General features: G+C 49.2%; 7 protein-coding genes across 12 annotated transcripts; 2 read left to right on the top strand and 5 right to left on the bottom strand.

Moving 5' to 3' along the window:
* The first annotated feature begins 10,138 nt into the window (after positions 1–10,138).
* Positions 10,139–21,364, top strand: PICK1 (protein interacting with PRKCA 1). Of its 2 annotated transcripts, none has more exons than XM_065742928.1 (13): positions 10,139–10,267; positions 10,736–10,824; positions 12,434–12,545; positions 13,008–13,136; positions 13,259–13,325; positions 14,615–14,704; positions 15,107–15,160; positions 15,261–15,323; positions 15,662–15,795; positions 16,549–16,641; positions 17,616–17,666; positions 19,092–19,236; positions 19,712–21,364. In XM_065742928.1, the coding sequence occupies exons 2-13, from the start codon at positions 10,784–10,786 to the stop codon at positions 19,957–19,959; spliced, it is 1,227 nt and encodes a 408-aa protein (XP_065599000.1). In that variant the 5' UTR covers positions 10,139–10,267; positions 10,736–10,783; the 3' UTR covers positions 19,960–21,364. The 2 variants fall into 2 exon arrangements, with proteins under 2 accessions (XP_065599000.1, XP_065598999.1); XM_065742927.1 differs by having other exon boundaries at positions 10,139–10,347.
* Positions 21,365–23,661: 2,297 nt separating this feature from the next.
* SLC16A8 (solute carrier family 16 member 8) lies at positions 23,662–28,624 on the bottom strand. Its single transcript, XM_065742967.1, has 4 exons — positions 28,396–28,624; positions 27,794–27,937; positions 26,430–27,293; positions 23,662–24,389 (listed from the first exon to the last, which is right to left on the bottom strand). Exons 1-4 carry the CDS (start codon positions 28,622–28,624, stop codon positions 23,998–24,000), a joined length of 1,629 nt encoding a protein of 542 aa, XP_065599039.1. The 3' UTR covers positions 23,662–23,997.
* A 3,630-nt stretch (positions 28,625–32,254) lies between these two features.
* BAIAP2L2 (BAR/IMD domain containing adaptor protein 2 like 2) lies at positions 32,255–40,312 on the bottom strand. The gene is made up of 14 exons (XM_065741293.1): positions 40,132–40,312; positions 39,444–39,519; positions 39,137–39,223; positions 38,823–38,884; positions 38,090–38,161; positions 37,829–37,945; positions 37,339–37,485; positions 36,982–37,134; positions 36,605–36,737; positions 35,966–36,191; positions 35,213–35,284; positions 34,849–35,020; positions 33,050–33,090; positions 32,255–32,890 (listed from the first exon to the last, which is right to left on the bottom strand). The coding sequence occupies exons 1-14, from the start codon at positions 40,168–40,170 to the stop codon at positions 32,815–32,817; spliced, it is 1,473 nt and encodes a 490-aa protein (XP_065597365.1). The 5' UTR covers positions 40,171–40,312; the 3' UTR covers positions 32,255–32,814.
* Positions 40,313–42,051: 1,739 nt separating this feature from the next.
* Positions 42,052–58,723, bottom strand: PLA2G6 (phospholipase A2 group VI). Of its 2 annotated transcripts, none has more exons than XM_065742953.1 (16): positions 58,472–58,723; positions 58,017–58,232; positions 56,788–56,968; positions 54,939–55,126; positions 50,767–50,863; positions 49,706–49,888; positions 49,395–49,503; positions 48,696–48,845; positions 46,995–47,085; positions 46,218–46,381; positions 45,564–45,714; positions 45,241–45,377; positions 44,561–44,715; positions 43,670–43,837; positions 42,640–42,713; positions 42,052–42,335 (listed from the first exon to the last, which is right to left on the bottom strand). In XM_065742953.1, exons 1-16 carry the CDS (start codon positions 58,654–58,656, stop codon positions 42,194–42,196), a joined length of 2,391 nt encoding a protein of 796 aa, XP_065599025.1. In that variant the 5' UTR covers positions 58,657–58,723; the 3' UTR covers positions 42,052–42,193. The 2 variants fall into 2 exon arrangements, with proteins under 2 accessions (XP_065599025.1, XP_065599026.1); XM_065742954.1 differs by having other exon boundaries at positions 58,597–58,609.
* A 964-nt stretch (positions 58,724–59,687) lies between these two features.
* MAFF (MAF bZIP transcription factor F) lies at positions 59,688–61,102 on the top strand. Its single transcript, XM_065742926.1, has 2 exons — positions 59,688–59,818; positions 60,155–61,102. Exons 1-2 carry the CDS (start codon positions 59,783–59,785, stop codon positions 60,566–60,568), a joined length of 450 nt encoding a protein of 149 aa, XP_065598998.1. The 5' UTR covers positions 59,688–59,782; the 3' UTR covers positions 60,569–61,102.
* A 3,366-nt stretch (positions 61,103–64,468) lies between these two features.
* Positions 64,469–86,756, bottom strand: TMEM184B (transmembrane protein 184B). Of its 3 annotated transcripts, none has more exons than XM_065742971.1 (10): positions 86,626–86,756; positions 77,341–77,601; positions 74,632–74,797; positions 71,586–71,676; positions 70,966–71,041; positions 68,224–68,315; positions 67,789–67,958; positions 66,524–66,718; positions 65,630–65,653; positions 64,469–64,729 (listed from the first exon to the last, which is right to left on the bottom strand). In XM_065742971.1, the coding sequence occupies exons 2-10, from the start codon at positions 77,539–77,541 to the stop codon at positions 64,488–64,490; spliced, it is 1,257 nt and encodes a 418-aa protein (XP_065599043.1). In that variant the 5' UTR covers positions 77,542–77,601; positions 86,626–86,756; the 3' UTR covers positions 64,469–64,487. The 3 variants fall into 3 exon arrangements, with proteins under 3 accessions (XP_065599043.1, XP_065599045.1, XP_065599044.1); XM_065742973.1 differs by lacking the exon at positions 86,626–86,756 and adding an exon at positions 80,663–80,725; XM_065742972.1 differs by lacking the exons at positions 65,630–65,653; positions 86,626–86,756 and having other exon boundaries at positions 77,341–80,729.
* A 1,661-nt stretch (positions 86,757–88,417) lies between these two features.
* On the bottom strand, positions 88,418–109,140 carry CSNK1E (casein kinase 1 epsilon). Of its 2 annotated transcripts, none has more exons than XM_065742974.1 (11): positions 108,888–109,140; positions 105,283–105,370; positions 99,449–99,559; positions 99,140–99,288; positions 98,242–98,470; positions 92,517–92,687; positions 90,874–91,022; positions 89,713–89,905; positions 89,472–89,611; positions 89,034–89,099; positions 88,418–88,515 (listed from the first exon to the last, which is right to left on the bottom strand). In XM_065742974.1, the coding sequence occupies exons 2-10, from the start codon at positions 105,356–105,358 to the stop codon at positions 89,067–89,069; spliced, it is 1,251 nt and encodes a 416-aa protein (XP_065599046.1). In that variant the 5' UTR covers positions 105,359–105,370; positions 108,888–109,140; the 3' UTR covers positions 88,418–88,515; positions 89,034–89,066. The 2 variants fall into 2 exon arrangements, with proteins under 2 accessions (XP_065599046.1, XP_065599047.1); XM_065742975.1 differs by lacking the exon at positions 108,888–109,140 and adding an exon at positions 105,469–105,866.
* Between the last annotated feature and the right edge of the window lie 2,835 nt (positions 109,141–111,975).

The raw sequence follows: 111,975 nt of genomic DNA, 5'->3' as shown, positions 1-111,975 counted from the left end.
TTGTTCCATAATTCTCCCATCTATTTTAAGAACAAATGGAAAAAAAGAGAAGAGGGAAGGGGAAGGGGAAGAAGGAAGGTCTGCAGTCAGCAGAATTGCACCTGAGGAAGCATATGAAGTAGGAAAAGGTGAAGGATTTACGGGCTAGAGACCAAGATCCTCAGTTTATAAGCTAGCACAGGCCTGCTTGGAATAAATGACAGCTGGACTAATATACAGTAGAAGACAGTGTAACTGACAACACTGCCCATGGACAGCAGGGCAGGTTGAGCCTCATCTAACATGGTCCTCTACATCCTTCATTTCCTTCCTGACTCTTTAAACTCTTTGCACTTAGTGAGGTCATTAGACGTATTCCATAAGAAATTAGCTATAACAGGAGATCATTATAGTAGACAAGGCTCAAAGGTATGCATTTAGTGCTAGTGCGGTGGCCCCTGTTCTACACAGATCAAGACCTGCCAGGGTCTTGTGTTGTTACAGTGAATGAGTTGTATGAGGGAGCAGTGGAGACTGGACAGATTTGAACTTCAATTTTCTTATTTTTTCATTTGCATTTCAAACCTGGTTTTACAGAATTCACACTTAGATCGTAGAATCGTAGAATCATAGAATTGTGGAATCATAGAATGGCTTGGGTTGGAAGAGACCTGAAGGATCATTCAGTTCCAACTCGATGCCATGGGCAGGATTTCCACCCACTAAATCGGGCACTATATCAGGTTAACCTTCTGACCTTAGAAGAGACTCCAGTAAGTGCCAGTTAGGTATTGAAATGGTAGTAAGTGCCAAGAGAGTAATTTCCTGCAATAGTGAAAATCCTGTTGAGCAATGGGTTTAATCATATTTAGTATCCCCTCTGGGTAAATTTTCTTCAGTCAATCTTGAGACTGAACTCAAGGATTTCTCTAGTAGGGCTGCAGGGGACGTTGCACAGCACAGGTGGCCTGAGCAGTGCAGCTAGGTTGGATGCCAAGACCAGGTGCCAACCCAAACACCTTAAGGCCCAGGATGAGGTTAGTGGGAGCTAAACTCAACTCCAGCCTTTGTGGTTACCATCTCAGTAAGACAGAGCGAGACACAGAAAGGAGGCAAAAGGGAGGGAGAAGGTCAGGGAGTGGGGGAGTGCCGGGAGACTGCAGAGTCCTGTGGCTGTATGAATTTCCCAGTTGTTTTCAAAGCACTGCCCAAACACAGGAGCACGAGTCCCATGTGATTGGTAATTTACGAAAGCACAGGCGTAATGTTGTGTGCATCTCACATCCGCTCTGCCGACCACCTGACTGAGGGCTCAGGGGGCACCCACGGCATCTACCCCATCAGTGCCCAGGGGGATGGCTGACCCATGGCTGGACACTGCTCCCGTTCTGTATTCATTTCCAATCTGTCCTTTGCTTCCCTTTGCTTGGCTCTGTGGGATGACGATCCAGAAGCAGGGTGCTGTTCCTTCTGTATTTTCATTGAGATAAAAAAGCCTTTATTTCTGACCTGGCTGTCTCACTTCTTTTAATTGGCAGAGCACTTGGTGCAAGCTCAGATAGAAAATGCTCTCACATATACTGATATCCCATGTTTGATCTCCAAACAGGCTCAGAGTGTCTTTCCATGGCTATCTTTTTTTCTCATATTATTACTGAAGTCTCATTTCACCCAAAGGTTTCTGCACAGTAAAAGAGGAAGCTTTCTTAGAAAGGGTGGGAAAGGGACTAAGGGAGAGTGACCGTGATGAAAAAAAAACTGACTGCTTCTTCAAGGATGGAAGATTTTGTTTACCTTCAAATAATTTGGATAGGGTACATCTAACTCCAGTAAAATTGTTTTGCTCGTCCACGGGAAGGTCTAAGACATGAACAAGAAAGATGCAGTGTGTAAGAACGGAATTTTTGAAAGGCAGTGACGGGAGATAAATTCACAGAGATTTCTTGGACAAGATTGTGTTGCAGTAAAAGGTGTATTTTGAGGGGGAATGTTTTTCTTTCTCTCTGCACTGTCCTATGTGCCCCCTAGGAAAAAAAAAAAAAAAAAAGTCCATTGAAAAGATTTGTTGCCTCATATACTGCAAAAACCCCTCTAAAGATCTTTGCCAAAACCAAAGCTTTCTGTGAAGAAAGGACATCTGACATTTTATTTCTTTGGTATGGTCAAACCACCCAACGTCATCCCCACCTCCTCTTCACAGACAACCAATCCTTGCTTTAAATTGCTCAAGGGCCAGTGCCACTACCTCACCACACAGATCACGCCTCTCACGGCCATGCCTCTTCCCTTCATGCTCAGTGAGTTGCCTCTGTGAAGGGTTAATTCAACCAGGGCCTTTTACTCCAACTTGTTTTCCAAGAAACAGAGAGAATAGGTCTCTTGTTACAAAGATGGCTTCTGGGCATTTGGTGATGCTTTCCCTTTTCTCTGCACCACAAAGAAATCTTTTGTTCTTGTCCCTCTGTCTCATTAACTCACCCCCACCCTGCTCTCGCCTCTTCCCTCCATTGGCTGCCAAGTGACTAAGGAATGGCAAAAAATGACCATAGCATGGTCATGGCAAATATTTCTTCTGTTATTATCTGATGTAGAGACCTTGAGCATCTATGTGATGGGCCCTCTGCTTTCCTTCAAGCTCCTCTTGGAGATGGGGAAAAATGAGTCAGACACAACCAAGCAGGATCTAAGTTGAATCAGCCCAACACGATAATGGAAATGTCTTATGAATGGAGTCATGGTGCCTGCTTCAGAAAAAGCAAATGATGGGTACTCAGAACTGGCAAGAGTCCAGTGGTTGCTACAGTGGGTCTAGATTTTATAGGTACTATGCATTTAATTTAAAAAGATAGAAAAAGTCGCTGTCTCGCCTCCACATCTATTGATTTTGTGTCCTGTAAGTTGGATCCAACACTTGTTGTTGGAGAGGTTGTAACATCTGAGCCTTTGCTGTAAATCCCGTCATGCCTGAGGATGCACTGCATGAAATTTTTTCTCTTCTCACCAGTGTAACCCTTCAGTACTGCCTACTGACACATGACACCTTCCAAGACAATAATACCTCAGTTTAACATAGCCTTCATTTTCTAAGCCAAACCCCTCCGCTTCCCACAGCAATAATTCCCAGTATGTGCCAACAGTATCTTTCTACCCTCTACCACAGTAAAGCTCTGGCAAAACCCCATGGACATCATGTCTTCCCACACCCTATTAAATTATGCCTCAAGTATTCCCACAGACATCCTTCTAGCTATAGCCTCCTCTTTGCACATACTGCTTCACTGAGTAATTTTACATGTGCACATATAGATGTGTAAAAGTTCACGTGATGCTGAAGGCACTACAACTTCCATAGTGGCCATTCTCTCCCAACAGAAACAATTTCCCAGCCAAGCTGCCCGACTTTCAGATTGGGAGCACTTTGATATATCCTTCATTTACACTGCCTTCTGCAAACAAACAAACACATAATCAAATTATTCAGTCTTACCTGGAGCACATCTTTCTCCTCTGCCTTTCTTCTTTTATTCTCTCTGCAGACCCTCTTTGCTCCTCCGGCTGCCCTTTGTCCCAACTCTATCTCAGTCAACACTGTACTCTAGGTGAACAGGACATACACTCCCTGACTCCACCTGCCATGCTTTCTGCACCATTATCCCATTCAGCTCCTTAATTATTTTAGTAGGCCCTTGAAACAATATCTATATGTCAACCTTAGTGACACAGAAAGAGGCTTCCAATGCACATGCATACAATGCTGTGGATATAAGACTTTATACGGAAAATTGTTATTCCTGTAGAAAATGGGTACAGAGTACACAGATAAAAGAGCTATTCTATTACCACATTAGAAGGACTTCTTGCCTGGAGGATTTTTAAACCAAGCTAATTTAAACATCATGAAAATGGCACACTAACCCAACTCTTGTATTAATGTGATTGAGTCCATAATAAAGATTTGCACCGAGTCAACCATATCTGCTTTGAAACTGCATGCAGAGCAGCTTTCATTGCAAAGCACTGAGCCCATCTAATATGTAACAGTTAACAAATGTATAATAACCCTCTTCCTGTCTCTTGTCCCGATAACATCTAAATGAATCCTAATGCAGACAGATCTTTACTTCAATCCCAGCCATGTTCTACTTCACCCACAGCAGCTCTATTGCACAGGGTATTCACAGTGGCTGTTTAGTCATGTTCAGCAGGAAATCACTGATGATTCTCATCACAAAGGGCAAACAAAGCATTCTGAGATGGAGAATTTTGCCCTGGTTAATATGGAAGTCTCTAGCCGATCCAGAAACTCAAGAATTCAAAGGTTGTGTGCCTAATGCTACAGCCATTGACCTCACTAAGCAATGCCCCCAACTGAAGCAAGGCATTTTTATGGGCCCTCTATGATATACCTCACTTAGCAATGGTGAAACAAGGGAAAGGATTTGCTTCTCTCTGATCTACCAGATTGCATCTCACAGTTCTGCAGTCAAGACTGACGCGTTCAAAGGCATCACACTGCTCACAGCAAGCCCTGCAGGGTTCATCTTTGCACCTTGTGGAGATCAGGAGGTTAGGTGCTGAAATCTTTGGAAAAAAAAAACAACTTACTGCCATCTCTTTCACAAATTAGAAACCTGAAGATGGATTATGGTTTCTTACTTAGATAATTTTGGATGAATCTAGAAAGGAGAGGCGGGTTAGCTGGATGTCTAAATAAAGCCAATGAGATCACATGTTTCGCCTTTTTATCTGCTTTTCTTTTTCTGCTTTGGACAACAAAGCTTCCTTTGATACAGAAGAAGAGGGGGGTAGGAAGAGTGAGGAGAGGGGGTGCCAGCGTCACCCCAATGGCCCCCGGTCACTTCTCCACGCTCCTTAATGTGATGTTCCCACTGACAGAGAGACAGGAAAAAAAAATAGTGATCTCATGATTTCAGAGACGATTCATGCAAACAGCCCTGGGAGATGAGGGGTGAAGGGGACAGAAAAAAAGAGGTAAAAGATGACTGAGGAGAGAAAGGCAAGAAAGGGAGAAGCAGAAAGGGAGAGGGGACATGGAAAGCTGGACCTTAGAGATCAAATATGGATGCCAGAATCCCTAACAGGATATGCAGAAGGTTTGCAGGAAAAAGAGGGAGAAAGAGGAGCCTTGAGACAAAGATAATAGGACTGGTGGAAGAAAGTTAGGCGTGATATTGTGTGGCAGGACTGAGGGCAGGATTGGGGATGAATGGATCAAGTTGTTGAGGGCGTAGGAGAGGAGAACTGGGCAGTGTGTAGAACAAGGGGTTGGGAGCAGAAGGAGTAAGAGAAAATTTGTTACTTTTGCCACCTTAGACAAAACAGGTCACCAGCTCTGCCAGGAGAATCACCCTGGTCTCTCATCTCCAGAGCCAACAGATGCCAGAATTGCAATGGGGAGAGTGATTTATTACCTGAGACGTTCAGCCATGTCCAAGGGAAGTCATGATGAGGCTGTGGGGATTCAGACAGGATTCCTGGGCAGATCTCTCTGCAGGAGGCATTCACATCTGGACAGAACAGCCCTGCTTGTACCACACCTCACCAACCAGCAGCCACATCCTTCAGCCTTCTTCCTTACCTTCCTTCCTGTCTCCCTTCCCTTATTCCTTGCCTCCACTCCATCAGGACTTGAGAGCTCAGTGCAGTTGGTAGCAGTGACTCACCATATCCCCCCAGAGGACTGCTACACATGCAGCTCTCTCACCCTGGCCAGTAAAGCACCCATTGCCCAGCAGAGTTTGGAGCCCATGGGGATCGTTATGGAGGCAGGAACAAAGCAGAAGGATTGGGGGGAGCAACTCAATGAAAAAGAGTCTCCCATTTTGAGCTGCCATCTCCATGTCTCACTATCACTTGGCTGTTCCAAACACTGCACTGTCCCAGGGGCTCATCACAATTTCCCCCTCTTCTGTCTGTCCCATGGCAGCTAATGGGTGACCCACTGACAGTCTCTGTCCATCAGTCATCTCTGCACACAATAGGGTAATTAAACCCTGACCCTCCACTCCTTTTATCCATTTCCTTTGTGCAGTCACTCATCGAAACGGCAGAGAGGAGGGCCTGCTATGCAGTATTCTGCCCCAGCCTCCAGCTGCGATGAAGATGTGGGGCACAGGAAGGGCTCACTGCAAAAAGAAAGATGCAGAGGGAGCATCAAAGAGGTATTGAGTGGTACAGAGCTTCCCACATGCTCATCTACCCCCATCAAGAATGTCTGCAAGCTTTCAGCTCTTTATCATCAGCCCCCAAAGGCTGTTTGTCATCCTTCCCCTGCATACCTACAGCAAACCCACTGCAGGACACCAGGGCACTGCCAGGTGCGGGTGCTCATCCTGAGCCTAGCAAAGTTTTCCAGGAGCATCAACAACTCCATTCTTGGGCTCACTTTCTCACAACACCACATTGTCTTGCCAACGTGCCCCAACCCAAGGATTCTGCACTCCCTGTCACAAGCCCACCACCTCCTCTCAGGCTAAGCCTAGCCTTGATTCCCTCAGGCCTTGTGCTGGAGTGCATCCATGAAGTATGATGGACGGATCAAGTAACAGGACAAGGGAGGATGCACCCAGTGACAAACAGGATTTGTGAACGATGCCAGGAATTCCTCTTTTTTCTTATTTTTATTTTTGGCACTCTGAAATTTATTACTTGGATTAATAAACAGCCAGAAATGATGCCGAGCAATCCAGACTGTGCTTCCTCCTCCCTACCCAAAGTGGAGAAGCTGCCTCCCTCCCACGCATGAGCAAGAAGGGCTGGGGCCACCCGGGGAAGGGCATGACGGGTAAAGCAGTGCCCCTGAACAATTAAGCACTGTCCCAGGCATTGCACACCCCTGTCCAGGGAACAAAAGAGTCACACACAAGAGACCTGACTGTGCAGCCTCCATCCGCTTTCATCACTGACCCCCAGGGCAGCCAGGGCACAAGGTCAGCCCACTTAAACTCCAAACTCAGCCAGAAATAGAGCTGGGAAGTGGGCAAGGGTGGCCAAGTGCAGGGGTCCCCAACCATTTGAGGGGTCTTTTGACTGAGCCATTTAATTTCATCAAAGACACATTTTTTTCTGGATGGAAAATGGAGAGCAGCGGGTGTGAAGGGAGTAAGGGGGAGGCAGGGTGTTCCCCGTGAGTTATGGCCACTCTCAACAAGAGTCTTTTACATCAAGGAGGTGAGGAGAGGATGGGGTAATTGGGCATGTTAGACCCAGGCATAATGAGGGCAAATCTCTGCCTGTTTCCCACCCTTCACTCTGCCACTGCTCATGAAATGTGCCCCCCCCACATGATCCATCACTCTTTTGCTGCAGGGCTCCACATCCTAAGGGCTCAACCCAAGCACCTTGCAAGATGGACAGTCCCTCTAGATTGTGCAGTAATGTGTGATCGTGTCCCCAGTGTGCAAAGGCCAAGATCCCACACTTTCCACCTTCAGGGTCTCAGAAACCCTGTTAGGCTTTACATGGGTGTTTTTTCAAGATGCAAATATTGCATTTCCATGTCTAATGCCTTGATCTAACTAAAAGCTGGACCTCCTAGGGGATAAGGCTGCCCAGGGAGGCTGCAGAGTCTTCTTCTCTGGAGATATTCAAGACCCGTGTTGATGCTTTTTTGTGTAACATAATATAGGGAACCTACTTTAGCAAAGGATTGGACATGATCTCCAGAGGTCCCTTTTAACCCCTGTGATTCTGTGATAAAGGATTGAGTAGCATGTTTGTGGTGGGTAAGAACAGATGATGGACCTGAGACTTATATCCTTAAGTAGAAGAAATTTGAGAAGCAATGCCAAGGGGAAATGAAATGTGTTTGGAGCAAGTGGAAATACATTGTGTCTACCAGACATGAGACGTCCAGTGTGGCAATGATAAGGTTTCCAGGTTGGTAAACAAACAGCTATGTTTTCAACATTTCTCACCCCTTCCTCTCTGAGCTTGTAGCTCCAGGATGCATGTGCTAACAGCAGACACCCTGGCATGTGACAAGTCTGCATATGGCTATCCCTCCATTCCACCTTAGTGGGGCCAACATCGTCTCTCCCTCATACCTGTACCATGTAGAGATATCTGCAGCCAGCAGAAACAAGGCAAGCTGTGAAGTACCAGGCAGGGGTTGGCCTGGGGAGAACATAATCCCCATACTTATCCCCCAGAGCAGAAAACATGCTTGAAAGACAGCGACTGGGGAGGATGTTAGCTCAGTGTTAGTCATGTTGACTCTAAGCTGACAACACTAACAGAAAAGCAGCCAGAAACACGAGATTCAGCAGAGACCCAGCGCAGAGAAATACATCTGAGTGCCAAGAAGCCAACTAGTCATGCAGTGTGTGATCTGCTTGCAGACTCCTTATTACACGTGATGAAAGACAAGCAGAAGACAGTTTGACTCTCTGTGCCTGGGCTGACTTTGCTGTATTGCGTATCTAAAGGTAACAAAAAAGGTTTGTATTTGCTGAGCTCTCTCGATCCAAACCATACTGGTAGACAGTAAGCACAATGTTTTTATGAGATTTTATTTCAGATGACCATTTTCACTACTTTTCCTCCTTGGGATGAGATGATATGCCAGATTTCTAGTACTGAGACATCATAGCCCTAGGGCACACGCAGATCATACCCCGTCTCATGCAGAGTGCATCCAATCGACCCCGAACACATTGGATTGACTGCACACAAAAGGCAGGGTCACCCAGAACGCGTGTACAAAGACTTCAAGGATGCTTCAGGGACAGAGTGAGGGTCATATACAATATACACACACCAGTGGAGAAGCACAAAAGCAGAGCCCGTCAGGCACGCTCCCTTCCCGCAGCATTCTTAGTAGTGCCCACACGGAGGAGCTCCTGCCCTAGGAATGAATCCCAGCTGGGCGGCTGATGTAACCTCCTAGGGCTGCCAAGCCCCTCTTGATGGACCTGGAGCCAAAAAGGAAACGGTAGGATTTCTGCACCTGAGAAGGGGTAACCCTAGCTGCACACACAGAGACTGGGGAAAGCTGCCTTGCTGAAAGGGATCTGGGGGTCTCGATCGAGGGCCACCTGTATCCTGGGGTGCAACAAGCAGTTGTGGTAGAGGGAAGAGAAGGGACTGTTCCACTCTACACCATACAGGTAAGGTCTCACCTCAACCACCCAGTCACAAGATAAGAAGTGTTCATGGCCCCACACTGCCACAGTTCAAGGAGCATCCAGTCAGTGCTCTCAGATATGGGATCTGATTTTTGGCTGGTCCTTGTGTGGAGCCAGAAGTTGGACCCAATGGTTCTTATGGGTCCTTTGCAACTCAGTATATTCAATGATTCTATGATTCTCTAATCTCTCAGATTCAGGACTTCAAACTGATAAATAAAACCCACTCTTGCTCTAGTACTCCAACACTGTGGTGCTTTGGTTCCTAACTCCATGGGTGCAAACACTACCCACCCTCTCAGACCGCAAGAGGTTGTCATCATTATTCCCAGTCACTATGAAAATCCACCCAAACACCCAACTGCTGCCCCCACAGATGGGTCCGAGAAGAAAAACACTGGCTGTGCTTGCAGCTGTGCTGCCTGCCTTTCAGAGCACAGCTCCCACAGCTCCTGCTGGCCTGTCAGCGGCAGCAGCGATCGTGCCAACCCATCTCAAAGCCCTTTGTGTCCCCGCTTTCATTGCCAGCGTGTGTGCCCCTTCACAGCCGCCTTTCTGCCTCCCGTGGCAGGTCAGTGCTGCGTGCGTTGGTATGGGGTACATCACATTTAATGGATATGTGTCTGGTTGGGTTGTTGTTGTTTTTGTTTGTTTGTTTTTCAAGTGGAAAGTGCAAGAAATAGTTTTATTATCCGTGTGGGCGCACTTTATGGTTTTGCTGCTGACCAAACAGCTGAGGTAGCTCGCCACGATAATTAATACAGGCGGTGGGACAGGTCACGGTGTTGTGATGGCCGAAGGGGACGTGAAGTCGCTTGATGGGACGGCTCAGAGCCCCGAAGAGCCCAGAGAAGGGAGCTGCCCTCACCACGCCACTCTCAAAATGGCGACGGAGCCACTCTCAAGATGGTGGCGGGATCGTCCCCATGGCAACGCGGAGCGAGTGAAGGGAGCGGGGCTTGGGTGGACACTTCCGGTCGGCTCCGGCGCTGACGCGTCAGCGGGCTGACAGCGGTAGGGCGGCGCGCCGGACGGTCGCTTCCGGTGAGCCACGGGACCACCAGGCCGCCCACTCGCGCCGCCGTCGCCCTGGCAACGCCGGCGGGCCCGAGCCCGGCTGAGACGACGGGGCTGTACCCGAGGTGTGAGGTCATCGACGCAGTGACGAGAGCAGCGGCGCCACGCGTGGGGCGCCGGGGGGTCGACCCGGCCGCCGCTAAAGGTCTCGGCTTTGATGTGGGGCGGGTGGCGGCAGCGTGACCTAGCCGCGGGGCAGCGAGCGGGGCCTGGGCCGGGTAGCACGAGAGCGGCGGGCGGGGAGAGAAGGGTCTTTTGCGGGAGGTAGGAACCGGGGGGGGATGAGGGGAGCACGTCAGTTGCTCGGAAACCGAGAACAAAACTGGAGTGTCCGCGGGGAGCGGGCCGTGGGCTGCAGCTGGGGAGCGGTGGAACAGAGCGTGCAGGCACCTGGCCCCTCTTCCATCCCCAGTGTCAGAGCAGGGCACGATTTGTCGTTTCACAAATAGAGGGGGTGGGGGTTGAGGTTGGTGCCCGTGGTCACCTGCAGAGACCGTGGGCTTACAGGGTTTTGCTCTGTGCTTTCTTTCCAGGGAGTTTGCCAGTGCTTTCAAGCAGTCAGGTCCCAGTTAGCGAGAACGATGTTTGCAGATTCGGATTATGATATTGAGGAAGATAAGCTGTGAGTATGGCACTGGCACATCGTTTCCGGTTTTGTTTTGTTTTTTGTTTGTTTTGCTAACAATAGAAATAGTCTTCACAACCAAAACCAAATGGTAGCAGATGGATTTCCCTGTTGCTGAAGAGACTTGGACAGGCTCAATCAGTGGTCACGCAAGCACCTCATGAGGTTCAGAGAAGCCAGATGCAAGGTCACGCACCTTGGTCATGGCAACTTCTGCTACCAGTACAAGCCGGAGGGTGTAAGGATGGAGCACAGCTCTGCTGAATAGGACTTGAAGTACTGGTGGATGGCAGCTGGACATGAACCAGCAGTGTGCCCTCAACCCAGAAAGCCAACCTTACCCTGGGCTGCATGCGAAGGAGCGCAGCCAGCAGGGAGCAGGAGGTGATCCTGCCCCTCCGTTCTGGGCTGTGAGACCTCTCCTGGAGTGCAGTGTCCAGATGTGGAGCCCTCAGTACATTTCGTGAACCAGTTAAACATGAGGATCCATGCACATCCAGAGGAGGGCCACAAAAATGATCCAAGGGATGGAACACCTCCCCTTTGAGAGAGGATATTGAGAGAGCTGGGACTGTTCAGCCTGGAGAAGAGAATGCTCTGGGTAGACCTGAGAGTGGCCTTTCAGTGCCTAAAAGAGGGGCTGTAAGAAAGAAGGGGACAGGCTTTTTAGCAGGGTCTCTTGTGAGAGGACAAATGGAAATAGTTTCAGACTAGAAGAGAGATTTAGACTATACGTAAAGACTTTTTTTTTTCCTTTTTTTTTTTTTCAATAAGGATAGTGAAGTTCCAGTAAGGAACAGGTTGCCCAGAGATGTGGATGCCTCATCCCTGGAGGTATTCAAGGTCAGGCTGGAGGTGCTCTGGGTGCCCTGAGTGAGCTGTAGGTGTCCCTGTTCATTACAGGGGAGTTTGTCTAGACAGGCTTTAAGACCCCCTTCCAACAAAGGAGTCTGATTCTAAAACATGCTAAAGGATCAGGCTCACTGTTCAGTCCTAAATTCCTGCTGCCTGGGGGAATGGGGATGAGAAGTTTCTGTGCTTGTGGGCTGATTAGAGTGCTTTGTGTCTCTCCCCAAGGACTGCTCTGAGCTTCTCATTGCAAGATAGTCCCAGCAGATCCTTAGTGAATTAGTGACCTTAGCTGGAGAAAAAAAAAAAGATTTATAGTGGAAGACTAAGAGGCAGCAAGAAGTGGAGAAAAATCTGTGGAGCCCATGGCTTTGTAAGGAGAACACTTGAATTTTTTGAACAAGAAAAAAGTTTCATGAAATCAGCAGTGACTTTGGCATGGGATCTCATTTATGTTGTATGTATTTATCTCTTGCTCTAGCACAAAGAGCGTTCAAACACTGTCTAAAACAAAACAGTGTTTCCTCCATGTCTCTCCCACCTTTGCTCCATGCATGCAGTCTCAAAAACAATAGCTCTGAGAGTCTTTCTGTTGTCCTGTGCTGATAGACTCTGTAGCAGAGATAATGTGCTTAATTAAAATGTACAGTGTCTATTTTATGTTCAGTTTTTATTGACACAAATACCACAGTAGTTTCATACAGATACAGCTCTGTCTGCCATGTTCAGTTTTCCATTCCCCCCTTTCTCATTCTAGAGGGATCCCCACTGTACCTGGGACAGTGACCCTGAAGAAGGACTCCCAGAACCTGATTGGGATCAGCATTGGGGGAGGAGCACAGTACTGCCCCTGTCTCTATATTGTCCAGGTGGGCACCCGGGGAGGAAAAATAAATGAAAGAGCATTGGGCTGAGAGGTGAAGAACCATGGAGAACCCTATGCTATTTGTTTCTCTCCAAGTATGAGAAATCTCACTTTGCAGTAGATAAGATTTCCTCACCCTAGCATCTAGTATGCACGGAAGAATTAAATTAAGGTTTCTGAGATTATCCGCCTTGGAGAGCGTGTTAGAATTCAGAGGGAAACAGTGCTGACACTTTTAAGTCCTATGCATGAGGAGGCACGTCTTGAAGACATGTTCCTGAGAGAACAAGGTGATCACCCCACCTTGAAGTTAGGAGAAAAACTGATGCCTCACCATAGACTGTACTAAATACAGCCAAGTTGAATAGGAGGAATGTAGCTGTCAGGTTTTTGTTCTTCAGTCCTGCACTGTTCTTTTTCATCGTCCTGATTCCAGGCTGCCCGTGCTTTTTCTTCCCTTCTCTAGGTATTTGATAACACTCCAGCAGCCTTAGATGGGACTGTAGCAGCGGGCGATGAAATCACAGGGGTCAATGGAAAGTCTGTCAAAGGGAAGACCAAGGTGGAGGTGGCCAAGATGATACAGATGGTAAAGGTGAGAGGTAGGAGGGGAGCACTGGAGCTTCTGTGTCAGTTTATGTTGTATTGTCCATCACTGGAGGAAAGTTGCTGTTGCTTGGTTCCAGCACAGCATCTTTGAATTTGCTTTTCATACAGGGAGAAGTGACAATTCACTACAACAAACTTCAGGCTGACCCAAAGCAGGGCAAGTCTTTGGATATTGGTAAGATGTTGTGGTTTCTGTCTCCCTACATGTTAAAGCAACATGGAGGGGGGGAGGGGGGGGTGAAAGATTGGTCATAGGTGAAACTGAAGTACTGTTCTGTTTCCATACTTCCTCCTAGCTCAATCCTTTTCAAATTGAAGCTGTCAAAGAGAATTAGAGGTTTAAAAAAATCCTTCCTTGCCTTTTTGAAATGGACTTGAAAATTAAATCAGGGCTTGGCTGTTGTTGCAGCATGCTTGTTTTTCTGTATTGCATTAAGCCTGGGTAGCAAAAATCAATTAGGTAGTCATTTGATCTGTTTATTTTTAATACGATCTATTGAGTTTTCTCAACTGTACACTGAAATGTCTGTTGAAAGACACTGAGTTCTGTCCGTCAGCTTTTAGAGGTATGATGAAATACCTATCTACACTGAGTTCGTGCAGTCCTATGTTTTATAGGAGAGAGGGGAAGCTTTATTTCTAGAATAAAGTATCTGTTTTGAACTAAGCCTTTATAGTTGTCTCTTTTGTATGGTCTGCGTTTCTCACTTTCCTAAAAGATCTCTGTACTGTTGCTGCTTTCATTTATTTTAATAGTGATTAATTTAACATCCCAATGAATTGACAAGGATTCTGGGAAATGCTGAAAACTGGCATGGATCTCTGGTGAAACAGAAGTGCAGTGAGAATATGGAGTATTTTGCAGAGATGTTGAACACTGTGGCTGCAGCTGATGTTCTTAGGACCTGTGGGTGCTTGACATTCCTGCAGGTTTGCCCCTAAATAAGTGTAGCTGAGTCATCTGGTTCTAAAAAGGGCATAATTTGCAGAATTTGGCCACCAGAGAGAGAAATGAATCTCATCAACAAGTCACAGAAGGGCTTAAATAAGATGTTAAGTAGGCAAAAATAATTCTGAGCGTTAAATCCTACTTGCCTTGCTTTCAGCCTATTATCCTGGATTCAGTTGAAGTAATACAACAAATTCAATTACAAATACAGTGATAGGTAGCTTATAATGAGGTGATTTATTGGCATAGTCTTCCAAAGGAAGTGCTGGAGCTCTATTGATTCAGATATATAGGATGTGAGAGAGAACAAATGGGCAAGATAAATGATGTGCTATGCACAGCAGCTGGACTGAAGTTTCTGTGGCATTCTGCTGCTCACTGTCTCAACAGTGAGTTAGACTGAGGCTAGCCAGTTTATTCGATGTCTGAGAAATGGATGAAGTGTGCTAATATGCTTTTCAATGCCTGTAGAAAATGACCCTAATCCTGGTTTGCCATTCTCTTTTGGCCTTTAGTACTGAAGAAGGTAAAGCATCGACTGGTTGAGAACATGAGCTCAGGGACAGCAGATGCCCTGGGGTTAAGCCGAGCCATACTTTGCAATGGTGAGTATTACCCACAAGGACGTTTGCTTAAGGGAACTCCTGTTCTCCTGTGCTTACCAGCTTTTTATAATTACTTATGTGTTCCACGTCACTACTTCACAGTTCTTTCCTTCTTCTACACCTCACTGCTGCGATTACCTCTTCCTGGGTCATGTATATTATATCCTTTGGGTCATTTAAATGATAACTAAGATCAAATTAATTTAAAGTGGGAACCCACATAATGAATGCTGATAGACAGTGATGTCATTTTAAACCTTCCCATGGTAGACTAGACGACAGGTTTTGGATTTGAGGGAAGTTTAAACCAAAGATAGGAATGTTTTTCCAGTCAGTCAGGTCTTCACCAGGTCCTAGATTTGACTTCTGTATTTCAGTATTCTGATTCTTGCTTACATTTAGATGGATTGGTGAAGAGATTGGAGGAGCTGGAGAGGACTGCAGAACTGTACAAAGGTAAGCTATGTCTTTCATCAGATGCAGTATGGGGAGAAAAGATGCCTATGTTACGTTTCAGTGAAGTGACTTAAATGTCTTTCTCTGTTTTCCACTACAGGCTTGACAGAGCACACCAAGAGTCTTCTCAGAGCTTTCTTTGAGCTTTCCCAGGCGCACAGAGGTAACAAGTGAGCAAAGGGAGCAGAAATCTTTAACTTCCAGTTTCAGGAGTTTTAGTTGATAGTTAAAGGAGCGATTCCTTCACCCAAAGAAAGCCAAGTGCTGGAGAAATGAAGCTGGGAAGGGCTGTCCTCCTGGTATTAGCAGTCATGGTACTAACACAGGTCCAGGAGACACAAGACATTGGAGAAATGCCCTGCCAAGCTGTAGTCTGTTATACATAGCATCATTCCTTAGCTAAGTGCAGGGTTTTGGGAAGGAGTTGCCACTTTGGAAGTATGATTCATCTCTAGGGCCAACCCCTTCTTCCATTTGTTTGCATTTATTACCCTCATCCAGCATTTGGAGATGTTTTCTCTGTCATTGGTGTACGGGAGCCTCAACCAGCTGCCAGTGAAGCTTTTGTGAAATTTGCTGATGCCCATCGCAACATTGAGAAGTTTGGGATTCACCTTCTGAAAACAATAAAGCCGGTAAAGAATTTAACCATACCAGTTAACATACCAGGTCTGGAGAAGGAGGGTATCTAGAAAGACAGTAGGCTGTATTTGAAGGTATTGAAGATCATTTGCTGTGGGAAGAACTGTCATTGCTTTCCTTCAGGGAACTCTTCATAAAGAACCTAAAGGTAAAATAGTGAATATATCAGTCTTGTCCCTTTGACTTCTGCACATGAATATATGCCCCTCGTTTTCTATTGGAGATGAGAGGATAGTTTAATCTGTGTAGTCCCTAGAGTCCTTCCCCTGATATTGGTGCCCGTAACTAAAAGATGTCACTACATTTAAGAGAGTTTAGATAAGCTCAGCATGTTTGAGTTAACCATCAGGAGATCCATTCATTTTGTTTAGCAAACAGGATATTAAATATTGATTTCAGCACTACTTTAAGTGCTGCGTTGCATGGGCAATCTTAGTGTTTCTTTGAATCTGGGAGTGCAATTTCCAGTGCTAATTGCAAATGAAACAAGTTAAAAGCAGACAAATACTGACTAGAGGCGAGGTGTGCATTTCTAGCATTGGAGCCACTTGCTAGCGACTGTAGTGGATCTTCTAATGATGGCAATTCTGAATCAAGATCAAACATTCTTTTTTCACTGTGTTTTAGTTCAAAGAAGAGTTAACTCGAGACAGTCTCATGACCTGTGCTCGTTAGAAGGTTGGACTTCGTGAATTATAGTCATGCTTTTTGAACTTAGGTTCAGCAGCAGGATGTTTCCCTTGCAGATGCTGACTGACTTGAACACGTATCTGAATAAAGCCATTCCTGACACAAGGCTGACTATCAAAAAGTACCTGGATGTCAAGTTTGAATATTTGGTGAGCTGATCTTATTTTTTTATTGCTGGTGGAAGTTACATTTTCTAGAATCATAGTCTGAGAATCACATGCAGTCTGCACCATCACATGTGCATCTTTCCATGGTTAATGTGAGAATGCTTTCTTTTGTCTTCCCCCAGTTCTTTGTCTATTGACAGAAAACTCTGATTCAAACATCTTTTGATCTCACAGTTCTCACCAATAAAATGAGTATCCCAGAATCCAGATGACTTACTTTCCACCTGACCAAATTAATTTCCATATTTATCTGTAAAGGATTCCAGTTGAATTTGTGCTCCTGAACGTCCCTAAATAGCTCTCTAGTCTCAGAGTCCCTATTTCTGAGGCAGTTTGGGGTTGTCTTTCTTTTAGTCAGATTGGACAGCTGTCAAATTATGTTTGTTTTCATTTACACCGTGCTTTTTTTTGTTCCTCTTCCATTCTACTCACACTTTGTTTTCTATACCAAAAAATACAAATAGTGTAGGGTTGTTTAGTGCATCTTTTCTGTAATTGTCGTAATCTGTTTGCTTCTATCAGCTGAGGGAAATGTTTGAAACTGCACCCTAAGGCAAGGAAAATGGCAGCTTCTCTTCCCACATCAATCCTTCCCACAGCTCATCGTTTTTTTTTCTCTTCCTTATTTACACTTTGCACATGTTTTTCTGGCAGTGTGTTTTCCCAAACAGTAGTTGAATGCAGGGCTTTTCTCCTAGGTTATACTCGTATTAGATGAGCAAATACTTAATGTAATTAAGACCCTTCTCCCTCCCCCACCATTTTCTTAAACCTGTTTTTCTTTCCACCTGAAATATCAAATCTGCTCTGATCCCACTGTCCCTAGCTGGAGCAATTGAAGGAAGGCTTAAAATGGTACAGCTCTGTGGTGTGAGTGGTAGTCCAAAATTGCTTCTAATCCATAATATTTCCTCTTGTTCTGCTTTTTTTTTTTTTTTTTGTTAAATCCCATACAGTCTTACTGCCTGAAAGTAAAAGAGATGGATGATGAAGAATACAGCTGCATTGTGAGTATCAGTACTGTGGCATAGCAAACTGCATCCTTTATTACGGTAGTTTCTGTATTTACACTGCTTTGTAATTGGATATGCACAGGCACACTAGCAAATACATCCAAACAGCTGCAAGCATTTATTCTTATCATATTAGAACCTGGAAATCCTTAAGCACTACCTAGGAAACTGACAGTAGCTCTCATGAATGCTGTGGGATGCTTGGGGGAGCAGTCAGCTCATCTGCTGCTTCTGTGTGAGGTGGTTGCCTCTCATTGTTTAAATAATATTAGCTTGTGTAAGGAGGTTTAGTGTGTTATCTTCACAGATTCCATTTGTGTCTAGTACACAGCTTACTGTTAATTCTGGACTTGCTTCTGAGAAATGGAGGTTTAGCTTCTCAGCAACAAAATGCAGATGAAAGCTGCATTTATCATTGAAGAAATGGATTAAAAGATGTCTTTTTAGAATGGGTTTTTTTTTCCTAAAAATAAGTAAAGTCAGAAGGCTTCCAAAGAAACCAACCATTGACATTCTGCAGTAACAGTTTGCTGCCTGTTCTGAAGTTTCACATCCATCATCCTTAACAGCTCTGTTTAAGATAGTGCCTCCCTGTATAAAAGCAAGATCTGTTTTATCCTAGCATTGCTCTCAGAGGAGGGATTTTATTTTAATTTTTTGTTTTGTTTTTTGTAGTTTCTAGATCACCATGCCATGAATGAATCAAACTTTCCTAACACAGCTTTTAGTTACATCTTTGGTGCTAACTGGGAAGGGCAGAGTCCCAGTCTTGGCCTGCAGAGTAAATCTCTGGGTTTAGACATGTGCACTGTGAAGCCATAATCAGTAACGTGGATTTTTATGTTAGATTTGCAGGTGCAAGAGAAGAATGTTGTTTAGCTGACAGACCTAACACCTTTCCCTATAAACTGTTTTGTGGGACAGTTTATGGGCCCATCTGTAATAGATTCAGTGTTGTGATGGGATGGTTGTAGAAAGCACAGAATTCCCTGTATGGACATACACTGCATTATGCAATCCATTGAGAGAAAAACTTGCACTGAAGCTCAGTATGCTGTGTGATTGATGTTAATTAATACATCCCTCAGGCCTTCGGCTTGCTTTTTTAGAGTATGTTTCCTAATAGTTCAGCTAAGAAGCCCTTCCACTTCTCTGTGCTGACTTGGAAGAAGGTGCCTGTTCTGTTTTCTTTGTTTTGTAAGAGGCACTTTTCTTTATTGTGGCTGGTGCAAAGACCAGATGGTCTTCAGAATGGCCATGATGACTGCCAGTTTGCTGTTGTGGCTGCGTTCACAGTCTTTCATGCTTCTTGACTGCAGGGCCGTAATACCCAAGGTCACTGCAAGTCTGCATCTGTGTGCCACCTGTGTGTTCAGGCAGTGCAGTGGGAGACTCTGAGATAGTGCTGTGTTTTGGCAGGCTCTGGGTGAGCCCCTCTACCGAGTCAGCACTGGGAACTACGAGTACCGCCTTATCCTGCGTTGCCGCCAGGAGGCTCGTACGCGCTTCGCCAAGATGCGGAAAGACGTGCTGGAGAAAATAGAGCTCCTAGACCAGAAACACGGTGAGTACCACTGCTGTGTCCAGCACCTGAGAGGCTCTGGTATACATGGTTTTAGGCTTTGTGCTCCTCATTCATCCTTGCAGTCTGTGCTTAGAGAACTCTTGTCCTCGAGTTGCGTCAGGGGAAGGGGATTCAGGTTGGACATTAGGAAAAAATTCTTCTCCAAAGGGGTGTTCAGGTGCGAGAAGGGGCTGCTCAGGAAGGTGGTGGACTCACTGTCCCTGAAGGTGTTCAGTAAACATTTAGGTGTTGTACTGAGGGACGTGGTTTAGCAGGGAAATATTGGTAGTAGGAGGCCTGTTGGACTGGATGATCTTGGAGGTCTTTACGAAGCTTGGTGGTTCTACGATTGACTGTGCCTGAGACATCTGTGCACAACCTGCAACTTCTGCTGGTGAGGGACTCTTGATCACAGCCTTCACACTGTTTGGGAAGGGATTTCACCTGATTTGTTCCGCTTGTGTTTCCATTACAGTGCAGAACATTGTGTTCCAGCTCCAACGTTTTGTCTCCACAATGTCCAAGTACTATGATGACTGCTATGCTGTGCTCCGAGACGCAGATGTCTTTCCCATTGAGGTGGACCTTGCCCGCACTACTCTGAACTATGGGCAGAAGGATATATACACAGACGGGGCAGAAGAAGAAGAAGGAGAAGGAAGTGAAAGAGAGGGTAGTGGGAAGGAGGATGCAAATGGTGAAAAGCTCATTGGTGATGCCTGAATGTGCCAGCATGGCACAGAGCAAATGACTTTGCAGACTGCTATAGAAACATATATTTTACATGGTGATTCATCCTTCGTGATTGTCTGTGTTGTCCAGCCTGGAATTCCTCCTCTGCTCTGGGTGGCAGTAGATGGTTGGATTGGGGCCAACCTCTGCATTCCTCTTTTCGCTTGCTTACTTGCCTGGATATTCCTTTTTCCCCTGCAGAGTTCTGTTGCCCAACTTGGATACTGAGTTGTGGGGAAGGGCATCTCCTCCCACATTGCCATGTGACTCCGTGTGCATCACTGAGCACGCAGAATGTACCTCTCCCCTCTGGCAAGTGGAAGGCTGCTGAATATCTGGAGATAACTACCAATGGAAGAACAGTTCCCTCCTGTTCTTTCTTGTGCTGTGGGAAAGCAATGCACCAACATAGTTTTCTTCACCTCATTGCTCGCTGTCTTCATGCTTCAAGCTTTGGCTAGTTTCATTCTTCCTCTCTTTCTTCCTGGAGCACATTCCATGAGCTCTGGGACATATCCTCTTCATATTCCTTGAGGTCCTGCACAGCTGGCACCGTCTGTACACTCCATAGCTACACCCTAGGGCTGGGGTCCTCCAGTAAGTAGCTCTGCTACACTGTGGAGAAGAGGAACGTAGATCAGGAAGTTCTCCCAGGCAGCAGAGGTGCTGAGGTTAACACATTTGTCTGAGGCAGGTTCCTGAAAGTAAGAGCAAAGCTGCATTTCTGTTCTCTTGTTCTCTCATACTGCTCTTTGCAATGGATAGATGCCAGATGGGCTTCTTGAGGATGTGCAGTAAATCCTGCAAACTCCTTTTCTTGTGCAGATGCCGTGAGGAACCACCTTAGGACTGAGAAGGTGATGTTCTAGCCTAGTGAGGAGAGGTAGGAAGCCCTGCGGAGGGAGGAAATTACAGCCTGTGGCAGAGACATGATGGTTCTGAGTGTGAAGTGTGAATAGCATACAAAATACTGCTCTCTTCTCTCCACATCCATTCTGTTCTGCCAGAAGCTAATGCCCCATTCCCCAGCAGGAGGGAAGGAGGGAAAGGTAAAGCTTACTTTTCTCCTCCCACTACCTTTGTGAGCAGATTCCAGATCCAGATGGCACTTCTTGCTAGCAGTGGTCCACTGCTCGGAGGCCAGGGCTTTGACTTCTCTGTCATTACATTCTAATGGTAATGAGATAAGTTATTTAAAGGCATTATTTAAGATTGAGATGTTTAGTCTGGTCTGTTTTTTTCTCTTTTTTTTTATTTTTTTGTTTTCTAAATTATTTGGAGCCTTGTCATCTCCATGGGTGCATGGAAGAAAATCATCCATGGGCAAGCTGCTCTGGAAGATTTAGATGGACTCTAAATGTACTGTTGTCTGTAATAAAGAAAAATGTGACAGTTTAGTTTCTTTGTGTTCCTGGCTTTGCTTTAGTTGTGTGTTTGCTTATGCTGTCCGGTTTTGCCTTGCTCATGCTCGTGGATGTCTCTATGATTAGATGCAATGGTGACTATGGCTCAGGTTTCCTGAAAAAAAAAAAAAACAAAGTGGGAGGCAACGTTGCCCAGCAGACTTTTTTTTTTTTTTTTTTTTTTTTTGCAACCTGCTGACAAACAAGCAGCCTTAGCCCTCCTGGGGGTGGTACAGAAGAAGGATGGCACCCGTTTCTGCCTCAGCAGCGTCCCTTAAACTTACTGTTTAACTGTCTTTGTGTCTTCTTGCCTGAATAAGACCCCCAAACAGAAGCAAGTGCGGCAGAAAAGAATCTTGTGTGGCATAGTAGTGACAGCACAAACCAGTGTGCATTGAGCATTGGATGTATTAGTGCGTGAGCCAGAACCAGGGGCTGCAGGATACTGATTCTGGCACGAAACCATCCACTGAGGAGCTCTGGCAAGTACCCAACAGTGATGGTTGCCATCACAGAGAAGAGAGTGGGCAGGAAGAGGGCTATTTCACATCACAGTCTATAGCGAGACCTCATACCCTAAGGGCTGTTATTTCTCTCTGTGAAAAGATTTAAAAGGAGGAGGCTTAGTGGGAAATGTGAAGTAGTGACAGGGAAACAGAAGGGATGTTGTTCAAGGGACCTGGTGCTGATAGGGGTGGTTGTTTTCAGGCCGTGGATCTTGGACCTCTGGGAAGCTGTGGGCTCCTTCTAGGAGGAGACTTTGGTGGGTAAGGAAGACCATGGTGTGGAGGACAAGTTGCTGTGGAGCAACTTGTTTGCGCAGAGCAGAAATAGTGCTCTTACCTTTTGTGGGAAGAACAAGCTTGCAGAGTGGTGGCTGAATGCCCACAGGGCCCCACTCACCCTTTGCTGCTGCGTGCTCTCCCAGGGCTATGCATGCAGCATTCCCTGTGGTGCTTGGCCTGATCTGTGGGGTTTCTAAGTGGACTGGAGGACAGCGGGGGGGAAAGAACCTGAAGTCCTTGATGTGTCTGGCTCACAGTCAGAACTAATGAGAGCACTATTAGCCATGGTAGAACCAAGCACTACCCCCTGCGGTTTTGTGTTTTGCCCTCCAATTTTTGTTGTAACTCTTCTTGTCAGTCAAGTTCTTAAACTGGCACTCTTCCAGTGACTGTAAGTTTGCTCATCATTGACAGTTTCTTCGTGCTAGATATACTCAAGAAACTTTCCATCATGCTCCCGTGCCCCAGCCAGGTTTAAATGGCTCTGTGAGTTCTGATGGCTTCACCCATCGCTCATCAATGCAGAGTCAGTCCTGTCTCAAACGACCACCTTGCCCGGTGGCCTCGTGGGCTGCTTTCCTTGCAGACTAGTTCTGCTCAGGCCTCGATCCCTCCGTGCAGTAAGAGGTTCCTCCAGGGCTAACAGGAAGAAAGAGCTTTGGCCAGGGGTGTTTATAAAAGATCCGGTCCCAAAGCAGATTAAGAGCGGTTTAAGCATGCCAGGGAAGGTTGTCCTCTCTGAATGCAGAAATCCACCACTGCAGGCAGGGGAAGGGGGTCACGCCTGGCTTGCCACGTGCCCCACCACCCTCATTGGTGGCACCCAGGGGGCAGCAGCCTGTCTTTCTACCTTACCTTTGATTCTTTTACATAAGAGGCCTTTCTCTACTTAAAAAGAAAACACACACGCGCGCATCTTGTGCCATTCCTGCTGAGTGGATAATCGCTTGGGACAGCGATGTTTACCTGCACTGAAACCCCACCCCCAGCTGCCACTGCTATTCCTGGCAGCAAAGCTCTGTGCTGCTGCCACCCTCTTAGTGGCATTAGCACTTCTGAGGTGCCTTCCTCTTGCACTTTGGCAGCAGCTTGGAGGAGCCATCGTGTACCAGTGCACCAGCCCTACCGCCCCCCACTGACTGTGCTCTGGAAGGAGGTGGTCACAGCCAATGCTCCCATGGGCTCAGCAATGCCCTGAGGAGGTGTTGTGGGAGATGCAGCATTTAGATCCATGCCGGCTGCACCCAGTGACAGCTATGAGCTACAGCATCTCCTAAACCTATTCCCAGCTTCCCTGACCTGCCTGCTCCGATGATAGAGCCCCTGGTTTGCGTGTCCCAGGGGCAAAGCAAGCCCAGACGAGCTACGGCAGCTGCCCTTTGTCCTTCCAAGAGCTGTACTATTCAGGGCTCCTCCAACCCTAGGAGTGGGGTAGAGGAATTTCTGACACCAGACCAGAGCATACCAGAGATGATGAATTACAAAGAGTCTCTAATTGTGTTCTGTATTGTGACAATGCAGAAGGAAAAGGAGAGTCCTTCACAGCCTCTTCAAAATACATTTTCCAGGTCCGGTTTGGAGGTAGGGGGAAACAGATTCTGGTGGCTGGGCTGCCCTGAGCCTGCATTGTACCAGCATGGGTGCAGGACACAAGTAGACATATCACTGTGTACATATGTGAACATATGGACATGAGGACAAACGATTCTTAGACTTTCACCCTTTTATCTCTTACACCTGCTTTTGTCTTACTTTTTTCCACCCCACATCCTACCTATGCTCCCACACCAAGTTACACACAAACCAGGCCACTTATTTACAACCCCATTCCTCTGCCCTGGCTAAAAACTGTCCCTCTCAACTGTCTGATCAGCATTGCAGCCAGCTCGTGCCAACACCTCCCCATCCCCCTCGGGACACCTGCCTCCCTCCCCACTCTGCTCATCCTCCACATGGTTGGCCTCCTCGTTGGCCATCACCATGGCCTTGTCAGGGCCATGGGCTGGCTGGTGGTTATCACTGCTGTGCTCCTCGGCTTCCTGCACGTCAGACTCAGCTTCTTCAGTATCGCTCCCACCACCCACTGAAGGGTTTTTCTCTGGGGGAGGTGTCTTCTTCCCTCGGTTCAGGCAGCAGTAGGTGGCCATGGCCAGGAAGAGAGCGGAGAGCACCACCTCCGAGCCCGCCAGGTAGAAAATCACCTCATAGTTCTTGAGAGCATCAACTAAGCGGCCTGGTGGTTGGAGAAGAAACAAGATGGTTAGCCTCAGTCCCGTATGGACAGACCAGCACAGGTGGGCAGCACTTGGGGATCTATTTCTGAAAGGAAGACCAGGAACCCTGGATAACTAAACCCTACCATCTGTGTAAGAGGATGGGCAACTGCAAGTCATGTTGGGTCAGTACTGTCAGAGCGCAGCTTTGGTGCTTTCCCATGTTCTGGAAAGGCTAAACAATGGGGACACGCTGATGTCAATGGTATCAGGCTGTGATGGGCCATCTTCTTGCCAAGATGAGATCAGCCTCTGAAGACTTGGCTTCCTTTGGAGGGCCCACACCTGATGATTTCTCTGTCAAAGATGTATTTCTTTTTTCACAGAGAAGGTGTTGAGGCACTGGCACAGCTCTGAGTCCCGGAGAAGCTGTGGGTGACTCATCCCTGGAGACATTCAAGGCCAGGTTGGATGGGACCCTGGGCAACTTGATGTAGTGCCTGATCTAGTAGTTGGCAGCCCTGCAAATGGCAGGGAGGTTGGAATTAGGTGATCATTGAGGTCCCTTCCAACCTGAGCCTTTCTATGATTCTATGATTTCCTCAATGTCTGAAGGCTGACAACGGAAAGAGGGATCCCACTGTGACTGAGATGCCATTTGCCAAGCTGAGATGGAGCTGTGATGGCCAAAAGCTTCATCCCAGTCCTACATTCTGCTGACTGCAGATGTGACCCCTGGCCCAGGCTGTAATGAAACTGGCCCTGCATTTGCAAACAGTGAATTCCTCAGCAGGTGAATGTGCCCTTTTCACCCTGGCTGGACAGCAAGCGAGGATTGTATGTGTGCGTGTGTGTGCAGCTTATCCTACAGCGAGCCCCTCAGCCCCACAGAGGGGGAAACAGCTCAGGAGGATTACACCAAACAAAGACACTTTGTTCAGACCCTTTTGTCCAGTCAACTGGCTGTGCTAAGGCTGAGCTGCGGGGTTTGCAAGCACCCTCAAGCTTCCTATGCAAGCAGATCCTGCAGCAGAAAGTCACCCCAAGGTGGGGAAATGGGAACCCCTTAGTCCATTCTTCAGTGTCCCTGCTCCATTGGTGTCCCAATTTGTACTTTTACATAGTGCCAAAGCACAGCTGAACTGAGGAGGGAGCCCCCTCTATGATGGCCCACAGTGGTTTGGCCACTGAATGTTTAATGCGTGGGGTGGTAGAGGGAGCCCCCTCTATGATGGCCCACAGTGGTTTGGCCACTGAATGTTTAATGCGTGGGGTGGTAGAGGGAGCCCCCTCTATGATGGCCCACAGTGGTTTGGCCACTGAATGTTTAATGCGTGGGCCTTGAAGATACAGCCTCTAGTGTGTGTCCTGGATTTGCTGCCTCAGTGTCTTGTCTCCCCTCATCATCTACAGTAGTCTCCTACACCTTGTCAAAGAAACCATTTGACCATAAACTGTCAAAAATAACATGTAAGAGGGAAGGCCAGCATGGAAAACTGTAACAGCAAATGCTTCAGGTGGCTCTACACACCATTCTGACAGCCTTGATTGACACCAACATGCTGGCACCTTGAGTTGGGGCTGACACAAACTGAAATCACCATTCACAGAATCAATCAAAATGCCATGGAGATCAAGGAGAACTTGAAATATCATCCCCTTGTCCCACTGAAGAAGCTCACAGGATTTTTTGCAGCATGTGCCTGACCCTAACCCCAGCATGACTTGATGCCGTGTTCACAGTGAAGGCAGAGATATGGATCCCAGTGTGAAAGAGGGAGAAGTGCCACTGATGAGGACCGAGGGACACTGGAAGTTGGCCATTCCGTATGCTGAGGTCTCTCAGGAAAGCAGAAGGAAATATCATTTAGCATTTTCTGCCCCAGTTCAGCTGTGGTGCGTGAGGGGAGACCAGGAGCTCTCACTTCACAGAGCTTCCGGGAGAACTTTGAAATTGAGAAGTGCGGCCTTTATTCGAGGATTGTGACCGTGAGCAACACCTGCAATACTGCAGAATGGAAGTAAAACTAATCACCTGCATTTTGCAGCCCCACACCTACCTGCAGAGGGTGGACCGATGAGCACAGCAAAAGCCTCGATAAGTAGGACCAGCCCGATGGCACTGGAGAACTTCTGGGAGCCAACAATGGCCATCAGCACCTCGAACTGCAAAGCTCCCACCATGCCGTAAGAAATGCCGAAAAAGACACAGAAGATGACCAGCCCCGTGTAATTGCTAGCCCTGGCACTGCAGATGTCTGTCAAGCCGTTGAAGAGCATAGCGAAGCTGAACAGGTATGCCACGTGAGGGCGGACCCACTTCAAGCCAGCCACCATGCCACATGCTGGCCGGGCAAAGATGTCTATGAAACCAATGATGGAGAGTAAGAATGCAGCCTCTGTGTCTGGTACTCCTGTGTCCTTGGCGTAGTTGACTAGCAGGATGGGGGGCACGAAGAGACCCAAGACCAGGATGAACTTTGAGATAGTGTAAATGATGAAGCCTCGGTTGGAAAAGATACTAAAATCCAAGAGCTTCTTTCCTTTCTTGGGCTTCTTTTTGGCTTTCTTGACTTTCTTGCTTCCATCGGTGGTGCTGATCACCTCCTCTGACTTGCCTCCCATGGGCAGCATCTCCTTGGCTTCATATTTGTCCTGAGCCTTCTCCATTTTCCGCTTCATGCCCATATCCAGGGGCCTCATGACTGCCCCACAAGTGCAGCAGTTGAGCAGAAGGCCCCCCATGATGAGGAACCCTCCTCGCCAACCAAACTTCTCCAGCAGCACTTGCCCCAGTGGAGAGAGGGAGGAAAGGAAGACAGGGCTCCCAGCAGCAGCCAGTCCATTGGCAAGAGGTCGACGTTTGTCAAAGTAGGTGCCCAGCATGATCAGTGAGGGCTGGAAGTTCAACGCCATACCCAGACCTACGCAAGCATGAGAACCAGGAGGGAGAGAGAGAGTGCGAGAATGTGAGATGTGTTCTGCAACAAGCTGAAACCTACCCAAAACTGCCCTAATCCTGAAGCCCTTCTTGTGCTCCACACAAGCCCCTTCTCCACTGTCTGGTCCCTGGAAAAGGTGGGCTAACAGCCTGTCTATCGGAACTGTATTTGAGTCTGATAGCTGCAGCCATATTTAGACAGGATCTCTGCCTTAAACAGGAACTTTGCCCCAGTACCACTGTATACTGCTGCCAGTCCAGTTGTCATCCATCACTGGGCATTGCCTTTCTTTTGTCCCTCTCTCCTGACTGTTTACATTCAGCATATACACCTCCCACAGTGCAACATTCAAGACTAGATGCCTCCTGTGAGCAGGCTCGGATGGGTTGAGGAATGACCTGATGCCAAATATGGCAATGCTAGGGGGGATAACACTCTTAGCTCTTCAATCAGTGTGCTACCCCTACTCCTGGGGTTCTCACCTGTCAGCACGCCAGCTGTCAGATAAAGCTCAATGATGTTGGTGGTAAAAGATGCCAGAATCATCCCAGAAGAAGCTAGCAGCCCACCAATGAGCATCACAGGCCGGCAGCCAAACTGGTTCACCATGATGCTGCATACTGGTCCTGGGAAGAAGCAGAGAAGACAGAGTAGGATTCCAGGAGATAGATAGGATGTGTGGGAAGGGGCAGTGTGCCCAAACAGGGCACACAGGGAAGATGAAACACTAATGGCAGAGGTCACTGCTTGGCTGTTTAGCTACACAGCCCTTGGGCCTGGCCCAAGGACTGAAGCCCTGGTGTGGAGACCTTTGCCCTGCCCTGCCTTCCGCCCCTGTTCTCCGGGAACAATAAAGGATTTGGTGCTTCAGCAAACATCATGGCCACTGGGGTGACCCCACAGATCTCCTGGGGCAGAGGTGACAGAGACATGAAATGTACCACATATGTAGAAGAGTGTAGTGGGAGAACTGTCTTCAGCACATCGGTTCATGATTGAGCGTGCCCACGGGGACATGGTTTGGAACTCTAGTAGGGCAGGGGGAGGCACAGGTTGGGTAAGGGGAAGTATATCCAAGCATCACCTGTTCCATAGAGCATGGCCAGCATGATTGAGGAGATCCAGGCCGTGTCACTGTAGCCCACATGGAAATCTTTCATGAGCTCCTTGAAGTAGACACTGACAGCTTTTGGGAAGGCATAGGAGAAGCCAGTGATCACAAAGCAGCCAAAGAGCACGATCCAGCCCCAGCCACCATCAGGGGGCTTCACAGGTGCTGGGAGCTGCCCTTCCTCTGGGTCAGCTCTCCCCATCGTCTAGCCTGGGTGGGGAAAGGCAGGCTGGGATGAGGTAGGGTGACACAGAGAGGCAGCAAGAGATCTGCAGATTCTGCAAGAGAGGAGCACAGCAGGCAAACATTTACTGCAAGGTTTCCCTCTGTATCCCACATATATAGCCCTCACTTTCTCTTCCCTGCTACAAGGGACAAGACTTGGGAAACGGGTGAAGGCTTGAGAGCACAGCAAACCTGTGGCAGTGGTTATTTGCATGCCAGAGAGATTAGAGCTCCATACCTATCCAGAGGGGCCACAACAAAGCCAAAGGGGGAGAAGGAGGGAATTAGAGGATATGTCTTGTGAGTTACTCTCAGGACTCCTAAGCTGCACAAGAATTTTGCTCCAGTTGGCTGCTGTGAGAATGTATTTCTCATTTCTCCCCTACGTACCAGGTTTCTGCCATACCTCTTCCAACACCAAGCACTACTTCAGTTTCTTCCACCCTGAGGTTTATTTTCACACCTGCATGCAAAGTTATTGCCAATCTTCTATTTGCTAGCATCAGACAGGTGTTAGAAAGCACACAAAATGGTTTTAATCAGGCACCTGACCAAAGCTGACCTACGGAGGTTACGGTAGGTTGAGAGTCACCAGCTACCCCAGTGGTCTCCCTCCTTCCTCCTCACTCCTGAAAGTGCTGGAGGGTTTGTTTATGGCAGCACATAGGGGTCTGCCACAGCCACAGTGCCCTGCAGTAGAGCTTCCCAACCTTCAGGACCCCATCAGCCATGAAAAAGGGGAGCAGTGAGGATTGAGGCAACTTTTCCTGGGGGGAAGTACCCTAACAGCACTCAGGGACTGTGGCAAGGGGTAAAGGCATGAATTGAGACCAGGCTGCTAGAAAAAGAAAAGAATCATTGCTAAAAAGAAAAGGTTAATTATACACTCTTCAGACACACATACCTTCCGCTCATCCCTTTCTGGCCGTGTTCCAACAACTGGCATCTGCATTATCAGACTGAGTACAGCCCCATAGAAACATTAAGGTTGGAAAAGACCTCCAAGACCTCAAAGTCCAACTATCCACCCACTAATATTGCCCACTAAACTCAGCTTCAGCCCCTGCCTGCCTTTGCTCCTCTCCCAGCCCCACCTGGTTACAGCCAAGCAAAAGTTGACCCATAGCAAAAGTATGCTGATGGCTCAACCAGCACTGTCCTCAACCACCATTCCATTCACTGCACCTCAAATAAGAGCAGCTGTCACCAAGCATACCTCAACCCTTTTTGCCTAAGCCCCTCTTCCACCATTGCTCTTCTTGTTCTTGTCCTCTGCCACAAACCAAATCTACCAATTAGACCCTTTGCATTTCATCTTCCTAGCAAGAAAATGTTTGTCCACCTGTGGGATCACTTCAGAGATTTCCACAGCATCACCGTCCAGTGATGAATAAACAGCATCTGAGCACATTAAACAAGTATCTATAGGTACTACTTGAGTCTAGGGCTGGATGGGTTCCTGCAGGAGCCCCTTCCATGGCACAACACACCTATACAGCAAGGTATGAAAGAGCATTTACCTGGCTGCAGCTCGATGCTGGCTGACAATGACGAGGTGCAGCTGAGCAGCTCACACGTGGAGCTCCCTCCAAGCCAACGTGCTGCAGCACAGCTCTGCTGGAGCTTTATCCCAGCTCTGAGCAGGCGGTTCAGAGCCGCCTCAATCATAACGCCCCGGTGCGCACGCGGGCTCCTCTGCTCACCGCTGCACACGGTGGTCACACCATGTACCCTGTACCTGCCTCTGCATACGCTACAGCTTGCTATTATTTTCTCCACAGTTAAGGAGCTTTATTCATGGGTAAAAATACCCCACATTAAAGCTCATCAGCACAGGCAGCAGCATTTGCCTTGGGCACTGCATGTAGGTGGGTTCGTAGTGAGCATTGCCACAGGTCTAGCTGCAGCTGGAGTGATCTAGCTCCTGGCCAGGAGACTAACACCAGCACCAGAAGTCACCAACCCTGGTCAGGTGAAGACCACTGCAGAAAAACCCCACTGTACCAGGCAAACTGCACCACTAGCAGCATCTAGGAGTGTCCATACAAATATGAGAATCTCTCTTGGTGCCTCAATTGAGCGTGTTAAGTCAGGAAGGATTTAGTAAATTCAAAGGCCACAATTTGTGCCTCTAGCCTACAAAAACCACCCTGGGAAAGCTTTCACTAAAGAATGAAATGAGTACAAGCCTGCAGAAGCTGTCACGCTGGCTCAGATGCGAGCATCCTTCTGTACCACTGACCTGTGCAATGAAGCGACGAGCACCAAGGACCCCAAAGACCGAGTGGGTCGGTCCAGCTGGTATTCCCCGGCTCTGGATGACTGTGCCCAGTCAGATGGCCCCGCGGGTTCTTTGCTCCATGGCGGGCATGCTGTCAGCAGGGCAGAGGGTGACAGCTGCAAAAACCCAGTGCCCTTTGAGCAGTGCCTTGTGCCCCACTGCTTCCTTCAGGGCAGCCACGTCCTCACTGTAGAGCTAATCCCCTCTCTCAGCCTGCTTTCCTCCAGCTCCAATGCCACCCTCTGCAAAACCACCGACAGAGGGGATGCCCCAAGCAGCGGACCCCCTTGCCTCCTCTGGGTGGATACAGGCGGCGTGAATGTGGGTCAGTAGCTGATTATGGCTTCAGGTTGACGAAGACCAGCAGGTGCTGAGCGTGCAGAACGTACTTCTCCACTTTTAAGAGGCTTTTCCAGCCAATAGGGAGGAGGAGGAGGCTGCCTGCTGCAGCCTGAATCCCCCAGTAATCCTGTGGCCTGCCATGGGGCTCCTCATCGCTCTTGCAGCAGAGCTGTGCAGGTTAGGAGCAGGCATAGGAGAAAGAAGAGTGCTGTGATGGGCTGAGCAGATTTGGTGCAGGGGGAGAACATAGCAGAAATCCATGTTTCAGTGAGGGGCTGAACAGGGGATGGGGCAGCTTTGTACAGTGCCCACTGCCTCCCCCATGCTCTTGGGGCGGGGCAAAGCCAAGGGGCAAGTGCCCTTGCAGTGTGAAGACGGTGGAGCAGCCAAGGGACTGCCGCCCTCCATGGCTGGAATAGCTGCTGGGACCAGATCCATCCCACCCCCAGCAGCCAAACAAAAACAAAACCCCTGCATGGCTGCCATTCCACTGCTACCATGGTTCCCGGCCACACGTGGGGAAGCCCATTCCCCTGCAGGCTCTGTGGCCAGAGTTTTGGGGCCCACACGTTAATCCTCCCAAGCTTCTTAGTCCCTGTGCCCCATCAGTGGGGAAGGAGGCACACGCGGGGCCCGCAGGTCTTGGCAGCGCTCACAGCCAGGGTTTAATTTCTATTAATAAGGCTAATCGGCTCAGGCCAGGGCTGCTGCTTGCGCTCCCTCCCAGGAGGGAGGGCAACCCGGTGGCAGGGCCAGGATGGCGGGGCCTGGCGGTGCGAGAGAAGATGGCTGCCAGGCCTTGTCCTCCTGCCTGAGGCCTACCCGCGCATGGCAAGCTGGTGGGGGCCGGGAAGCAAGGATGTGCTGCCCTCCAGTGACAGCAGAGCTGGCAGAGAGTCAAGCAGCCCCCCACGCCCTGACTGTTAGGGGATTCGCGTCCCCCTCTCCGTGCCCCCTGACCACAGCGAAGGCCTGGCTGTTGGAACAGCTATGGAAGCAGCATCCTCTGTTTTATTTCAAAATGCATTTTCCACGGGATGTTTGGTGGAAGGACAGGACAGCGACACTGGGCTCCATTGCCTCTTTCACTATACCCAGGAGCTCATTGGCCAAGGAAAGGGTCAGCTGGTGGTGAGGAGGGGCTGAAAAAATGGCTGCCAAAGGGGCCAAGAGCCCTTCAGCCAAGCCACAGCAGTGGAAGCTTTCTGGCAGACATCTCCCTCTGGGGTTCATTTTTCCAGCAGCAAAATCTGGTGAGCATCCTTCTCCAGACCATTAGCATTCACTCCCCACCCCAGGCCACCATCATCAGGCTTCTCCCAGACAAGCACAATAACATCACACGGGTGGAAGGCAATCCAAAGCGAGCAGCAGGGGCCTGCTGCTGGCTACAGCACGCCAGACAGCCATAAGACAGAGCCTCATGTCCCAGAGGGAAGGGAGGGATAGAGAGAGGTCACTCTGTGAGTGGTAGCATGAGGTCACTGCCCAATATGGTTTGCAGCCCGTCACTGCTATGCCTTCCTCTTCCCTGCAGCACCACTTCATCGGATAATGGGTGCGGAGCGATCGTTGGTGACCGTGGGACGCAGCTTGACTGTGGCAAAGGGGTTGGTACCTCTGAAAGGGAAAAGGAGAGAGACCACATCAAGAAAATTGGAAAGTCCATGCAGGAGAGCTGATGACCAAGCAAGCGCTGTTAAGTCTACTACAAATAATATTGTAATAATGCCACTCTCTCTGGTGACTCCAGAGCGCAGCCCCATGTCTCCCTCTTACCTTGGGAAGAGTTCAGGTGGTTGGTCAAATACTCCTGGTTTCTGCAGTAAAAAGAGAGGCAATTGTGAGTGATCTGGAATGGGGAAGGGAATGGAGAGATGAAAGTGGAGCAGGGGACACTGCACACTTGAAGATTCTGCAAAATGCTTGAGTGAGTTAGGAGCCCAAGTCCTATTAACAGGACTCTGACTCCTTATTCGTTCAAACGTTGCATATTACCTGTGGTGGGTGGTTGTCCCTACACCACAGGTTCCTTGTTTCCCTAGGACACCTCCCTTTGTTTTGGAGAAGGCGGCAGATGCCTCAGATCCCCTAAGTGTCACATCTGAAGAACACAGCAAACAGGGCCAGTCTGGTCTACGTTCTACCCAGCCAGCACAGCCAGAGATGCCCCCTCATGTTGCCCACCCACTCTAGCAATGAGCTCATTGTCAGTGCCCTCACATGCTCCCTGCACCTGCAGGGAACTCAAGAGAGCTGGTACCCTGCCCTACACTATGTATTGCTCAAACATGAACCAACCTGATGGAGAAAGATAACCAGGTCCTGTGGCCCCTACCCTTGGCCAGCAGATGATGAAGGATCAGTGACAATTGTGATGGCCTGCTAATGCACACCAGTTTCTGTAACTGGTGGCAGAGAAGAAAGCTCTTCCCAACTGGAAAGTCAAACAAGTATTTATTTGCTGCTGGCTCAACTGGAGGAAATTTTGAGCAGAACTTTAGAGCAAGGCTGAGTCTTTCCAAACTTCTAATGAGGTTCAATTGCTTTGCTACCAAAATTTAAATGCTCCACACACATCATTGTTCAACCGCAGGTCTATCCTTATACTCCAGCCTTGGGGGTGGATGGAAAAAAGTAACCCAGAGGCTGTAGACTTCAGAGCCCATTCCCCTCCATGCTTGTGCAGCCTGAGGCTTTCTGAAACCATGGAACAGGTCATGAGAGCAGTTTCCTACAACTTCACACTGGCCTAAAACCAGTGACTAGAACTGAGGTTTCCCAGCCTTGTGCAACTGAGCAAGAAGCACTTTATAGGCAGCACCATTCTTCCCTCTCCTACCAGAGGTCCTCATTTACAACCATCCTCCCCTTTAGCTTTGACCGTTCTCGCCAGTCAGTTCCTCACAACTGGAAGCAGTGTTACATGGAGGGTTTAATTCCCAGTGTGCCATCTGTGAGCCGTGGGTTGGAGATTCCTTGCTCTAAGACTCTCCAAAACGGCTGTGCTTTCAGCTTTCACCCTTAATGCTCTGCCTATTCCAGCTGTGACTTTAATCCAAGCCTTGCTCAAATTTGGAAGAGGACTAATGAAGCTGCTCTGCATTCACAGAAGGGAGAAGAAGGATGGCATCTCTGTCAGCTGGTCAGCCACCCCCAGCCCAGCCTGATCACTCCATGGTCCTACTATTAGCAGAAAGAGGTGCTGCCCCGGAGCCACCAGAAATCAGGCTGGGAAGTCATGGAGAAAAGGACTGAACTGAAGGGACCCTGGTGAGCAAAAAGAGAGAAAAATGAGAAGGGCAGGGGCACAAAGACAGTCCCTGGAGGAGGAAATCCAGGCACTGAGGATCTGCACAGACAAAACTGAGTGTAGGGACACCAGGACATGGTTGCACAGGAACAGACTGGAAGAGAAAGGCCAGTGCTAATAAGACACCTAATTTTTGTAAGGGATGAGGGCACATGTCAACATCTCATGAGAGTTTTTCTTGCTCACTGCAGAACAGGATGGAAGCCAGCATCATTGGAAGGATGTGCCCCCCTCCATACACACCAGTCAACCCTCCTGCACTCACCTTGGAACCACCTGAGGTCACTGACCCACTCTGGTGACTGCTGACACCCACAGGCGGGGGAGGTGGGTTTGGCACAGCAGCTTGGGCAGCAGCAGCAGACCAGCTAGAGGAAGAAACGCTGGGATGGTCCAGGATGTCATCCATACTGTGACTACTCCGGAGTGGGAAAGACCTGAGCAAGAAGAGAAGACAGTGAGAGGAGAGCCAAAGAGCAAGGAATGGGGAGCAGAACAGGTGCTAGCCACAGGGACATCTTTGAAGGAAATACGCAGCCTGCACCTGAAACAGGCACCCCGCTAGTGTGAAAGAAACTATGAGGTGGCAGGCACTTCATTTTCTGCCTGGCCAATTGCCCTCCTCTTACCTGACAGGTGGCTCCTCCACATCCCTTGCATCCTCCAGAGGCTTGACATAAGCTTCGGGGAACCAGCCGCATCTAAGTCACAGGAAGAGAGAGGAATGAGCTCCAGGCAAAGCACAGTTTGTGGTTCTTCAGATCTAGCTGCCCAGCACGCCTATCTACACCCATTCCACGCAACAGCTGAGCCTCTGCTGCAGCAGCTATCATGTGTAATAGTGTTCAGCACAACTTTCACCCCTAGGTGGGGCAAGACAGTCCTTGGGAAGCCACGGAGCAACGATATTAACACCTTCTGTTTGTTTCAGGACTCTTATCTCAGAAGCTAAGCTCTTCTCCCCAGGGCAAAGCAGCTGCATCCCAGAACTCAAAAGAAAGGCACCGATCTTGCTCATCTTGCATCTGAGTGACCCAGAGCAAGGGACACAGACCCCATGTGCTTGAGGGCAGGCTTCACCAACAGGCGTCGGCCGGTAACGCCGCGGAAAGTAATTCAGTAAGTGCTGGGTGCAGCAGTTTCCATGCCCTGTCTATGCTGGAGCTGAGAAACGCCAGGCCTCTCAGGTAACTCCACAGCTGGCTCCCCTGGCAGGAGCCACTCAGCCATGCAAGTCAGGAGGTATCACCAGGGCCCTGGCTTTCGTCACCCACCCTCGCCCTGCCTCATTGCTTCTCCTGCTCAAGCAGGCTGGCAACGTGGCACAGGAGAGATAGCATGCTCGACACAAAGCCAGTTTACTGCACCGAGGTCTCACGTACGTGGACGAGCCCTCCAGCTTGCCGTACAGCCAGCCATTCTGCGCCTCCGGCATCAGCACCGTGATGACATCCCCAGCATCGAAGCGCAACAGGGTCCGGTTGGCCCCCGTGGTGTGGGGTGCAATAGCCTGCACTCTAACTGTGCTGCTCCTCTGCCTGCCTTCACTGCTGCTGCTGGCCTCGCCAAAGGAACCGGAGCGGGAGATGCGGCCTGCAGGGAGCAAACCTGCAGAGAGGCATCAGAGGGGTCTGGGTAGAACTCAGCATCCTCCTGCACGACCCACGCTGCCTCAATGGGCTGTTGACCCTCTTCCTGACCCTGCTGTAGAACATGGGTCATTTTTGTTTCTCCCCCCACCCTTTTTTTTTTTTTGTTAATTATTACTTTTAAAGAGTTTAAGCTGAGATCTGAGATGAATGAGAAGCAGTTGAACCCTGGATGGACTCCACTCTGAAGGCTGAGCTCATCCCCATTTCATTCAGCGCTGTCCTCCCCAGCAGCCCACGCACTGACCACTCACTATGCCCAGCAACGTAGCTGAGGATCCACTGTCCAATAGTCATGGTTCCTCCCTGAACCCAACCCCGTTCCCAGAGAAACCCAAGCACTATTTCCCAGCTCCCAGCCACGAGTCATACTGGCTGATGGTGTCCTCTGCAGTGGCCGCCTGGGGACCTCTGGTTGAGGAGACTGTCTCATTTCTGGCGGCTCCTGAGAGAAGACGCTGGACCTACTCCCGGCCATGGAAGAAGCAAAGTCCCCAAGGGGTCTCTGTTGGAAGGAAAGGAGTCTGAGCCCATGACCACTGAGGCTGTGTCAAACAAGAGACACCCCATCCCTCTCAGAAAACAAAAATCAGCATATTCCTCCATCACAGCCCACGCATGTGCTTCCCTTCATCTTGGGCAGAGGACGGAGAGATGGGGGGGCTGCCAAGGCCTGGCCTTGCTCTGCAGCTCAGAAGGGCAGAGCAGCCTTGCCACCACCACGGTGAAGCTATCCACGTGCTCCTCACCATCTCCAGGTGGGTAGGCGTGAGCCGGCCTGATGGATAGCCCTGGCCATGAGAGGTGGTGAGCAGGCCCTGTGTGTGGCTGTTGGAGGGGTTGCGGCTGGCCTCCAGCTGCTCCTTCCACTGTGGTGCCTTGGTCTGGATCATGCCCCTGGCCTGGGGAAAGAGAAAACAGACAATGATGGACTCACTCACACGTTTAACTCCTCACCAGCCATACTCCTCCAGCAGAGGGGAATCAGCCTGGACCCCAACTCCGTGCACAAAACACTGCCTTCACCCAAGGGGTCACCGAGCCCCAGGTCTCTCCTTCCTATATGTTCCCCTGCAGCCACTCAGCTCTGCCCCCCAGGGCCGTACCCTGCTGTAGAACTGGAGGAGAGTGTTGTAGAGCATCTGGTGCTTTTCAGCCAGGAAGCGGTAGCGGCGTTTCTCCTCCAACTCAGCCTCCCGCTGGCTGTTGGAGAGGAACGCCTGCATCTCTGAGCGCAGCCGCATCACGTTCTCCTGGGTCAACGGGGAAAGGAGGAAGAGGTCAGTGAAAATACAGCATTCAGAAGAAACACTGAAATGGGTGGTTATGGCTACCAGCTTCCCAGCACAGAGGAGCTAGAGCCCGGGGACCAGATCCCTGCACACTGGGGCTTGCGAAATGAGGCAAAAGCTTGGCGGGTTCTGCAGGATTGAGCTCCACAGGTCAGCAGCACCCTGTAGAAGAGGAGTTTCCTCTTTTCCAGATAAGCCTGCTGCCTTTTGACTCTCAGGGACAATCCTTTGGTTTTTCAGGAAGGGCAGAGCTGTTCAGACATCAGCCATGGTTTCAGAGAAAGCAAGTTCTTCCCCTGCTCACCTTCATCTCCCGGACATTTTTATCACGGGCCCTCTCCATCCTCCAGAGCTCTGCCATGCACTTCTCCAGGTTGTTAGCTCTGCGCCGGTACTCCATCTCGTACTGCTTCTGGCTCTCCTGTCAAGCAGAAAGCAGGTTCAGTGAGGAAGCAGGGACACCACAGTCCGTGAGAGAAGGTAAGCCTCCCCAACCTCTTGCACAGTGTCTTAGGTGGCAGGGAAACAAGCAGGGCCAAGGAGCGGAAGGGAACTCAGCACTCACACTGATGAATTGCACATCCATTTTGGAGTTCTTCTCCATGTGCTGCAGTAGGTCCACGTGGAATGTCTGAGCCTAGAAGAGGGAAAGGTTGGATACTGGGAAAAATTTCATCTCAGAAAGAGCAGTGCTGCAGTGGCACAGGCTGCACAGAGAGGTGGTGGGGTCACCGTTCCTGGAGGTGTCCCAGAACCATGTGGATGTGGCACTGAGGACACGGTCAGTGCTGGGGATGGGCTGATGGTTGGACTAGATGATCTTAGATGTCTTTTCCAACCTTAAAGATTCTATGATTCTGTGAAGGAGCCAGAATCCCCGAACTCATCACGATGCTGTGTGAACCATGGGAAGCTTGGCTCGCAGAACCCACAGAACCAGTGGCCCCTTGCCAGCTGGCCCCCAAAGGAAAGCCAAAAATGGGCACACTGGGGCTGCTGTGGAACAGCCCTGCAGCCTGGGGGTGCACTCGCCTTCAGCATGAAGCTGGGAAGGTTGGCATCCCCTGTGGGTGGTGACAGTTCACAAACAGCACAAAAAATGGAACAGAGAAAGCTTTAGTCATGGCAGCTGTGCAACACACCTCTGTCACATGCAGCAGGGATGGCAGGGAGGCAGCACCTGCCTACAGGCACTGAGAGGGAGGGAAATGGGGTGAACTGGGCAAATGCCAGCAAACTGCAGCAAAGTAACTCCCTGTTAGTCCCTACCTGCACCAGCCCTGAGGAAAAACACTCACCACGACTTCTAAATCAGAGCTCAGCAGCTTCTGTGTGTCAGACATCTGCATCAGGATTTCACCTGAAGAGAAAAGAGAAGGGAGAGGGTGGAAAAGCACCATGGCCATTTCCTGGTGCGACCAGGGAGGCTGAGCAGCAGTGTGCCACCACAGCTGATATGTGGGTGTGAAAGTCCAACAGCACTCAGCTTTCTGCATCTCCAGAGGCTGGCTGCCTTCATTTAGAGGATCTGTCTTCCCCCAGTAGCTGGAAAGGGACCAGCTAGTGGGGAAAGCCCATCCCAGGACAGGAGTGGTGTATGGGAGAGCCTTACCCAGCACATGTGAAGTGGAGCTCTGCAGCGCTCGCTCCCCAATCTTTTCAATTGCCTTAAAGTAGACTTCAGCTGCTTTGGATAATGCTGTGTGGAGAGGAGAGGAGAAGTAAGGATGTGACCTGACTTCCCACCAGCCCCAGCCAGCAGTGTGCAGGAGATTCACCCTATACCTACTTCATAGGTCTCTCCCCATCTGTACCTACTAACAGCAGTGGGTCACAGAGCAGGAGGAAAGCCCAGGACGTGCCATGAGGTGAGACCAGCAGCCCACTAGCAGCAGACACTCAAGAGAGAACCCACTCACCATGGAAGGCACGCAAGTAATTGTTCCCCAGGTACACTAGATTCTCCAGTGCAGGGTTGAACTGCTCCAGGATGCTCTGTGGACAGGCAGAAGCATGTTAATGCTGCTCTTCCCCATGTACCAGGTCAGTGCCAGTGACAAGGTGGCTGCTGGAGAGCCACACTGACACCTAAAGATGGCTTTCTCCCTGGGAACTGTGCTCCTTAGCTGCTGCAGACAGGGCAGTAACTACAAGGGGATCTCCCTGATCCTGCCCAGGTGAAGGCCACCGTTTACCACACAGGCACAAACATTATTTTTCCTGTCAAGGATCTGATGCTCCGCCAAGCTCAGCAGCTTGATAAGAGAAGGGATGGACTGCTTCAAATCAACCCATTCGTTTTTATTTGCTGATAAACCTATTTATCAAAGAGTTTTATTGCTTACAGCACAGAAAGGCAAAAACAGCCAACTGAACTTCTGCTTACTACCAGCAAGGCATGTGGCCCTTCCAGTTTCTTCCTGGGTCTGCCCTAAGACCCGTGCCATGCTCCCCTCCTGCCAGTCACTGCTCCCAAACCCAGCACAGAGCCCAGAGCAGCTGCTGCAGCTCAGCCTGGGGACAGATCCGGCTCTCGCAGCTCTCCTTTCCTCCCAGCTCTACCTCTCCCCTAGGCAGACAGAAGCACCCTTCAGTGCCGGCACTCACCTTATAGATGGAAATGGTGGATCTGTAGGACAGGTCCATCTCCCCAGGCTTTTCCCTCTCCTGCAGAGGAGCAAGGGGCGAAGGAGACCGCGAGGTGCTGTGCTGGTGTAGAGGAGCCCTTCCGCAGAGCTGTCTGGCTGGAGAGCCTGTCGCAGGCAAGGAATGACAGCAGGAAGACACAGCCGTGGTACAAAGGGAACAGAGCGCTGCTGGAGTTTAATAATTCACCAGCCAAGAGGATGGAACTTGATCCCTGGATGTAACCAGACTCTGGGGAGAGAGGAATCCTGCAACAGCCAGCAAGGGCATGTGACCGCCTCCTTGAATTATTGATTGCCAGCTCCGTGCCCAGCTCCCCCTGCCCCAGCACCTGCAGAGCCAGCCACCTGCCAGAGTCATGCTTTGCTTGCTGCCTCCATTCCTCCCACAGCCCACAGGTGGCTCGCTCAGCCCTCCCATGCTGCTGGACCACATCCTCAGGTCCCATCCCGGTTCAGGAGATCCCTACAGGCTTGTGATCACAGGCAGCAGTAAAAAAAGAAACAATTCCAAACAGGTTTCAGCTCTCCCCTGTCCTATATTCCCAGAGCCTTCCTCCCACTCCCAGTCTAACTGAGGCACCCCAGTGCCAGCAGAAGCTAGTGCCTAACCTCCTGTTCTCCCTGCCTGCATGGACACCGAGCACAGCATCACTCTAAGGAGCCCTTGCAGGTGGAGCTGGCTTATAGAAAGGGGAAGAGAGCTTATGTTCTCTCCTTCCTAAGATGTGGGAGCTGGTCCAAAGCCTCTGCACTGGTTGGAACTGATAAGCCCAATGAGTAATGCTGTTCTGTAGGACAACCAGCACGCTCACACCACACACGTGCTCCCAGGGCTGGCTTCAGACACATGTCATTCACTTCCCCAGCCCATACAAAGGGTGTCTCAAGGAGCTGAGCATGTGATTTTCTACCCGTAAGAAATTGAGACTGCAAGATCAGAACACATTTGGGGTTCTGCAGGATGCAAACAAGACAAAAAACAGACTGCGTTACAATGGAACCAAACTCAAGGCTCTCTTTATTTCAAGTCAAGTTAGGTTTTGTTCACAGTAGTAATCCATTCACTCAAAAGCAAAAAGTTTTCAGGTTACTCCAACAAAATTCCTCCCAGTGGATACATACCATTTATAAATATGCAAAATCTGCTGCTGAAACATTTAGTGTAGAAGTCATAACGGGATTTCCAGAGGTAAAAAAGGTAAAAGAAATCCTAATTGTCAGCATCTTTGGTGCTACCTGATGGCAGGTTCAATTGCACATTTCAATTGCACACTAACAAAGAGAAACAATCTCTCTACCAAACCAAGGTCATTATCTCTCATCTTGATCTTGAGATGGACAAGACACAAGGCTCTCACATCTCAGCCCTTGAGCAGAGTATCCCAGCAGGACAGGGGGCATAAAACAGTTCCAGGTGGGCTGCTCCCACCCAAGGTGGGGTCAGAACCCGCCCTGCCAGACATCTCTGCAAAAGGGAAGGACATTACAGAAGCCAGCTGGCTCATCCAATGACTTTTGCTTCAATCTACTGCAGAATGCTGCAGAATTCCTGCTCCCCCCCTCCCCACATATATTGATCAAAGACAAATGCCTTTCACCATCCTACATGCTTTGAAACACACTGTCCCAAGCAGGGAAAAGAATCCTTGAAACTTTGTCCAGTATTAGGCTGCAGTGTGAGGCGGGAAGGTGTGAGGTGCTTTGTCAGTACTGCACAGACTGCAGCTGGCTCAAAGATAGGAGGGAATCTGGCTTCTGGAAAGGGCTGTATGGTCAGATAGAGCAGCAAAACAAAGCACAGTGGAGTGGAGATTAGCCTATAGTGAGACTGTAACTGTCAGTTTTTCCACAGCTGTCCTGGAATACGTGCACTGTTGTCTATTAAGTACCATTAATTTCTAATTTAGTAGCAGTAGCAGTCCCTTCCCCCATCTCAACATCTTGGTTCAGGGCAAATCCAAGCTGCTTCAGCATCTGCTGCCCCTTGGCCCTGGGATGCAGAGGGGACATTTCCAGGTCAGTCATCGGCACAGATACTGCACCAGCTGCTGCAGCTGCTCCCGCTGCTGGTAGATGTACAGCTGGGTGTCCCAGAGGGCGTTCACCAGCACGCTGTCATTCACCTCGTCCAGCATCACATCTGTGTGCAGCTGAGGGCTGAGCCTGCACACACCAAGACAATAGCATCCTGAGCTGGGCAGGGCGGGATGCACACCCATAAAGGATCACATTAGCATCCTCTAAACCCTAGTAATGGACCCCAGACAGGGCAAGGCCAGTGTATCAGATCACACTCTGTGCTATGGCATCCCTCACTGTATCACAGAAGAAGAAAGACTGGAGGCAGGAGTCCAGGTCTAGGCTGGCACACCCTCACAGGGGACGTGATTTGGGATGACACATGCCACAGCCAGGTCCTGGAAACTAAAAATAGGTTTGTGCAGAGAGTGGTAAAGGAAGCTCTTACCGGAAATACGGTATGTCCGTCATCTCACACCAGGCCCTGGCACGATCCACAGCTGGGCCATCTGCGTCAGTGCACTGCAGGAAAAGCAGGCCCACAGTCAGAGCCTGACGGCAGCACTGCCCTGGCACCAAGCTGAACTGCACGAGCCACAGAGGGAAAGGGAAAACCAGGAGCAAGTGCATCCTGGATGGTGAAGTTTAGTTAAGGGTAAAGTGGCTTTCTCTTCAGGATCAGCATTCCCGATCCTTAAGACACAAGGAAATTTACCCCCGTTACAGCACAGAGTAAAATCCCTAAAGAAATCCTCAGGATGCACCTCAACATTATCTACTTCTTTTCTACAACCCAGTACCAGCCTGGGAAAACTGCAGGCCCTCAGTGCCATCATGGGACAAAGCAAGAAAAGACGGGGAGAGATAGGTTATTTTCAGGCTTTAGGAAAGCTAAAAAGAGATGAGGCAACAAAGTTAAGATCACAGTCAGAACCTCAATTCCGCTCCTTCTGACTTTCACTCATTTGGAGTGCACTCATGCACAACACCTACTGAGCTTCTTTCTGAAGTATGCAGAATGACATGCCTATTACACACTCCTAACCACAGCTATGAACTGCTACTTCTTATTAGTAACACTCCCACTTCCCTAGAACTTACTAATCATCCCAGTGGGAATCACAGAGCTGTTCTTAAGAAAAAATAGTTGCTGTCATGCTGAAGTGTGGCATTTATTCTTTTTTTTTTCAGACCACATTGCTCAGATGATAATTCACGTCCTCTGGTTTCACAAACTCACACCTGCAAACGTTTCTATGGGTCACTGACCACCATCCTGCTTTTACCTGCCCAAACAGGCAGAGAGGGATTCAGACCTGCTGTGCTCTCACAGTTTTTAAGCAACTCTTGAACTCTGGAGCCATTCCAAGGAAACTCGGTTTTCTTTTCAGAAGGAAAAAGCTGAAGACTGGAAACCTTTGCTCCCACACTGAGAGTAACCCAAGGGCTTTCCCTCTTTCCCTTCTCCCAGTACTCACACAGTCCACCACCATCTTGCCGAGCTCCCTGGCCCCAAAGACAGTCTTTGCCAGCTCCCAGGGATTGGTGGGGCGGAAGACATCCACAGAGGACACTGGGACCTGTGGAGGCTTCCCTGTCCCCAGGGAGACCACCAACCCCAATTTTCTCACTTTCTGCCTCTGACCCTGTGGAAAAAAAAACCCACCACATATTTACTCACAAGAACTGACAATTATGGCAGAACATGTATTTCACAGAAGTCTAGTGGATGATCTGAAAAAATCAAGGCTCTTCTTGCCTCTGTTCTCCCATGTTATTACTGGCTGGTGAGATGCTTTAATCTATACACCTTCAAAGGCAACAGTTGCATCTTCCTGTGCCTCCCAGCCCACGGGACCCCCACAGAGATGACCAGATGGCTGTGAAACACTCCAACACATTCAGTCATTTTGGGAACAAACATCTCCTCTCTGCTACAGGGAGTTGTAGCTGCCAGTAGTTAGTCATCTTTCTGATCAACTGGGCACCCCATAGAAAGCATTTACCTGCCAGCTTAACAGAGTGCCCTACCATTGTCTTGTCCATTTGGGGAGGGAAGGAAAAGGCCCTGCAGAGCTGTGTCACAGGCCATACCACTATAGCCTGAATTATCTATGCTAAAAGCAGAAAGTATATGCAAATTCTGCCCCTATGATTCCTGCCTCCCCACCTCAAACCTCTGTCAGAAAAGGCATTTCACCTATCAGCCAGCATTCTCTACACACATCCCTCTCCATACACTATTTTCCATGGTGCTAACTTATTTTTCCACTGGAGAGGCATTCATTCCCAGTCTCTCCTCCCCTTTTGAGGGAGGCTCGGTGTAGTCAGAAGCCCCAATTACTCATGAGGGCCAGGATTCCCCTCACCTTGTTGATCAGAGTCTTGTTGTACTCATGAATCTCCGCCATGGCATCAAGGGTCGGGTTGTTTGCTAGCAGCCCGCCATCCAAAAAGCGCCCTATGGGCCGGAAATAAGTGGGAGCAGCACCACTGCAACGAGCAGCACGCCACACTAATTGGTCTGCAAGGAGAAAAAGGAGCACATGGGCCTCTTTCAGCAGCTTCTCTGCATGAAATGAGCACCCCCCCTTCACCAGCACAAGGCAAATCAGGAAGGCCTGTAGGCCCAGGATACCAAGATACCTGGAGCAGGTTACAAGGCTCCTCCATGTTACTCTGTTGCTGAGAACCCAAGGGAAGGTGCACTGACTGCACACGGGGGTCCTCTAACAGACCCCTTCTGCAAAAACCTCGCTGGTTGGTCCGTGTTCACAGTACAAGAGAACCCAATGGAAGAGGGGTGATGAGAAAAGGGCACTATCACCAGGACCAAACCACCAAGTCAAGATCAGGGATGAGCCACTGCTGAGACACCTCAACTTTCAGAGCAACAGGAATCATAGAACAGGGTAGGTTGGAAGAGACTTCAAAGACCACCTAGTTCCAATCCCACTGTCGTAGGTAGGGCTGCCAACCACTAAATTACTCTCCTGTGTCTGAAAGATTCCCCCTCAACTATCAACCATCTCGGCATCCCAGGATTTACCTTCGGGCTGAGTGAGTGGCTTGAAAGTTGCAGTTGTCTTGTATTCAGTGGAGATTTTTGTCTCAGGTACAGGGTAATTCCGGAAGAGGTGGAGCTCAGCAGGCTGTCGGTCACACAGTGTCCCTGTCACAATAACTCTGCGGGGAGAAGAAACAACATACCAAAGATAAAATGGATTAAAAAAAAAAACAACCCATGCTTATGGCTTCAATAGTCTGCACATCATGAGTTGTCCAGATCTGCTCAATGGAGATGCTGAGACATCATCTCTGCTGAGACGGTCACCCAGAAGAGCAACCAGCACAGCCCCAAGCAGGACTTACTTGGGTTTCTGGACATCTGTCATTTTGGTGTTTTCCCCAAATTCCTTCTTCAAGAACTCATCCAGGGGCTCTGACTCGTAGGGCCGAGAGCCCCGGAACACCATGTCCTTCATGCGGAAGTACAGGCAGCGCATGTAGTCCATGGACTTCCCTGAGGCAGGCAACAGCATCAGCAGGAGTATGGGGAGGGAGGAAGGGCAGGCAAACAAACAGCACATCAGAGCTCGGACTTCCCAGGACCAGAGGGTGAAGGGAAGCATCACTCCCAACCCCGTCCCTCTCCCAGGCTTCCTGCCATGTGCTTGGCCATCAGCAGCATGGCGGAAAAGGGTGAAAAAGGAAAGGTGAAGTTGGAGCTTAGCTTCCTAGCAGTAAGCACCAATCACCTTGCCATAAGACCAGGTTAGAGAGAGTAGGAAGAAGAGAATGCTGTAGTCCATCACCTCCCCCAAAAAGCTGCTCAGTAGCAACTGACATGAGAAGCAACTGCAAAACCAGGTCTAGATTTTCTTTCACTGATGAACATCCCTCTTTTGGCAGGGATAACGAATCTTTGTTAGGACTCCTAGAGAGGCACTTCCCACTGCACACCCAATCCCTCCCAGAAGAGGGCCACAGGAGTGAGAAAGGGCCCACTGCTTGCACTGTCCTCACCGTGTACGATAGCCAATGCCAAGATGCCCCCAGTGCTGGTCCCAGCGATCCAGTCAAAAATGTCACGGATGGGACGGCCTGCAGCTTTTTCGATGGCCAGCAGAAGCTGGATGAGCACCAGGCCCCGGATGCCCCCTCCATCCAGGCACAGGAGGCGGTCACAGCTGGAGAGACAGACATGGCTGACAGGAGCCATGGGATGGCTCACAGATATCAGCACAGAGCCTGGGCACGGCAAACCAGGCCAGTACACAAGAACACTGCTCTGGACAATCATAGAAAGGCTTGAGTATTAGTATGCAGTAATGGATATTGCCTCAAACAAGATGTGGACAGTCCTAAGCCCCTGCAAGCAGCAACTCAGTGCCAACACTCTCTCTGCTGTGCACGTGGTGAGGCATAGACAAGACACCAACAGGGCAGTGCACAAGTGAGCAAAGGAATTGGGTGGGCATCAGGGAGATGGGGATATCACTAAGCCAGAACAGCATTTGGTGCCCAGCAGCAGAACAAAGAGACAGTGCAGGGGCTTCACCTGCTGAGTTCAGGCTCCACTGCAGCTCCAGGGCTGCAGGAAGAAGGAGAAAATCCTGTACGTAAACGGAGATTTAAGGCAACAGGGTGGAGGGTGGGGGGCTCTGGCATGAACTGCAACAAAGGACACTAAATAACATCAGTTGGGGATGCCACACTCATGAGTGTGGGTGGGGAGGAATTTGTGTACATAGCATTAACCTTCAACTGCACAGGAGTTGGAACAGAAACTTTCTCACTTACTTTCTCTCACCCTCTCGGGGTGAGTCCACAACATCCGGTGCCTTCAACAACTGCCCAAGTGTTGCAGAAACATACAGAAGGTCCTTGTACCCTGGACAACCATGAACGTTCAAAGGCAAAAACAACATTAGAAACCACTTTGCTACCCAAACACTCTGATGAGTGCCTCAGAGGTATCAGTCAACCAAATCATCCTTAATAAAATAGAAAGCTTTTAATTACTCTTCCCACTTTCTCTCTGTACCCAGAAAGCGGATCACGGTACATAAAACTTCCCACCCCGCAAGTAGATTTCCAGAGAGAACACCCAACACCTTTCCCAGTTGAATAAAGCTTTCTGCAGGAAACGTAAGCCATCTTACCCATAACCAGAAGGTATCCCCCTAAAATAAACTCCACACCAAAGAGGAGAAACCCCACACTTCAGAGCAGGCAGCTGGAGGCGTGCTGGCAGTGATAAAGGATTTGTAGAAGCAGATGAGCAGAACAGGTGAGAAAGAAGGTAAAGCCTAGCAGCTTGCCCACTATGCCACTTACTGCAAGCCATGAGATCAAACCTAAATCTACTTCTGTGAGGTAACCTAAGCAGGAAGGCTCTGGGGACAGGGTGGCTTGTCATTACCCCTCAATTGATGTAAACCCAGGTCACCCCGGGTGCAGGGCACCAATCCAGCCTAGGTGAGAAGGCAGCCTGTGAAATCAAGAGAAGAAAGAACATGGGGAAGAGAGGTTAAATGCTGCTGCCAGTGCCCAGCTTGGGAGGTAGCTGGATGACATGAACATGGTGAGGAGTATCTTTGAGGGCCAGAGTCCAATGCTGGAAAAGGGTCTTTTTCTGGCAGTCTATGAGAGCTTAAACACCGTGGTCACCTTCACAAAGCCACAAAAAGTCCTTGTGCCACCAGTCACTGACCCCTTGCCCCCTAGAAGGCCTTCACAATGGAAACCACCAAGCTGAGAGGAAAAGCAGACCATAAGCAGCTGTTATCTCCTTGAAAGCCCCTGACATGCTGTCAGAGCCTCCCTCTGAGCTAAGCCAACTCACCCCACCCACTGCCTGCTCTTGCTGCTTCTGTCCAAGTTCTCTAGCTCCCTGAAGGAGGAAAGTTTGATCCACAGGCTCATCCACACAGCCAGGGTAGTAGAGAGTACAAGCTATGACACAAACACATATTGTATGTTTGTCTCTTTGTATGGATGATATAAACCCTGTGCCTAGGGTCACTTAGCCTTGGACTTCATCCCTTCCCTGTCCTAACAACTACCCCCCAGGCCCTGAACAAGCAACATTTTGATATCCCGATGCACAACATGACACTGGGACGTCCTCAAGGCAAACTAGCAAGTGCCTCCACTTCTGACATGACCCAGGGGATAAAATGCATGCAAGCAAACAAGTCCTATGCCTCTTCCAGGGTGTGGGAGTGAGGGAAACAGCCTTCCCTTTCCTCTATACAGAGTTGCCTTACTTCAGGTCTATAAAACAAAAGTTTAGAGTAGCAGACTAAATTTAGAGTACAAAAACAGGAAAAGCAGAAAGAAAAAAAAAGAATCTGGATCCTGCAACAGCTGAATGAGGATAGACATCTGAAAGCAAGAATGAGGAGACAGTCCGCAGAAGAAAGGCTGTCCAAAGAACCAGATCTGAGTGCTGTGAAGCTAGAAAAAAGGAGAGTGAGGAAGGGTCAGTGAAGGCTTTACCTAAGCTGTTGAAGCTGCTCCGCGGGGAAGGTTGGCCTTCCAGGAGGGAGGCGGCAGATGGTGCCAGACTTGGGGAGTCAGGAATGGTTGGGAGGCAGCGTTCGGTCCCTACAGTTTGCAGCAGGTCTAAGAGCACTTTCCGGTTCGCACCTTAGGTGATGGTGGGGGAGTCACAGATCAGAAAGAGAATCAATGCACGCACACACCGGGGGCTCTGCCAGATCCACAGCAGCCCTGGCCCTCACAAAACCTCTGGGATGACCCAGGGAAAGCATGTCCTGGATCTCTCTGCCTTATCACCAGGCAGCAGGATTTGTGGACAGAAGGTGTGCCCAATGCTGTGCAGCTTCAAGGGAATGCCACACACTTCTTGCCGTGGAAGAACAGCACGTGTCTGCTTATGCCCAGGCTGTTCAGTCATGCTGTCATCCCACTGTGAGCCTGCAGTGCCCGACACCACGGTTTGAAGAGAGGGTGTGTGTGCCAGCTTTTTCTCTTGCTTTTCTGTCTCAGAGGAAAAATTCATCACAGCCTACTAATATGAAGTCAATGCCACTAGCTTAGCAAGTGCTAGCAACTAGAAGCTGGGAGAGCATCTTGGAGAAACACTGCCTATGCTCAGTCTGTTTTCACCTCTCCAAGACACTGTTTTAGCCGAGAAGGGGAGCCAGAATGCTGGGTTCATTCTGTCAGGCTCACCTTTGCTGTTCCTGGCTGCCAGCAGCCCTGGTGTCTCCCCAAAATCATTAGGGACCTCAACATCTCCACCAAACACAACAATGGCTTTGATCATATCCAGGTGGTCATGCTAGGAGACAAGAGAAACCTCAGTCAAAAGCTTTCCCACAGCTACATCCCTCACTCCATCCCTCTACTTTTCATTAGCCAAAGCACACGCAAGGAAATTGCCCCATGAAGGGCAACAGCCAGCATTTCAAAGGAGCCCATCTTTGCCTCAGCCCTTCAAGAAAACACCTTCCTCTCCCCAGCAGCCTCTGCAGAAGTCTCACCTTCATGGCTAGATGCAGCGGTGTGTTGCCATCCTGGCCCTTGGCATTGGTGTTGGCCCCGTGTGTCAGCAGTACCATGGCACAGTCAAAACGACGCCTCTTGACTGCAATGTGCAGGGCCGTGTCAGCTGTCCGGCTGGTCAGGTTCACCTCAGAGCCATACTGCAGCAGCAGCTGTGTCATCTGTGCCCACACGCACATGCCAAGTGAAGAAAAGAGAAAGCTATCACGGGGACAACTCACACAAGCCAAATCTCATGGACAAGCAGAGCAGGTGAACTGCAGCAAGCCTGAGCGTGGACTTGGAATGAGCTGATGGTCCCTCCATCTGCTCCAGCTTCTGGATGCTTTGAGTCTTATTTATAAGCACAACAACTGGCTGAGATCAATGGACAGAAACAACTTCTACTCGAGCCAGAATCCTTGCAGGCTGGAAGGAAGTTTGCTTTTTGATCTCTCTTTGTAAGACAAACATATTCATTCGGTTGAAAACCTGAAAACCTCCACAGGGCACTTCTGAGAGGGCTGTGTCCTCCCATTAGAACACTCTCTGCTTGAAACAAGCTCTTAGAGGTGTGTCAGCACAGCATATCTCATCACTGATCTGGTTATCTCTGGCAGAAGATGACTGCAACCTGCATGCCATCACCTCACATTCCCCTCCCAGTTTTTAAAGCACTGCTCTGTTTCCTTATTTGAACTTGGCATGTAATGAGATGAGAGCTCCCCCCAGGGGTAACCGTGCTTCAGTGACAGCGGCGTGATTTCTCCCCAGCCAAAAGGGCAGGCTGGCAGTTTCACAGCCAAGGATGAATTACTAGAACAAGCACACTAGGCTTTTCTTTTTGCGAGGTTCCACTGCTCCCTGCAGCAAACATCACTGACCAGCAGAGGTCAGAGAGAATCAAACCACTTCAACCGCCTCAACAGTGGGTCTGCGCTGTGTGCAGCTTGCTGGGCTCCCACACAAGTACTCAGTGAAGAGCCAGGTCAGCAGCAAGAGGAATGAACCGCGCGCTGGGTGGCAGCACAGGCTCTCACCAGGGCCTGCCTCTATTTACCTCTGCCTTCTTTGCCCAGTGCAGTGGGACAGCTTCATGGAGTGGGTCCCTGGAGTGGACCTGGCTGGCATCCACCTCGAGGATGGCCTGGGCACACCTAGAAAGGACAAGATGAAGGAATGGGTGACTGCTGTCTTAGTTCAAGACCTCGTTCATGTCAGCACCTGCCTCCAGCACAGAGCCCTTCAGCAGCAGCTGGTGGTCTGCAGCACCTGCAAGTTCCTCAGCAGCAAGGCGGTTTTATTTTTGCTGTCTTCAGAAAGGAAGGGAGAAACAGGAAGTGTACAAGCAGCCCAGCATTCAGAGACTGCATTACCCCTTCCCAATTCTAAGTTGGGAGCAACACCTGGGTGCTTCCCCGCTGTAGGAATACGTTGTTCCTGGAAAAATCTGAAGACCTGAAAGGAAATTCTTGTCCTCTCTCATCCCTCTCTCCACAGAGAGAGTTTTATCTTGGGGATAAAACTAAAATAGTTGAATGCTTGCTGAAATTACAGATATGACTACTTGCCTAGGAGAGAGAAAAAAAATCACATCTATTGTGACCAGACTAGCATTCAGTGCCTGAAAATGTCCACTCTGAAACAATGCCAAGGAAGTTGTAAAAGAGATGAAGCCCCACTGCAAACTAAGGGACCCAAGCATGTTTTTGGCTTGTGAAGGTCTCTCTAGCATGGGAAAGAAGTTTTGAACATGCAGAAAAATCAGCTGACAGCAACTGTTATTAAGAGTCCTATTTGTATGACTGGGACACCATGAAAATAAGCATTATGAAGCACATACAAAGAGAATTAAGTTTGTCCATAAAAAAAGAGAACAGGAAGCAAGTATCACATCTTTTGATTCAGTTTCAAAGTGTATTAATTAATGGCCAAGAGTACCCTTGGCCCAAAGGAGACAGCAAGAACTAAGCTTTGGAATGGAAGCTTATTAGGATCAAAGCATTCAAGGACAGAGGTACAGCAAATTAATCAGTTTTTAAGCATTGGTAAGTCATCTTCTCACAGCTTACTCTGAGAAAAAGTAGTTCACAAGCTCTTTTCTTGTGTGTATGTGTGTGGCTATTACTCCATCTCTGCTGTATCAGATGGTGCACGCAGCAGTTTTAACAGCATTTGCAAATCTTGCCAAATCACTGCCATCCCTCAGAAATTGGCATATAATAGAAGAAGGCATCAGTCTAGCACAGCAAATAGGGATGGCTCATGCATTAATTACAGGAGCCAATCTGGACAGGGCAGTCACGAGAGCTACTGGTAATACAGGCACCCTACCAATACCTTGAAGGAAGTTGAGGCTGTAATTTCAGGACTGTCTTTGTGGGTGGTGAATAAAGGAAAGCCAGCAAAACCAAAATGAGTTTCCTCATGGGCGATGAGGAAACAAACATGAAATGATCTTGTGCAAGCTGGTGTCCCACAACAAAGAAACAGGATCACAACATCAGAAATGCTTTGCCAATGGCTAGTCAGGACCTACACCAAAAAAAACAAAACAGCCATCCCTCTTCACCACACCTGCCAGCTCAAGGCAGGTAGGCCAAGAGAAACAGGGAGATATTCCTGAGCTAAGGTGACTTTAACAATAGGAAGCACCAACCCATCTGCAGCAATGGTGTTAACTGCCCTAATTAAGGAATATATTTTGCATACTGATGTGATGGCAGCATGGACAGCTGAAACACTGAAAGGTCACTTCTGCCTCAGGACATCACAAGCACAGTGTGCCATTTGATCTGTAGTCACTCCACGTGGGTCTCTGAAGTGGGACCACGTCGTGCTGACGTGGGTGGCTGTCAAACAGAACTGCATCCCAAAGGCACATCAGCAAGAGCTGATGAAGACACCACTGTTGCTTTTATTAATCATAGTTGGCCTGTTTGAAAATTAGAGGGCACCTGGCAAATGACTGTAGCTCAGAGAGAACTGAATAGTCACCCCCCCCCAACTTGCAGTTACAATACCACATGTGGTTACACTCATAGAAGAAAAAAACAGCAAGAAATTCACAACTCTGGTATTGACTAGGAAGAAACCTGTTTGGCAGAGGACCAAGGAGAAGTCTTTGATGGCCACAAAAGTGCTCTGATGGAGCATGTACCATCAGACACTGATAAACAAGGATATACATCTGAATTAGAACTACTCTAGATGGTACAGTCTGGCGGCAAACACCTGGGACAAAAAGTCAGAAAGGAGATTCCCTGTATCTACTGTGAAGGAAGCTCCCCCTTACGACCAGATAATAGAAGAGCATAAAATGATGCCTGGCTTACCAATGGAACAGCAACTGGCTAAAGACAACAGAGAGCAGTTACATATGCTCAATTCCCAGGTAAATTTTACTGAGGCAAACAAGTGTGCAGGCATCTGATTTCATGGGCTGAACTGATGGCAGCACCTCTGGCCATTCTGGGAGGGAAGGCACATTGCTTCTACACTGGGTTGTACACAAAACATCATGATGTGGTTACTGAGATGGTATGACCTCTTCCAAAGTACATGCTCAGCTACAAACGCTCATATTGCTTGTGGATGTTGATCAGCTCATTTGTGCTTGCATGGGACACTGCTCACAATCAAACCCCTTTGCCACTGCATGTCTATAAGGTATGCATAGATAATACTATTTGCAAGCAGATAAACCTAAGGGCCTTGTATAGACCCCAAGGAAACATAAAACAGAGTCAGTGGGCTTTGAATACCTGGCAGGTTGATTAAACTCTCTCACTTTCCCTGCTGATAGAGTGTTGGTATATATTCACTGCTGTGGATACAGCATCAGTACAGTTTCTTGTTAAACCCAACAAATCCACTGATCAGTGGAGCATTAGAACAACTCAATCATCAACATGGACCTGCTCACCAAATACAGAGTGACTAAGAAACACACTTCAGTGGACATCATGACTGGCCTAAAGGGCTAGGAATGCACTATTCCACACTGCCCATCATCCTCAAGCTGAAGGCTTAAGTGAAAGAATGAATGGGATACTGAAAGAACAATTTAAAATGTTAAACAGTACTTAAACTTTACTACATGGAGTTTATAACTTACTAAAATAGATCTTTGGTAGAACAACAGAAATATTTCTAATCCAACAGCTTACGATTGTATCACAGTACCTCCAATACACAACATGGTGAAGATTGAGATCCTTCCAGATGGTATCTCTCCCATGCTACCAACCACAGGAGAAATAGGATTGTTTACACTGATGAACTGTGTGGTGAGATTGTAATAGGCTACGGCCTATTAATCTAGATGTGACAATTCATATGCTGAGAATGCAGTACAGCTCTGTACTCCAGCTTTTCCCCTTACTCTACACCCTCTGTTCACATCTGAAGTTTCTGTATCCCAGGTATCTTCAACAAATACCTGTGCCTCACCTAAGGAATATAGCACTGGAATTATACTATTGGCATCATGAAAATTGAACTGAAGTTCAGTTGAAAAAGTGCAAGCCAGTGTGAGTGACCATCCCATGCCAGGTTACCAAGCCCTGAGTGATATCAGCTGAAGGAACTGGAGCAATGGCATACGTATTACTGGAAGGAGATGACACTCTGATTTTCCTTCCTTACCACAGGTTGGTTCATTGTGGTTTGGAGTTTTGTTGCAGGAGTGCACACAGTTTCTGCAATATCAGTATGTAAATACTTGGGTTTGGTTGGCCTTTACCAGAACCAAATCCTCTCTGTCATTCTTTCTCAGTAGTGAATATAGAGCACCTGGCACATGTCCTTGTGCAAGGACCTTTACAGTGAACATCAAAGGTGATTTGGAAACAACTGCTGCATGCCAAATAGCCTTCCAACACTGACTGGTGATGAACTATCTCCTTCAACAGCAGAAACACTGTTCTGAGTTTGAAAGCACACGCTGCCTCAACATAGCCAAAGAATTAACTAGCACGAAGCACATTCAACATCTTCAGGCCTTCATGCTTCAAATGAAACCATCTACTGGTGGCTAGCTGAGGATCAAAGCACGGTGGTGAACCCCTGACAAACAAGTCTGTGACCGTCTATCGTGGGCCAAGCTCAGCAGTGCCTGCATCCCTGCTTGTGTGCCTCTGCCTGCATGCTGCCTAAAGGATCCCCCAGTCGGTGAGGTAATGGTGTGTGGCTGCTCGTGCTGCATGCTCACACTGACTCACAGTTACTCACCCCTTCTGGGAGTACTTCAGAGCTGCATGGATGGGGTAGCCCACCGTGCCCATGACATTGCAGCTGGCACGGCACTTCAGCAGAGACCGAACCATCTCCTCTTTGCCCAGCTGACAAGCGAGATACAGAGGGGTCAGCCCTTCATGGCTCAGGTGGTTCACACCAACGGTTGGAGTTCTGCTCAGGAGCTGGGAAGAGCAGGAAATAAATAAACAGAAGGCAGACAGACATGGAAGAGCACTGTCTCTCTCCCTGAGCTCCAAGGAGAGCCTCTGTGGCACAGGTGTGCCGTGCTTAGCCCAACTAAATGACAGCACTCACTGGAACCAACAGCTCCTTCCCATCAGCTACTGCAGCCAGCCAGCAGGCAGGAACTCATCCTTCCCTGCAGCTCCACCATTGCTTTCAATTTTTCACGTGAACGTGACTGTTCAAAATACACGTCTGAAGGAATCCTACCTATGAACTCCAGTCCTGTTGCATGCTAACTGGTTGCCCTGATTTTCACAGTTAATTTTTTTTCTGTTTCTCAAGCTGCCTGCAAGCAAGGCTGGGGTTGCACAAGGCACTGGGAGGGGACACAGCTGGTACAGCTGACCATTCCATACCACATGAAATTGTGCCCAGCAAAGAAACTGGGGGGGTGGTCTGGGGAAGCTTCTGTTGCTCAAGGAGTGGCTGGCAGGAAGCAATTGCATTTTGCATCACTTGTCCCCCCCCACGCTCCCCCATTTTCTTTGATCTTTCTTATTAAATTGCTTTTTTTTCTCAGCCCACAAGTTTTCTAAATTTGACCCTTCTGATTCCCTCCCCTTCCATCCAGCTGGGGGAGGAGTGGGGAGTGAGTGGCTGTGGGACGCTTATACAGGTTAAGCCACCACACTGTTTTGTTACACAAAACAATCCCACCGCCATACAGCTGTAACCCTGGAACGTCCCAGTGAACACAAGAAAAGCAGGAATTTAGTATATTTTCCTCGGTTTGGTGAGGAACTGAAAGAGCAACAAGCTCAAGGCTGCTCAGAACTGGAAGTATAACAAACTGCGCTGCCATCGTTAGACATACAGGAAGAAAACATCTTTATAATACAAAGGTCCTAACTGTCCTGCTCCACAGTGTGGTAAACCCTGATTGTTCATCCCTCCACCACCACGCATTAGGAAATCTCTCCATTGTCTGGCAGGCATCAGGAGAGCTGTCACAAGAGGTATTGGGCAAACACAGCTGGTGCAGCTGCAGGCGAGGGCCTGCCTGGCACCCAGTCTGGAACAGACCTGAGGAGCAAAGCAGAAAGGAACCCGCAGCCTCACAAAGCCAGTCACTCTGCCTCCAGGCACTGATCATGCTGCCAGAACTGCTCAGTTTCAACAGGTTCTGCAGGCTCGGGAAAGCCCAGGGCAGCTCCAAACTAGCTCAGTCTGCAGGTGACAGGTGACACACAACCCCCCCCCCCCCCCATAGCCCAAGGGTCCTTTTTGGAGCACAGTACCCAGAGCTAAAAGCCCTGTTTGGAGGCAATGCTAAGAGACATCCAAAGGCCTGAGGAACGTTAGGATTAAAGCCTGAAGCAAATGGCAAAGGATACTTTCTGAGGAAGCTGCTGCTTTACAACTCTGTTCCACTGCAGGGTGGAACTTGGAACCTGCTTACAGGAAACTGTACCTGTAAGCAGGGAGGAAGAAAGGGGCTGAAACCAGGTTCAGGCATTCCTCCCATGATGCTGCAGCAGAGCTAGCTGCCACTCATTTCCCCAGACTGCAGCCCTTAGCTACCACCCTCTCTTCCTCTCACAGCATAGAGAGGAAAAGTTCCAGACCCTCTTTCTCCCAGCTTTGAGACCACTCCCACCTCAATGATATAGGGGTTGCTTCCTCGCACAGCGTAGTGGAAAACCGTCTCTCCTCTCCTGTCTGTGATGTCCACCCGCGCGTGGCACTCCAGCAGCTCCTGCAGGCAGGTCATGTCTCCCTTGCGACAGGCCAGGTGCAGAGGGGTGCAGCCATCCTCACTGTCCGTGCTATTCACGCAGCTGTAAGAGACGACACAATGTTACAGCACAGAAAGGCTGCAAAGAAGACACTCATCCGCCCTGGGAGGTAGCTTCTATGTCTGGGGTACATCAAATCATTCTGTTCCTGAAAGCCTTGCTTCTAGCCAGGGAAGGAGTGCAGGGAAGTGCCACCAAACAGTCCCAGCCCTTACACAGGCCCTCCTCCTGACACAACCCCTTCCTCTGCCCACATGAAGAGCAGATACAGACGGCAGTCAGCAACCAGGCAGGGATGCTGCAATCAATCTCTTGACGTGCTAGCTCATTCCTCTACCCTACATGAATTCTTCCTACAGAAACAGAATGAGAGTTTGTGACCAAAACCTACTTCCCCTCTTGCAGTTTACAGAAGACATACCCCCACTCTGAAAAACAGGTTCACAAAGGTTGCCAGAGTCTTCAGCAAAACAGTTCAGTCCTTCTCAGGCTTGCTTAGTCTGGAGAATAAAAGGCTCTGGGCAGACCTCACTGCGTCCCTCCAGAACTTTCAGGGAGTTTACAAACAAGAGGGGAACTGACATTTTACGTGGTCTGATAGCAATAGGACAAAGGGGAATGACTTTAAACTAAAAGAGGGGAGATTTAGGTTAGGTGTTAGGAGGAAATCCTTTACTCAGAGCTGTGAGGTGATGGCACAGCTGCCCAGAGAGCTGTGCGTGTCCCATCCCTGGAGGTTCAAAGCTGGGTGGATTGGGCCCTGGGTAGCCTGGCCTAGTGATTGGCAACCCTGCCCACAACCAGGGGGTGAAACTAGATGATCTTTCAGGCCCTTTTCAACTCAGGCCACTCTGGGATTCTATGATCACAAGCAGCAGGTTCAAAGACTGCCAATAAGCTTACACAAAGACCACGTATGAACGACGGCTGCACATCCCAAAGCCTGCACCATTACACTAGGTCACTGCAGTACCCACAGGCATTAAGGTCCCCACAGAAGCAGCCCGCATTGCTTCGGTACAGCGAGGCAGGCCAGCCCAGCACAGCCCAAACAACACCAGGCCCACAGGAGACTGTTCTGCGCCCTCACCTGAGCACACGGTTGTGTCGGAAGGTCTCGTGCAGGCCGACCTCCACCGCTATGTGTGCGGAGGACCAGCTGGGGTGGTCACGGATGCAGTCGCTGAGCTGCTGCAGAACCTCCAGCGACAGGGGCTGGGCTGAGCTCTCGTAGAAGGGCCGCAGGTGGCCGGCATAGCGCTCAAAGTGCACCAGCGCTTCCGCTTCATCGTCGAGGTGGAAGAGCCTGGAAGTAAACATAAAAGCGTTAAGGGGAAGGAAGACCTCTACGATCAGCCAGCCTAACCTCTGGCCCATCCCCACCGTGCCCACTGATCGTGTCCTCAGTGCCGCATCCGCACGGTTCTGGAGCACCTCCAGGGATGGTGACCCCACCACCTCCCTGCGCGGCCCGTGCCACTGCAGCACCGCTCCCTCAGGCCTCGCTCCAGGCCCCGAGCAGCCACCTGAGGTCCCAGCACGTACCGGAATGCCACCGCCGGGCTCTGAGGGTTGCTCAGCACGCCGTCCCAGCAGCGGCTGTTCCCGTACAGCCGCACCCGGCCGTCCTCCCGCAGGCAGCTCTGCCCCGAGTACTCCCCGGCGGACACCTCCTTGACGCGGTACGGGTTACTGAACGCCTGGCTCAGGAGCCGCCCGAGGAACTGCATGGCACACGGCTCCCCGGCTCGGCCTCGAGAGAGAGCCGAGGACCGACAGCCCGGAGCCGGCGCTTTCAGTTCCCGTACCGACTCGCCCCCCCCCACGGCAAGGGGGCCCGCTTCCCCGCAGGCCTCGCCGCCCCAGAACTGACCAATCAGCTGCGCCGCTCCTGGGGAGGAACCAATGGGGAGCGGGCAATGAGCCGCCATCCCAGAGAAGGGCGGTGCGGAGCTGAAGGGAGGAGCAGCGCGCCTCCATCTTTGAAAAGGGCGGAGGGGGCGGGGCCGCCCCCGGGGGGCGGGGCGAGGGGAGAGTGACGTCACCGCATGACTGTGTTTTTATGAATGAAAGGAATCCGCGGGTGAGTAATCGCGCGGAGCTCGGCACGGAGAGCAGCGAGCCCGCCTCGCCGCACCCCTCCCGCGCAGCTCAGCGACACTGCGCGGCCTCCGGTAAGCGGCCAGCGGGGTCAGGGCCGGGGTCGGGGGGTGGGCGGTGAGCGAGGCTACGGCCGTCGGTGGGAGCTCGGGGAGTCGCCTCTCAGCCCCGGCCCTGATTGCATCAGCTCAGCTCCTCCCGTGCTTCGCCCCCACCAAGCACTTCGGGGGTGGGGTGGTCCGGAGTTGGGGCCGCTTCGGCCGCTGGGCCCTCTCTTCCCGTAATGGCGGAGGGGAGAAAATATCAGCCCCCCCCCCCCACCTCCCCGGCTCTGCCCTCGGGAAAAAATCGGCGATCGAAGGGTACCGAAGGGGTAGGTGGCTCTCGCCCCCCCCCCCCCCCTCCCCGGCGCTGCTGAATCACGGTGAGACGGCGCCCGCTCGCCCGCCCCCCCGCGACGTGGCCGCGGCCCCCACCCTTCGACCCCACCGCGGGCCCCGGTCCCCCCCCCCCCCCCTCTCCCAGCGCTGCCCTGCACCGATAGGACTGCCCCCGGCCCCCATGGCACAGCCGCGGGGAGGGCTGGAGGGGGCGGGAGGGCCTTCCCCCGTTGTTATGGTTGTGTGTCGTTATTATGGGCTTCGTATAAAGGTGTGAGGTGGAGCTGGGCGGGGATCGGCATCACGCTCCGTGCCCCCGTGCTGGCGCTCACCCGCTCTTCTCTTGGGCGTTTTGTAGGGCCGGTACGGGGCGACCATGGCTGCAGATGGGCTGTCCAGCAAGGCACTGAAGGTGAGCACTGGGGAAAATGAGGGGTGTGAGTGTGGGGGAGGGGGGGGGGGGGGGGGCTCAGCGACATCGGGAGGTCCATGATCAGGGAGTTCAGCGCTGGGAATTGGCAGTGGGAGAAGTCCAGCATGAGGAATAAGCATTGTGGAAGGTTCAGCACGGGGAGCTGACACTGCTGGACTCCAATATGGGGGAACTGGCTTTGAGATCCAGCACGGGGGAATTGGCCTTGGGGTTCAGCATCGGGGTTGGTGCTGGGGGCGAGTCCGTCACTGGAGGTTTGGAGGTCTGGCATTAAGGGATTGGCGTTGGGACCTCACCTGCTCCTCCACCTAACAGGTGAAGCGAGAGCTCGGGGAGAACACGCCGCTGCTGTCGGATGAGGAGCTGATGGGGCTGTCGGTGCGGGAGCTCAACCACCACCTGCGGGGCCTCTCCAAGGAGGAGGTGGCGAGGCTGAAGCAGCGGCGACGGACGCTGAAGAACCGGGGCTATGCTGCCAGCTGCCGGGTGAAGCGTGTCTGCCAGAAGGAAGAGCTGCAGAAGCAGAAGATGGAGCTGGAGTGGGAGGTGGACAAGCTGGCCCGGGAGAATGCCGCCATGCGCCTCGAGCTCGACACCCTCCGTGGCAAGTACGAGGCCCTGCAGGGCTTCGCCCGCACTGTGGCTGCCCACGGGCCACCTGCCAAGGTGGCCACTGCCAGCGTCATCACCATCGTCAAGTCCGGTGCCAACCAGGCTGCCTACTCCTAGTGCTGGCCCCGTCCCTCGGCCGGGCACGGTCCCCCCCATGGCGCCTTCCCCTACACACCGACTTGAGGCTCTCCTTTGCTGGGAGCTGCGCCCCTAATCCTCCCCTCTGGTCCCCAGACCTCCTCTTATAGGGAGGGCTGCCACCATGTGAGTGCCGGGTGGGACAGCACCCTGTTGGCCGTCCTATGGGGGAAACCCAAAGCCCGGCACTGCCCCGTGGTCCCATCCCTTGCTGCATCGGTGGGTGAGTGCAGGAGGGGATGAGTCCATGTGAACGGATGGAGGCAGGGAAACATCCCACAGCTCCAAGCTGGAAGGAAAACACTGTGCACCCCACTTTTTGGGAGAGCTGAGCGCAGGGCAGGCGCTCCCAGGAGTATGTGCCAGAGAGGGAAACGGGAAGAGAGTTTTGCAGAAGGATGAAGATGAACGGGGTTGGCATTGGCCCCATGAGAAGGGGTGGAGATGGCAAGAGAAGGTGCAAGTCGGAGGGAACAGAAAGTGGCTGCGGGTTGGGGTGAGCGGGATGGCACAGTGATGGAGAGGGACCCTCGGGCAGGGGAGACCTGGGGGCTGGGAGAAAAAAATGGGAGACGTGGAGGGGTTGTTTTCTCCCCATCATGCACAATCCTCACGCCTCTCTGTGACCTGAGCGGGACACAGCCTAACCGGGTGCCTGGAACACAGAGGCAGCGGCAAGAAGGAAGCGGAGGCAGCTGGAGTGCAGATAACTGCTGTTTTGCTGCACATAGCCCCACTTGGATGGCCCCACCAAGCCCCCTGCTCCCCTGCACCCTGCTGGCTCCAGGGCCGAGGCTACTCAAAGTGAGGAGGCAGAAGGGTGCGGAGCTGCAGGAGGTGTGGAGGGCAGAGCATCCCACTCCTGGGAGCTGCCTGGCGGGCAGCGTGCTTCTCCCTTGGGTTTTCCTCCAGCTTGGAGACCAGCACAGAGGTCTGGGCATCGCCACGCCAGCCACCCTCGGCTGCAGCCTCCGTCCCAACCCAGAGACGTGCCCGCCCAGAGGGCACTGTGTCAGCGTCCCCTCCGTTCCCACTCCCCCTGGGTTTATTTATTGCACGAACCTAAGTTATTTCCACGTCCTCTTTGCCATTCCGCCTCTCGGCACAGCCAGGATGTCGGTACAGAGCCGTACTTTATATTTTATATATGCAAATCACATTTTATCTTATATAGAGTTAAAAAAAAAAAAACAAACAAAAAAACTATTTATTTTCTGACTTACAGTATGTGTCCTGCCTGACTCCTCTGTATTTTGTAGACTTTACAAATAAAGTGAGTTCTTTTGGTTGTTGGTTTTGGGGTTTTTTTTTTCCACAGAGTGTGTTTGGTCTTCGACTTCTAGAGCTGTCAGGAGAGGCTGTAATGCTCTGTATGACCGCCTGAAAGGAGGGGGTGGCGAGGTGGGGTCAGCCTCTGCTTCCCCCGCTAACGGTGAGAGGATGAGAGGTGACAGCCTCAAGTTGTGCCAGGGAGGTTCGGGCTGAGTGCCAGGGGAAACCTCGGAGAGCGGTGCTGCATTGAACCAGCAAAAACCCAAAACTGGCTCAGAGAAGTCACATGTGAGGCAGCTGGAGTACAATCTATATTATATCTATAGTTTTATTTGTCATCATATTTGCTCATTTCCGCAGAGCAGAACGTCACGAAGACCAAAATAGAGAGAGCAGCTTGTCGCTGTGCTCACATCAGTTAAACACGATAGGTACAAAACTAGGTGGCTCTGTCTTATTTATCATACTTTTTTTTTCTTTTTTTTTTTTTTTTGCAGTTGTTTATATACAAAGAACTACTCTCTATGGAAAAATAATAAACAAATCCCACGGGTATGTTACAAGGTCAAACAAAAAGGAAGGGCGAGGAGGGGGAAGGGGTGAGCAGCTCTGAGGACCTACTCCTGGCCCTGGGCTACCACGAGCAGAACTGCAAGAGCAGGAGCCGCCCTCAGTCTTGAGCTCTGGGTCTTCAAATTAAGGATTTGTTCCTCCTAAACCAGAGCAGCTTCGGAGCTGACTCTTGTTCTGGTGCTGGCCTGTTGCAGGGGAGCATGGGAAGCTCAGACATGGTTTTGCTTAGTGTTATAAAAAATATATATATAAAATGATAAAGCGTGGCAGCTTGGATGTTATCTGGGCACTAGCTCTTCGCCAGGCTTCTCCAAAGGCAGCTAGTGCAACAGGGTTATACTTCAAACCTCTACGTACAGGAAGCTTGGAGAATATCCAGATCCTATGCACAGCATATAGATGAATAATGTTTAGAAAATGCCTCCCCAAGCCTGGAGCATCTTCAAGCTTAACAGGGTAATTTCTGAGATTCCAGATCTCAGCCATCCAATGCAGCAAACATTGGTTAAGTGACACTGGGGCATCACTGAGGCCTGCAAATGCAATGGAAGGGGGAAAGGCTTTGACCTATACCCCACTTAAAGAGAGGGCAAGTTTAAAATAAATACCCCACGCTAAAACCTGTTAGTCAAAGCCACAGAAGGTGGAAGGAAAGCTCACTGAAACTTCAGTCTGTTTTCCAGGTGGCATATGGGATGGGGATAAAGAGTTTTACACCAAGCCCATGAAAAGCCTGGTAGGTAGCGCCCTGCATGTGTGTTTAAGCAGTGGTTAAATAGACCACTTTTCAGGTTTAGGAAAAGCAGGAACCAACTGTGTGGCATTGCAGGGTGTGTGCTGCTCCTGACCTCGCAGGGGTGCTGAGGAAACAAGGAGCTCTTCGCTCACCATCGCTTGTGAGGAAGTGAATGAACAAGCGCAGAGATCAGGACACAAGGAGGAAAGGTGAACTCCAGGCAGTAAATCAGACCCTGCTTTTCCTGGCAGAGCAACGAGGGGCAACCTGGAAAGGTGCATCCCTTCCCAGATACTCCAGTCTAAGGGCAAAACTGGGGAGGCCACCTGCAAGACACCTGGGCTGCGACCTGCTCTGACAGCTGCTGGTGCAATCCACAACTCTGAGAGGCAACTCTGTTGGCAGGGGGCAGGGAACAAGAGGAAAGAGCATCTTACTGTTCACAAATATCCCTCTCCCCAAGAGGGATGAAAGGGCCAGAGCTGTACAAACTTGCACACCACCCGTCACGCCCAGCCCTCAACCCTGGTTAGCAGGAGCCAGATGCTCCAGGGAGCATCTTGCCACAGGAACGCAGGAGAGATGGGAAGCTTGGACACCTGGTGATTAGAAAACTCTGCCCTTGTGAGACAGTAATTCCACCCCTGCCGAGTTCCAGCAGGCAGCCTCCCAGACAGGGAGCAGAGAGGGCAGAACAAGCTGACAGTCGTGCCCTCTTCCCTTACACTCACTCAAGCATAGGCCTGCACAAGCAGCACCTAATTGGGGTGAGAGAAGATGTTTCATACTAAGTATTCACTGCAACGGCTACTGAGGGTCCAATCTCCAGTCTGGCCCTCAGGAATGCTTATCACTGCATCCTAATCCCATTTCCCAAGGATCACAGAGACGTTAGTACCAGGGAGCTGGGGGTGCAAGCTGTGCCTACGTGAACCATTCAGGAAGAGGAATTCAAAGCAGTCAGGTCGTCCAGTTGAAAACAGAACATTTCTGGCCACGAATCCAGGCTCTGGCCAGTCATGTGCCACATCAAGCTGGGCAGGTGTGGGGGGCAGAGCCCCAGGCAGCAGAGCTTTGCTTCAGTTCATTCCAGTCAGTTGCTGCTGAAAGGAACGGGCTTGAGAAGCAAGTCTGGGCCATTCCCCTAATTCCGCTTCACTCGTTGTGTCCGTACCCACAAAAGCTAATGGGAAATGCCCACTTCTGCAATCTGCACTAAGAGGTGATATGACTTGCATGTTTCTGCTTCAATAAATTAGAAAGAAATAAAAAACAAAGGAGGAGAAAACGATAGCCTGTGCTGGCAGCATTCCCCTCCTAGAACTCATCATCGGAGCTCAGCAAGAGGGTCTTCTCGTTGTCACGGGCACCCGAGCAGCTGTGGGAGCGTGAGACGACATGGCTGCCATTGCGCCAGGGTGGGCCGTGCTCCAGCGTTGACTGCTGGGTGTACTGCTGGTAGGCTGGGGAGAAGTTGTGGATCGCATCTTGGACGATGTCATGGGGGTTCATGGTCTCCTTGAGGCTGCTGGAGATGCTCTTCATGGGAGCACAGCGACCTGTTGGGGTAAGGAACAGGTGAAGAGTCCCGCTGCCTTCCCCCACACGCTTTAACACGAAGGGAAGGAGAAGAGGGCACATGCACTCCTAGGTCCTGCAGAAGGTACTTTACAGAATCCCTTAAGCAGCAGCTGAAGAAAGGCCACATGAATAAATGGTGCTGAGTTTTATCAAGGGTCTGTGAGAATGGGATGCACAGCAACGACCTGCCCGTGCATGACCTGGGCGGGCTTGGGGGTGCAATGAAGGCAGCCAGGTAAGGAGGTGCTTTTGGAAGAAAAAAAAAAGTAAGAGACTTCTAAAAATATCAAAGAAATGGCATCTACAATTCCCACTCAGTGGAAATCACGCTGATAGATGGTATAAAAGCACCCACGGGAAAGAAATCATAAAAGGGGAGAGGGGAACACAGGAGACAAAGGGAGGGAACGGGCAGTAATAAGGCAGAACCACGGCTGGGTGTCACAGCACAGGATGCAGCAGTTGGTCACAGTCCCACCCAAGGGCTAGCCATCTTTCTAGGAGCTGCCATTTCTCTCAGCTTCTAAGTTCCACTTCCAGCATGAGCCCCTGGCTCTGCTCAGCTCTGAGGATGAGAAGGGAGGTTGGGCTGAGAGGGAGCAAACCAGCTCCTCTGGGAGCCTGCTCAGTTCTTCAGGGAGAAATGTTTCACACAGACCCAATATGAATGCTCTAAAGATGGGTTATGCCACCGTCAAGGGCTCTTTCACAGTTTATCCAGACAACCCTAAAGCAGCTGTGTGAGGCGGTCAGGTTACAGACCTACAGGAAGGGGAACAAGGGACAGAGCAGGTAGTAGGCAGGCTGGGAGCCAGGACAGAAAGGCATATCCCAGTTAAAACCAACTGAGACAAACACACAGAGCATGCTGCACGTACCGTATGGCCCATATGATGGAACGGCTGCATCAGGGACCAGTGGCCAAAGCAAGGGAGAGAAAAAAGGGGGAGGGGAGAGATGGAGAGACAGAGAGAAAGAGAGAGAGGAAATAACAAGAACTCAACAAGACCCACCACCAAACCATCCCCAATGTACTGGACAGCAATTTACCACTTCATCACACACAGATCTCACCTCCCCCTACCTGTAGCCACTGCCCTTCCTAAACCTCTGGGGCTAGCTGGGATGGAGTGTTTATCTACATAAACACTGCCCAAGGGCTGCTGTCTTCCTGCAGCTCAGCACAGACTCCCATCCACCCCCAACAGGAAGGAATTCCTTTATTTGGGGAACCAAAAGCCCCATTTCCCTGAAAACTTCCACCTCTGTCTTCACCAGAATAAGATTTCTAGCAGCTCCACCTTCAAAATCGTTACAGGAAGATCCTCCTCCTCCAGGCAAAACATATTGCTAAAGCACAGCCCCATCCTCCTGAGCTGGAGTCAAAACAGAGCCTGTTTCTGGCCTTGTCCCTCCTGCCTCCAGACTGTTGCACAATCTGGAGCAATGGAGTTCCCCTTTGGGGAGACAGGAAGAAGGACAAACCCACTCTATGGAAAGGATGCAACTTCATGCCACCCTGAGGTCTGCAACAAGCTATCGTGGGTGGCATAACTAGGGAACTGAAAAGGGAACAATGCAATTCAGGAAAGGTTTCTGGCCTGCAGAACTGTTGCACAACGCATCGGCTCAGACACCACAGAGGAGGGGATGTGATGTTTTCCAAGCATGCAGGTTGAGAGTCACATCAATGCACTGGCTCCCAGGGGGACCAATCTCCACCCAGTCTTGCTACTGAGCAGACAGGCCACGTGCACTGGCATATTTCTTACCTTGTGCATCAAGTCTCTTGTCTGCATACACCTTGTATGTGAAGGCATGGCGCAAGGCAATGGCTGCAAAGAACATCTCCACACAAATGATGAAGTCCTGATATCCAGCAGCTACCGTGCCTTCACCCACAGACACATTGGCAGAATGGATTTTGGGGATGGCACCACATTTTTCCAAGATGGCCAAGAGCATCCCTAAACAAAGGAACAACCTCACGTGAATGTGCAAAAAGCCTGACTGAATACCAGCTGTGAGAAACTGAACCTGCTGCCCTTGCAAGCACTAGATGAAAATTCATTTAACACAGGAATCACAAACTGAGTGAGATGGATCACTCGCCCGTCCAGCAGAAAAAGGAAAGATGAATGAATTGTTTAAGCAAAGAATGCTCAACCACTGACCCTCTTCTGGTTCAAGTGACAGGTGATGTTGGGATCTAGTTGCTGCAGAACTTAAGTCCAAACGGTTAAAAAAATAGCCTGATTTGTGTGGGTGATCTCAGCACTTCTGCTAACTAAAGTAAAAACTGACGTAACGGAGCTTTTCACTTTAAGCATGAAATGTTTATGGCACACAGTTTTAAGAAAGACATTTTCCCCTGTCCATATACCAGGTGGCTGATAAATTCCAGAGAAGACAGAAAGCTTGTGACCAGATGGCTCAAGATGATAAAACTAGACAGCTTATTAGTGTGTCTATACAAAGGGAGGATGGGCCATACTCCAACAGCCTAAATTCCATCCAAGTTCATATTCAATTAGTCTTTGAAGTGTAACTCGGTAAACCTAAGTAGGGCACTGAATAGGGAAATGCTAACAGCCAATTAGTAAGAAGAATTAAGCTGAGGTAGAATTCAGGCTCTGTGATGTGGCATCTGCATCATGATGTGTACATGCTCTCAACGTCCTTCACAAACACCAGTACATAGTGGTGTTTCTGCAGCAGCACACGTTGCATTCAGCTCGCGTGCTGCTTCACAGCAATCACAGATAAGCCACTACAGTTTTGTTTACAGAGCACTGAAAAGATTTTCAGATGTGCCACTTTAATCAATAAAATGGCAGCATGCAGATAAAACCACAGCACTTTGTGCTTTATGCCCGTTTCAGAAATGCTCATCAGCTCTCCCTAAGAAAAGCAACAAAAGATTACAAAACAAACACAACGATAAAGAAAACAGAAAGACTATTAATCAACTGCTCTATCAATTCTAGCATCTCAGTCCCTGCACGGTGGCGATAAAGTGAAGGGAAGTGCAGCTCACCTTGCCAGAAGGAGAGGAAGATGACAGACTTCACCATGAAGAACTTGAGGACTGGGCTGTAGGGACTGAGCAGCTCACGTGTGGCAAAGTAGAAAAGGAAGAGGGCGTACAATGCCAGGCTGACAGAGATGTTGTAGATGATCGTCACGTAGAGGTAGCCACTGGTTACACTGAAGAAAACAAATGCACAAACACTCAGTATGATCCTTTCCCCTTGCCACCACCACTGGGGATTAACAGGACTCTCATTTCCTTCCTGCCTCTCTGTCCCATTCTCTCTCCCAAACTAGAGCAGAAAAAGAACCCGAAACCAGCAGGCTTATCTGTGCCATCTCTTCTCACATACACTGTTCAGCTTATGTGCATCCCCACCTTTTCCTGAGGCCCAGCAGGTAAAGGGAAACTGAAACCTCCACTCTAGCCAAATATACTTACTCAAAGTCACCATCCTGGTATTTGTCAAAGGCCTGAAGGATGACTGTGCTGATGGCCATGAGGGGCTTCACCACACAGAACTGCAGGGTAGCCTAGAGGAATAAGAAAAAAGGAATGAGAAGGCAGGGGGTGCATGAAGCCATGTTCCCAAACAAACATCCAGCAGACACGCCAGTGACCTGCCATGCAAGGCAATGCAATCCAGCCCCAACAAGGAGTCTGGCACTTGCTAATCAACTGTGCTCGAGGACTGAAGCACCCAGGAGGAGACAGAGGAGACACAGAGAAAGTACGCGTGCTATTTGCTTGTACAGGAAGAAGACTCTAGGCATTTTGGAGCTGCTCTATCCATTCTGGCTGTAGGCACTACAGGTATAAAGCGTGGCTTCTATGAGGAACTCCCTGTCAAAGCCACCACATCTTCCGTCCTTCTGGAAAGAGGGAAGTTGAACACTGAGGTCTGAAAAGAGCACAAGGTCGGGAACCTAAAACATCACCCATATCTCCCCAAAGAAGGCTGGAACAGGTGCTGACCTGCACGCATGCAGGAAAGAGGGCAAAACCAAAGAGGAATGACTGCTTTGGACACAGTGCAATTTGTTAGTGGTCATAAGACTTCAAGGAGATTAAAAACCCCAGCACATGCGAATTAGTGAGTCACTGTAAAGATGTGTACTGGAAAAGGTCAGGCTAATTGGTAAACAGCACTGTCCTCTGAGCTTCCCCTCCTTCCAATCAGCAGATGGCTTAACCATTTCTCTGCAATCCAAACCACCGCGTTTTATTTTTAGATGCTTCCCCAGAAGATGCTCTGGCATACGGGAAGCACGTGGATTGTGTGTGACCCATCTGTGAGGGTCACCAGATGCAGATCCAGCCAACCGCCTCGATGGGGATGATTTTAAGGAAATGATCTGCCCAGATTTTTACATCACAGCCACCAACACACCAGCCGACCGCTGGAGGATCTCAGGCAATGTGTGCAGAACGACTGAGCCCCAGCAGGCACCTGTCTGAGAACAGCTTGGATTGGAAAGAGGGGATGGAGAGGAGTGGTTGCAATACCACAGATGCCCTCAGGATTAAAGGGACTGGGAAAAGCAGAAAACACAGGTGGCAGTGGTGGGAGGCAGCAGGAACACTAGAGATGCTGAGGGCTGGGGTAAGTGGGCAAAGTGCTTCTTGCAGCACATTCCTCTTCCTGGTCATCACACTGGTGGGATAATGCATAGATCAGCATTGAGATCTGCTCTGCGGCCCTCTCCTCTCAAGGAATTTGCCTTGGAAGGTCTCAGTTACCAATTCTGGAAGGCTAGAAGTACCAGAAAGTGAGTCTTGGTGTCAACGAACTCTCACCAAGGCAACATGTAAGCTAGAGCCAAGAAGGACGGAAGTACTTAGCACATCACTTTGCAAGACACCTCCCTCACAGCCTCCACAGCAGATCTGGCTGTATGCAAAGGGATGGCCTGACTAGGAGAACTGCTGCCAGAAAACAGCAAAGCAAATGTGAAATGTCCACCTAAGCCAGTTACCAAATGAGCTGAAGATTTGCAGAAGCCAGCAAAATGACTAAGAAAAAGTGCTTCTGATCTTCACTGTAGTGGAAAAAAAAACCCCAAAGCTTTCCAACATACTCATGTGCAATCTATGTAGATATCTGCCAGAGGCTGCAGGACATGAGAAACAAGAAGTGTAAGGGAAATTCTCACTCCAGCACTCCTTCATCTTGATGGGTGTAATGCCTTCTTATGACATGTTTAAAAGGTAAACGTTAACATTAGAAGCAAAAAGATTAGGTACTGCATGAGGTCAAATATGGGGTGTACAAATGAAGTCCAAGAGGAACAAGAGAAGCAGCATACAGGGAACAGTTTAGGGTCGGAAACAAGAAAGGCATGAGAGCAGAACACAAAACAGACAAAGGGAACAGAGAAAAGAAAGATGCACTCCTTTCAAAAAGGCCAATCCAGATATTACTGTGAGTCTGCATTGCACCTTCGGTGTTTCAGCATGCTGCTAAGGCACGGAAGATGGAGGCACAATGTGGAGAAGGAAGGGCAGAGATCTAGCCCCAGAGACTGAAATGACAGTGAACTGAGCCCTTTCAAAGCATCAGATGTGCTTCATGTTGCTTCCAGAGAAACTTCATGCGATCACTTCCGTTTGTGAACAAGGCCCTGAAACTCACCTGCTGTTTCATGGCAGACAGAGGTGACTGACCTGATGAGCAGACAAGGGCTGTATCATGGTTTAGATCTCTCGTTTCCTCCCCCTCAACATACTCAATTCAGCACAGACAGACGTGGTGAGCAATACTTGGTTCCTCCTAAAAATCATTGAGTTTAACCTCCACCCCCTCCTCTACTCCTAGCCATGACAGCAGCACTGGGAATTTGGGAGGCTGTTACACAATCGTTGGGTATCTGCAATTCAACACAGCCATCAATTTCTTAAAATTGGGACCTCAGTAATCCCGAAAGGGAAAAGGAAATCCCAGGGCTAACATCAGTCCAGGAGATAAACCCTACCTTTTGCTAGGCCTTTTTGATTTGGGGTTAAGCAGAAAATGTTAACCAAAATAACATTCTCTCAGCAGCTTGCAGGCCTGTCTCAAAATCATGTTACAAACCCACTAACAGGAACACATACCTCAAAGCTGCGCAGCAAGAAGGCAACAGTGCCACCCTGCCACACACTTCATTCAATTCTGGAGGATGGCACAGCTCCTTGAGCCCATACCTGTTTGCAGAATCTCAGGAATCCAATTGAATAGGTCTTTCCCCACAGGCAGCAAGTCCCATATACACAGCTGGACCTGAAAGAACCAGCAGAAGATTACAAGGATCAGAACCAAGATTTGGGCCAGAGCACAAGACTTCTACCCTCTTTGCCTGCCTCCTCTGTAGCAGTCATGGGACTAGTGCTTTCTCCAGTCATGACTGCAGTTACAGTCATAGCCTCTTTCAGAGACATATTTAGAACAACATTCTGATGCCATACTCCAAACTTTTTTTAAATTTATTTTAAGCTGAGTAGCATGGGGAAAAAAACAGATCCTGGAGGAAGCACACACAACTAACGGAAGACAGGAAAGATTCAGAGGAGGAGAAAGGAAGAAAAGGAACAAAGGAGCAGGCAGGTGTTCAGAAAAGCTGTGAAGCAATCCAGCTTGCCTAAGAGGACATGATCAGCTCAATCTGTCTTGGAGCAAGATATTGGTAAATCACTGCCAGCCATCCTGTGCGGTCCCAGCAAGCATTTGCCACTGAAGCAGTTTTTAGGGACAAGGATAGATAGATACACGGTGGACTGGTACAGAAGGATGAGCACACTGTGCTGTAAGCAGAACAAATACTCACTCAATTGGTTTTCCCCTGATCTCAGACATGATGGAGCTCTCCCCTCCCAAGTACTCGTAGCAGAGGCTGAGGAAGTTGTATATCACAAAGGCTGCAAAAGACATCCATCAGAGTAAAATGACAACCAGCATCAGAACAGGTGCAAGGACCAGGAGTGCAGGCAACAGACAAACCATCAGCAGGGACTGCTTATGCAGCATCTTTCCTTTTAAAGCACTCCAGTTTGTTTTCACTGTATTTAACTCCCTACCTCAGCATTTACAAGACTATCTGAACTGGAGTTTGGCCAAGGTCCCAGGCCATTCTATTCTTCGTGCCAAAAGGGGCACAGGACTGTTTAAAACTGTGGTCAGCCTGTTTTACTTGGCAGCTGTAAGATGTCACTTTTCACAGAGTTCCTGTGCATTATTCCAGGACATTACACCAGGACTAAATCATGTGGAAAAATTATTTCTCACCCATATCTCCTGCTTTTACCCTTTGAAGTGATGAGTACTATCTCTGAGGTGATGGAATTGTAGACATAAGAGTGTTTTCACCAACAAGTGAAACTTTGTTTTCATGTCTAATGGATATTTTTCAACAAGCAGGCTCTGTGCTTCATATCCTTGGACAGCTAAAATTCCTTGTGTACTGAAAAGCTCTCTTCTTGGGTTACTTCTGTTCTGCCTTCCTCAGCAAGTTGGTACAGATGAGGAAGAGCCTTCTCAGACTGATCACTAATACTCTGCTTCACTTCAACTCTTTTCAAGGCTCAGCTGGACTGATACACATAAAATGATGCAAAGACACAAGTGGGGAGGACTCTTGTCATAACTACTGACATTTTCAAGGGACCCAAAACCACTTAACTGTGCATGGATATGCCTCTGCAAGTGTTGTCTGCCACCCTCTTGACTTCTTGTAATCACTGCTGGATCAGACAACCCTTCTCTCAACTTTATTTTCTCTGATTCTCTGTTCCAAGACATTCCCTGGAATGCCACTACTCAAATCCTGGTTTTGGCCTCTGGCATTGACATAAAACAAAACCAAAATAATTTGGGATGGAAACAGAAGTCTCACAGAACTTTGGAATAAGAACAAAAGCCTAATGCAATGTGCTGAGAACCTGACCTCACCAAGTAGACACTTATTAGACCTCGGGTCTATTTTACCACCTGGAAGAACTTCCACAGTTCACTGCCAGCACGGGCTCTAATTTGTTCTACAAGCATCCAAGCTATGCCCTAGAAAAGAGGTACTCAATGCTGCCCAAAATGCTCAGCCTCAAAACATTATATTAATGGCTTCTAGATGTGCCTAGCTGGCAAGAATGCCACAGCACATAAAAAGCCTGTGGTATACCTGCTAATACTTATGTAACAGGGAAATTGCTATTCCATCTGTAATCTTTGTTACTGACCTGAGTTAGGTATGTTCACGACTGCAATGACTTTGTGAAAGCCATAATTAGGAAAGAAAACACCAAACATGGAAAAGTTATTTAAATAACTGTGGTAAACCTTTTTGCCTGCAATTTTCCTGCAATTTGGGTGACAACCACTCAGAGGAAGAAAAGCAGAGCTTTTCCTATTACCCTCCAGGGACCCCTGCCCTCTGATGTAGTCATTACAATACCAGCTGCCCATTACACAGAAGAGGAAGTAAACAAAAAACTGAGGTGGGGGAAGTATCTATCCCTCCACCCCCCTGAAGAAATAAGTGCTAATTATCAAAGCTAACTGCATCAGCAAAACAACTGTTCTCCCATTTTTGATCCACATTCACCAGATGTATTTGTGACATCAGTGCAACAAAAAAAATCTACTTGTGTCATTGTCACTGCTTTCTGTACAAACCTGGCTGCCACCGTCACGTGGAATAACACCACCAAACCATGCTCCCCCTAACACATGCTATGAAATGCAGCCCAGAATGGGTTTTGCAGCCCAAAATGGCTCACAATAGATTTCTGAATGTATCAGCAAGGTCTTCTACTGCAATTCTCTAACAGAATTTTCAAACCCAACAATTCCCAACATAAGAGTTTTCCTAAAAAAAAAAAAAATTAAGTGTGGAAGAGAATGGTAAAGGAAGGAATGATAACAAAGAGGTGGTTTCGAGGCAGTTCCCATAAGAAGCAATGGAGAACTTGCTGGTCGAATGTGCTTTCACCTCCACCTGCAGTCCATTTGCACAGCACAACATGCCAGGGAAGCTGGTGAGCTCTGGGGCACGGGCTGCCTCCTGAGCAGAGGCTCTGATGTTTGCAAGCTCCCTTGTGCGAGGCAGAGGGGGAACGAGTGTTGCTAGGAGAGGAGTTTTGCAGTGCAGCAGGTTTGCTGCTAGACCTACACAGGGCAGGGAAGTAGGGGGAAAAAAGACAACAAAAAACAGGCCCAAACAAAGATGCCTTCTGAATTGTGTGCACACGTTTACCATCTGCTGCTGCGTCTCAGGGCATTGTCAGGGATGTGAAGGAGGGCCACTGGTCCTTTGAGCTGATTAACTTGTTGGAGCAGTCAGAAGCACCTCTCTGCAATGCAGAACTCAAAAACTAAACACTAAAATAATTTAATTCAGGTATGGTAACAAACTGCCCTCAAAAAGCACACTGGCAGAATGCAACCTCTCCTGTGGGTGGGCAGAAGTCTCTTTTTCGGATGAGACAGAAGGGATGTTTAGATAGTGTTTATTGCAGAGTAACTGTTTCTCTCACATAAAATGTTAGCACTACCATCTGCAGCAGATGACCAAAAATTAAAGCATGAGTAGCCCATCCTCTCCTGCAGGATTCTGAAGCACTTCATCCCTCAACAACACTAGCACATGGTGGCTGTGCTACACTGTACTGTGAAGCTCAGTGTACCTTGTATGCTCAGAGCCCGGGAGTTGATGAGGTGTTGTTTTTCAACCACTGAGCAAACTGTGGTCAACCAGTCAGACACCCATAAAACTGCATTTCAAAAGACAACAGAGATGCTCCCCCTTGCTCCCAACCAGGAGCAAGTCCTCTCACGGTAGAGACTTCCCACCTCCACCACTGTGTCTGAGCCCTCCTTACCTTCGTAGCAGTCCCGCACTGTGCCAAAGTAAACATAGTACTGGTCATTGGTGAAGAACAGGAGACTGAGCCATGAGTCAAAAGCATAAATGGGCACGATGAAGAGGATCCGAACGATGTAGCGCTGCTCATTTGGGCAGCTATAGCAGCGAAGGTGCATGTAAATCTGGGAGGACAGAGAGGGAAACCAGGGTCAGCAGCACGTGGAGTACTGAGGAGAAAGTGGAATTGGAGAGCCAAGGAGGCCAGAAAAAACAAATATAGTAAAACAACTCTTGGCTGTCTCCAGCAACCTCAAGGTGAGAAGCATAAAAAAAAACAAAACACTGTTATCTTACAGCATCCATTAGTTTGCAGAGAGAGCAGAGGAGAAGAGAAGGAAAAGGAAATGGAAGCACTTCTAATTTAGCTTCTCGTCAGGAACGATAATGCTGTTATTATCGTCACCTTTCCCTTCTTCTTTCGTTCATCTTTTTTTTCCTATTACCAATCTCATGTTCCTATTATCCTATTTTAAGTACCTAAGACTGACAACACTGCAGGTTCCTTTTTTCTGAACAGAGAAATGCGTGCTCACTGTGAACACGCTCACTCTCCAGGCAGTTTGGGATGTTTTCAAGACTTTCACCTGAAACAACCTGAGAGTGACCTTCAAATCAGTGCAGAGGCAGTGTGCCACAGCCCATCTGCTCAAAAACTGCCACACAGCACATCCGTGACAGCATGGCCATGAAGCCTCAGCCACCAAGGGAGCACCGTGCCCAGGCACTGGGCTGCACTCCAAGGAAGAACACAGCCACACCGCTCACTTTGTCTGGCTGTCCACACACATGCCAGGCCCCCAAAGTCATAGGCTGAGGGGAGTTCAATGTCCTTATCCTCCCCATTCCCACTGGCCGTAATTTGTTGGCCATCACTAAATCCCACACTGAAGCTGCATTTTTCACAGAACACCCACCTGGTGGAAAAGCTATTTAGAATCACAGAATCATTAAGGTTGGAATAGACCGCTAAGATCCAAGCATCATGTCACCCAGGGACAGTGACTCCATCACAGGCATACTCTGAAGATGAACACTGTCTCTCTAACGGCCTAATAGCACAGCAGGAGCTTCAGCTAGTGTGGCAGGTGCACTCTACAGGCCACAGAGGCAGCAGAGGACACGTCCTCCACAGGCCAAGCCTTTGTACAGCAACCCTAATCAAGCTGCTGTCCTAGCTGCTGGAATGAATAGCACCTTGTTAGTTACGTATGTGCCTCATGACTGGCTGATCTGGCTGCCTGAAGTGGCACAAGCATTTGTTTGCAGCTTCACCCTCTGTATGGGTGTGCATGTGATATGGGTGTGCTGTGCAGGTTCTATAGGGTCTAATAAAGCAGACGTTGATGACCTCCTCTTCACCTTGTGAGGGAGAGGAAGTTAACTCCTCTTCATATCTCTGCCACTTGGCCAGGTTCAGTCAAAGTTTACTGAAGGCCTCAAAATACACTTCTTTTCTCTCCCCAGCCCACAAGGATCCCCCAAAAGCCTCACTTCCTGTCAAGAACACGTTGAAAATAAACGAACACTAACTTAGTGATATTTTTTCCTTGTGACAATCCCAGTGACACACCTCACCCAGCACAAGGACAGCTGACACCCGGGTTCAGATGACTCCAAGCTTTGCCCTTGGGATGTCACAAGAGCCCTGCAATCCATGCACCTATGAGAGCACTTTAGACAAGAACTGTCCTGTCCTGTAACAGGACAACAGCGTGCATCAATCAACAGTATCTCTCCAGCCCTGACCTCCATCATTTTTCCTTCACAGAAGGGCCTTAATGCCTAAGTACACAATGCTATACTGCACAGAAAGTATTTTTTTCCTACCCTTGGTAGGTGATCAACTTGTGCTCCTGAAACAGGAGGATCCACAGCACTTGTAATTGTCACCCAAGCTGGTGAAACTGCAGGTGTTACTATTTCTTATTCATCAGTGACTAATCCACTTTTGAGCTTCACTATCCCCTCTATGTCATCAACAGGCTGTAGTTTTCTAGGCCCCAGTCATCACTCTGGAATCTATTGACCAACAGGTACAAAGCACAGGTTGATAAATAACAGGGCTTGTGTTTCCCCACTGTTTTTCAGTTCACATGACAACCGCGTGAGAGAGGTACAGAACAGGATGAAGCATTTGAGTTGTTCTGGCTTCCAGGGCACCTACCCCAAAATGTGGGGAGGGGAGATAAATTAAAACAAAACGTTTCCGGCTACTCCTTTCCGCAGCAGAGTTCAGTCAGGGGAATCTAGTGGCACAGCAGATCAAAGCAGGCACGTCAAACAACAGATGACCAGGATCATTTAGCTAACAGCTGACACAATAACAAAAAGGTTAGCTACAGCTACAGGACCTGGGAATGGATGGCTTGAGAGAACACACCTTTCTGCAAACACTCAAGAGAAGGCTAAATGTTCTGCACCTGCTGGCTGTAAAGACTTTGTTTCCTCTCCAGTCAGGCTACAGAACCGGGGCAGAAAAAAACGCTCACACAAAAGCTGCCACCTTGACCTGCACAGATAATACATTAGAATTCCAAAGAAGAGGTCCTCATACCACCCCAGAGTCCACAGTCCCCCACCACACAGCTGAGATTTGCAAAAGTATCATTTATTCCTCCACGTGGGGAAAGGGAGAGAGTGAGAAATAGCAGTGAAAGGGTTTTACCTGATGGCAGGTGATGAGCAAAGCTGTCCATACAAAGAAACCTGAGATGGCCTGAGCAGCGGTGGTCATGAGGAATATTGGCTGCTCCACAGCTGTGGGGCTGCCATCCTCTGGCATCCGGGAGAAGTTGGGAGCCACAGCTGGTGTGGTGGCAGCTGACCCCAGCCTGGGGGCTGCGGTGACATCGGTCATCACCATCATGGTGCTTTTCGGTGCGAGGTTCCACCTGGGATTGCTGAAGAACTGCCCAAGGGACAGGACCTGCCACGAAAGAGAACCAAAAGCAACTGAACTCAGCTGGAAAGACTCAGGAGCACAAGAGTAACAGCGCTTTGCCTGCTCATGCTTTATGAATAGGACCTGGTAAGTCTGTCACTGCCACCCCTTATACAATGCAACAGATCACATGGTACTCAGGAACCTCTTTTCCACTCACAACACAGCTGACATCCCCCACCTGCAACAAAAACATGTAAGAATAAGATGAACACCACATTTACCTACTGTACAGCAAGGGGGGGCAGAAAAGCATCCCCATCCCTTCCACAAGCAATTCCTACCTCACCTAATGCCATTCTGAAAGCAACATGCAGCCCAAAGTGCTTGCACTGGAAGGATACATGCTGAAAGCTCTCCCAGCTAGAAAGAAGAGCATGAAAGCGACGCTTTTATCAAACACCATATGGCATGGTATACTTAGTCAGCCTATCACTAACTCTGCTAACTTAGCATCATTTTCTCCATGATGTGAATTTAGCCTGATTGGTGTTTAAAAGCCAGCTGACCCATGAAAACACACCCAGAACACACATACATGCAAGATTACAAAGCAGCATTACCCATGGATGAAAAGCTGTTCTCATTCAATGGAACAAATTCGGAAAGGACCAAGTTCTAAAGCAGCTATTATTTTCAATTTGGTCATAAGGAGGCTCTAATTTGACCTCTGGGTTGGAGGAAGATAATCCACTTAAACCAAGATCACAAGCAGACTGCCACTGGCTCTCTGAACTGTAAGAGATGCTTCTGCTGTCGTTGTAGCAAAGACACTATTACCAAGGGAAACAGCACCATACTGCCTCCTGACAACCTCCTAATAATTTTGGAAGTACCCTTTTCCTAAGGGTGCACAACTGCTATGGTTTAATTCACAAGATAATTGTCAAACTTGGTTTTTCTTAGCTCTTTCCAGTCACTCTTTTTCTCAAGTACTCCTTTTCTAAGTTACAGCTTTCCATAGCTGCACATACAGCTGCAGGAAGGGCAGGACATGGAGCTCCAGTCTTATTCACAGCAGAACAACAACAGCTCAGCCCCAAATACAACACTGCCCATCACCAGAACTGAGGAACTGAAAGGGAACTGCTCTGCTTCTCTGCACTTCCCTCTTTTATAAGAAGCTGAAACAGCAAAAAGGGTTAAGCATTCAGAAGCCAGGACATTTGCAAGTTCAAGTTGTATACGTAACCTTAATACTGCCCTCTTGTGATTGTACACCAACTGTCTTTAATTGAATTATTATGCACTGTTCCTTGCTTAATCCCCTTTAATACACAGTCATTGCAACCAGTTAACTCTTTCCAGCACTGTGTCTGAAACAAAACATGCACGCTTTCTTCAGTGGGACTCTACTTCTGTTCCCCTGCCCCAAGCCCCAACCCACTGATCCACGAGCACCCTTTGTCCTCAGGGCTGCCTGAGGACACGTTTATGTGGGTCGGTACTTCTTGGTTATAAACCACAGTTCATTCTCCTTCCTACTGAAACATGAAGGAATGTGGCATTCCTGAATTTCAAAATTAACATACATATCCAAATTATCCCTTCTAATCAAGATAGTGAAGCACAGGAACAGGCTGCCCAAAGAGGTGGTGGATCCCTATCCCTGGAGACACCCCAGGTCAGGCTGGAGGAGCTCTGAGCACTTGAACCACCTGTGGGTGTCCCTGTTCACTGCAGGGAAGCTGGACCTGGACCAGATGACCTTAAAGGTCTCTTTCAACTCAAATGGTTCTGTAAGTAGACACCCACCTCCATCGCAGCATCACCCCTACCACACCACCTGCTTTCTCTAGTGTCTGGGGAAAAGGTCCAACCTCTACCAAAGCTATCTTCAGTTCTCCTGGATTTTCTCCTTTCTTCCACTTTGCCACTACAGCTATGCAGCAGTCCAGCTCTGGTCAGGCTACTGGATGCAGCCTCTTTCTGTGCACTCCTCCCAGCTGGCTGCATCTTAGCTGTTGTTTCTCATGCATTTTAAGTTACGTGGGACAACTGTCTTTTTGTTCTCTGCCTGCACAGCTCCCAGTACTGTGAGGTACCAATCCACCAACATTACCATATGGTAAGTTAGGGGCATTTAGAAACCCACATTAGTTCGTTTTGTATTGCACTGGGAATCTGATGCATTATAAATGTCGTAGAACAGATTCATAACAGTTGGAAAAGACCTCCAGGACCATCCAGCCCAACTGCCAGCCCATCCCCACCATGCCCACTGACCACGTCCCTCAGTGCCACATCCACACGGTTCTGGAACACCTCCAGTAAACACAGAGGGCTCCGCTTTAGGAGTCCCAGGCTCTGCTCTCAGCGTGAGGAGAAGGAACAAAAAAAGAAAACCATGGGCTATTTATACCAAGATAGCTATCCTGAGATGCCAAACAGCGTTACCGAGATCCGTACAAGAAGGGGCTCCATCCTGCACAGGAGCAGTTCTGCTGCTCGCCGGCTGTGCCCATACGGCCCACGGCCGCAGGAGAACAGCAGCGCAGTGGTTCTCCATCAGAAACAGATTGCCATCCCCACGTCTTTTGGAAACAGAGGCCTTCTGTCCCTAACACTAACACGGCAGCTTCTTCCACTGAAAATAAACTTGGAACAGTAAACAGAAGGGATCTGGCGCGAATGGAAACAAAAAAAAAATCATCTTTTTGGCTTGCATCAGCGCATGGAAAATGTTACCAGTGAGGAGGAGCTATTTCTACACCAAGATAAACAACCATAAATACACCAAACCTGCTTCTGACACTGTGCAAGAGGAGGGAAGCAGTGCTTGCACTGCATCCCCAAATCCCTGCAAGTCCTGAAGTGCGGTACCACCGACAGCGGGACACCAGGAGCAAACGGCAGCGCTCTGAAGCCGCTCTCTGCCATCTGCAAACGCAATCTGCGCTTTTAAAATAGATCATCTCCTCTGAGGCTGAAAGAATTTCATTTCTAAACTGCTGAGAGAGCAAAGAACGATACACAAAGCTATCCCGGGAAAGAGCCTTAGCAGCTCAGCCTCCGTCTGTTACATGGTGCAAGCTAGGGAACAAACCTGACCCGGCTGTGAGCTGCTCCTGGATGGCTGTGAGGTGAGGAGCTGCTCCTCCTCGCTCCTGACTTCACACTTAGCATCACACGGTGGGTGATTTAAAGTCAGAACTTTCTGCTTTTATTAGGACACAGGGAAAAGCTCGACGGTAGTGAAGCAGCAGCTCTGTGGTTTTCAGAACGTCCCCTACACTTGGAAAGAGTACAAGAACACAGGACAAAATGGTTCAAGGTTTATTTTAGACTATTTTAATTATAACAATGCCCAGAATTGCCAACTGGGATCAGCTCCTTCCATTGTGCCAGGTATATACTGCAAATTTGTAGTTGATTTAACTTCTTTTCAAGCCCCGAAGGCACAGCACATCCAGCTGATCTAGCAAAGGGTAGGAAAAGCAAGAGGGGAGGCAGGACTAAATAGTGCCACAGAGCCGCTGGCACAGATCAAACCAGTGATAGCAATAAAAGAAAATCAAATGCTTTCAAATTTATTACATCTTAAATTGCTTTTGCTCTCTGGGGTGGCATCTACTTTAGTTAGCTACAAGATCTGAAAAGGCCTCAACGGTGTGTTTTTAAAGCTCTTCAATCACACTCCTGAAACAATCTGTGAGCTAAGTATGCGACCTGCCATGCAATTTTGGCTAGTGTGATTTATTTACATGTTACTACCCGTGCTGGACAAAGCCTTCTTAACCTCAAGCCTCTGAAAGCTGCTCTGCATCACATACCTCATACCCACACACGCAACTCCATCCGGACTGAGCTGTGCTGCACTCAGCTAGGAGAGGGGTGTGCAACATACAATGCACAGAACCACACAGCAACTGCACGCAGCCATCTACAGTTCCTGCACTTCATATCAAGAGCAGAGCACCACTGAGGCCAAACCAGTGAGTTCAGCATGAGAGGAGCAGCACAAGGCAGGCGCAGGAGCTGGGCATCCAGGAGGGCTCCGGGTGTCCAGGTAAAGGTGCACCTACCTTACACCACATCAAAGAGATAATCCCACATCTGCATACAAGTAGAAGCATACAACACATGCACACAACTTAACCCTTCAGCAAGCCCATGCCGGAAGGGACCCATAAGGATCACTGAGTGTTGCTCTCAGGAGTACCACAGGAATTCTGCCTGCTCCCAGCTCCCACCACCCCTCCATTTTGCTAATCCATCACAGAGCTGCTTCCCCTCCACGGCACCCATTTAAAACTCAGAATCAACAACAAAACCCTTTTACCCTGAGCTGCACACTCTTCTTTCCAGAGTTTTTTTCTGCTCTATTAATTTCTGTTGTCTCTCTGTACTCACACAGCCCTCCCCCCCTCCACCCTCATCCTCTTTTTCTTCTTTTTTAGCTGACTGACCCACATTGTAATAGGTCAGCATCCAACATCCAGTCCCTTTTTTGGGTGGGGACAGGAAAAAGAGAAAAGGGGATGGAGAGGAGGAGAAGGGATGCTCTCATCTTTCCAAGTCCTTCTTCAGGACTTGGGCCATATGTTGCGTCCCTTTCCCATGCTCCTCACAACTCTGCTCCACATGAACCAGTCCAGCCCTCTGCTCCTGGGAGAGAAACATAGGAAGACTACAGACACGTTCTGCAACTAGCAAAGGGGAAAGAGGCAGTGAGAGAAAGGATGTGTTGTAAACACTTGTGTCCGGTGCTGCAGAGGAAGTTTGCCTTTCATCTCCCACAATCTCAAGAACAATGTCAAATCAGAATTTATGCCACCACTGCTTGAATTCATTCTTCCCTATTTCAAAGTGCTGAGGCACAGAAGACAAATCTTGACATTGCCACAGGGTATACAGTCACTCTGTGAAGCATCACTACTCCTGTTTTGTCCCACACATGCTTTTCTCGTCCCGTTACTCCACCAAGAAAAATCAAGACTCAACAGAACAGACTTCTAAAAAGGGAAATAGGAGCTTTGTACTCCTGGACTCCTGGGTGAGGAGAGCTCCCTCCCAAAAACAGACAAAGCCCTATATATGGAATGAACCCAGACACAACACTTCCTTTACACAGAAGTTACCTCTGGAAGCTCAAGAGGCAGAAAAGTGATCTCTAGGAAAGGAAACCAACTTCAGCCTGATGCTGAAAGCACAGTGAGCAGAGAAAGGAGCAGCAGGAAAACCCCTGCCTGGCCTCTTCTGCAAAACAGTATTTTAACCAAGAGCCTGAATGATGCATTCATAAAAACCTGCACAAACTGAGGTGTCCCACTGTTTCACAGCTGCTATGATGACAGTTTTGCTAGGAGAATGTTGCCCACGCAGTGGTTGAGACAGTTCAATTCATGATGAGACAGCTGTGCACGGCCATCACCACTGCTGGAACATACCACTTACCACCACGCTGTGCTCACATCCACTGCTGGGTCTTCATCAACGTTCAGAAAGCATCAATGAATGTCAATACATGCTATTTTTTTCCACATGGAGGAAGAAAATGACACACCTTTGCTTCATACATACTTCCACATCAGACACCATTTGGTCAGATTGCCCCTCTGCTGCCCTCTGTCACATGGCAATAAAACGTAATGGAATATTCATGGGAAGGTTCAAACTCCATCCACCTCTGATGTCGTGGGCCAACACCATAAAACAGGAGGCATTACTTCCAGAGCAGCTCTTGTATATGAATAACTTCTGGATTAAAGCTCTGCCATAAAATCAGTGCCATCACAAAGTGACTGAACAGGGGAAAGTCTGAAAGTCAGCTTGGAGTGAGGTCACTCCCAGCTGCCTACGGCAATTAGCTGCCATCAGTTTCACCCAACCCTAACCACTCTTCCCTACCAAAACCAGCCACAAAGAGATGAGATACGGTCAGCCACTAAGACAATTCCCTCTCCTCCATCTCGCCAGCTGCCCAGTTTCTCCAAGTGCATTTTAAGTGACCTGGAGAGAGAAAGAGGTACTTCCATCTCTGCTGCTTAGGCTGCATTTGTGCTAGAGATGAGCAGACAACTGCAGGCTCCCACGCTATCAGCTCTGCAGCCTCCGATATCATCATGGTATGTTTTATAGCATTGGGAGGGAACAGTGGCACGGCAAGGTCAACTTTTAAGGCATTACTTCATTCAGTCTCCTTCTCAAAGCTTCACTGACACACGAGGTAATGTGTGGTAGTCATTTTCTTTGCTGAACCACAGAGATTCTTTTTTTTTCTGCCACAGACTGTATAAGGTGGCAGATGCACAACACAGCCAAACAGTTAAGTGCTTTCAGCTTAGAAGGTGCAAGCTGAGACTGCGATGCCATCTCCCTCTGCTCCTGGTCACTCTCCATTATCCACTGCCCCCAAACAGCTGATCCTTTCAGTATGAGCAGAATCTCACGCACTGTGACTGTAAGATGATAATAGCAGCATCTCCACCCTTTCAATCCAGAGACAGACTTGAGGGTGGGGAGACAAATACACACTTACCCAATGGCTAATGTGACATTCAGTGCTGCAGGTAGAACATGTAAGGTATTTCCTTCTAGAATTTCCTGTAAATTATGTGCCTCAGGGGCTCTAAAGATCTGGTGACACCCAGGAGTAGCAGGGCTTCTGGGCAGCTTACCCACACACTGCATTTTCCTTGGATGTGGTTTATTCTGTTGCCTCCCCAGATATTTCACTTATGCCACCACAAACAAAACCAAAAAACCCTTAGAGGCTGAGCTGATTGTTAAAGATCAGAGACAACCTTGCTGCGAGCAAGTACTTATCCTCAGGAGGAGGATGGCTATCAAGTAAGGCTCCTGGTTGAACCTCACAGCCTTCACTGGCAGTATTTCACCTTCAAAACCATGCTGAGAGCTGCTGGGCTGAAAACACAAATGGTTGCTCCCTCCTATATTAGTTCATATGAAAACAGAAAGAAAAAAAACGTTTCCAAACGGTGCTTCCAGTCTAAGCAGTATCATATTTTACAATTGCTTTAACTGAGTGTTTTAATCCTCCTTATCACTTTTAAACAGCCTTCAGAGCCCTGTATGTTCTGGGAGGGTGTAATGTCTAGGCAGGAAACTGCTATCCAGCCACAAGAAAGCAAACCCTTGGGAAGAAGCAAGAACAGCACATACACCACTCAAGCCAGCACTCAAAAGCCAGACACGATGTTCTTCTCTCTGATACTTCCATTTTCCAGGGGCTCAGCAACTGTAATTCAATAGCCAAACTGGACAGGAAGAAATCTTAATCCCTCAATGGCAAATTCCAAAAGCTCAACTCCCAGCCAGCTAACAGGCAAGCAAGATGACAAAGGACAAAGCAATTTCTGTTTGGATGCTGTCAATTCCTTAGGAACAAGCCAGCTCAGAATGCTGCCATTACGCCAAACCACCTCCCTCACCTTTGTTTTCTGACTAGTCCATGCACATCTGAGAACCTTTCCCATCTAAGTGCTACATGTCCCACTGAGGATGACAAATAAAAGTGTATCTAGTGCCCAAGTGACTGCAAGGCACTCTCCCCCATGCCCATTTCCCCAGAACAGCCTGCTATGCGCTTATAATAGATTGTAAAGACTCAAGGCACATAACGAGCCGATTCAAAACACTGACTTCAGTAGCAGCACATTCCCCATCTCATCGCAGCAACACTAAGCCACCTCTGCTCCAGATGTGCAAACAGCCACATGGTGCATACATGCTACTCAAGCTCTGCAGCACGATTGTAACAACGGTGTTAAGTACGCTATTAAGCTCCTCCACTAGGCCAGAGTGGATGTACATCCAACCCATTTTTCTGAGGCCTCCTGAAGTAGACAGCTGTGGGATATCTTTATCATCATCATCACACCACTCCTCCAACCTCTGGTGTTTACTGTCAGCAGCATTCTGAAAGTGTGAATTTTCCCAAACTACTGGACAAACACAAATCTTCAACGCAATGAATATGAATAACTAGAACATTTCTAAAGAGACTTCTGGTCCGTTTTGGGAAGAATGCTAAGCTCTCGGACTCCAGGAGAATTTCCAGCAACAAAGTTCAGCAGAATAGTTAAATTTTGTGCCAAACAGAAGTCAAGTCTTCATTAGCAAGATGTATGCTTGGTTAAAATTTCAATGCATATTGCCGACTTAGTACAGAATAAGAAATAGGCATTTCATAGAATCATAAAATGGCTTGGGTTGGAAGGAAGCTCAAAGCCCAGCCAGTCCCACCCCATGTCATAGGCAGGGATGCCACCCACCAGCTCAGGCTGCCCAGGGCTCCATCCAACCCGGCCCTGAACCTCCAGGGATGGGGCACCAACACCACCTCTGAACAGAATGTTTCTATTCACCCTGCAGATGCTGTTCTGTCATCTGATCGTGCCGTTTCTTTTTCTCTCTTCCTTAGGGAGAAGCCTGTCCTTTTCAGTGATTATCCCTGGTTGAGTTCCATACATGGTGAGAACGTTTCCAAACTTCCTTCATGACGCTCCCACCTTTGCTTCCTCCTCTCCATCTCCCACTTCTCCTCCTCCCCCACTGACAGCTTCTCCACCTTCCAAGGAGCTTTCACAAAGCCGTCTGAAACCCACTCCATCCCTTTTCCCGGATTACGACTCACCAGAACCCAGCAACGCTCACGTTCGTCCCCATTCCTTCTCCATTCCTCCAGCCTGCCAAGCCTGAATCACCCCTCACAGCGCGGCCAGTACGTCCAGCAGGCTGCCAACCCACACGCGGTAGAAAAACATTCTGACAGCCTCCCCGTACACCCACACCGCACCCACACAAGCCACGCAGGGCAGGCCCACGCCCGGCACCAACCACCCCGCACAGCCCCGCAGGAGGCGGGTGGCAGCCCGCAGCAGCGCAGGGGCAGCGCCGCCCTGAGGGGAGGGAGCCGCGTGGGACGCGCAGGCCCCACCAGGCCCAGAAAGAGGCAGTGGACACCTCAGCGATGCGGCTGCGGAGTCCCTCACCCTCACGCACTCCACAACAGTACCACCGCCCTCCACCCTCGGCCCGGCTTACCTGCGGGCGGGGCCGGGCCGGGCCGGCGCTGGGCTCGGGCCCTGCCCCGCTGCCCCGCGGGCGAGCGCCGGCAGCGGCGCTGGGGCGGGCGGGCGCGCGCAGCCCTCACCAGCCCATGGCGACGCCGGGCCCTCCCCACCCGCGCATGCGCCGCCCCACACGGAGAGGAGTAGGCGGGGCGCGGGAAGATGACATCACCACCTCGCTCTTAAAGGGGCAGCGCGCGGGGGAAGCGGCGCATAATAGACAACGTAGCCGAATGCTGCGGGCAGACGTCGCGTTCCGCGCGGTGCTGCCCGGGCTGCGGCCCATCCTGAGGTGCAACGATTTATTTTTAGTTCCCTATTTTCCAGTAATTCTACTCATACGCGTTCCTGGAAGTCAGGAATAGGGGGGGGGCCGCAGGACAGCGCTCCCCTCTGGCCCGGCCCTGATAAGGGAGGAAGGAGGGACAGATGCTGGCATCACTTTATCATTTTCTACTTTATTACTTCAAATTAACAACCACGATAAAGCTCAAAAAAGTCCAATATTTACACAGGAAAAAAGTACAAAATCCCCCCCAAAGTTCTTCAGGTTTTTTTTTGTTTTGTTTTTTTAAATTACAAAGTAATAAAAAGTTTCGCTCTTTAATTAAAAAAAAAGAGACAATAAGAGGGGTAAATAAATTAGGAAAAAGAAAAAAAAACAGGGAGGAAAAAACGAAGTGTTAAATAGAAAGGATAAAAACGAACAAACAAAAAGACTACCCCACCCCCCCGCCCTGCCCACAACCCACGGGCCCCACACTCCAGTGACAGTGTGTCTGCTACAGGCCACAGGTCGCAGTGGTCAGCGCTGTGTTTCAGAGCCCCAAGCGCCACGGGGCAGCTCGAGTATTCCTAAATTATAGTTAAAAACAACTAAAATGGGGGGGGGGGGGGGAAAGGGGATGGGAAGGGGGTTGTGCATGGAGGGTGGATCTCATTGGGGCCACAGGAGGGAAGGAGAGAGCAAGAGCCACCGCTCCGTGAGTTTCTGCGAAGCCCTCTTCCCCTCCTCACGCTCTCTCCAAGAAATTAAAACAATTACAAATTAAAAAATAATAATAATAATAGAAAAACACGCACAGCCAGACAAAAAGAGACCCCGCTGCAGGGATGGGAAGTGGGTTCTCATCTCCCTGTACTTCAGAGCTCTGGATGTCTTGGCATGGAGAGACACTTGGAACCAAGACGCAGAGAAGCCACCAAGGAAAGGAAGCCCGAGTCAGCGATGAGGCCGTTGCCACCATTCCCCTCACAGCTTAGAATATGTTTAATGCTTGAGAAAATAAAATCTGTTATTACAATAAAAAAAAAATCAGACTTCTGTCATCGAGCGTGGCTGGAATCTGATTCCCTCCCGGCCCACAAGTCTCCTGAAAAGGACAGAACAGAAAAGCAAAGCCCTCCCCCCCCCCCCCAAATCCCTGCCCTCAGAGAAAAAGGAGAGCAAAGTCAAAATGTATATGGCCAGAAACCATATGATTTGAAAACAATAAAAAATAACAAAGCAGAAGATACCCAAAGGGGAGGGAAGAAAGAAAGAGAAAGTAATCAAAACCAGGAGAGGGTACGGGCAGGCAGCAAAGGGCCCGGGTGGGCTGGGGGGTATATAGCTGCACAGAGGTGTTTCTGCACAGCTCCTGCGTCGTCAGCTCCTTGGAGGTGCTCACACTGGGGGATGCAGGCAGCCCTGTCGGAAATGGCTCGCACCAGCACGGGGCACAGCTCGACTCCTCGTTGGCAAAAACAAAATCTGTTGTCGTTGGTTGGTTTTTTTGTGTGTGTGTGATTTTTGTCATTTTTTAGGTTTTTGTTTGTTTTTTTGGGGTTTTTTATTTTTTAAAAGAAAAATACAGTGAAGACACTAGAAATCAAGAAAATTGAAACAAAAAAAGAGAGAGAAAAGAGGAAGTTAGGCAAAAAGGCTCTCCCCAGTAAATACAATACCAACTGGAGCAGAACTAACTAAATCACCTTTTTTCTCCTGCGCTCCTGCCACCCCTCAGTTACCTTGTCCAGTTAGATAAGATACTCTTTAGCTGTGCAAAGTTTCACACTTTAATACTGCCTCAGCACACTCCTCCCCACCATCACACTGCCAGAAAAGCATTCGTCAGGAACTAACAAAATGGCTCCCCAGCCCAGCACCTTCTCTACCCTCCCTACCCTCCAGGAAAAACAGAAGCTACTTTTACACCCAAGATAATTCATCCCCAAGGCTTTGGCAGCAAACTTTGCTCTTCCTCTCAAAGCCAAAAAGCACCTCGAAGTAAGGCAAAGGGGAAAGGAAATGCCCCCATCCCCCACAGTTACATCAAGGTTTTAACCTAACCCCAGTGCAGTCCCCTCCTTGCAGGATCCTGTACACAAGGACTCACTCACCTAAGCAAACACTGGTCCAGTGGCAATTGCTCCTCACTTCCCAAGGTGATCAAATGGCACACTTGTCTACAAAAGAGAAACAACATGCAAGAGATGAAGAAAGAAAAAGGCACAGACTCCAAAACAGAGACGCTGTGCATTTCTCTCACCTATCACCCTTCTCAAGGTTCACTTCAAACCACTGCGGTCTGGAAGACAACCAGGTGAAGGCTTAAACTGAGCAAAACAGAGCTAAGACCACGCTAGGCACAGCTTGCGGAAGCACACAACTGAAGAGCAGCAAAGCTGTAAACTGGTACCACTCCCCGGTGTGCTGCAGAAGCTTCAGGCAGCGTGCTCTCAAGCCAGCTCCAACACATTAAGCAAAACCTGCTGCAGGGCCCTTAGTCTCTGTGGAACACCCAGGCTGAGACCGCACACATCACAGCAGGGGCTCACCTGTGATGCTGAAATCCGTGACACTTCTTGCCGCCCTGTGAGGTCAGATGAGGAGACGTTGGCAGGAGCTCCTCGGTGTAACCTCATGCTGACCTTCCGCTCCCTGTCCACTCTTGAGATCGCTCTGGGGGACGTGTTTCCTGTTAGGGCATAGAAATGTGAGACAACACCAGTCAGCAGTAGTACATCCAGCTGATGAACAGGGTCGGCATGCTCCACCAGCCCTCCCCATCCTGCTCACCGGACTGTTGGATTCGGGAGGTGGGGGTGGAGGCCATGGGCTCAGTGACATTGCGAAGACGGTTGGCAGTGGCTCCAGCAGGTGGGCCAGGGGGCAGTGCTCGTGTGGCTGAGCCCCGGAGCTGTCCCATCCTTTCTTCTCGCTCATGTTCTCGCCGTTCCCGATCCATATCCTCAGGGTTTCGGGCTGCTCCCTGGGAGAGAGAAAAATCCCACATAGCTGTCAGGTAAGAGAGACAGCAGCAGAAGACAGAAAATTTAGAGTGTTCGATCACAATAAGAAAGCAGAGCTCCATCTCAAAAACAAGTTCCTCCCATCATCTCCCACTCTATCCAGAGGGACTTCATTCTCTTCCATGGAAAAGCAGGGAAGAAAGCACATGGTACTACAGCTACCACTGCAATCTACTACTCTGTCCTATCTCCCAGTATACCTCACTCCTGATGATGCTGGAATGGGCTCTAAAGGAGTAAAGGACAGCAACGAAATAGTTTGAAGTCTGTCCAGTTAAGGAGCATAGAAACAAAAAGTCTTGCTTATAGGAGAGCATGCTCTCCTAAAGGACAGCCTTGCTTATAGGAGAGTATTTCTTTTATTTTATTTTTTTATTTTCTCCTCAGCCGGAGTACTGTCTAAATGCCTTTTGCAACATCTTTGTCACCTCTAATGAATGTGGCAATGCGTAGATTAAATGTTAATGGTTAAATCTGTGAGCTTTAAGGTTTATCTGAGTTAATGGATATCTAAGCAGAATTCCAACATGCGTGACACACTGTGAAACCAGCTGCCCAGGGGGGTTGTGGAGACTCCTTCTCTGGAGATATTAAAGACCCGCCTGGACGCCTACCTGTGTGACCTGGTGTAGGAACCCACTTTGCAGGGAGGTTGGAGTCAATGCAACCCCTACAATTCTGTGATTCTGTGAAAGGAGATCTCTACATACCGCATGAGATCTGCGTACTGATCCACACATTGCTAGAACTGCAGCTGTATCCCTCCAGTTAGCACCACAGAACAACTTTGCCTCTACCTGGTTCCCTTTCCCAAGGAGATCACTGTCACTAAATACAAGTGACAGATCGTTTCTGACTTTCCCTTGCATCTCCATGTCATAAAACCCATCCACACTCCACCCAGCCCTTTCCCCACACACAGACTCACAAATTTAAGCATGTTCCAGTCAAAGACATAGTCGTAGGAGAAGCCCTGGCGGTGGAAGAGGTTGCGGAAGAGCTGTCGCAGATATGAGTAGTCAGGTTTGTCATCAAACCTCAGTGAGCGGCAGAAGTTGAGGTATGTCGAGAACTCAGCTGGAAAGAGCAGAGAACAGCCACTTGTTAGACACTGTTTGTCCCCCAGCCCTATTGGAGATCTACCTTTCAGCAGCAGGGCCCTGCATCAGGACAGCAGAAACACAGAGCTGAGTAAGGAGGAAAGATTCATCTGTATTTTTAGAAGAGGTAATGCTCACAAATCTCTCTTCTGTCTGCTTCTTCAAGCAAGAGGCAGCAAGTCACAGCGTCTGCTGAAGGAGAGGAATGCAGGCCTACATGCTATGAAGATGACAAAAAGACAGGAAGGGATAGAATTGTGTAACAGGAGCTGAACTCAGCTCAGACCAGAGGTCCTCTTAGTCCAGTAGCTTGTGGTCAGAAGTAGACTGATACTGAAAAGGAACACCAGGGCAAATATGTCTGACACTTTCATTATAGGACACTAGCCCAGCTTCAACCTGCTTTCAGCTGAGAGACTTCCTGATTTAGGTATTGTTTCTAATTATTTAATAACCCCCAGTGGATCTCTCTTCCACACTGATGTCCAACCTCTCCTTTAAGTATCCACAACATCTCCTGGGAAGGACTTCTATGAGCGTCCTACTGTCTGCATGAACAAGCGTGTAACTTTCTTTTGGTTGCTCCAGTTCTTGTACTGGAAAAGAAATCTGCTCTCATCCAAAAATCTGGAGGCACAATGAGAATATAGACTTTGATCATCTCCTCTCTAACCATCTCCTTTTCTCCATTTCCAGTTTCCTAGTCTGTCGCTCAAGTAGAAGTCACCTTATTGCTCATCATCCTTCTGGCCCTATCCTGGACCTTTTTCCAGACCTACAGCACTTGTTCTGAAATAGAGGGAAGGACCAGAGCTGCACAGTGCAAGTAGGGTGTAAGATGGCCATGGCTTTATGCATACTCTTTATGCTTTTTCTCTTTCTAGTAATCCCTAATGCCTGATCTGCTTTCCTCAGTAGCCACTAAATGCAAATCTGCTGCTTTCACAGAACCACCTATTGTAATAGCTCTCTGCTGAGTGACACTTGTCAGATCAGAGGCTGCTAGTTTATATGTGACACACGGTTTGAGACTTCTACTCTCCTCTCACATACACTATTCTACATTTGTCTACAAAGAACTGCACTTTCTACTCTATTGCCTGGTTATTTCTGGATCTCATCTTGGTTGACCCTAATTCCTATTATCCAGAATAACTCGGGATCATCTGCACATCTCACCTCACTGCCTACCCTCCTTCTAGAATGTTTCTGAGATTCTGCAAGATCCTTCTTAGCACCCTCACACCCTTACTAACAAAAGGCTCAGCGCTACACTAAAACATCTGTTTCCCACTTCTGAACCAGAATTTTATCATCAAAGGTCCCTTTCACTTTTCCTCACTAGTATCAGCAACACATCGGGGTCTGGGCCTTCTGGACCACGCCCTTCATTATTCAAGACTCCACAAAGTTTCGATAGGAGGGCAAGCCATGCATCAGAGAACACAGCCATCAAAATCAGAGCACTTACAAGGGTACCCTTTGCAGAGCACCTCAATGGGTGTTGACATCTTTTTCTCGCTGATCCTCTCATACTTTTGGCGCTTGGTGGCAGCCTTGAGGCCCTGCCAGGGCAGCGAGCCCAGGTTGAAATACATGAGCACGTAGCCCAGGCTCTCCAGGTCATCACGACGACTCTGTTCTGTGGGCAAAAAGTGACACGGGGCAAGGAGTGAGTGGCAACAAGAACTGCTTTGGCAATTTCAAGCTTTGGGGGAGAACGCAGAACCAAAGAAACAATCCCTCTCCCTTCTTTGGTGGTTCCAAAAAGACAGAAAAACCCTAGTTTTGAGGATAGAAGAAATTCCAGTACAAATTCCTGTTGATACTGAAGAGTTAAAGTACTCCTCTCCTCACAAGAGAATAGTTATCTATTTACAAAGTGGACCAGCCCATATCCTCACTTGGAGGAGTCTTAATTCACACAACAGCAGCACTGCAAGCTGCTCTTCCCTCTCACAGAGGAAAGGCACCTGCACCTCTCCACCCAGAACTGTACTCAGCCCAGGGATTAGTCATGGCAAAGACAGTCATAGAAAGGCAAAGCTCACAGAAACAAGCCCAACACTACACTGCCAAACACATATTCCACTTAACCTGCTGATTCTTTACACAGGGCAGAAACAAGGAACTGGTGACCCCTTCTTAAGATAAACAGCTATGCTGACAGTTAAGAGAAGATTAACAGGTAATATTGTTAGGTAACACTGCACAAGGAAGTTTCTGGATCAGTATTTCTTCAAGATGACAAAAAAAAAAATAGGCATACTTTGACCAAAAAGGTTCCCCTCCAAATGGCAGTGACTGTAAAACTGACACCTCTACCAGCTCTACTCAGGGCAGATTGCCTTTAATATGCCATTACAAGGACCCACTTTTAGATGTGGTTTTATAAAACACCAAGTTTTGCTTCCCAAACAAAAATATTCCACTCTGACCTTGTTCTCCGGCAGGACCAAGCCATTTTAAACCAAAAGTTAGCTCAAGATGGTTTTGACACCAAAGCTCAGCAACTCACTGTGAACCTTCCTTCCTCCTGCATCCCTCTCAACTTCCCAGTGCTTTTGTGGATTAGGGGGCTTGGAGAATTAGAAATACTAGGGGAAGAAAGGCAGTGCAAGATTTAAAAAAAAAGTGACCTTGGTTGCAAAAGAAAAGGAGGTTCTCATCACTTCAGATTCAAGAGGAGAGCGCCTTGAGTTCAAAGCACATGAAATAGCATAAAAATGCTATGGTCCAAGAAAGGAGCATAGAAGAAAGAAGCCTTGTTGATCCCCAAACTGTCTTACTTTGAAGATGCTAAAATAACAGCTTTTTTTTGACCTCACTAACTCACTGCCTCAAGTTGCCCACTTTAGAGGGGCTAATGCTTCTTAATCTCATCAGGCTGCTTCCAAAGATAACAACAGGACTGCCTGGGAGACACTTAGATGCTATGGAGGAAGCAGGGGAAGAAAGCCACTGTACTGCACTTGGCTGAAGGCTGGCACACACATGCCCTCAGACCACAACCAATAAATAAAGCTAAACCATATTTGATAATAACCTACACAGAATGCACATCCAGGGCCTGAAAACACAGGTGCAAAGGGTGACCTGGATCCTCTGATTTGCCAGCCCTCAACTTAGCCAAACAGTAGCTTTAACAGTCCAGAAATTTCCTGTCCCGATTTAATTGTGGATTTCCTGTCCCGAGCAGGAACCTGAATCTACTGGACAGAAGGGTAAAAGACTGCAGTCAGTGGGGGATGCTACAAGCCCTTACTAGATGCAAGGAGATGGGCTACTGAACTAAACTGGGCAGCACAACACATGCTCCAGCACAGTAGCATGGCGGAGGAAAATAATTGTAAGCACAATAGCTAATTATTAAAAGGCAGTGTGATATATGCCTTACTGTGTAGTATCCCTGAAGTCAGTTTTCTCAGAAATATCTCATCACTACAGCCCACTTAAACAATTTCAGTGGGATTCAAAGCTGTGAGGAGCCTGAAGCACCAACACGATGGGTCACAGCTGCCACATTGCCTGAATGCCTACTTATGCAGACCTCAGAACACCTTATATTTCTGTCACCTGTAGGCACAAGTGCAAGACCCTAGATTAAATTTCAGGTGACAAAGAAGTTCATATATCCCATTCGTTTGTTTCATTTTCAGAATCACATATCTCAAAATTTTTTGGGTGTTTTTTGGCCTGACCTTATCCACCAACAGCCACAGAATACTGATTAATGGTAAACAGCAAAAGAGGGCAATCAGAGTTAGAAAAATCATCAACTCTACACACTATGGAAATTTTATTTATCATCATTAATTTCCATTTTTGGAAGTCTGGTAATCGTTGACCAACCACATAGCACCCCTAAGCAGAAGACAAAAATCCCACCCTACAGACTGAGAAAAGAAAAACCAGTGATATGAATGGGTGCACAAAGCAAGCTCAGAAGCAGAACTACAGTCACGAACTGCACCTAACCTGCAGCACAACACACTTCCTCTCTCCATTTTAGTTCAGCTTCTCAGCTCTCCTAAAACAGACGGAGGACTGCTACTTTACAGATAATCACTCAAAAACACTTTCAAGACAAAACACGAGGTCACCTTCCCACACAGCGCAGAGCAGCTTCTTGAATCCAACTCACTCTGCAAGCAATCTCCCCCTGCTTAGGAGTGGCACAGGGATACGGTGCCAGATTCCTCCCACTCTTGGGGAGACTCCCAGCCCACTTCCCAGCTCCCTTCCCAAGCAGGTTCCTTAGAAGGAGCCAAGTCAGAGGTGAGCAGCAGGAAGGCAAGTTACCTGATGAAGACAAGCTTGGGCAAAAGCAGAACTAGGACTGTTTGCCTAGGATGCAAGGTTCATGACCAAACTAGTTTCCTGCAACGTAAAGCACCTCCCAGTCCCCCAGGACAGTGCTTTCCTTCCACCTCAAACTTATCCCAAGCAATGCTGTCCTCATGCAGAACTCCCTTAAAAAAAAGCTCCTCACTGGGGCTACAAGCAGCCTTAACCAAGTAATCCTTTCCTGATTACACACTCAGACCTGACACTGCACATTCTTGGACTACACTTCCCCTTTCACTGCCCACTACATGACAGCAGCACACAGAAGTCTGAAATGGATGGCAGCCAGCAGGGTCAGCAAAAGAACTTGACAACAAGCGCAGCCCACACTAATGATGCCTATGAGATGGGTCTGGGGAAGAACTGGCCCCCAGTCTCAGCCTGCCGTCATCCAGATAGAGCCCCAACAAGACTGTCTCCTGGGCACCCCCGGGCATTTATTTCAGACTTCATGAGTTCCAGAGGGTGCAGGGGACTCTCATCCCTGGAGCATGTGAAAATTGACTGGAATGCGTGAACCAAAGCCTGCACAGTCCACTGACTCCCTGAACAGCAAGTCTCCCACTATGGAAACCCTCTCCAATCTCACCTCCTACTTTTTCCTTGGTCACTGGGAAAAGAATGTTTCCTCCAGACATCGGAATGCCCAATCCTTAGCTTGCACATTCAAATAAAGGCATTTATTCATTTGCTATTCCCGTCACATGAATACCCCAGCACCTGGTTCCTTCCCTCTCCCAAAACTGCATTAAGGGAACATTATGACAGAGAATTTAGTATCTGACAAGTAAAAAAAATAAATAAATCAGTGACGGTTCCCATGGCAATGCTGCTAACTCACAAACATGTCTGCCATTTATCCTGTGGCAAGGTCTTGAGAAACAGGAAATTCAGCTGCAACTATAACACTCCATCCTCTTTACTCCAGGCAAGCCATGTAGCCTTTATACAATTCAGGGCAACTATCTGCAGCGTGGAGATAACCTAGCTGAGACCTGTTGCACTGAGCAACTCATACCCAGCATTTCAGAAGCAAAGAGCATGAAGAGAGCAAGCGACTGCTGCACTCAGATTGATGCCCTATGCAGTTTGCCCTTGGATTAGCACTCAGACACTGTTTGTTCATACTGATACACAAGCCAACCACCAGTAGCAAAGGGCTAAGTTAGGGGTCAAATGAATAATAAATTCCTTAAAACAAAAAAAACCCACAACCAGACATTTAGCATCTCGTGCTCAGTTCAGACAGAGAAGGCACACACACACAAAAAAATTGACAGACATAGCAGTAAGAATTATTTTGTGCATGTCTCCTTATGGTAGTTACCATGGCTGTGGAAATCCTGACCAAGAATTCAATGGAGAGTCAGTTATATATAAGCAGGTCAAGCCAAAATACAAGACCAACTTGGAGAGCACTGCACAAACTATTTTTGCTATGTGAAAGAGGTCAGGAGATCACAGTCTACTCTCAACACATAACACTCCTCATTTTTAATGAAATAAAGCATTTTCAGTATACAGCTACACAGTAGTAAAGAAGGAAGACAGTGGGAAATTGCTCCGCTTTCTGCAGGTGAAATCTTGTAAATGTTTTCTCAAGAATCTAGAGTCCAGAGGGGACAACTGAAAGCTTTCCCTAAGAATATTAAGATAGGAAATCTTGCAGAGACTGTTAGTTTAAGATGTTTGACTTCTCTGCTGTGATTTTCAAATTCCCAGCTTACAAATTTCAGAAGGTCTCCTAAAAGCAAACTGAGCTGAGAGCCAGCCCTGTTCCTTAACTGACAGGCAAGGTGGTTTCAATGTTTCTGCTGATCAGGTTTGTCAACCAGTGGGAGAACAAAGTCAGCCTGTTCAGAAGGAAGCCCATGGTAACTATGAAACTCTCACACTGGGGACAAAGAAGTCACACAGAGAAGGAATGTAGTCAGGGAATGGAAAACTGCAGGAGGATTTCATCTCTGCTCCCCACATCCACCAGGTGTTGTACACTGGGGGTCAACTCTCAGGACCAGTCTGGGTGACTTCAGAAGGGTAACGTGCCCTGGCTGTTAATCTGCATGGGGTATCTGCAAAGCCTGTAACAATGCCCATCAGCAGCACAAGACCTGGCTGAACTCTCAGCACTACACTAGCCTTAGGCATGGAGCATAGAGCCCTGCCTCCCTACAGCTGCCTCACATTTACTTTCAAAGGTGAATGGGACAGTATGGTTCAGAAACCCACAGACTTTAAAGCCAGTCCTTATTACTGCACAAGCATCTAGGTTTTGTAGTAGGAAGCCTCCCCTTATTTAAGTTTCTTGGGCATTTCCAGAACATTGCTGTCCCCATCCCCAGTGGTAGACTGTTATACCAGCTCTGACAGCCACAAAATCAGTACTGATACAGACAATAGCCAGCAAGAGGTTTCAGCTGCACGAATTCCCATAGACTTAGTACCTGTGAATGCCTCTTTTACATAACTACAAGCCTGCAAAAATTGTACAAGGCAGAGCTAGTGGCCGTGAAGTCGAGGAGGTCATAGACTCACTGCTCAAGCAGTGCACAAACACAGTCCAGTAGACAATTTCTGCTTTTAGGATCTCAGAGGGCCACAGAAGGCAAGAGAGTTGACAAAGACACGACAGTTCAGTTATTTGCCTGTTACCTCCATACATGACAGCAGAAGAGCCAGGCACAGGACCCAGAGGCCGACTAGCACCTACTTAATGAGGCATGCTGGCTTCTGTGGCAACTCAAACTGCAAATGTAGCATTGCAACCTTCAGGAGAACACACACCACCCCCCTGCCAGGTACCTGCTACATCCCCAGAAAGCCCCAGCAAGGGGCAACAGCAGGCTCACCAATTCCCAGGTGGGTGTTGATAGAAGCATAACGAGCTGTCCCAGTCAGATTCTTGTTTTCCCGGTAAGGTATGTGCTGGTGGGTCCGGGCATCTCGGTACTTCTTGGCCAAACCAAAATCAATGATGTATACTAGGTTGCCTTTTTTACCAAGCCCCATGAGGAAGTTGTCTGGCTTGACATCCCGGTGGATGAAGTTCTTGGAATGAATGTACTCAATACGGCTAATCTGAAGGGGAACAACAAAAGAAATAAAATCCAAATTAAACAAAGTGATAGAAGTGAAAAGAAAGATCATTATAGCTGCATGTATTAAAGATAACCTACCCTATCAAAAAAAGGAAAAGGTAACCCTTGCAGAGAATACCAGACACGGCAGCCAAAGAAAAACAATGACCTCCCCACCCTCTGGAGATGGATTTAAACCTTACACACCAGCAGTCCTCAGCCTGGAAAGGTCAGAATTAGCACCACAGGGATGTATGGGAATTGACTTTCTACGTACTAAGACTTTGAGCTTCAGGACTGACACCAGTCAGCTTTCAAACCTAGCCAGGCTGGGAAAGAAGAGGGTCCAGAAGGGTCCTAAGCCTAGGGCACATGCTGTTTACTCAAGATGGGTAGCGATGTCAGTCACTTACCGTGTAGGTAAAAGCATCTGTAAATGTAACACATGCACAGATGTGAGGGTGAGCAAAAGAAGAAGGAAGGAGGGACAGAGATCAGAAACACCCAGCAGTGCCTAGGATTCAAGCCTCCAGCTTCATCAAGAAAGAAAAACCTGGCAGCCACTTGCTGCTAAATGAAAAAGCCTGGGATGTAGCATTTCTTGAGCAGAGGGGAAGGGGGGGAGGTATGGAAAAGGAGAGTAGGCACAAATGCTTCAGAGGAAACTCACCATCTGGTCTGCCAGGAGCAGAACTGTCTTGAGACTAAATTTGCGGGAACAGAAGTTGAAGAGATCTTCCAGGCTCGGCCCCAAGAGCTCCATCACCATCACATTATAGTCCCCCTCTGCTCCACACCATTTAATGGAGGGGATACCCACTGGGGAAAAAGAAAGAATAAGCCACAGAACAGAGGAAAACTGCTGCATCCCCTACTGAGAAGGTTCTACATCATACCGAATCATTTTCTTTCTAAGGCCCTACAGAATAATTTCATTTCAACCACTCCCCCAGCCCCATCTTTTCCCTCCCTATCTCACCTCCTCCTTGCATCATCTTATAGAACTTGCTTTCAATGTGGAGCTGGGGATGCTTGGTTTTGACACATTCCAGTTTGATAGCCACCTCTTCACCAGTTGCAATGTTGGCTCCTGCACAGAGATCGAGAGGTAAAATGAAGATTGCACAGGCTCTCACTGAAGCTAAACACTTCTAACAAGGCCCATGCAGAAGCCAAAACTTCAGGGTAAACCTGAAGGTTTATTCTCTGCAAAACAAGAAAGATTCAGCTTCTTCATACCAAGTTTCCAGTACTGCCATTTGCAGAGACAGGCTCAGAGGAAGGCACATGACCAGTAAGCCAGCTCTGATCCTCCAGACAGGCTAGGACAACAAGTGCCAGACTTTGTGAGGACAAACTGTATCAGCAGTAACTATCCTGAGTAGAAATTTTAGCTGACCATACTCCTAGCCTCCTGAACACAAGCCAGCCATCCAGGCAGTGATATAGAGTACATCTTTCCTAGTAAAAATTACTGGTTACTTCATGTTCCAGAAGCCACACATTTCAACAGAACCAATTAGTTCAGGAGGAGACATTGCTGACATTCCCAGCTACCCCTGGACTCAATACAGACAGTTCACAAATCTCCAGCTTCTCTCTCTCCTGAGGATTTTAAATAATTTATTTATCTTTTGCCAATACAGAAACATTTACTGCATCCAAAATTAGAAGAGTGAAAGAAGTAAACTTCATCCAGTAGTGAATTAAGCTACTCAGACACCTTTTGTTGAAGGTACTGCTAATGAGTTTGTGATGACACAAAAGCACCTCCCCACACGCTTGCCCTCAAAGAGAAACAAGCTTCCAGCCATGAACGCCAGCACTCTGGTCCTAAAGGGCACTGCCAAAGGAGGAACAGGCTGATCCTTCTCTACTATTAGCAGAAAGGATTCCAGATGTTTCACATCATCCTAAAATGGAAAGAACTAAGATCTGTACACAGGTCACGGGAATGACACTTAAAACTTGCTTCTCTCTCCCCACTTCCCATGCACGCCTGGAATACAGACAAGCTCTCCTACTTATCAGGAGCTGTTAAAAGTTGTACTCAAACAAATCGGAGAGCAGCTCTAATTCAGAGCAGCTTCTAAGCACTGCTCCAGAACATCCAAGAGGAACACAAGCTGAAGTTGAAGGCGATGTTTTGCAGAAAACCTATGGCACATTTTGGTAGGCCTGGTGAATTCGTGCTTCCTGATTCCTAAGACACTCAAGGTCTTAACAAAAACTCCACAAAGGCAGCTGCTCTATCAAAAAAGGAAAAGTTCACACAACTAGATCCCTTCTCCCACTGGATACTAAAGTGATCCACCTCCTCCTGAAGGGTTCAGGCACTGCTTGTACACAGAGTTAGCCAAGAGCTCCCTGCTAGCAACAAGACATCATCTAGATATTACAGCATCAGGTTGAGAAAGGCAAGCTGCAAGGAATTAGAGAGGAACAAAAACCATCAGGGCCTGGAGGGATTGATTTACTAAGAAAGATTAAAAGAGCTAAATATGTAATGTAGACAAGAGATACAACTAAGAAGGGTGGGGAGGAAGAATGGGACATGACAACAGTCTGCAAATATTTCAAGGCTGTAAACACTAAGGAGGGTGAGGAATTATTTAGGGTGCTTTGAGGGAGGGGAAGGAGGAGGAGCAACGGGATGAATTTAATAAGGGCTTTTACCCCAGAGTGAGGCGAGAAGAAGGGGAAAAAAGGCATCCCAATTGCTGGAGCTATGTGTCTAAGTGTGATTTTTGGAAAAAGGCTGGTATTTTCCACTTAAAAACCTGCTGGCCTACACAAAAGGCCTGTGCATTCTCTTCACACCATGCAGAACCCTTCTTACAAAGATGAGGAGTGGAAGGGGTTAAAAAAAAAGAACAGTAGAAAGCACTCAGACCACAGTACTAACATGGCCATGGTTAGCTACCTTTTAAATTCATGTTCAATCACGAGACCTCATTCAGCATGGAAACACCCAGGATACCCAGACAAGAGCATTTCCTTCCTTTCTCTTTCCCTTGCCTTTGTAAAGATTTTCCTCCAAGTCCTCAGCAGCAGCTCCCTCATCCCTCCCCTGGGGGATTTTTCCTTCTCCTAGTCCATCTGCTGACACACAAGCAACAATGACTCTTGTTGACTTCTGGCTGCATTAGCATTTTCACTGAACTTACCCCCCAAAGCTGAACAGTGGCAAGATGAATGTGCTCTCATCTCCCCACTGCCCTCCGCATTTAGGAAGATGACAAAGCATCCATTTACAAGACTGCTTGCAGGTGTGTGGGGAGGGGGGGGGTGTTATCTGTAAGCATATAAAGCAGGGAAATGAAAGGGGTGCAGGTGGGTACATGGGGACGGGGTGTTAAACATCATGAAAGCTTAATTCTGCACAATGCAAGCATGCCGTTCAGTGTGGCCTCCAGACCCACAGACTCCCTAGCCCAAGTGCTTCTGTCAGCCTCTAAGAGGAAGCAGAAAGTGTGGCCTAGGATAGCAAAACAAGGATGAATCAGACCTAAAACAGGGTGGTTCTTCACTGAGGGTGCATACACCTCATACTTGCAGATCAGTCCATTCCCCCCCCCAACCCTTTAGGTTGTTACCTTTGTCCTTTTTTTTTGTTTGTTTAGAGAACTAGCCAGACAGCAAGAATCCAAAGCCAGAGGTCTCTCTGAAGCTTTGTTCAATGCTTTGAATCACCATCTTTTACAAGATACAAATACAAAAGCAACAGTTCCCTGCTCCTTCTCCAGACTGAAGAACCCCAGACAAATACAGCAGAGCTTGCCTAGCTTCAACCAGTCGAGAGACGCATGTAGGATCAGGGATAATTCCTAACATCCACCCCCAGTCTCGCTCCGTTGTGGGGGATGCACAAACACTACTCATTCATCAGGAGCTGTTTGAAATGAGGCCCTGGGGACAGACGATGTCACCTGCTAAACAGGATTTTAAGAGCAGAAGCCTCACTGCACGTCTGATACAGCAAACCTTCCGCATGGAGGAGGACAACGGGCTCTCTCTACCTCCAGCTTAGCGAGGGAAGAAAGGAAGGCCGAGAGCAGATGGGGAAGTCAGAGGGCGAGAGAGAGTTAACAGTCCAGGAAACAAAGGAAATTGCTCCCCTCCCATTGAGGAGGAGCTTGCAACCAGGAACTGTCCAAAGCCCCGTCCCAGCATGCTTTGTCTGCAATACAGCCCCCCCCCCTTCCTCACCCTCCACCCCATGGGCTCCTCTGGTGTACCCCAGCCATCTGCATCACAGGCCGTGGCCGGGTCCCTTCACCAACACCCTGACAAAGTAGCTGCCTCCCAAAAACCCCAAGACCCTTTGGCTCCTCTAGGCTTTGCTCTCCCAGGGTTTCACTCTCCTTTTCAGGCGCGAGCAGGCTGAGGCCTGCTGCCATCTCAATCTCAATGCCCATCCACCAGATGCAGGGGAACTCCACTCAGCACATATACCCTCAAGGTAGAGCACAAAAGCAAGAAATTGTCATTATCTGAATATCTGAGCCCCTGATTATGATTAACAAGAGCCCGCCCTTTGTGTGTGACCGTGTAGGAATTCTCATTTCCTTCTGATAGGAAACTCAAAAATGCATCCCAAGGAGCACAGCACACAGTACCCACACATCACAGAAACACCAATATCCTGAAAAAGAAAAGCTGGGAATAAAGCGGACAACCCAAGACAGCCTTAAGATACAGACAAAACTCATCTGTCTCAGTTCCATCTCCACACTACCATGAAGGGAACCCTAGAGGTGGATCTGGTGCAGGAGAGAAATCCTAGTGAATAAAGCTTTGTCTACAAACAGGCTGTGAGAGGACAGCACGAGCTCAAGCGTCCTCCCAGACACAGCAGCACAGACTGCGAGCCTGATTCCTCCAGGCTGGGGTGTCACCCTGGCTCCAACAAGTCTCACTATCACTACTTCAAAACAGGCTGGCCTGCACCTCAGCGCACATCACAAGGGCTTTGATACTGCTTTCGAGTGAACACAGACACTCAGTGCTCCCCACACTGGGCACTGGAGCTTCCCTTGCTACTTGTGCGGTTTAGTTATGGGCAAGGAGGGGACAACCTCTTTGCTCAAGCCACTGCTTTCCCATGCCCCCTTTGTACAGGTGTGCAACCTGCTACATGATGCAGAAATGCAGATTCAGGCCTTCCAACTCAGTGCCTCCCTCCTTTCTCCACACGTATCCCAGGCATTCTGCAAGATCACTGCACTTTCCAGTGCTTTGGAAGGAATCTGGAAGGCTTTGAGCCCAAGTGTAGGCAAAAATGTTGCACCCAGGCTAACAAATCATCACCTTTTGATCCCTAGCACCTGGGCATTGCACATACTGTCATCTGAGACACTAATGGGCCACAGAGAAGTGACAAGCAGGAAGGGCTGCAGTGATGGCATCACAGAGTGGAATTGGGATCCCCGATCCATTATTTATCACCTTTGTTCGTGCTCTGGATAAAGGTGGCAACAAAGCCTGTTACCAGTGATTCCCACAGGGTACTTAATCAAGGGGAGCTGCCAACACCAATCAAGAGAGAATAATAAAGCAAGACAGAACTGGAGATATAAGCCAGAGGTAAGAAAACAGGTGATTTACAAAACAAGGCAAAGTGATCTGAACGAGGTATTCAACAAAAGCAGCTGGGGGCGGGGCAAAGATGTTGCAGAACCTGGGAAGAGACCTCACAATACAGCTGACAGCACATTAAGGCCAATTCTGCAACGTGATACAATGTTGGTGATGGGGGAAGCCAAGGAGACCCAAAGCAGCCTATGCAGAGGCATCGTGTTACAGTCCGCTCAAGGGTAGCCCTTCTCTGCCCAGGGCTGGAAATGCCACGCCTAAAACGCTGTGTGGGCTCCAAGCTGCTCAGCAGATGGACAAACTGGGAAAAATTGGAAGAACGGCAACAGTGAAGAGCAGTGGATGTAGCAGGAAGCAAAATACAACTCAACTGAGCAAACAAACAGTCAAGGAGCATATGATAACCATCTGTAAATACCGAAAGGGTGCAAAACAAGAAGGGAAAGGGTCTGCAGGCCCATTCTGCTGGCCCGGAGAACTCCAGCTTCAAAAGCAATGGTGCAAAGCATGCAAGAGGTGAAGCCACTTCAAGGCTGGCTCTATCAGGCTGCTGAATAGTCTCACCACTCTGGCAATAATAGAAAACTCAAGAGTTTCACAGGCTTTGTCCATCGACCTCATGCAGCTCCCAGCTGAGGCTACCACAGATGATAATTCTAAATCCTACTCCACCCATAATCTACTAGATCTGGGCCCCAGAACTTTAGCCAGGCCAGCCTCCTCCCCAACCTGTTTTACACCCCTCTGTGTCAGGCCTCTCTCTTCCAAGTGCTGGACCATCTCTCCCAGTATCAGCTTTTCATCGTTCCATTCCTTTTGCCCTGGAGGAAAGTCCATCTCCTCCCTTTCCACCACCCACTCTGACAGAGTTTATACCTACACACACCCGAGCTCAGAAAAAGTCAACAGGAGAGCTGGAGCAGAGTGTATGACAAATACACTCTCAACTGTACAGATCTAGATCAGTTTGACCAAACATCACTGTGTCTCCAACATCTGGGAGGCAAAGTGGAGCTCGTCCCACTCACTGTGCCATCAGAGATGGGCAACAACTGGCAGTATTTCACAAAGCTTTTCTTCCCCCCTCCCCCACCTCCACCATCTTACATGGTGCTAAAAATATAAACAGGCAAATATATATATTTTTTAATGAAAAAAAATAATGGTGCAACTGAGAAAAACCATGGTGCAGGTGGAAGGACACAGACTGACACTCACCTAGGTAAATGTCTCCAAATGAACCACTGCCAATCTTTCTGCCCAGCCGGTATTTGTTCCCCACTCGAAGCTCCATGGTTTAGTTGTGCTGAGAAAAGAAGCACAAGAAAAACACAGGGTCAGAGAAGAAGCAGGAAATCAATCAGTGCCCCACGAAAGACTGCAAAATGAACTCATCAACTGTACCTAGCACTCAATCCAAAGGCTGTAATACAGCTTCTAAATCTCAAAATATTTCACTTTCTATGCAGCTGCTGCGGAGAAATTCAGGTGCCCATGAAGAGAGTGAGCTAGAACCGCTGCAGAAACATGACCCCTTCAAGACCATCTTCTGTGTTGCCATCACAGAAAAGCAGAAAGGCTGAACCTCTCTCCCACCACCTTCTTCACAGAGCTGGGGCAGGGAATCTCTCCTAACAACGTGCTTCACACTATAAGGAGTACCTCCCTTCATGGTAACCTAAAATAAGCAGCACCAAGGCACTCCTAAACCCGTGGGACAACGAGATGGTTGGACACACGGCTTTTGAGAAAGAACTCCCACTAGCCCAGCACTACACCAGCACCACAGCCGCAACAACACACTGGAACCAAGGGCTGTGAGACAAACTCACAGACCACCAGGAGCAAGCAACTCCACCGCCCCTAGGCAGAGGCTATGGCAGCAGGAGACACCACACAGGAGTGAGCTCCACCAAAGGCAGGTCGGGAGGAGGATGGCTATTTGCTTATCTTCACGCACCTCTGCTGATGTGATCACAGCTTCCACGCCCATGCTACCCACCCAGGTGTGCTGGCTGCTTATTTGCAGCCTTCCCTCGGCCTTTCGCCCCAGGTGATCAGCTCACCCTTTGACCTGCTACACCTGATTAACATAGCCAGCCTCAGCCTACTCACCCCACAGAGAAAACCAAGAAGGCAAGAGGCTCTCAACCACACAGCTTGTTCCCCATTCCACCCCAGCCAACCCTTTTGCATCAAACAGCCCCATTCTGGTGGGTCTCTTTTCCCTCCTCAATTCCATGGCCACCAACTTGTTCTAGGAACCAAGCCAATGAGCATGGCTTCTCTCAGAGGCATTTGCCACACTCTTGATTTATGCAATGCCACAGCATTAGCGTACAGAACGTAGACACAGAGTCTGTTGGGGACAGGAAAGGTGAGGAATGATTCATGTTTTCACAAGTAGGTGAGAGAAACTTTCCCTTGCTGCAGCTAGATGGGAAGGAGGCATCACCAAAGGAAAAAAGAAAGGTGGGAAGAAGTGGCTCTGAGAAGCACGTACAAAATAATCCTAGCTACAGGATTCTGGGCACACCATAAACCCCAAACTGCCCCAGGAAGTGGGATTACAGGAAAAGGAAGGGACAAGCTACAGGGATGTCCTGGAAAATCCTTTCAAAGCATTCAGGGGACACTGAGAACCCTGAAACCAGGCACAAAGCACTCCGAGGTAAAGTCTCCTTGCATCTATTTACATACGTGTTTCCGTGCATCTAAGGAGCACAAAACCCCATGGCTATTTCTGACTTTCTTGCTATGAGGAATGCAGGCAGTGCCTTGGGAGCCATGCTGGGAGGCAGGAGGGCCTGGGCTAGGGCACAGCGAGCAGACATGGTTTCCAACTGCTGCCTGCTGTTCTGCATCACCACATTAACATACATCCGATTTGCTTGCCTTCCTACACCAGCCAAGGATCAAAGGTCCACATTCCCAGGAACCCAACCATCATGACAGCTCCCTGACCTAGCCTCAGATCGCAGCAGGGTCCCACCATACCACAGTCTGACCCTTTGGGACAGCCAGGAGCCAGGTTGAGGAGGGCTCCCCACACAGCCAGGCTGCAGGCCTTCTGCCTGATTGAGCAACAGGCTCCAAAGGGGAATCTAAAAAATGCTTCAGGGTGAGGGGGTGGGAGCAGGGAGTGGGATAATAGAGTGAAAAATCACGGCCGCACAGCTGTCACTCCGCCTTATCTCCCCCCAGCCCTACACAAGTGTGCTTAGGGAACACAGGGCAGGGGGATGATGGTTGGAGGATGGCCGTGGGGATTTATGGTATGGGGACACAACACCCCCAGCAGCAACTGCTCCAGGAGTCCCAACATCCACATTTGCTGGCTGCCTCCCACTCCACACGCATACCCCCATCCACAGTTCCTGCTCTTATCTCGTCTTCCAGTCTACTATTACAGAATGAAGATCCTGCATATACGATTTATACCGTGATATTTAAAAAATTACATCATTCGATGTATTATTTATAGATGCGTACAACTAAAAGTCCCCATCACCCCCCTCCCACCCCAGCAGACCTGACCCCTTCAGCCAAAGCAGCGCTCTCAGGGCTGCAGGTTCCTTAACCCATTGCATTTTCCACGCAGGATTAACACCACACAACCTCGAAGCGTGTGCTCACGTTAACATCCACCTCACACCTACAACATACTACAAATACTACGCATTGCTCCCCGCACACAAGACACACACACACACCATTTTGCACCGGGGCCCTTTTATATAAGATAAAATACCCACGTACATCATACACAAAGGCCATTATATAAAGGCAGGATAGAGCCGGTCTTGAGGCTGTGTGTCCAATGCCAGCCATTTCGCAGGGCACAGCGTCACCTCGGCCCCACACCTGGGCAGTGGGGACCGTAGGGGACACGAAGGCCACACAGCACTGAGTTTGGCAGCCACGTAATGGAGGCTGCGAGGGGAAGTGGGAGAGCGAGAGGGTGCTGTGCCCGTATGGGCTGTGCAGGGCTTGTATTTCCTTGCTTGTGTGTGTGTGTGTGTGTGTGTGTGTGCGTGCGTGCAGGGGATAAAGGAAGGGGTTGGCAAAACACAGTCGTCTGAAACGGGTTTTTAATAAGCATAATTAAAAAGGAAAAAAAAAATCGGTAAAAAAAGAGAAAAATATGGCATTTTGATGGAAACGTGAGACAGCGGGCAGCCCCCTCCCCTCCCTAAGCCCCTTCACACACTTACAAAGAGAGGGTCTGGCAGAGAGAATGGAAATAATAATAATAATAATAAGACACGAAGCGCTGAAGACCACCTTTTCGTTAGAAATAGCCACAAACAGGAAAAACAAGGGGGGGGGGGGTAAAGGAATAAAATAAATAATCCCTCCTGACACCCCCACCCCCTACAGGCACAACACGGCCCTACCCGGGCTGTGTTTTCCGGGTGGATCACACAAAGCGACCACCCCCAAAACGGCGGCCAACTTCCCGGCCCCCCCGACCCCCACCCCGAGCCCACCCCCGTGACCCCGACAGCCCGAGCCTTTCCCCCCCGCCACAGTCCCTACGACGGCCGGGCCCCGGGAGCGGGCAGCCCCGAGGAAGAGCAAGAGAAAGGGGAAAAGGTGGGAGAAGTGGGGAGGCAACCCCCTCCCCGCACCCCACAAAGGGCCTTTTGTCCCCGCTGCCCCCCAGCCCGGCGCATCGCGCCCTGCCCTCCCCTCCCCCGCCCCTCCTTCCTTCCTTCCCTCCCTCCCTCTCTCCCTCCCTCCGCGCACACAAAGAGCCGGAGGGGCCGCCTTTCCCCCGGGGTTTGCGCCCCAAGATGGAGGCCGGCTCCCCCCATACCCACCCTGGAGGGAAGGGGGCCGTGTGGGGCTGCTGCTCCGCCGGCTGTCAGGGGGCCAGGCGGCCGCGGCGGGGAGGATGACGGAGGATTGGGGAGGGCTGGCGGCGGCCGTACCCGGCGCGTCCCTCCTTCGCTCGGCTCAGCGCGGCGCGGCGCTGCCTGCCGCCTCCCGCCCGCTCGCCGTCCCCTCCAGCCGGCGTGTGCTCGGCACAGCCCGGCGCTCACCCAGTTTCCATTGAGCCCGGAGCCAAACCCACTGATGTCACCCAGCGCAGCCCCGGCCCTCCTCCTCCTCCTCCTCCTCCCGCCCGCCGTTAAAGGCGCAACCGCTCCTCCATCCGCCCTTCCCTTAACCCGGGCTTCAGGCGGGCGAGCTCTTGCCTATCCGTGCTCGGCTGTGGGGAGCCCCACGGCCGCACCATTTCCTCGCGCAGCTGTGGTGCTGGAAATTAAAATATAATCGAGCTCTGCGTGTGTAGCTCCACGCTTGGCAACCCCTGTGCCGCCAAGCGTGGCGGGCCCTGTCAGGACACGAGGGAGCTGGGTCGCATCCTGGGGTGTGAGGGCAGCAAGCAATCACGACCACGGGCAGTGTGGCCCACACCGAGCCCCACACACGATGGCTTTTTGCACAGGAGGTGCCATCGGGATAACCCAGAATACGTTGTCCATTCCTCTTCTTGCTGTCCCCTGGGGGAGATGCAGCCCTTGGGGGTGAAATCGTGAAGCGTGAGCGCGGACACTTCAGCCGCCTTTATTTTAATCATTTAGGGCTTAAAATAATAAGTCCTTAATTAGAAACGTTGCTTTAATTGAATTGTAATCAAGTTTTTAGTGCTGTTAGCCCAGCTAAGCGTGTGATCTAATAACACCCACCTCCTTCTCTCCAAGCATTGCCTGGTTACACCTCTTCTTCTTGACCGATGCGTACTGGGGAGCCTGGGCCAGGGGCTGGGGGATACTGGTGGATGGCAGCTGGGCGTGAGCCAGCAGTGTGCCCTCGCAGCCCAGAAAGCCAACCGTACCCTGGGCTGCATCCAAAGTAGCATGGCCAGCAGGAAAAGGGAGGTAATCCTGCCCTTGGAGGCATCCAAGGTCAGGCTGAAGGAGCTGTGAGCACCATGATCGAGCTGTAGGTGCTCCAGTTCACTGCAGAGGAGCGGGACCTGATGGCCTTTAAGGGTCCTTTCCAACTCAAACAATTCTATGGAGACAGCACTGCTGCTGAAGCTGGGCGTGCAGAGGATAGGTTGCACGGGGTGGTTCTGTTCACAGGCCCTTTGGGATCTGTTATCACAGGAAGATCCTTGGGAAGCCCCTGGTCCTCGCGCTGTAGCCATGGTCCATGGGCTGAGTCTCACAGAAGCCCTGCCCTGCTCTGCTGGGTGCCTGAAGTGCTTGGAAAGGTGTATGATTTTCCATGAGCAGGGAGCTAAAGCACTTAGTGAAACGCATGGGTAAACTGAAGCCTTCCCCAGGGAAAAATGAGCCCCAGTGACCTGGCAGACCTCAGTGTGCTGCCAGATCACATTTGGCAGCTCTGGCTGGCCCGCAGAGAGCAGATTCCTGTTTCATCTGCTATCCAGGGAAGGACATGCTGCTTCAAAGACCACAGCCATGTCTTCACAGAGACTCTAGGAACCCACAGCTTGATGCATCCAGCAGAGCAGACCTCCAGCAGCCCCAGGGTCCCTGTGGTTATTTCCAACCAGCCCAGGGCCACCTCTGCCCATCTCACCCAACTTACCCTGGGCTGCACCTCAACTGCCCTCCTCCTGCACCTGGTGTAGCATAGGTATAGGGTTAGCGGTGTGTCATGAGAACCACAGGATTTACTCTATCATGCTCAAAGTGCTATGCAAGGGCAGCGCTAACGCTGCAAAATCCTCAGACCCAAAATGTGCTAAAAGAGGAAGGATATGGATTATGGTCCAGACTGTATAAGACCACATGCATTTCTTGTTCCGGGATTCCTGCCCAGTTTGGCTGGTGATCATTTAAGGGTCAGCTGTCTGGTATTCTGTTCTCTCCTTGTCACTCAAAGCATTAACTCACAGTTTAATAACTTCAGAATATTCACCCCTTACTCTAAAAGCGATGCTTAATATTCACGAGGTCTCTTCACAGGGCACACACTTTGATTTCTCATGGATTTACCTTCTTGGAACACACACATAGAAAGCGTGCAGCATTTTAGGGAGGACCCAGCGTCCCAGAGGTAAGGTCAGAAGCAGCCTGCAATGTGGGGATGCTGATCAGAGTGGTGAGCTTTGCCAGGGCGCTCTGCTTTTTAAAGTCTTTCGTACAGTCAAGTGTAAGTCCCCATTCACATGCAGCAGGGAGCAATAAATACTGCTGCAAATGAGACATCAGGATCCCAGGATAGTATGAGGCTAAAAACAAAGCGAAATGCCAAAATAAATAAAATATAGCTAATAGCTACCTCTGGAAAGGTTGCTGTGGGTGACTCTCAGCATCAGGTAGGAAATCCGCGGCAGGGGCAGCGATCCAGGCCAGCACACAACTGTCTCAGCAGTGAGTCACTCCTTTTCCTTCACACTTTTGCAAAAAATAAAAAATAAATGATGCTGAGGCCCTGGCAATCCTGGATGACACAGCCCGGACTCACCCGGAGCACCGTCTAACCTGTGTGCTGCAGGTGTCCTGTGGAAAATAAATCTGTGGCCGTATAATTAAAGGCTCTGTCATAACTCATATGCATGAGGACGTTGAAGGGCAGCTGTGCAGACAACCTTGGTGCTGCCATTCCTCAGTGATGGGAGAATTATATTTTGATATAACAGGGAAAACAGTGGCCTGCCGACCCCAGCAAGGGCTGGTGGCAGGTGAGACACAATGCTGGCTGCCGTTTGGGCCCACATAGCAGGATCAGCTCTTGCCTGAGTGCTGGAGAAACCTGTGGTCCCAGCTATACAAGCTGACACCTCTGTTCTCCTTATTTCTGGTGAACTCTCAGAGCTTTCCCCATTTTGGCCTCCTCTCTTTCCATTATCCCTATCTGTCTCCACAACATCCACAGTCTGGTTCCTGTCATTCTGCTCAGCTGACCCAAGTCACCCCAAAGCTCCCA

The sequence above is a fragment of the Cyrtonyx montezumae genome, unplaced genomic scaffold (genome assembly GCF_038088225.1).
Source record: "Cyrtonyx montezumae isolate F1298 unplaced genomic scaffold, pur_monq_1.0 scaffold_3, whole genome shotgun sequence".
NCBI classification, from domain to species: domain Eukaryota; kingdom Metazoa; phylum Chordata; class Aves; order Galliformes; family Odontophoridae; genus Cyrtonyx; species Cyrtonyx montezumae.
This window is presented reverse-complemented; position numbering and strand designations above follow the sequence as displayed.

Coding starts and splice junctions, on each gene's coding strand:
- PLA2G6 (XM_065742953.1), bottom strand. CDS start 58,656: ATGCAGTTCCTCGGGCGGCTCCTGAGCCAGGCGTTCAGTAACCCGTAC. Junction 49,504..49,705: donor CGCTGCATCTAGCCATGAAG/GTGAGACTTCTG, acceptor CTTGTCTCCTAG/CATGACCACCTGGATATGAT. Junction 45,378..45,563: donor ACAGATGTCCAGAAACCCAA/GTAAGTCCTGCT, acceptor TTCTCCCCGCAG/AGTTATTGTGACAGGGACAC.
- TMEM184B (XM_065742971.1), bottom strand. CDS start 77,541: ATGATGGTGATGACCGATGTCACCGCAGCCCCCAGGCTGGGGTCAGCT. Junction 71,042..71,585: donor ATCAGGGGAAAACCAATTGA/GTGAGTATTTGT, acceptor TGGTTCTTTCAG/GTCCAGCTGTGTATATGGGA. Junction 68,316..70,965: donor TCCTGAGATTCTGCAAACAG/GTATGGGCTCAA, acceptor TTATTCCTCTAG/GCTACCCTGCAGTTCTGTGT.
- BAIAP2L2 (XM_065741293.1), bottom strand. CDS start 40,170: ATGGACCTGTCCTACAGATCCACCATTTCCATCTATAAG. Junction 37,135..37,338: donor TCCTCCAGTTCTACAGCAGG/GTACGGCCCTGG, acceptor CTCTTTCCCCAG/GCCAGGGGCATGATCCAGAC. Junction 36,738..36,981: donor CGCCTACCCACCTGGAGATG/GTGAGGAGCACG, acceptor TCCTTCCAACAG/AGACCCCTTGGGGACTTTGC.
- PICK1 (XM_065742928.1), top strand. CDS start 10,784: ATGTTTGCAGATTCGGATTATGATATTGAGGAAGATAAGCT. Junction 14,705..15,106: donor CCGAGCCATACTTTGCAATG/GTGAGTATTACC, acceptor GCTTACATTTAG/ATGGATTGGTGAAGAGATTG. Junction 19,237..19,711: donor GCTCCTAGACCAGAAACACG/GTGAGTACCACT, acceptor TTTCCATTACAG/TGCAGAACATTGTGTTCCAG.
- CSNK1E (XM_065742974.1), bottom strand. CDS start 105,358: ATGGAGCTTCGAGTGGGGAACAAATACCGGCTGGGCAGAAAGATTGGC. Junction 99,560..105,282: donor ATTTGGAGACATTTACCTAG/GTGAGTGTCAGT, acceptor ATCTCTGTGCAG/GAGCCAACATTGCAACTGGT. Junction 98,471..99,139: donor TGCTCCTGGCAGACCAGATG/GTGAGTTTCCTC, acceptor GTTCCCCTTCAG/ATTAGCCGTATTGAGTACAT.
- MAFF (XM_065742926.1), top strand. CDS start 59,783: ATGGCTGCAGATGGGCTGTCCAGCAAGGCACTGAAG. Junction 59,819..60,154: donor TGTCCAGCAAGGCACTGAAG/GTGAGCACTGGG, acceptor TCCACCTAACAG/GTGAAGCGAGAGCTCGGGGA.
- SLC16A8 (XM_065742967.1), bottom strand. CDS start 28,624: ATGGGGAGAGCTGACCCAGAGGAAGGGCAGCTCCCAGCACCTGTGAAG. Junction 27,938..28,395: donor GGCCATGCTCTATGGAACAG/GTGATGCTTGGA, acceptor GCTTCTTCCCAG/GACCAGTATGCAGCATCATG. Junction 24,390..26,429: donor CATCGGTCCACCCTCTGCAG/GTAGGTGTGGGG, acceptor TCCAACCACCAG/GCCGCTTAGTTGATGCTCTC.